Here is a 144,179-nt window from a genome sequence, read left to right as displayed (position 1 = left end):
GTGCATGCTACACTCCTATTTCTATGTTAGAACTATTTTCTCAACTGCTCAATCCTAAAACCTGGGACATATCGTTGATTTCCAATTATTCATGACTTTCTAACTTCACACTGTCATCAATTCAATAGTAAAAGATTGACTTTTAAAATACCCTTTTGTGCATCACAATCCATCAGTCCATTTATAATCTGCCATTTGACCTTGCTCGGTGTATTTCCTGCATATTTTGAAAACATCCACTGCTTTCTAGACTCATGTTAACACTTCATTCCTTCCTCCATTATGTCTTAACTAGAGTATATCTCTCTACACCTTATATTTCTCCCCTACAATGAGTAATCTATTCCATAATGACTGTCACCTTTAAAAATCACAAAGCAGAATGTGTCACACCTATGTAGAAAATGCTTTCATGACTTTTCATTGTTCTTGCCATACATCATCCTCATGAGCTGATGCATGTTCTCATCTCTAGCCTTCTTTCTCACCTATATCTATGTAACTCAATTCACTTCATCAAAACAACACCTCTTATCTTTTAGAATGTGCTCAATTTTCTCTAAAATATGAGCCTTCACATGATTTCCTTTGAAGGAAATTTTCTTTTACCCATCCTCCTATATCAAATTGACCAGGAAACTGCTGGTCATGCTTTTGATCTCAGCTTAACAGTTAGTTTTCAGATTAAATTTCAATACTTCCATGTTAGCTTTGCTCTTAAGTACTGAATTTTTCCAGCAAACTATAAAATCCATGAGGGCATAAACTGTGTCTGTTTCCTTTCCTGATGAATCTGTAGCATCTAGAGGAATGTCAGATAAAGAATGGGCACTCACATATCACATATTGCAATGATCAATAAATCATGATGTTTAATTAGTCATATAATATACCTGTATTGCACAAAAATGACTATTGTCTGCAAAAATGTAGAACTGATTAATCTTGCACAAGCATGACTTGTACAAAAGAGGTTCAGTTGTCATTCTTACACTGGGAACCTAATTTAGCAATTTGCTAATTTAAAATCAGCAGTCTATCATGTTGCAAAGTTTTAGAGCACTGATTACAAAAGATAAAAGATATATTTAATAGATGTTAAAAATGTCTTTCATTAGTTAAGAAATGTATAAAACAAAATTGAATTTTATTGACTTCTAAATCTCTTTCATTTTCACGATTTCCAAAATATAGTGAGCATAATATTTCACTACAATGTATATTACATGAACAATCTGATTTACAGAAATATTGCTTCCTTAGAGATTTACATCAACAGTCAGGCTAATTAGTCATTGAAGAGATAAAATTAAATCCCACTAAATAGAAAGAATCATCCATTGAAACGTTCAATTAGAAAGTGAGCAGTAAATAATATATCACTAAGCTAGAGACTTTTCTTGCTCCCTTAGAAGTTGGATATTATTCTGTGCAATAAATATCAATAAGAATAAATTGCATTAATTAATATAGACAACTTAGAGTCACATATAATGAATAATAAAACACAATGGAAATTTAATACTGTTCATTGTATGAGTGTTATAATTTGGTGATATGTAGTTTAAAATTCTGATTTAAAAAACCACCCTTCAGCATTCCCAATAACAAGAATTAAGTATTTTCTCAATATTGCCATCCACAACCGCCATTAGGATAGATTTTTTTCCATAAACAAATTATCTGATGAACTTTAAATAAAAATATTTTGGGTGTGTATACATGTGTGTGTGTATACACACACAATTTTCTCCACCTGTGAAATTAGTGACCTGGAATCAATGGCTCATAAAACATCTCTGAGTCAAAGTTCCCATGACTTGATATATATGCACCCCTTCTGTCACCAGGATCAATGCTTACTTCAAGGGGAGGAAGTTTTGCCCATGTGCTATGATATTCCAGAATATCTCTCTTAACCCCTTCCTCAACACTCCTATAGTGCTGAAAATTTATAACTACCAATAGAGACATTTTTTAAAGGGAGTCATTTGCTTTCTTTTTTTTTTTTTTTTTTTTTTTGAGACGGAGTCTCACTCAGTCGCCCAGGCTGGAGTGCAATGGCGCCATCTCGGCTCACTGCAAGCTCCGCCTCCCGGGTTCGGGCCGTTCTGCCTCAGCCTCCCGAGTAGCTGGGATTACAGGTGCCGCCACCACGCATGGCTAATTTTTTTTTGTATTTTTAATAGAGATGGGGTTTCACCGTGTTAGCCAGGATGGTCTCCATCTCCTGACTTTGTGACCCGCCCATCTCGGCCTCCCAAAGTGCTAGGATTACAGGCGTGAGCCACCGCGCCCGGCCGAGTCATCTGCTTTCAAAAGGTCTTTAAGTAGTGCACACATTCAACATAGTAGTCATAATTATCTAACTTGAAGTAAGAACACTGTGGAACAGAGACATAATAATTAGTTTTATAGGAAGGCATATAGGATTTGCCAATACCTGCAACACGAGATAAAGCTAAAGAGGGTAAATATTCCTGGGTTGACCGAGAGTTCAAATGCCTTGCTGAGGAGGTGTCAAATGAAAACAATTTCTGATAAAAAATACATTATAAATCAAATAACTTTTTAAAGTTTCAGTTTACCAGTTTGCGAAGTGAAACTAAAATTGTCCCTGTCTATTTTAAGAAACCACTTTCATCAATGCCTTCCAGCAAAAGATCACTAGAAGCACAGCTGTAGATGAACAATTTGGATAGATTACTAATTGCAGAGACAGAAACACACTTTAAGTCATGGTGGGTAGTCTCAGTAAGAGAGTATTAGAAAGAACCTGTTACTGGATTTGGACTTTTATTGCATCATTTTGGAAAGAGTGTATGGAAGTTGGGGTTCACTTTATATTGGGTGCTGTTGGGAAGCAGGAGAAGTTCTACGACTGAATATTTAAATAAATTGTATCATACAGTGAGCAGAACACAGGAAGCTGCAATCACTCATGAAACCTGAGAGAGGGAGATGTTTCATTCAGTTATAAGTTGTACAGTGACCTTGTTTTGGTGTCACTTTATCACGGTCTCACAGTGATCTTGTCTCCTCTTGGTGTCTGTGCAATTATTTTTGTCCACCACAAAACAATGTAACCTACTTATGAGTATTAGGCCAGTTTCTAACAACACTAAGACCTAGCTGTCAGTGTCAGGCCACTTTCTAGATGTAAAAGACTTTTTTTTTCCCCTAACCAAAAAAACATATAAAAAATAAAACAATGAGAAAATATATTAAAAAAAAATTAGATGTCCAATATACCACAAATAAGAGTTCTAGAGACAAACAGTAAGATATCATCAAATGAATACTGAGGAAAATACCCCCCAACTCTAAGCATATTAACATGTAATAACACCAAGTTTTAAAAAAATTTTATAAAAATTTCCAGAGTAAAAGCAAAAAAAAAAAATTAAAAAAAGATTCTTTTCAATAGAACAAGTTTCATGTTAACATCATACAAATCACAAGCAATGCCAGATTCTAGAACAGAGAAATGTCATTAAAGTTCTGCAGAAAAGTACTTAATCTTGAATTCTAAAAGCAGCCAAAATTTAACTGTGCACATATTCAGATATACCTTTACTGAACCCTTTCTGAGGCAATTACTTGAAAATACACTCCAGCAAGATAAGGATGAAACCAAGAAGAAAAGAAGGCTTGAAATATATAAAATGATGTGGTAAGCCACGATACACTGAAAAAAAAAAAAAGGAAAAACAAAAACCTGCAGGATGAGACCTTTGGAGAGCTCTAATTTGTCTATAGCAGCACAAAATCGGTGAGATCAAAGAAGAGTGTCTTAAACCAGTGCTTTTCATACTTCATTATATATGGGGTTCTCTTGGAAATTTGTAAATATTGACTTGATTCAGCAGGTCTGCAGTGGAGCCAAATATTCTGCATTTCTAACAAGCTTCTAGTTGGTGTTGATGCTGTTTCTCCACGGGCCATACTACAAGTAGCAAAGTTGGCCACTGAGCAATACATTCAATCATTTAAAATATAAATTTGGTTAAGTGGCTCATCCCACTAAAATCTGTCACATACTGCTCTTCATTGCCTTTAGAATTAAATCTGTGTTTCTTTCCTTGGCTCTCAAGGTTCTGCATTACAGTGATTTTATTCAAACCTCAGCCCATGTCACACTAAGCCTGACTGATTATGCTTAAATCATACTGGCACAGTTTCAAGTATCTACTAACCTCAGAGTGTTTACATTTGCTGTTTCCGCTGCTCTTTCTTGTTCTAACACTTGTGGAAAAATTTAAATCTCACATCGGAAAAGTTCTAATTGGCAAACCTATTCTTTTTTACAGCCCTATGTTCATTTCTACAACAATACCTAATGCAAAGTTATGCTAAACATTCTTATTATCTAATAATTATAAGTACATTTATGTATTACTTACAATTATTATTCACTAGCCTTTCTAAAATACTAGATACTTGTTAAGCACTAAATTAATACTTAATAAAGAAGGATTCTGGTGGCACTATGCTGAGTAATAATATAGAAATCATTTAAGTTATGCGAGATGCCACACTAAGAATAAATGTAATGTGGTATCATGCATTAGAAAAGAAAAAAGAATAAATTATCATCAAAGTTGTCTTTTCAACTGCCTTGAGACAGAGCATCACTTTCTCCCATGTTTTCATCTTTTATTTAGAATTCTATATTTCTAACTTATTTTTTATTTTTTTCCATTTATGCTGAGACATCTAGGAGGTCAAAGCAACTGTGGCTGTCAATCAAGTCTCAGAACAGGACCCTAAAAAATAAAATAATCCCCATTGGTTAGAAATGTCTTTAGCTCAGAGCATCAGTCCATCTTCTCCTCAAACTAAGGGTAGAGTAAGCAAGAATATGAGAAAAACAATATGCATGATATATACTGTACTGCTATGGACTATGAACTTCTTATATTTTCTGATAGCTCAAAAATTTTATTGGTATAAGATTAAGAAAAGAAGAAAGATTAGAGGCATGGAAACTAAAATAAAAATGAGAAAAATAAAAGGATGGTTAAGTGGATGAAAATTTTATAAACAGATAAACATGGCAAACGATCAAGCATGACTGAAGTATGTGAATAGCTGATGGCAAAGCAAAAAGTTCCATGATGCTATTTGAAGTCTAAGGGAAGAGAGGGGGAAAGTTATCGTCAAAACCAATTCTTTAATCCCAAATTTTATACTTTTTTCAATGCTTTATAGAAAAAGTGTTAGATACAAGAATATAATAAAAAATATAGTAAATTGATAGATGCAGAAATGTGTGTAAGACATTTAGAAGCAGCTAGCAATGAGTCAAAACTCAGAACGCTAGGAAACATGCTGAGTGAATTAACTCAGGAAAGGAAAACCAAAAGTCCTATGTTCTCACTCATATGGTAGCTAAACTATGAGGACACAAAGTTATCAGAATGATATAATGGACTTTGGGGACTCAAGGGGCAGGGTAGGAGGGGTGTGAGGGATAAAAGACCACACACGTGGCAAAGTGTACAATGCTCGGGTGTTGGGTGCACCAAAATCTCCAAAAACAACACTAAAGAACTTATTCATGTAACCAAACACCACCTGTTCCCCCAAAAAAACACTAAAATGAAAACATAGGACGGGTGCGGTGGTTCACGCCTGTAATCCCAGCACTTTGGGAGGCTGAGGCGGGCGGATCACGAGGTCAAGAGATTGAGACCATCCTGGCCAACATGGTGAAACCCCATCTCTACTAAAAATACAAAACATTAGCCGGGCGTGGTGAGGGGCGCCTGTAATCCCAGCTGCTCGGGAGGCTGAGGCAGGAGAACCACTTGAACCCGGGAGGCGGAGGGTGCAGTGAGCTGAGATCACACCACTGCACTCCAGCCTGGCAACAGAGCGAGACTCCATCTCAAAAAAATAAAACAATCTTTAATATTTGAGAAATTTTTAACTCACTGAGCAAGCATAGGGGAAAAAATTGGGAAGAAGTTACAGGACAACAATGAAATTTTAGTTCAGTTCTCAATTTGTCCTAGAAATTCTTACATCAGCCGCGAGATCACTGACTTTCTAAAGCTATTGGTGTAGATATTCAAAGGAATTGCTTATGCATTAAGATTAAATTATCTGTCATTACTATGCAAAAATAATCAGCTTTGAGCAAATCATGTAATTAGGAACAGCTTTCACATCAGTATCATATTTTCTCACCTATTTACTAAATGTGCAATTTACCTAAAGAGGGAAGAAAAAGGGAAAAATAAGAGAAGAATTGAGTGAATATGTGTAGTGTCAATTCTCTGACTTACGAATGTTAAAATGAAAAATTTAAAAATATCCATTATTAATGTACTATGTATAATATATATCAAACACGTAGCCATTTGTCTACAAGAAGGGATGGATGGCAAGTAAAGTGTCATTAATAGTTTTCTAATGAGATATCTTGATATTGAATCTTATCCCAAATATTAAAGTTTTTTTAAAGGTAAAATATAAGCTATTTTTAGATAGAACTTATAATTCATTGGGGAATTCAGTTGAATAAAATATTGACCTTGTCTTTATTACCTAATTGGTTACCAATTCTTCTATACTTTTTTTGTAATTTTCTGTTTTTCTGTTTTTATTTTATTTTTTTGAGACGGAGTCTCGCTCTGTTGCCAGGTTGGAGTGCAGTGGTGTGATCTCAGCTCACTGCACCCTCTGCCTCCCAGGTTCAAGCGATTCTCCTGCCTCAGCCTCCCGAGCAGCTGGGATTACAGGCGCCAGTCACCACACCCAGCTAATGTTTTATATTTTTAGTAGAGATGGGGTTTCACCATGTTGGCCAGGATGGTCTCAATCTCTTGACCTCGTGATCCGCCTGCCTCAGCCTCCCAAAGTGCTGGGATTACAGGTGTGAACCACCTCGCCCTTCCTATGTTTTTATATTTGTGTTTTTTAGGGGAACAAGTGGTGTTTGGTTACACGAATAAGTTCTTTAGTGTTGTTTTTGGAGATTTTGTTGCACCCAACACCGGAGCATTGTACACTTTGCCGCGTGTGTGGTCTTTTATCCCTCACACCCCTCCCACCCTGCCCCTTGAGTCCCCAAAGTCCATTATATCATTCTGATAACTTTGTGTCCTCATAGTTTAGCTCCCACATGAGTGAGAACATATGATGTTTGGTTTTCTTTTCTTTAGTTAATTCACTTAGCATGTTTCCTAGCATTCTGAGTTTTGACTCATTGCTAGCTGCTTCTAAATGTCTTACACACACTTCTGCATCCGTCAATTTGTTATATTTTTTATTGTATTCTTGTATCTAACACTTTTTCTATAAAGCATTGAAAAAAGTATAAAATTTGGGATTAAAGAATTGGTTTTGACGATAACTTTCCCCCTCTCTTCCCTTAGACTTCAAATAGCATCATGGAACTTTTTGCTTTACCATCAGCTATTCACATACTTCAATCTTGCTTGATCGTTTGCCATGTTTATCTGTTTATAAAATTTTCATCCACTTAACCATCCTTTTATTTTTCTCATTTTTATTTTATTTTCCATGCCTTTAATCTTTCTTCTCTCCTTACTGTTATACCAATAGAATTTTTGAGCTATCGGAAAACATAATAAGTAAATATTTTAGTAAAGTTAAGTGCACCAAGAGTTATTGAGATGCAGATCGAGTTGGCAATGATAAATTGGTAAGAGGGAAAAACAATCACAGGAGGCTACTTTGGATTTTACAGACATTCAATAAAACAGAATGTATTTCTCACTTACCTCCTGCTCTGGTCTTTAGCAGGAGCAACTTAGACAATGAAAAGATCTTAACCCCAAAGAAGATAATCCATTGGCAAGGATTATCTTTGGCAAGGAGCCAAAGACATTAACTTTCTTTGCAATTTGTGTTAAGAGAAAAACATGGAGAGTTACTTCGAGAGCAGAATAACAGAAATAAATATTCTCCTGCTAGGGATATGAGAGCATCCGAGGTCTTTCTGAGGACGGTTGACTTGATTTTACTTCTTAAATAGTACAGGAAATTTTATAAAATGCATTTTTATTGTTTATTTAGTCATGTTTCTGATGCTTATGATAACTTTCTCAGGGACAGATTTATCCCAAGATAAAAAATTGATCCAAAATCCAATATAGAAGAACTTATAATTTATACTTTCCTGTATATTTTTGTGTCCCTTAGATGAGCCCCTCATACATCTCTCATCCAGTGTGTCCCATCCAGTAGGATGGACTATAAATCTGGTCAAAGCAGACCACACTGAACTCAATGGGTACTTTAATATGGGAGTTTCTGACTATTGTGCTTGCTTTTGTTATACTCTGTTAGAATTCATATAATATAGTCAATGTGGTGGAAAGCTATAAAATGCATGTTATCTAAAGTTAAGTTGAAAACATTAGTAATTCATAGAAATTATACTGATCCTTTGATCTGTTCATTCTTTCCTTGATATTTTTTCTCCTAAATGACAATATGATAAGAGTGATTACTTTAACTGCACAGTGCCTACTTTCAACATTTCAAAAATTGCAAATAAGTTGATAGAATGTATTAATACAAGGATGAGATAATTAATGACATTTTGATTTAAACTCCTAATCTATATTTTATATTAGGTATATGCAATAAAGAGATATTTATTAGGGATATTTGTTAATATGGTTCAAAATAAAAAGCACTATTAAATTATTTTTAAAATAGTAAAACTGTATTTGATAAAGGAGGAAAAATTATTATAGATATACATGCAGAATATTAATAAATTTTATGCATCATTCACATTACTTATATATTTGATTACAACATAAAATAATAAACTTATTACAATTAATTGGTTTATTTCACTTTTTATCATTTTTAACAAATGGTGAAATGATTTTTATTGTTTCAAGAAAATAAATAACAATGAAAACCCAGTATAATTAAGGAGTAACAGAAAATTTATTATGTCTCCTAGATGACTATGATTCTAAATTCAATTTTTTAACTTGTCTAAAAATGAATGTTGGGGAAGATAAATTTTGACAATAAGGATGTAACAAAGTCCTTGAAAAGACAATTTTTAAAAAGAAGTTAAACAGTTCACCTTAAGATTAATAAATCCAAATTATCATGGAAAAATTATAATGCTTAGCATTTGGATCATCTACAGAATAATTAAGGTTATTTAGATAACTGCACCCAGTCCTGATGAAGGAGGCAACCCAGTTTGTATCTCTGTGATGGTTGGGGACTGAATTGTGCTGATGTTTTAATGAGACTTTAATACTTCATGATGTTCCTCACATGGCCTTGATTATTATCTAATATTTCTATACCCAGGATAATGAATTTTAATAATGAGACTCATAGATAGGGGAATGAAAATCAAAAATCAGGACACAACTATACCTCTCATACTAGTTATGCAGGTTTTTTAGGCGTTATTAGATTGTTGGGTCTGAGGTCTTTACAAAGAAACTAAGCTAATAGATTTAATAATATGGCAGTACATTTTAATTAAACACATGTAGAATTATTACATTTGTGTCCCTATTGTCTATTTATGCCCCCTATGCATAATTATTCGTATTTCTAAATACTTTAGGAACAATAGAAACAAATAAAGATAGCCTTTGTGTTCAAGAATATTATAGGCTATTTTGGTAGGTAAGACCTTCTTCTCTGAATAAACTACATAAAAATTTGAGTCCCTCTGTTCACAAATATGAAAAAAGTATGTTAGTCAGCAAATTTATTACTACTAAGGAAATCCAAGATAGGAAACACTGTTTTATACATTTACAAATGAGTACAAAAGTACAGTTAGAACGAATTTTTATTTCTTCACTGCTACTCATTATATCAGTGAGCTCCTTGGTGAAAAGAAGCAGGTATCTATTAGGCAGGCCAAAGATTAATTAGTGTAGTTTAAAACAGTTGTAAAAGATAATGTGTGTCATGCAACTCCTCTGTCAGGAATGAAGGAATTATTCTCCCCCACATGCTTGAAATGCTGCAGAGGCAGAGAGCACTTTGCTGTCAACCCTTTTGTAGAATTGTCTGAGATTAAGTCCCATTCTCAGAAGAGCACACTCTAGTTAGTCAACACAGACAGCAACATGGTCTACCCACTTTACCCCAATTTTACAACTATGATGAGGACTTAGCCAAAAATTATTTGCCAAGGCCAATGTCCAGAAAGGTATTTCCTAGGTTTCTTTCCAGGATTTTTATAGTTTGAGTTCTTGTATTTAAATATTTAATTCATCTTGAGTTAATTTTTGTAAATGGTGAGAGGTAAGGCTCTTGTTTCATTATTCTGCATATGGCTACCCAGTTTTCCCACACCATTTATTGAATGGGGAGTCCTTTCCTCATCGTTTGTCTTTGTTGGCCTTGTTAGGTAAGTGGCTTTAGTTCTGAGTTTTTTATTCTGTTCCATCAGTCTAAATGTCTGCTTTTATACCAGTGTCAGGCTGTTTTGGTTACTGTAACCTTGTAATATAGTTTGAATTCCAGTAGTTTGATGATTCTAGCTTAGTTCTTTTTGCTTAGGATTGCTTTGGCTATTTGGACTCTTTTTTGGTTCCATATGAATTTTAAAATAGTTTTTTTTTTCTAATTCTATGAAAAGTGACATCGGTAGCTTGATAAGAATAGGGTTGAATCTATAAAATGCTTTTTGCAATATGGCCATTTTAATGATACTGAGTCTTCCAATACATAAGCATAGAGTATTTTTCTTTTATTTTGTGTCATCTCTGATTTCTTTCAGCAGCATTTTGTAGTTCTTGTAGAGAACTTTGGTAGACCTCCTTGGTTAGCTGTATTTCGAAGTATTTCATGTTTTTTTTGTGTGTGGCTATTGTAAATAGGGCTGTGTTCCTGATTTTACACTTACCCTGGGCATTATTTTTGTATACAATTGCTGCTGACTTCTGTACATTAATTTTGTATCTTGGAACCTTACTAAAATAGTTTATCAGTTCTAGTAGATTTTCACCAGTCTTTGGGGTTTTCTAAATATATAATTATATCATCAACAAAAAGAGATAGTTTAATTTCTCCTTTTCTTATTTGGATGTCTTTTACTTTCTTCTCTTGCCTAATTATTCTGACAATCATATCTAGGTCTTTCATTGCTATGCTGAATGGTAGTGGCAAGAGTGAACATCCTTCCTTTTTCCCATTTCTCAAGGGGAATAATTCCAGGTTTTGCCCATTCAACCCATTCAGTATAATATTGGCTATGAGTTTGTCATAGTCAGCTGTCAGTATTCTGAGGTAAGTCTTTCAATGACTACTCTGTTGAGGGATTTTATTATGAAGGAATGCTGAATTTTATTGAAAGCATTTTCTGTGTCTATTGACATGATCATGTGGTTTTTCCTTTTAATTCTGTTTATGTGGAGAATCACACTGATTGATTTGAGTGTGTTGAACCAAACTTGCATTCCAGTAAAAAAAAAAAAAAATCTACTTGTTTGTGGTGAATTAGCTTTTAAATACACTGCTGAATTCAGTTGGTTAGTATTTTGTTGAGGATGTTTGAGTCTAAGTTCATCAGGGATATTGACCTTGAGTTTTCTTACTTTGTCATGCCTTTGCCAGATTTTAGTATTAGGCTGATGCTGGCTTCATAGAATGAGCAGAGCGTAGTCATCCTCCTCAATTTTTTGGAATAGTTTCAGTAGGATTGGTACCGGTTCTACTTTATACATCTGGTAGAATTCAGCTGTCAGTCCATCTGGTCTAAGGCTTTTGAGAGTTGGCAGGTTTTTTATTACTGATTCAATTTCAGAGCTCAATATTGGTCTATTCAAGATATCTATCTCTTCTTGATTTAATCTTGGAAGATTGTGTGTGTCCAGGAATTTATTGATTTCCTCTATATTTTCTAATTTTTGTGATAGAGGTGTTCATAGTATCCTCTGAGGATCTTTTTTGTTTCTGTGAGATCAACTGTGATGTCATCTTTGTCATTTCTGAATGCACTTATTTGGATTTTTTTTTGTTAATCTAGCTAGCAGTCTATCAATATTATTTATTATTTATTATTATTATTATTTGAGACAGAGTCTCACTCTGTTGCCCAGGATGGAGTGCAGTGGCTCTATCTTGGCTCAGTGCAACCTCCACCTCCTGGGTTCAGCAATTCTCCTGACTCAGCCTCCTGAGCAGCTGGGACTACAGGTACCCACCACCACACCAGGCTAATTTTCGTATTTTTAGTAGAGACAGCATTTATCCTTGTTGCCCAGGCTGGTCTTGAACTCTTGATCTCAGGTCATCCACATGCCTCGGCCTTCCACAGTGCTGGGATTATAAGTGTGAGCCACCGCACACTTATAGTTTTTTAGAAAAACTAACTCTTGGTTTCATTGATCTTTTGTGTGTACCTTTGCATCTGAATTTCATTAAGTTCTACTCCAATTTTAGGTATTTCTTTTTTTCTGCTAGCTTTGGGGTTGGTTTGCAGTTTTATTTATAAATCCTTTAGATTCAAAGTTGGAGTGTTAATTAGAAATCTTTCTAACTTCTTTCTTTTTTTTTTTTTTTTTTTTGAGATGGAGTCTCGCTCTGTCGCCCAGGTTGGAGTGCAGTGACGCGATCTCGGCTCACTGCAAGCTCTGCTTCCTGGGTTCGCACCATTCTCCTGCCTCAGCCTTCCGAGTAGGTGGGACTACAGGTGCCTGCCACCATGCCTGGCTAATTTTTTGTATTTTTAGTAGAGATGGGGTTTCACTGTGTTAGCCAGGGTGGTCTCGCTCTCCTGACCTCGTGATCTGCCTGCCTCAGCCTCCTGAAGTGTTGGGATTACAGGTGTGAGCCACCATGCCTAGCCGAATTCTTTCTAACTTCTTGATGAAGGTATTGAGGGCTGTAAACTTTCCTTTAAAAAATGCTTTTGCCACAAGCCAGAGATTTTGGTAAGTTGTGTCTCTATTTTCATTGATTTGAAGTTAATTTTTTATTTTCTGCCTTAATGTTGATGTTTACTCAGGAGTTATTCAGGAGCAAGTTGTTTAATTTCTGTGTATATGTGTAGTTTTGAGAGATCTTCTTGATATTGATTTAGATTTTTATTCCACTATGGTCTAAGAGTGTGCTTAATATGCTTTAGTTTTTTTAATTTATTGAGACTTGCTTTATGACCAAGCGTGTAGTTAATCTTAGACTATATTTTGTGTTCAGAAGAGACTAATGTATATTCTATGGTTGTTGGGTGGAATGTTCCATAGACGTCTATTGGGTCAAACTGGTCAAGCTGTCAACTTCAATTCCCAAGTATCTTTTTAAGTCTTCCACTTTGATGATCTGTCTAATGTTTTCAATGAAGTATTGAGATCTCCCACTATTATTGCATGATTGTTTAAGCCTTCCTGTAGGCCAAGAAGAGCCGGTTTTATGAATCTAGGTGCTCCAATGTTGGATGCATAGATACACAGGATAAATTAAGTCTTATTGTTAGATTGTACCCTTTACCATAATGTAATACCCTTCATAATCTTTCTTAATATTTGTAGGTTTACAGTTTGCTTCATCTAATATAAGAATAGTGACTTCAGATCTTTTTTGATTTATATTTCCATGTTAAGCCTTCCTCCATCCGTTTACTTTGAGTCTGTGGATGCTATTACATGTGAGATGGATCTCTTGAAAACAACAGACTGTTTGGTCTTGTCTTTTCATCCAGCTGTCCACTCTATGTCTTTTAAGTAGAGTATTTGAGCCCATTTAAATTCAAGGTTAGTATTGATACATGTGATTTTGATGCTGTCATCTTGTTGTTATCTGATTATTATGTAGACTTAATTGCTTCGTTGCTTTATAGTGTTTGTGGGCTAGGTGGTAAAGTGCGTTTTTGTGTAGGAGATGTCATTCTTTTACTCCATGTTTAGCACTCCCTTACAGACCTCTTGTAAGGTTGGTCTACTTGAAATAAATTCCCTCAGCACTTGGTTGTTTGAGAGGGATTTTGTAGCTCCTTTACTTATGAAGCTTAGTTTGATGAGATATTAAATTCTTGGTTAGAATTTTTCTTCTTTGAAAAGACTGGTGTCCTCTGAAAGTAGGTCCTCAATCTCTTCTGGCTAGGAAGGTTACTGCTGAAAGGTCTACTGCTGTCCTGATGAAGTCCCTCTGTAGGTGACACCATTCTTCTTTCTAGCTGCCTTTAATATTTTTCATTTTCCTTGACCTTGGTCAATCTGATGACTCTGTGCCTTGGGGATGGTTGTCTTGTATAGTAACTGTCTGGGGTTCTTAGTATTTCTTCGATTTCCAAGTCAATCTCACTAATGAGATTAGGGAAATTTTCATGGACTATATCCTCAAAAATATTTTACTAATTGCTTATTCTCTCTCCTCTCTCAAAATGCCAAAGAATCAAAAATTTGGTCTCTTTACATACTCATATTTTTGGAGGTTTTGTTCGTATTTTAAATTATATAATTTTTGTTTTTTAAATAATTATTTTATTAAAATATAATTTAAATATCAATAAAACATACTTTAAAGTATACCATTCACTGATTATATTCACAAAGTTGTGCAACCACCATTATCACACTAGAACAAAGTACACACTTTTCTTAATTTTTCAATCTGCTTTTGTTGTTGTTGTTATTGTTGTTTTGTTTGTTTTTGTTCTTGAGAAAGGGTCTCATTCTATCACCAAGATGGAGTGCAGGCATGCAGTTACAGCTCACTGCAGCCTCAACATCCCAGACTCAAGTGATCCTCTCAGCTCAGACTTGCAAGTAGCTGGGGTACCATCATGCCAGGATAAGTTTTGTATTATGTATCACTATACACCATGCTGCACACGCTAGTCTTAAACTGCTGGGTTCAAGTGATCTGCTTGACTTGGCCTCCCAAAGTGACAGGATTACAAGAATGAGCCACTGCGCCCAGCTTTTTTACAACCTGCTTGTTGTTTCTTTTCTTTTTTATTTTCACTTCTTTTAGGTTCAGGGGTACATGTGCAGGTTTCTTACATAAGTAAACTCATGTCAAATGGGGCTGGTCTACAGAATATTGTATCACCTGGGAATTAAACTTAGTACACAATAAATATTTTTTCTAAATTTCTCTCTCCTCTCATCCTCCATGTTCAAGTAAGCCCCAGTGTCTGCCCTTCCTCTTTTTATGTCCATGTATTATCATCATTTAGCTCTCACTTATAAGTGAGAACATGTGACATTTGGTTTACTTTTTCTGCAAAATTTTACTAAGGATAAAGGCCTCCAGCTCCATCCATGTCCCTGCAAAGGACACAATCTTGTTCTATTTTATGGCTGCATAGTATCCCATGGTGTATATGTACCACATTTTCTTTATTCAGTCTACCATTGGTGGGTGTTTAGGTTGATTCCATGTTTTTGCTGTAGTGAATAGTGCTGCAATGAACATATGCATGCAAATGTTTTTATGGTAGGAATAGTATCCTTGTCTTGTGCCAGTTTTCAACTTTTTCCCAATCAGTATGATGTTGGCTGTGGGTTTGTCATAGACGGCTCTTAATATTTTGAGGTATGTTCCTTCAATATCTTGTTTACTGAGAGTTTTTAACATGTTGAGTATTATCAAAAGCCTTTTCTGCATCTATTGAGATAATCCTGTTGTTTTTGAATTTAGTTCTGTTTGTGATGTATCACATTTATTGATTTGCATATGTTGAACTAACCTTGCAACCCAAGGATAAAGCCTACTTTATCATGGTGGATTAGCTTTTTGATGTGGTGCTGGATTCAGTTTGTTAGTGTTTTTGTTGAGGATTTCTGCATCAATGTTTATCGAGAGAATTGGCCTGAAGTTTTCTTTTTTTGTTGTGTCTCTGCCAAGTTTTGGTAATAGGATAATTCTGGCCTAGAGTCCCTCCTTAATTTTTTGGAATAGTTTCAGAGGAATGGTACTACGTCTCCTTTTTGCATCTGATAGAATTTGGCTGTGAATCCATCAGGTCCTGAAATGGATAGTAGAACATTTATTACTGGTTAGTGGTCATTTATTTTAGTTAGTAGGCCATTTATTACTAATTCAATTTCAAATCTCATTATGGTTCTGTTCAGGACTTCAATTTCTTCCTGTTTCAGTCTTGGGAGGAAGGTGTATGTGTCCATGAATTTATCAATTTCTCATAGCTTTTTCTAGCTTTTGTGCCTAGACATGTTCATTGTAGTCCCTGATGGTTATTTGTAATTTGTGGGGTCCATGGTTATGTCCCCCTTTTTCATTTCTAGTTTTGTTTTTTTGGATATTCTCTATTTTCTTCTTTGCTATTCAAGCTAGTGGTCTTTCTATCTTATTAAATTTTAAAAATCCACAAACTCCTGGATTTATCTTTTCAATAATTTTTTGTATCTCAATCTCCTTCAATTTAGCTATGATTTTTGGTTACTTGTTGTCTTATTTCTAGCTTTGGAGTTGGTTTGCTCTTCCTTCTCTAGTTCTTTCAGTTGTGATATTAGGTTGTTAATTTGAAATCTTTCTAACTTTTTGATGTGGACATTTAGTGCTATGAATTTCCCTATTAACACTGCCTTAGCTGTGTCTCAGAGATTCTGGTATGTTGAATCTTTGTTCTCATCAGTTTCAAATAACTTCTTGATTTTTGCCTTAATTTTGTTATTTATCCAAAAGTCATTCAGGAGTAGGTTGCTTAATTTCCATGTAATTGTATGGTTTGGGGCAATTTTCTTAATCTTCATTTCTATTTTTGTTGCATTGTGGTCCAAGAGTGTTGTTGGTATGATTTCAGGTTTTGTTCATTTGCTGAGGATTATTTTATGTCTGGTTGTGTAGTCCCTTTTTGAGGATGTGTCATGTGTAGATAAGAAGAATGTTTACTCTACTGTTTTTGGGTGAAGGGTTCTGTAGATGTCTGTTGGGTCCATTTGTTCCATTGTTCAGGTCCTGAATAGCTTCGTTAAATTTATGCCTTAATATTTTGTATAATACTACAGGTGGGGTGTTGCAGTCTTCCACTGTTACTGTGTAAGAGTTTAAGTGTCTTCATAGTTATCTAAGAACTTGCTTTATAAATCTGGGGGCTCATGTGTTTAGTGCATATATATTTACAATAGTTATGTCTTTCTGTTGAATTGAACCCTTTACCACTATGTAATGCTCTTCTTTGTCTTTTTTGATCTTTGTAGGCTTAAAGTCTGTTTCATCTAAAACTAGAATTTCAACCCTTGCTTTTTTTCTGATTTTCATTTACTTGGTAAATTTTCCTCCCTTCTTTTATTTTGAGCATATGGTTGTCATTGCATGTGAGATGGGTCTCTTAAAGACAGCATACCATTTGGTCTTGCTTTTGTATTCAGCTTGCCACTTTGTGCCTTTTAATTGGGGCATTTAGCCAATGTACATTCAAGGTTAGTATTGATATGTGTGGATTTGCTCCTATCCTTGTGTTTTTAGCTGGTTATTATGCAGACTTGTTTATGTGGTTGCTTTATAGTGTTATTGTTCTTTGTACTTAAGTGTGTTTATGTAGTGACTAGTAACAGTGTATCCTTTTTATATTTAGTGCTTCTTTCAGTAGAACATGCAAGGCAGACTGGTGGAAACTAATTCCCTCAGCATTTGATTGCCTGAAAATGATTTTATTTCTCCTTTACCTATAAGGATTAGTTTGGTTTTATGTGAAGTTCTTGATTGGAGATTTCTTTTCTTTAGGAATGTTGAATTTAGAATCTCAATCTCTTCTGACTTGTAAGGTTTCTGCTGAAAGGTTCTGTGTTAGCCTGAGAGCGTTCCCTTTGTAAGTGACTGGCCTTTTCTGTCTAGCTGCCTTTAACATTCTTTCTATACTTCAATTTTGGAAAATCTTATAGTTATGTTTATTGAGGATGATCTTCTTGTGTAGTATCTTGTTGGTGTTCTCTGTAATTCCTCTATTTGAATGTTGGCCTCTCTAGTGAGGTGGGGAGGTTTCCATGGACAATATCCTAGAATATGTTTTACAATTAATTTGCTTTCTCCCCATCTCTTTCACTGATACCAATTATTCATAATTTTCCCTCTTAACACAATCCCATATTTCTTAGGGGTTTTGTTCATTCCTTTTTATTTATTTTTTTGTCTGACTGTCTTATTTCAGAGAGCTAGTCTTCAAGCTCTTAGATTTTTTCCTTAGCTACATCTATTCTGCTTTTAATACTTGTAATTTCATTTGGGAAATTCTTATAGTGTGTTTTTGAGCTCTATCAGGTCAATTAGGTGCTTTTTAATACTGGCTATTTTGTCTGTTAACTCCTGTATCATTTTATTGTGATTCTTAGTTTTCTTGGATTGAGTTTTGCTGTTCTCCTGAACCTCAGTGATCTTCCCTCCTATCCATATTCTGAATTCTGTTTCTCTCATTTTAGCCATCTCAGTCTTGTTAAGAGCCCTTGTTGGAAAACTAGTGAAGTCATTTTATGAACATAAGTAACTCTGGCCAGTTGAGTTACCAGAATTCTTGCAAGTTTCCTTCTCATTGGTTTGTGTGGGTGTTTTTTTTTTTTTCTTAATCTGTGGTGTAAATTGAGTACACTCAGTAGACTTCTTTTCTGGTGTTTGCATAGGGTCAAGACTTTGTGCAGAGTCTTCATTATTCACTGATTCTTGTCTTTGGTTTCACAGGAAGGTATGTTACCAAAGTATTCTTGGTGTTGAAGTTTGAGGTGCGATCAAGTAGGTGGCACAAGTGGAAAAATATGGTTAGGCAGAATGGTCAGTTGGTAGGCTATTGTCCAGTCATGTGGCTTTCCTGTATTTTCTCACAGTTGCATCCATGATTCTCCTCAATGCTCTGAATTCAGGGGCTCCTCTCTCAGTTGAGTGGTGGCTATATTATGGCTTGGCACTCTCAGGCTGCCTACTGCATTTGTCACAATCTCAAGATTTATGCTTTTTCCACAACTTGGAGATGGTAGAGGAAGAGACCTTAGCAATGGTTGTGGCCAAAGGTCTTTCACTTGCCTCCTGGGGCTGCACTCCAGAGAGACATAGATATGATCTGGCTCTGCCCCCACCCAAATCTCATTTTGTATTGTAATTCCCATAATCCTCCTGTGTTGTGGGAGAAGCCCAATGGGAGGTAATTGAATCATGGGGGCAGTTACCTCCATGCTATTCTTGTGATAATGTATGAGTTCTCACAAGATCTGATGGTTTTGTGTGGGGCTTTCTCACTTTTTGCACGTTCTTCTTCTCCCTGCCACAATGTAAAGAAGGACATGCTGGCTTCCCTTTCTGTCATGATTGTAAGTTTCCTGAGGCCTCTCCAGCCATCCAGAACTGTGAGTCGATTAAGCCAATTTTCTTTACAAATTACCCAGTCTTGGGTATGTCTTTACATCAGTGTGAGCATGGACTAATACAGTAGATTAGTACCAGAGTGGGGAACTGCTGTAAACATAACCAAAAATGTGGAAGCGACTTTGGAACTGGGTAACAGGAAGAGGTTGCAACAGTTTGGAAGGCTCAGAAGAAGACAGAAAAGTGGGGGAAATTTTGGAACTTCCTAGAGACTTGGAGACAGGAAGTTGTGGGAAAGTTTGGGATATCCTAGATGCCTGTTGAATGGCTTTAATCAAAATGCTGATAGTGACGTGGACAATGAAGTTAGATTGAGGTGTTCTCAGATGCAGATGAGAACTTGGTGAAAACTGCAGTAAAGGTCACTCTTACTATGCAAAGAAACTGGCAGCATTTTGCCTTAGAGATCTGTGGAACTTTGAACTTGAGAGAGATGATTTAGGATATCAAGTGGAAGAAATTTCTAAGCAGCAAAATGTTCAAGAGGAAACAGAGCATAAAAGTTTGAAAAATTTGCAGTCTAATGATAAAGTAGAAAAGAAAACCCCATTTTCTGGGGAGAAATTCAAGCCAGCTGCAGAACTTTGCTTAAGTAATAAAGGAGCCAAATGCTAATCACCAAGACAATTGGGAAAATGTCTCCAGGGCATGTCAGAGACCTTTGTGGCAGCCCCTCCCATCAGAGGCCTGGAGGCCTAAGAGGGAACAATTGTTTTCTGAGCTGGGTCCAGGGCCCCACTACTGTGTGCAGCCTCAGACTTGGTGCCCTGCGTCCCAGCGACTCCAGCCATGGCTAAAACGGGCCAATGTACAGCTCAAGCTGTGGCTTCAGAGGGTGCAAGCTCCAAGCCTTGGCAGCTTCCACATGGTGTTGGGCCTGTGGGTGCACAGATGTTAAGATTTGAGAACCTCCCACTTGATTTCAGAGGATGTATGGAAATGCCTGCATGTCCAGACAGATGTGTGCTGCGGGGATGGAATCCTCATGGAGAACCTCTGTTAGGGCAGTATGGAAAGAAAATGTGGGGTGGGAACCAGTGGGGTACTGCCCAGTGGAGCTGTGAGAAGAAGGCCACCATCCTGTAGACCCCAGAATGGTTGATCCACTGAGAGCTTGCACCCTGTGCCTGGAAAAGTCACAGACACTCAGTGCCAGCCCATGAAAGCAGCTGGGATGGGGGCTGTACCCTGTAAAGCCACAGGGGCAGAGCTGCCCAAGATCATGGGAGCCCACCTCTTGCATCACCATAACCTGGATGTGAGACATGAAGTCAAAGAAGATCATTTCGGAGCTTTAAGATTTGATTGCCCCTCTGGATTTCAGACTTGCATGGGGCCTGTAGTCCCTTCATTGTGGCCAATTTCTCCCATTTGGAATGAGTATATTTACCCAAAGCCTGTACCCCATTGTATCTAGGAAGTAACTAATTTGCTTTAGATTTTACAAGCTCATAAATGGAAAGGACTTTCAGTCATCTCAGATGAGATTTTTGGACTTGCACTTTTGGGTTAGAACTGGAATGAATTAGGACTTCGGGGGACAGTTGAAAAGGTATGACTGTGTTTTGAAATGTGAGGATATGAGATTTGACAAGGTCAGGAGTGGAACAATATGGTTTGGCTGCATCCATACCCAAATCTCATTTTGAATTGTAGTTCCCATAATCCCTACATATTGAGGGAGGGATACAGTGGGAGGTAATTGAATCATCAGGACAGTTACCTTCATGCTGTTCTCATGGTAGTGAATAAATTCCATGAGATCTGATGTTTTGATGAGGGACTTTTCCCCCCTTTGCTCATTTTCTGCCTGTTGCCATGTGAAGAAGGACATGTTGACTTCCCCTTCTGCCATGATTGTAAATTTCTTGAGGCCTCCCTAGCCATGCGGAATTGTGAATCAATTAAAACTCTTTCCTTTATAAATTACCCAGTCTTGCATATGTCCTTGTAGCAGTGTAAGAACGGACTAATATAGATATGGAGCAGCAACTTCTCAGTGCAGTCAGCCCAGGATGGGGGTCTGTAATGTGGGCCCAAGCTGAGGGGCCCTGCCTGGTGACAAGCAGTGGTGGTGGGTGAGACCTGTGGGAGACTAACTGGCCTCCTCTCCTTGTGTCAACTGCAGTTTGCTGGAGGTATGGATATGGCACTTAGGGTCTTTGCTCCTTCACCAATCTGAGAGTAGCAGAGGTAGTAGTAGTAGTGCAGAGGCAGTGGCAGGGCAGCTTTCAGTGGCTGCTGGGGACTCCACTTTTGAGAAACACCGGCCCACTGCTATCGGGAGTGTTCAGGCAGGTGGGTGGGGCAGCAGCACTGCTGGTGAACTGGGTGCTCCACTTGGGAAGCAGGGGGTCGAAGGCTCATAGGGAGGAGAGGCTGGTATCCTCTCCATATGGTGACTGTGGCATTCTGTAAGTTTATGTGCAGCCCTCTGGCTCTTTGTTTGTTCCCCAGACCGAGGGTAGCAGGGGCAGGATCACTGCTGTGGTAGTGGCAGAGGGGCTGTTGGTTGTCTCTGGAAGCCTCTCCCCAGGAAATCTCAGAACTACTACCAGTGAGTACGCTCAGCTGTAGGTGGAAAGGCTGGTCTGTGTTCCTGAGCGAGGAGCCCTGGCTGGTGAAGAGTGGGAGGTCAGAGTTCCCAGAATAGAGAGATTGGACTCCTTTTCATATGGAGGTTGCTGTGTGCTGGAGGCCTTTTGTTCCTTCTCCAGCCCCAGTACTGTTAGGACTATACCACTGCAACTCCAATGATGGAGGGGCTGTGAGTTGATTTTGGAATTTCCACCTCAGGGAGGTACAGAGCCATCTCTAACTGAAGTGATCAGGTGAGGACAGGGTGCTGGAATTTCAGGTCAGGTGGCTCTGCCCAGTGAGGAGAAGTAAGGACTGGGACCTATGTGGAGGACAGCCTGGCAACTCTTCCATGAGGCAGCTGCTCTACGCCAGGGGTCCTAACCAGCTCCTGGTCCCCATAGACTATCCAGAGCCCTGGAGACAGCAAAGGCAAGAACGGTGCAGCAACAAAAATAGCAGTTCCCCCCTCCTCTCTGCCCCAACTTCCAAGATGCAGAATTGCTTCTGGCTTGATGGCCCCAGAAGGGGTGCCTGGAGACCCAGGCCAGAAGGTCCCATCCAGTGAGGAGAAACAGGATCAGAGATTCATGTAAATACATTGAAACCTATTAACATTTTTGTGAAATGACAAATTTTAAGTATTACTAACTCAATTTAAAAGTTCTATAAATGGGTATTCTTAAAAAAATCTAGAAAATTATGTGTTAACATACAAAATATTTCATCATTAGGGAAAAATTTTAGTTACATTGCTGAGAAGAATCTGTAAAATACTGCACATAAATTTTATTTTGATTTCTATAATTTTAAAACTGGTTAGCGTATATATCATTCCTATGTAGCCAAATCACACAAAAGCTAACAGATAGCACTGAGATTAAAAAGAAAGTAGGCAAAATTATAAAAATAACATTTTATTAACTGGTAACTATTGTTTTTCTGGAATTTTGGTGGACATTCTAGAGATTTATAGAGAAGAACCTCTGCCACAAGGACTAGGCATTGCTTACGTGTAGAAGGAGGTGCCTAGATGAGGACAAAATGTTATAGGAAATGGCTTTATAAGGGTTATTTTTGAAAGAGAGTAAGATTTGGATAAGACAGGAATGAGAAAGCAAGCTTTGAAGGAGAAAACAGACTAGATGAAAATTTAAATATACAATACTTTCATCACCATAACATACAAGGCACATTTATCTTATATGCTTCAGTTGGGCCCCATTCTATCAGGTGGGGCTGTTAAATCTATTTTAGATTTTGTTTTATGTTTGTCCAAGGATCATACTTAGGACAGTTGAAAAATTGTTAATTTGTTATCCAGTGAAAAAGCTATTAAGTGAGCAAGAGTATGGTCTTAAACAAACATACAGGTTGTTCAAAGCCAGCATCTATGCTGACTTCTGAGCCACGTTTTGCAACTATTTGGTACTCATGGTGTAACGTATTTGAATAGCATCACTGTCCTTAGGTATATGCTTTTCTTTGTATTTCAGAGAAATTATGAGACAGTTGTATTATTACTAAAAATATTGTTGTCATTATTTTTCACATAACAAAATTTGAATTTGAAGAATTCAAATTTTTAAGTAGAATTCACATTTTTATGGTAGAACATAGTGAACTATAAAATTATTCATTTTCAAAGAAATACCCACATAAATTATTTTACCTAAGAAAATCTTTAAATAATTTTCATTCTTTATTCTTAATATGACTGACTATGAACTTAAATCTGTGGAAGTACTTTTCAAGTTGGCAGTTTCATACCTGAGATTTTAAAATTGTATATCTTTATAAACTACAGAGATTGTTTTCTATGCTTATGGAAATGCACATATTTATGTGTGTGTGCATATCCATATACACATATACACACCTAAATAGGGATATCTGTATGATTACATATATTACTGATTAATAAATATTAAATAAGCAATAAATGTTTTATAACAATTTTTTAACTAATTGGGACAGACAGAAGTTAATAAAGTAAAAGCACTCTTGTAATCTAAGTATAAATAAGCATGACTTTCTAATAAATTTCAAACAATCTTTATTTTTATACATTTTCACATTTATTAACTTAGGTTTTAAAATAGTATCTACTTAAAACATTTACAATTTAAATTTATTAAACACAGAACCTATGTTCAGTTATGTTTGCTACACATTTCCATGATATCAAAAGCGTGTTGTCATATATTCATGAGAGATTCCAAATCATATTATTAGGATGTTAGGCAATTTGTAAGAAGCTAACCACATTTTTACAGTAAAACACACTGAACTATAAAATTACTCATAATTCTATATGAGCTGGTTTAAATTTTTTAATAGCAAAAAATTAGATGTTATGGTGTTTTGTACTACTTAATCTTACAGTATACCTTCTCAATAATTTAGAAAATTACTAAAATGAGTGAATTATTACAATAAGCATGAGCAAAATTTATCTTAGAAATAGTAAAGAAAATGAACCACAGCTCGTTATCTATCTAAATGTTTGAATTATTAATACATTATATGTTTTTAAATTCATGCATTAATTATATTTTAGGCAATTTTATACAGTTGGATAAATCACATTAATATTGTTGTGTGGTTTTCTTACTGCACTTTTTAATATGACAAAATTTTTTATACAATCTCATTTTATCTTTACAGTAATTATACTACTTAAGTGAAATGTTTTCTCAAGATGTATAGAAACTCTGGCACTTCAATTGTCCAAAGTCACCTTGGTACTCATTAATTAAATCGTGTATCAAACCTGTTATAAATGACTTCAAGTCCAGAGATTTTTCTGCTTTATTACAATCATTACCATTCTTGACATTTCTCAGAAAAACATACTAATTAAAATCTCAAAAATAATAGCCATTGTTATCTCAAGAAGCAGGATTATATAAATATATTTCACACACCTCTTTTTATTTAAACCTGCTTCATAACCTTAAAATTAGAAATGGCACACAGAATGTCATCTAGACTAAATTAAAACATTCCATTGTGAAAATATCACGACATTAACTATTTAATTAAATAATTTCCAGTTATATATATTTTAATCCAGAAAGTATTAGCAATTCATGAGATGTCAAAATCAAGATGAAGATACAGCCACTCTTCCCTTAATTCCTTGTTTAATCCATGAGGCTATTAATAATGAGGCACTTTGATTTACTTGATTCATATATTGCAGTTAGCTTATGAGTAAAAAGAGCACTACAAAAATTTATAAATATTTTGTCCAGAATTGTGTAATCAATGAATAATATAAGCTTTCTTGTATTAGCTTCATTAATATTTATTAATTTATCAATAAATTATATGTATAAATAACAAAAAATATTTTGAAAATTTGTAATTTATATATGTATATACATCTGTGCATGTATATGTGTGCACATATATGTAAGAGTTACTTTTAAATGATTAAGTATATTGATATATAATAAATATCTGAGTATTAGTTGCCAAGTTTGTGAAAGAGCGGTATTAGCAATGTGAAGTAATTGAGATTTCTCTTAGGAGTACAAGTCTGTACTTTTTATTATACATTAAGGAAGATAACTTAAATGGCATTGGTAATTTACTACTGATACAATACAGAGCTTTGTGTAATGTGGGGATTTGATAAATGGGAAAAAAAACTAAGAAAAAAATACTATTTTGTTTTCTAAATACATATTTGTTGTTTTAGAAATTCATCCTCTGGAATATACATAACCATTTTTTATTATGACATTTTTTCTTTCAAATTTCTCTTCACAGTTTTACATTATGTATATTTACATTTTTAAATATAAAGTTTACCTCTCCCATTTAATTACAAGTCCCATAAAGGCTCATAGTAAATGCTCAAGAAGCCAGTTGGTCTTTTAATGAATGTGTAAAATTAAATAACACAATATCTGTAATTCAATTGTTACAAATATGTATATAATTTAGATACTAAGTTATCTCAGAAATGTAGTCTATATATAATGAATCTGAAACATAGCATAAAAAAGTAAAGCTTCCAAGTAAAATTTCAAGTTAACCTGAAGTTAGTCCATGAGTTTTACGTGAAAACCGCTCTACTGTCTTCAAGACAATCCTTTCTTTCTCGGTCTCTGCCATCCTGTTACGGTTAGAAAGGACATTCTTCTGGTTCTCTTGTCTATAGCTGCCTTTGTGGTAAAACAGGAACTTTCCCACCGAGCCCTTGTGAAAAGTGAAGACACATCATTTTTTCCATGATTAATGATTTCCCACTTTTTATCAAAGGCTTATTTTTAAAAGGAATTCTTCAAGTTTGTCTTTTGATCCATGGCAATGTAAAACAACAAAATGTTTTGTATCATAATAGAATTTATAGTGATAGGCTTGCTGTTGGCAGGTGCAAAAAATTAAATGTAGAGGGGGAAAAAAAACACCTTTCTTATTTCCTGGAGTCTATTTCACTCTATCTGATTTTTTATCTGTATTTCAAAAATACTGATTTTCCATATTGAAAATTTAAGCACCCTTCAAGTGTTGTTGAGAAACAGCAGTAGATTTTTAAAGAAAATTGCCGATTTTCTTATACAAGAATTAGCCACATACTTCATAAAAATACGTATGTTCCATTGAACGTGTCTTTTGAGAATAGTCTGTTTTGGTTTTGCCCTATAGGCAATCAAAAATGGTTTTGCAAAATGGTAAATAAGATCTAGGGTGTGCCCCAGCATCTGGCACATAAACGACAGCATCGTAATTATTCTCATCAGCCATTGACACACAAGCCATCAACCACACAGAACACATAAACGTGACAGCAACTCAAATGAAAAAGTTTAGCGCCTATGAGGCAGGAGAATAGGGTCTGGAGGCAGGGAACCAAAGGCCGGTTCACCGTAACTTCCTAGACCTAAATCAAAAGGAAAACCCCAACTTTCCACACCTAAGTAACAAAAGGACCAGAGGCTACTCCCTTTGCAACCTCACCACCCCCACCTTCTTGCTCGGAAGATGGAAAATTGAAGGTACCTCTGACTGGTTGCTTTCTGCAAGCAATCAGATGTTTGCATAGAAGTATTACTTCGTAAGTTCACTTCAGCCTCTGACTGGTTGCTTTCCACAACCAATAAGACTGATTGGGGGCCACTACCTCATTTGCATGGGGTGTACATGGAGTGGCCAACTGGAAACCTCTAAGGAGTGTTTGGATCCCGGAAGATTCTGTAACCAGGGCCCTTGAGCCTCTGCTCGGGCTACTCCCACCCTGTGGAGCATACTTTAATTTACAATAAATCACTGATTTTGTTGTTTCATTCTTTCCTTGCTTTGCGGTTCGTTTTGCCCAATTCTTTGTTCAAAATGCCAAGAACCTGGACAACTTGCAGTCAAAACCCTCCACCAGTAACACCTATTTCAGACTTTAATCTTTTAAATTGGCATCTCATTGTTCCAGTGACTTAAATAATAATAAAACCTACATTTTAAATATATTATTGACTGTACAACACTTTTTCCTAATCTTGAAACTTTAAAGAGAATATTTGAAAAACATATCAAGAGCTAGGTTTCTAGGTAAGTGTACTTTTATTTTCATAACTAAGTGAATTAAAATAACACAATTTTTGTGTTTTGAGCAAATATGAATTTTGTTGCAGGTCTTTTGTGCCAAAGCGTAACACACTTTATCTTAGTTCTCCTGTTTCTCACTCTCTCTCCCCCTACTCCCGCAATTGATGTTTACTTTCTTTCTCGTTCTGTGGAATATGGAAATAGTATTGTATTAACATTTTTACATACTAAAACAGGAAACAACTTTCTATATCCCTTGTGCACTTCTCATTTTGTACATTGAATTGAATGTTTCCAAAGTACACATTATATGTTTTCCTAATTTATGACAGTTGCACTGTTACTTTAATTATCTAATCAAATATTATATAATCTGCTAAAATATTGATGTGAATATGGTATTTCCTGTAAAAACGATTTGGTTTTCAAATAAATTATTAATAGAATTAATTAAGTAACACTACTGTGGAATGCATGGGCAAAATATTGGTAAAATATGGGAATAAATACTATTAACATTTTTCTCTAAATACATCATAAACAGCTTTTTTATTTTATATATATCTAAATATGTAGTATATACAGATAAGTTGTAAATATGATATATTTCTCCTTTTCATGCAGCAGTATATTATTTGTGTCTTTGTTTTCACTTTGAAACATTGATACTTACTTATTACATGGATTTTAAGTGATGCAGAAAAATTCAAAATTATTACCTAGGGAGATAATATTTTCTAAGGCATCCTTATGTGGTTAAGAAAAATACAGATTATATAAAATATTAAGAGGTTGGTGTTCCTTTTTTTATATTTTTACATATAAATATAAAACATATAAATAAAACAGTGTATACAGATTCCTTAATAAACAAGATAAAATTAGCACTTTAATTCTTGCCAACACTTTGCCTCACTTTACATTTCAACCACTGTGAATTACATTGTTACAGATTATCACAAATTATGAAAAATGTATTCTGTATTTTAGATAATATTGTACCAACCATTTAATACCAGTTTCAACTTTCAAATAAAATACAAGTTAACACTCTTCTTATCCCTTTATTAATTTGAATTATGTTTTAAATAATTGAATTTTATCCATTTTTTTCTCACAACTGCTTTACATTTGAAAATTATATTGCATTTCTAACTGAATAACACTACATTTGGGTTAAATATTATTGGAACACAGAAACTCTTAGCATTTTATAGAACTTGATACCTCTTCTCTCCTCAAGAATGAAATTCTGTGAGTAAGCCTGAGGCCCATTTGCTTAATATCCTCCATAAATTGTAAGTAAATGGCTTCCTTTTCTTCTTATTAGATACTTGAATAATTTTTCTCAATCCATTTATTGCAAATATATGTGTTTGTGTATATAAATATATGTATATGTATGTAGCATTTATTATTCTGTAATCACACATACACACACATCCTATATTGTTTGTATTGAAAACACAGTGTTTATTTCAGAACATTATTTTTGTTTTTTGACATATTTTAAATGCCTTTCCCATTTCATTGGGATACTCCATCTTATTTTGGATTTTTTGTCAGTTCATCAAATATATTGTTTTCTTTAGTTCTGTTATTTGATATCTATAATATATTTACCATCACTATAAATATGTTAATTTGGTCCTTAACTTGTACCTTTGGGTGAAAATTCCTTTCTTCTAAATTATTTCAACTCTGAGTTATAAGAAATCTTATAATTTTGAGTCTCATTGTATTGAAGTTAGAGTAAAAATTAAGAAAATGTATGAAGCTAAAATAAATCATTTCAGTCATTTACTACTTTTCTTTTACCTACACTTTGAGTGTGATTTTTAACTTACCATGTTTATATTAAGCTATTCTATAGCATCACAGGCTCTGAAGAATTTTTTTTTTTTTTAGTTATTTGTTATTTTCATATCCGACTTTCTCTCTCTTCCTTCTTTCCTTTCTCATACTTTCTCTTTCTTTCTTAAGCACGTTTCCATAATTTGCCAGCCTTTTTCTTTTTCAGTTGGTGATATTTTTTGGTTCATGAGGAATCCAGCTCCTGGTTAAAAACTGTCCAGTATTTTTTGCTGAACTGTAAGCAATTACAAATGCTTTACCTGACAGGCTTCACAGTGAATGTTGCCATCCTCACACCAGTCTTGGTGTACAGAACATGAATTGCAATCTTTGAAGAAAGCCAGGTCAAGGACTCAGGCACTCTTGGCTGGTCATATTCTTACATATATTTGCAGTCCTAGTCCAGGAATCTTCACTTCTCTATGTCTTTATCTGATGCCTTGGACAGAGATCTTCTTTAGGTGCATCTGCTGAGGACTCCTTAAGAAGGATGTGAGTGGGAGGGAGGAATGGGAACCTTAAAGACACTTTTTCTACCCTGACTCAGTATTCAGTACTTTCCAGTCCTACCCTTTCCCCTTCTCCCTATCCTGGACTCCATGGTCCATAAAACTGCCTTAGCTTTTTGCGTGAGGATCCTGCAACACTGAGATGATCCCAAAGTCTGAACTGATGCACCTGGCCATTGATTGATGCATTGTTCCATGGGGAAAACGGAACAAGAGAAGGTGATGCTTTCTTCTTCTCCCAGCTCAGCTGAGCTCCTGAGAGTGCATCCCAGGCTCGGAATATCTCATTTTTATAAAAGTGTGTGACTTTTATTTGATCCTCTTTCCACCTCATCTGAGGTTTTATTTATTTGTTTATTTATTCATTTATTTTTCCACAATGGAACTAAGGTTTGAGTGCTGGTTCACACTCTATCAAAGTTTATGTAGTCTGAATTTAGGGAGATCTAAGAGGGAACAGATAGAAGGAGACAAAAGTAAAGATGAGAAAAGTAGAGTAAAATGAACTCAATCTACCCTCCATGTAGTCCTTAATAAGATATCTTAGCTCTGGCCAAGATTCTGAATGGTTAAGTAAACCATATTAACACTACTACTACTTACTTAGGGAGTGTATCCCAAAGACTGAATTATCTCAGATTTCAGATTATTCTCTAAGTCAACATGAACAAAGAAATTTCAGTTCTATTCAAGGAAGTAGTTAGGCGTGGTTGTTCATTTCCTTTATTTCATTTGTCTCCTGTCCTTTATTTCATTGTCCCTTTCCAAAGAGAGGAAATATAATCTTCACATTCTATTACATGCCTGTATAGAGGCTATATAAGAATTCTTAGGAGTTTCACAAATAGAGATTGTGGTGAGTAGCAATGAATTTAGGAGCCCTTGGAACCATTCCAGAACTTCCTGTTTCTATCATAAGCAAAGGGGAATATTCACGTTTTGCCAGTTCTAAATGTTATGCAGTGTGGGAATCTTCGGTAAGACATAGAATTCAAAACTGTGCATGCTTAATTAGAAAGCTTTGGTAGGCCCTCATAAAAGTGAGTTGCCACTTAGATTAAACTTCATTAGCTTCACAGTTGATTTGCATCTTTATAAACTAATACATTTTTCAAAAAGTCGTGAAACAAGTTATGTCCATTTCATTGTGCCATCATCATATAATTTTATTATATTTTGGAAAGTGATAGTTTGTGATTCAGCTTCATTCTAATTTCACCTTTGCATCGTCTTGCATTATAAAGTATTATATCTCAGGAAAGCAAACTAAGGCCTCTACTGTGTCAATAGCTTTTTCATCAAGTGGTCAAGCTGGAATTGGAATACAGATCTGTCTGAAACTCCCCCTCTTGATTGTGGTGAATAAATGCTATGACAAGCAATTTGAAACCTGATTCCTAAAATTATGTATTGTTTTATTTTGAAATAACCTAGTAAGTGTGTTTTCCAAATCATATCAAAAGATAGTATGGCAGAGTACAAATATGACAAAATTAAATATTAAGTTTATATCAGAGAAAACATACACTTTACTAAACAAAGTGATATAACGCTATTCGTAAGAATTTGTTGGCAAAAGACCTAGTTTTAAATACAGAAATTCTGATAATGGGCATTCACTAATATTACTGAGTCACTGGCTTTTGTGAAATAGAGTTAAAATAGATGTGTGTCAAGTCTAATATCTCATCACTCAATAAATATTAGACATACATGATCACCTATCAATGCTTCTTAAGATTAACTATGTAGAAAGTGTAATGGTAGACAATTTTATATTGTATTATCTATAGAAATATTTGAAATACTTTCAAATTTAAATACAGTAATTCGTTACCAATGATAATTATTATAAAGTTTTTCAAATTTGTATTTGTTACCAATAATAATGTTATTCTTCCTAGTTAAATCTGTATACTTCCTAGTTAACTAATCTAGTCTTACACATTTATTAAAATAGTATGTCTTTAAGATTAATTGTTTAACATTAAGGTATATTTACAGTGAATTACTAGTGCTTTTTAGCTTTGTAATTAATTTGAATTTTTACCCAAAGACAAATATAGTCCCATGTATCAACTCTGGAAATTCACACAACTTGTAAAACTGTATAGTTTGTTCTCTGTAAGATTTAATGACTCTGAATTGTTTAGTGAACTGTCATTATCCCTCTGCTTGAAGAATTAGTCTAGGCTTCCAACATTACAGAAAATCATCTGGGACACACAAAGGTAGATATAGAAGTAATGATCAAGGACTTTCTAATAATGTGAAGTGTTGCACCTAATCTGGAAGTATAACTATATAGGCAAAATAGAAAAGCATGTTTATATTAAGGTACATACAAAGGAAAGCTGAAAAACAGAAAGAATCAAAGCAGAAAAAGTTTGAAATATCTTCAGTTTGGAATCCTAATATTATATCATAGTATCTCTGAAATAGTTTTCATTGCTTTCAGATTAACAGTGTGTATATGTATGTCTGCAGATATATAAGCTCACTTCAGCTGGTGAGTACCAGCATCAACTGCAATAATGGAGTGCATAGCTTGACATGTTAACCCATTTTAAATCATTTTAGGAGGCTGCAACTGGCCATCAACTTATAGGATGGGACTTATTTGATGCCTCCATAGAAAGAGTCAGTACATCTTGTTGCTATATGAGATTAGGTAGAATGACTCAACTAAAATTTTATCCCAGATTTGATTGGCTCTGACTGCCTCCCTATCCACTCTTATTCCAGAATCAGACACATGGCTTACGTCTCGTTCTGAATGTCACATTGCTCTTTTTTAATCATTGATTTCAGGTCACCACCACTGTTACACACAGAACATTATCCACATAATGCAGAACTGATGGAGAAGGAGAGACCCTTATTCTTGCATGAAAGTCAGTTACACCTAATGGGGCAGATTTAACCAATAAAAGAATTTTTTTTTTTTTTTTTGATGGAGTTTCACTCTCTTTGCCCAGGCTGGAGTGCAGTGGCACGATCTGGGCTCACCGCAATCTCCGCCTCTCAGGCTCAAGAGATTCTCCTGCCTCAGCCTCCCGAGCGCTGGGATTCCAGGCAGGCACCACCACTCCTGCTAATTTTTTTTTTTTTTTTGTATTTTGAGTAGAGATGGGGTTTCTCCATGTTGGTCAATCTGGTCTCGAACTCCCGACCTCAGGTAAGCCGCCCTCCTTGGCCTCCCAAAGTGCTGGGATTACAGGCGTGAGCCACTGCGCCCAGCCAAGAAAAAATATTTCTAAAAATAACCCTCCTATTCTCCCTCCCAGGGGATTACTTTGAGGTTCTCTGATTTTATGAAGCCTCAATGGGGACGTGATGTGTGGTACTGCTACAAGGGGTGCTACTGCACAAACAAAAAGAATGACTTCTTTTTATTATTATTTTTTATTTTTTTAAGGTATAGAGTCTTTTTATCTATTCATGTTTATTTTTTACTCTTGTTAATTTCAATAGTTTGGGGGTACAGGTGGTTTTTGATTACATAGATAAGTTCTTTAGTGGTGATTTCTGAGGTTTTTGTACACCCATCACATAAGCAGTGTACGACTGTACCCAATAAGTATTCTTTTATACAACCTCCCTCCCAACCTTCTCCCTGGGTCCCTAAAGTCCCTTATGTCATTCTTATGCCTTTTTGTCCTTATAGCTTAGCTCCCACTTATAAGTGAGACCATATGATATTTGTTTTTTCATTACTGAGTTATATCACTTAGAATAATGGCCTGTAACTCCATCCAAGTTGCTGGAAAAGACATGAGTTTGTTCGTGTTTATGGCTTAGTATTCCATGGTGTATATAGACGTTTTCTTTATCCCCTCATGGATTGACGGGCACTTAGGTTGGTTCCATATCTTTACAATTTTGAATTGTGCTGCCATAAATGTGTGTGCATTTTTCTTTTCATAGTTATTTCCAATAAGCAAGACTTCTAATGAAGCATGTTGTATTTATTCTCCATAATTGCCCCTTCACTCTTCTGTTCCTTTCCTCTATATTTGCTGGGTTTGCACTTACATATAGAGAATTGTCAATTAATTTTTTGCTCGGTCACATTTGCTTGGGATCTCAAGGTAAAACAGTATTTATAGTGTCTCATTAGTAATTATAAAGCATTTTTGGTAGAATTATTTTCTATTCATATTATTTTCCACAAATACAGCAGTCCATATCAGGTTTAAATATAAGAAGAATTGGCCGGGTGCAGTGGCTCACACCTGTAATACCAACACTTTGGGAGGCCAAGGCGGGCAAATCACCTGAAGTCAGGAGTTCGAGACCAGCCTGCCCAAAATGGAGAAACCCTGTCTCTACTAAAAATACAAAAAAATCAGCCAGGCATGGTGGTGGGCGCCTGTAGTCCCAGCTGCTTGAGAGGCTAAGGCAGGAGAATCACTTGAACCCAGGAGTTGGAGGTTGCGGTGAGCCGAGATCATGCCACTGCACTCCAGCCTGAGTGACAGAGCGAGACTCCATCTCAAAAAAAAAAAAAAAAAAAAAAAAGAATCTCGGTAGAATTCTTTTCCACCAGTTTATGTATATAACACATAGAAGTCATAACCTAGCCCACAGACAGGATAATATTTGCTCATATATGAAAATAATTAAATATTTATCTCCAAAATAATGACCCAATAGATAAATCAGAATTAATGATCGTTACCATTTACTATGTTTAACTACAATTATTTATTAAAACTCAATACCCACAAATGCATCCCATATAAGATGGGTTTGTATTGGAATAGTATAGTTTTTGGTATGAGAATAGTATAGTTCTATCAAACTTAAAAAAATAAGGTTCAAATAAAACGTTTAGCATTCTTATGTGAAATTAATTGTATCTGTTTAAATTTCTATTGAAATCAATGTATATTATAAATATTTGTAATTTACCATCAATGTATCTCTTTTTATTGCTTTCCCATTTGTCGACAAATTTTTCTCATCTTAATCTTTTTGCTGGGACTTGATCAACAAATAGGTTTAGGGATCTTCAGTTAAAAGCGAAGCAAATAATAAAACAGACAAAACTTGTTCTCAAAATCAAAATTATTTAGGTTGACAAAGAAATTAATCTATTCATTTACTAATATTTGAGAAGTGAATTTTATATCTTCATATAAAGAAAGGATCATTTGTTCATATATTATTTCTTCACATAAAGGAAGGATCATTCCTGGATCACATATTGAGAAAGGATCATTCAGCTCCCAGATTTTTGTGAAAACATGGTTTCAAGGTGTCTAGCATACGTGCTATCAAATTTGGGAAGTTAATAGATACTAAATTCCAAATATATTCCAAAACTTGTTTTTGACGAGACACAGAGTATTAATATATTAATTAAAATTGAAAGAACATTCATATTATGGTTAGATGATATGAACCTGAAATCTCACCTTCCAATGGTACCATATCATAAAAAAAAAAAAAAAAAAACTGTCTCAGGGCATGAAAAGCTGTTTATTCAAAGTCAGCAAATGGTAGTTAATGGTTTTCATAATTTGGGAGCCAATTCAACTTAAGAAATGTAGAGCTTAGTGTGAAATTAACTTAATTTGTATATTGAGCGTTCACATATTCGTTGTATTCTATGTTGTGTATATATTTCAATTTGGGGGCAACTTAAGTAACAATGTAAGCTTGACTCATGTAAATATCTGTTCTATATCAAGTTGACTATATATAATTTATTAATCAGTCCAGGTCATTTTTGAAGGTGAAGCGGAAATATTAACATCTTCAATAAAACTGGTATTGTAAATTTCTGGCATTCATGAAATTTGGGAAAAATTTAGCCGTTATTTCTCCAAATTTTTTTCTATTCTAATATACACTCCCTCTCTATAACACCAACTAAGTACATGTTTAATCAATTTATATTATCTCAAAGATATTTGTGTAGTTTTTGGAATATTTTTTCTGTTCTGTGCACTGGAAAATTTATATTTATCTATCCTCAAATTCTCTTGCTTTTTCATTGGTATCATCATTCTGATTTAAGTACATATAGTAAATTGCTGACGGCCATTCTTAACACTTGGGTTATCTCAGTGGCTATATCACTTGATTTTTCTTTTTTGTTGAAGATGTGTTTTGTTTACTTTGCTCTTCCTATGTTAAGCAACTTTAAATTATATCCTACACATTATATCTTTTCAGAGAGTTTAGATTCTATTACACTATTTTTTTGTCTAAAGGAGCGTGTTTCTTTTGAATTTACAGTTATCTTTATGAACTTGAACTTGTGACTCTATTTCTTGGGGAGAAACTCTTGTCTAAGCTCATACTCTGTATTTAGTTTAGCTGTTCTGTGCAGGCAGAGTTCTGGAATCAGTCAAGATTACAGGTAGATGAAAGATGGAGATCCCTTTTTTTCTCTTTGCTTTCCTGAACTCCCCCCTCTCTTCAGTGGCTAGTTTCCCTGGTTTCAGTTTTCTGATTTCCTTGGAGAGAAAGTTACCAAGTCCTTTCCCTAAGAACAGCAGATTGGGAAAAGAAACTGTGCATTTTTAGAATAACATGACTTAGATATAGAGGAGCTGGATTAAAAGTTAAACTCTTTTTGCTGTGAGCCTCTACAAATCTATTTTCACATGGTTAAGGAAGATTGAATGGGAAATCTTTTCCTACCTAAAACTTCCACGACTATTGTATTCTATCTTCCGAATACTTCAGTCCTTAAGCAAATTGGATATTAGATAGGTTTGGGCTTCCATATTTACTTGTATTAGAGTATATTTTTTGGCTTATTTATAGCAGGGTCTCTGATATGCCACTAATAATAGATTCCAAGCCCTATAACTTATTCAAGACAAATTTATGAGATTAAAGGATTCTTAATTATCTTTTTCAGGTTAAAATTCTCTTTCATAATCCCAGCACTTTGGGAGGCTGAGGCGGGCAAATCACGAGGTCAGGAGATCGAGACCATCCTGGCTAACACAGTGAAACCCCATCTCTACGAAAAATACAAAAAATTAGCCTGGCGTGGTGGTGGGCACCTGTAGTCCCAGCTACTCGGGAGGCTGAGGCAGGCAGGAGAATGGTGTGAACCTGGGAGGCAGAGCTTGCAGTGAGCCGAGATCGTGCCACTGCGCTCCAGCCTGGGTGACAGAGTGAGACTCCATCTCAAAAATAAAAAAGAAAAAAAAATTCTCTTTCAAAAAAGTTGACAAAGTTAGAATACAAAAATTTAAACTGCAATTTTGACACAAATGCAAAAATCTTACTATACTACTTAGGAAACAAAACCATCAGTGATTTTAAAGAATATTACACCAGAAGTAATTCATTGCATGAGAGTTTTAAACACAACAGCATAGCTCCTCACAAAAGGTTAACGTATAAGCTAAATTGTTTTCTATAGTTTCATCCAGACATACCTTACTTACAGATTTTATAACTAATGTTGTTTTATCCAACAATAACCATTGTGCAATTGCTTACTTTTCATTCATATTTGAACAGTAGGGAAGAAATTACAGTTGACCCTTGAATAACACAGGTTTTAACTGTGCAGGTCCATTTATGCATGGATTTCCTTCTGTCTTTGTCAGCCCTGAGACAGCGGGATCATCTCCTCTACTTTCTCCTCCTCAGCCTACTCTAAATGAAGATGATGATAAGACTTTGACGATGATCCACTTCCATCTAATGCATAGTCAATATATATTGTCTTCCTTACAGTTTTCTTAATAACATTTTCCTCTGGCTTACATTACTGTAAGAATACAGTATATAATATACATAACATGTAAAGTTGTGTGTTAATTGACTATGTTATCGATATGATTTCTGTCAAGAGTAGGCTATTAGTAGTTAAGTTTTGAAGGAGTCAAATGTTACACACCCATTTTCTATTGCATGGGGAGTTGGTGCTGTTAATCCCTGCATTGTTCAGAGGTTAACTATATATTTTGTAATTCTTCATTTTTTAATATATCTGTTATATTTATGTGACTCTATCAATTGCTATGTTGGTTTTCACGTATACATTTTCACATATGAAAAATTACCTCTGGAAAAATGTGGTTAACTGATAACATGTTTGCCTTTAGGACACAGAATCCTAGGGATCGGGATGAGGGGGAAAAATATTTAACTGTTTTAATCCTTTACTATTGTTCATTTCTAATTCTACTACTTTCTTTAAAAAATGAGTGCTGAGAAGAGTTGAAAATGGCATACAGCTGAATCATGTTTACTCCAATATATAGTCTCTGTTTCTTAATGAATAAGACATTTACACTTGTTTTAATTTCTCATACTTGATTTTTGGTTTTCTCATTTATTTTCATAAGTTTTATTAATATGCTTTCTTTTTGCATTCTTTATACTTTTTATACATTATATTGGTTTGTTCAAGTTTTTCATATTACACTTTTCTATATATAGTTTTCTCCAAATTATCTGTAATCACTATCTTATTTCTATTTTTAGTGGATTAACTTAGAAGTTTAACATTTTATGTTTAAGCATCTTTCTCCTGCTATGTGAATTTAGTTTTTGTCCATATATTTGTACATTTTCATATTGATATCAAATAGACATTTATTACTTTTTTTTTTGCTTCTTATACTGCATCCAAGTGGTTTTTGTTATCACTTCAAATAACAGATCCACCCTAGTTATTTGTTCTGATATATTATGGTTGTGCTATTTTCACTCAGTGTGTACCTGGATGTTGTTCAAAGATTACTTTCATATGTTGAAACTTAGCAATTTGTTTTATATTTTCATGATCACCTAAGTGATCTAGCAACTCAAGAGGCTTATGGCCTATAGGACTCTAGGCTATAGGCAGTCCTAGAACATAAACTTCTCTTCCTTCTCTATATTTGCTAAGTTTTTGAAATGCTTAATGAAGGTTGAAATACTTTTTGGCCTGGTTTTTGCTCCAGATTCTCCATGTGGCTATGTCCAGCTATATTTTGCTCATACCACCCATCATATCATGGGAACAACACATGTCCTCAAGGGGAATCTATGTCAGTGGAAAGTTCATGTCAGCAGTAATCAGTTGACTGACATTTAAGGTTCACTAACAGGTGCAGAGAAAGAAACATTGCCATTTTCCCTTTTCTACTCAAACTTCGATTAGTGATGAAAAATAATAATTATGTCACATAGCTTAGTAATTTTTGCTGTTTTAAATCATCTACACAAAATTTTTCTTTGTGTGTGTGTGTGTGTGTTACTGCATATCATTCTGCATTTTTCTTCTAAATAAATTAAAACTATTACTTTCTAAATTCAGGATTTAAAACAAAAACAATGAGTTTAAACAAACAAGTGTTCAAATAAATAAATGAAGAGAAATTTTCATTTGCCCACATTTGTTTTATCAAAATATTTCTGTGTAAAATATATACCAATGTCCGTTAAAACTAAGTCTTGATATCTTTTTGAACATTTTATATGAGTCAGAATATAAAATTTCAGTAGTTGAACTCATTATGCATCAGCATTTAGTTTAATAAATACTAAACAAAAAACACTATGTAGAGGGGAACCAATGCAGATAAAGTTTTTTTCTAATTTAAAGTCATTTCCAACTTGATTAAACTTTAGAGTGACAGTCTTCTTCCTGACACTAGGTCCCTGGCCTCTCTTGGATAATTTACTTTAGAAAACTTGCAACTGCAAATTCTTTCTGTGCCCCTTTGAAATGTAAATCTTCTTCTGGCCTCTTGTTAATTTACAACCCAGAAATTTCTTTATGCAGAACCTGGAAGACAGTCTTTTGAAATAAAATCATTGAAGTAGATAGGGTCCCTATCTCCCAGTCTCTGAGGGAGGGCAGGAGCCTAACTTCTATAAGCAACAATTAACAAACATTGATGACCTAATCACTTTGTCCAAACTCCTCCCTAACGTCTTTCCACTAGCTCACCTCAGCAGCTAAAAATCCTTGTACCTTTTGTTTCAGAGGAGTTGAATTCAATCTCTCCCTGGATTATAGTAGTCTAATGTAATGTCTTCCTTGCTTGTCAACTCCTTCTGGTGCATTTTTTTCTTTGACATTGTTACTATAAACTTCAGTTATTTCTTTGAAACTTAGATTTAAAAAGTATGTATCTACCCGCTACAGCATATTTTAATATCCAGAGATCTCATTACAAGAATGAATGTGTGTATGTTTGTGTGTGTCTGTGTACGTGGCTTGGTATTAATCAGGTGTTTGAGACTTGGATGTGCATGCAAAACACATAATGTTGTATGAAAAAATGAGTTTTCAGGAGACAAGAAGAAATATTGAAGAGTATAAGAATCAGAATTCCAGGTAGGCTAGCAGGGTCAGATAATGCCTGCCTGTCAAAAAATATTAGTAAGTCCTGGAGTTTGTAATTTGATGGATAGACTCATAAGAACAGACCTCTAAAGGGATAAGAGATCAAAAGATCAGTTTATGAAGAGGGAAGTAAAGTGGCAGATTGCAAGAATTATTAGCCAGATGTTCATACTTCAAGGACTTGTCTAACGGAGGGCAACAGGTAATCTCTTACTTTTTCTGTAATTTAATGTACACAAATATCTTAGAAATAAATGAGAAAGCTTGTACCAAAATGAAAAACTCTGCATTGTTTATATGCAGCACGTTTTCTTTATCCAGAATAAATAAGATCTAGTTTTTGATAGCACAACAGGATGATTATATTCAATAGTAATTTAATTGTACATCTCAAAATTACTAAAAGACTATAATGGGACTGTTTTTAACACAAAAGATAAATGCTTGAGGTGATGGATATCTTGTTTACTTGATGTAATTATTCTACGTTGTATGTCTGTACAAAATTTCCCACGTAACCCATAGATACATACACCTATTGTGTACCCACAAAAATTAAAAATTAAACATTAGAAAAGCCCTGCATTTCCTAATATTAATTTATGGTTGACTGAAGCATGGCCCTGAATGGGCTTTTTAGTGTACAATTGGTAGTTTGGGGTATAATTAGTTTAAGTCATATAATTTATTTAAAATTTATGGACAATGATGAAAAACTTATGTACATGTTTAATTCTCCAATATATTATCTTTTTTTAATTCTACTGTTAATGTTAAAAATTTAAATATTCAAAAAACTTAACATTAAATTTTCTTGGTTCCTTGGTTTCTATAGTTGTTTATAATATACACATCTAAAATAAATTTGATGCTCAAAGTATTTATCATGAACTCTCCATTCAAGAATTAGTTTGAACTACCATTTATCCAATTGGTCACATAAGAAAACAGGCCTATGCAGTGACTCATGCCTGTAATCCCAGAACTTTGGGAGGCCAATGCAGGCAGATTAGGAGGTCAAGAGATCGAGAACATCCTGGCCAACATGGTGAAACCCTGTCTCTACTAAAAATACAAAAATTTACTGGGCGTGGTGGCACGTACCTATAGTACTAGTTATTTGGGAGGCTGAGGCAGGAGAATCGCTTGAACCAGCAAGGTGGAGGTTGCAGGGAGCTGAGTCGCGCCACTGCACTCCAGCCTGGTGATAGAGTGAGACTCCATCTCAAGAAAACAAACAAAATATATATATATTTTCTAAGAAAGTTTATGCCTTAGGGATTTTTTATGTTTTTTTTTCTATGTTTAAAATGCATTCCCCTTGTTTGTATATTGTATAAATCATACTATGCCCTTTACATTTGATTATTAACTTTGCTGTGAACACCTTTCGGCTTAAAATTTATTTTACTTAAGTTTTGAACACACTACTTCAAGAACAGAAGTTCTTAAGCAGTGAGTATTTCTGAGAAAGTCTGAGGCAAGCCAAATTGTACCTTGGTATCCATAGGATTATTCTCTTTCTTCAGAGTAAAATGACTTACTGAAATATAGTTTAATAATTACCATTCTGTATTTTTTATTTTTTTATTATACTTTAAGTTCTAAGGTACATGTGAACAATGTGCAGGTTTGTTACATATGTATACATGTGCTATGTTGGTGTGTTGAACCCGTTAAACTCGTCATTTACATTAGGTATATCTCCTAATGCTATCCGTCCCCCCTGCACCCCACAACAGGCCCTGCTTTGTGATGTTCTCTATCCTGTGTCCAACTGTTCTCATTGTTTAATTCCCACCTATGAGTGAGAACATGCAGTGTTTGGTTTTCTGTCCTTGCAACAGTTTGCTCAGAATGATGGTTTCCAGCTTCATCCATGTCCCTACAAAGGACATGAACTCATCCTTTTTTATGGCTACATAGTATTCCATGGTGTATATGTGCCACATTTTCTTAATCTACTCTGTCATTGATGGACATTTGGGTTGGTTCCAAGTCTTTGCTATTGTGAATAGGGCTGCAATAAACATACGTGTGCATGTGTCTTTATAGCAGCATGATTTATAGTCCTTTGGGTATATACCCAGTAATGGGATGGATGGGTCAAATGGTATTTCTAGTTCTAGATCCTTGAGGAATCGCCACACTGTCTTCCACAATGGTTGAACTAGTTTACAGTCCCACCAGCAGTATAAGAGTGTTCCTATTTCTCCACATCCTCTCCAGCACCTGTTGTTTCCTGATTTTGTAGTGATTGCCATTCTAACTGGTGTGAGATGGTATCTCATTGTGGTTTTGATTTGCATTTCTCTGATGGCCAGTGATGATGAGCATTTTTTCGTGTGTCTGTTGGCTGCATAAATGTCTTCTTTTGAGAAGTGTCTGTTCATATATTTTTAATCAACATTTTATTTTAGAAGTGAAAAAAAAAAAAGAAGTGAAGATAATCCAGAAGTTCTCTTAAGCTCTCAATGTTTCTCCATTGTTAACATCTTGCATTACTATACATTTACCACTACTAGGGAACCAATAATGATATATAGATATTAATTAAATTCTATACTTAGCTCAGATTTCATTAGTTTTTCTCAAATGTCTGTTTTCTGTTCCATAATTCCATTCAGAATACATTCAATCTTTACTTTTTTTTTTTTTTTTAGACGGAGTCTCTGTCACCCAGGCTGGAGTGCAATGGCAGGATCTCAGCTCACTGCAACTTCTGCCTCGCGGGTTCAAGTGATTCTCCTGCCTTGACCTCCTGAGTAGCTGGGATTACAGGCATGTGCCACCACGCCCAGCCAATTTTTGTATTTTTAGTAGAGACGGGGTTTCACTGTGTTGGCCAGGCTGGTCTCGAACTCCTGACTTTGTGATCCTCCCAAAATGCTGGGATTACAAGAGTGAGCCACCGCGCCCAGCCTAATCTTTATTTCTTCTTAGCTTCCTCTGCTCTGTGACAGTTTATCAAACTTTTCTTGTTCCTGCATTGCCAGTTTTGATGAGTGCTAGTCAGGTATTTTGTACAATGTCCACCAGTTTTGGTTTCGCTAAAGTTTTACTTGTGGATAGACTTGAGTTATGGGTTTGTGAAGGGTGACCACAGGGGTGAAGTGACATTTTCAACACATCATATCAAGAATACGTACTATTATCATGATTTATTACTGATGATGTTGGCACATACCATGTGACTTAGTTTTTGCCAGATATCTCTACTGTAGAGTAACTTTTTCCCATTCTTTTTATATGCTACTTGTGAAGGTTAACTTCGTGCGACAACTTGATGTAACCATAGGGTCCCTAGATATTTGGACAAGTAGTATTTAGACTGGAACTGCACCATCAGTTTTCCTCTGATTTCAGATTGCCAATTGAAAATCTTGGGATTGTCAGCCACCATAATCTTGCATGAGAGACTTCTTTATTATAAATGTTTATACACACACACAACACAGACACACATATACAGACACACAACCTATTGGTTCTGATACTCTGTAGACAGAAAAAAGACATACTTGTATGTGTACTAGTTCATGTATATGTACTAGCTCATATATATGTACATATCTATATTTTTGTATCTGTCTCTATTTTATTAAGCTAAACATGACTTTATACGGATGTCTCTGAATCTAAGTATCATACAACACAGTTCATTTTCTTGCATATCTGAAGCCTACCTCCTCAGTAATGAGAACCTTGGCTCTCATCCTTCACCATTGTTAATTATTTTAATAGTTAAAAACTATTTTGGGGTAAATCATGCTCTCTCTGCCACTAGTCAACTAATAATCTTGAATATGGTTATTCCAAATTGAACATTCTCATATGAAAACTGTGGGGTAGACTATGTTTTCTTTCACGTTCAGCATTTTGCAATTTTTAAATACATTTTGGAATTTCAAGGAATAATAGAAACAGTATTAGACAGACAGCAGTGTAATGCATGAAAATAACACTATTTCCAGTTAATATTCATCTTAACATTCAATTCATCAAGCGTCCTTCTATCTTTTCTCTATAAATATTTCCCTCCATTTGGTTATTCGCTTTTTCTAACCCATCATTTGTATTTTCTCTATTATTATGTTTTCCTTTCCTATTCCCTAATTCCTTTTTTTAAAATTTCTTCCCTCAGTATTGAAGGAGGGAAATTTAAACAATACTACATCCAACATGTACATGTACTTTGCTAACATATCACATTGTCTTCCCTACTTTCCCAACGTGGGCTATTCTCCACTGAGCAGCCATTAGGATCTTTATAATGTTAAACATGCTCTTTGGTTGTGTGTGTATGTTTTCTCCATAGCTTCCAATAAATTCTCCATACCTTCCAATAACTTCTGATAGCACTTGAGATAAAATCCAAAGCCTATGCATGACTTGTAGTGCTCCCAAATATCTGGACCTTGGCTGCTGCTTGGGTCTCAACACCAATCACTCCTTTCTTGCTTGATCCTGTCCAGTAGCACTGGTCCTCTTGCCCATCCTCAAGTGTGAAAAACATACTCCCGACTCAGTCTTTGCACTTTTATTTTGTTTTACTTGTGAGGTTTTTCTTCCATTTAGCAACATAGCTAAATGTCCCATTTTCTTTAAGAATCTAGCCACTGTACCTTTTCCATTTATTTAAGGTTTTTCCTTTTTATGGGTTTTTGCTAGGTGTATATAAATATGGGGTCCATGTCATATTTTGATACATGTGCTTTTTTAATAGAGACTTTTCCTGACATATATCACAACTAAAAATACATTGATTTTTCAATTTATTTAAGAGTTGTCTTCACCAACTTGAATGTAAGCTCCATGAAAAACAAGATTCATTGCTGCATTTTTAATGTCCAGAAAAGTTCAGGAACATAGTAGGTGTTCAATAGGTATTTGTTTAATAACGAAAGAAAACTAAAGAAAGGAACACCTACTTTTCAATATAATTTTACCTATATGCTACATGTGTATATGTTTGTGTATTCTAATTTGTCACTTAAAATAATTTAACAGAAAATTAAATTACTTGTGTCTTTTACATTTAGTTACAGTTAGCTTTGTTTATGTTTAGTTAGCTTCATTTATAACAATGGGTAACTAAATTGTTATGTGACATGATTTGAAGAATTTCATTCTTTTATTCAGTTAGTCAACAAGTATTGTGCTTACTGTCTATCAAGGTGATCTTCTCAGTACTGGCAATATAGCACTAGAGGAGAAAAAGTATCTAATCCTTTGAAGGTTACTTTTTACTAAGAAGACTTAATAAATAAGAAGCTATACAAACAAATATCCTTTTGTAAGTAAACTGCGGATAATTAAAATGAGGAAATGATCTACAAAAAGAATAGATGTGTAGATCGGTTAAAGGATAAGTAGCACATTGAAGGCAATAATTGAAAAATTGTCAAAATATTTGGTTATGGCCCCTTCTCTAATACAGTTACCCTGGTAAGTGGATGCTTGTCCTCTTGGAGAAAGCTGTGATGAAGTTTTGCAGTATAAATTTGTATAGTCTAGCAGTATTCTTCCTCAAAGAATTCAGATTCCCTTTCATAGAGGGGGCTTGGGATATTTAAAGTGGCTCAAGTCTGGGGATTAATTTAGGAGCTGTGTTTTTCTATTGTGGTGATTCAAATCCAACTTCCCATTCACAGGATCTAATAACAAGAAATTCAAATATTATATTATTTTATGTCTTTCAGAATAGATGTTGCATTTTATAAATTAATTCAGTAAAAATATGAATATTTAATGCATGTAGTAAAGGTAAAAATATAAGCTGTCTACTCTCATACATGCAGTATAAATAGGAAACAATTTTACCTATTAACAATGTATCAATGAATATTTAAATAATACGATTTTGGAAGATTGACTAGTATTTACTAGGCATAATTACTGAAGATGCATTTGAGAGGTGACAGCATGCTGGCAGTCCTCACAGCCCTCGCTCGCTCTCGGCACCTCCTCTGCCTGGGCTCCCACTTTGATGGCACTTGAGGAGCCCTTCAGCCCACCGCTGCACTGTGGGAGCCCCTTTCTGGGTTGGCCAAGGCGGGAGCTGGCTCCCTCAGCTTGCAGGGAGGTGTGGAGTGAGGCGAGCGGGAACCCCGGCTGCGTGCAGTGCTTGCGGACCAGCTGGAGTTCCGGGTGGGCGTGGGCTTGGCGGGCCCTGCACTCGGAGCAGCCGGCCCGCCCTGCCGATCCGGGGCAATGAGGGACTTAGCACCTGGGCTAGCAGCTGCAGAGGGTGTACTTGGTCCCCCAGCAGTGCCAGCCCACCAGCGCTGCGCTCGATTTCTCGCCAGGCCTTAGCTGCCTTCCCGCAGGGCAGGCCTCGGGACTGCAGCCCGCCATGCCTGAGCCTTCCCCCACCTCCGTGGGCTCCTGTGCAGCCCGAGCCTCCCCGACGAGCGCCACCCCCTGCTCCAACGGTGCCCAGTCCCATCGACCACCCAAGGGCTGAGGAGTACAGGCACAAGGCGCAGGACTGGCAGGCAGCTCCACCTGCAGCCCCGGTGCAGGATCCACTGGGTGAAGCTAGCTGGGCTCTTGAGTCTGGTGGAGATGTGGAGAACCTTTATGTCTAGCTCAGGGTTTGTAAATACACCAATCAGCACCCTGTGTCTAGCTCGGGGTTTGTGAGTGCACCAATCGACACTCTGTATCTAGCTACTCTGGTGGGGCCTTGGAGAACCTTTGTGTCGATACTCTGTATCTAACTGATCTTATGGGGATGTGGAAAACCTTTATGTCTAGCTCAGGGATTGTAAACACACCAATCAGCGCCCTGTCAAAACAGACCACTGGGCTCTACCAATCAGCAGGATGTGGGTGGGGCCAGATAAGAGAATAAAAGCAGGCTGCTCAAGCCAGCAGTGGCAACCCGCTCGGGTCCCATTCCACACCGTGGAAGCTTTGTTCTTTTGCTCTCTGCAATAAATCTTGCTACTGCTCACTCTTTGGGTCCACACTGCTTTTATGAGCTGTAACACTCACCGGGAAGATCTGCAGCTTCGCTCCTGAAGCCAGCGAGACCGCTTCACTCCTGAAGCCAGTGAGACCACGAGCCCACCAAGAGGAATGAACAACTCCAGATGTGCTGCCTTAAGAGCTGTAACACTCACCGTGAAGGTCTGCAGCTTAACTCCTGAAGCCAGAGAGACCAAGAGCCCACCAGAAGGAAGGAACTCCGAACACATCGGAACATCAAAAGGAACAAACAACTCCAGACGGGCCACCTTAAGAGCTGTAGCACTCACCGCGAGGGTCCGCTGCTTCATTCTTGAAGTCAGTGAGACCAAGAACCCACCAATTCCGGACACACAATGATTCTTTGACATTTCTTGGGGTGGAGAGAGGGGAGTATCATGATTTAGGTGTTATCCTCAAAGAACTGCTTAGTGTTAAGACTCAATATCTATGGCAGAATATTTATTTCCATCAACAACCAAACCCTTTGAAAAGTTTTGGAGGAGGAAATAACCTGGCGGGAGATATGAAAAATAATAATGGAAAGTCTATCATGTGACCTAAGGATAATTGCATATTGAATGCAAACTGTGTACTCTAGGAGTATTTGTGGAGTACAGTCCCAGGCTTGGAGGAATAAACGATGGTGGTGATGGTTGGTTCCATCTATTCTGGTCTTTTAACTGTCAGCTCGTGGTTGACAAGTTGAATAATTGGAGAATGTGTCTGTTGGCTTAAAATAGGATGTTTTCTTTTATATGATTTAGAGGCTGTTTTTTACCTGGACTTTTGAACAGTTTCTGAAAGAAAAATAACAGGCATCTATTTTTAGTATCTCTAAATTGTAAAAGTAAATTAATTTTTCTTGTGACAAATTCTGAAAATATAAACTGTCTGCCCTTCACATAGCACAGAGTTTGAAAAGTGCATCTGATCTGATGAAAACAATATAGTGGTGAATAGTATTTAAACATCTTTATAGTGACATATGTGCTTTTATTTTTTTATAAATGTGCTTGCATGTCACATGATAATTTTTTCATATAATTACTTATTATTGATGAGCAACATAATTATTCTTTGAGCCAATGCATGTATAATTTAGTGCTACTTATGTTCACACAGCTGCTGCTACTGCAGTAACATACATAGTTTTATGTTGCTCTTTTAATATTCTTTGTCTCACCCGTAGAGACAACTACGTTTTCTGCTTCTATCATCCTTTTATTTTCTCTAGTATACTGAACCACCATTCCATGTAATGAAAAGCTGCCCAGTTACCATATGTGTGAGGATAAATTACTCAAGTCTAGCTTTTTGTGAAAAACGATAGATTACAGATTTATTTTCTCTTTCAAAAACATTTTAGCTGAATGACAATTATAAACTTACTCTTTGTTTTAGAAAATCGTGTTAGACATTATCCATCCCCCAACATATACATTCCATTCTCTTACACATTAGGAAGAAAGAAAGTGAGAGAGGAAAGATGAATAAAATGGTAGGGGGAGAGAGGAAGAAAAAGATGAAGAAGAAAGATCAATGACACAAATAATCTTATATGAATTATATTTTGTGGTGGGAATCAGCAAGAGGTAGCATTCAATAGGTTATTTTAAAGCAATCAGTACAATCGTGGCTATTTTGTTCAATGCTTACTCGTATATTTAATATTTTTTTCTTTTTCTAGATGGACTAGTGTATGGCAGAGGATAAATCTTATTAAAATTTCGTAATATTTTAATAAAACAAGAAAAATTAAAACAATATCGTATCAAAGAATCTTTTAATATAATTGTTGGTTTAATCATATTTCACAGTGATAAGTATTAACTCTCTGGAATACTATATTTTTACTAATATATTAAAAGTACTAAGTTAACTGAATTATTTATTCACACAGCACACATTAGCTCTGATGGTCATTATATCAAATGAGGACATAGCGAGAAGACTGATATGTATAAACCAGGAAGTGGGCTCTCTCAGGCAATACCAAATCTGCTCGTACCTTGATTAAACTAGAGCAGTTATCAAATAAGTAAATACATCACTCTTACAATTAATGAAGTTCATCTCATACCCCTTTTACATTGGACTTGTACCTTGTTAAGCATTTCTTTATTTCCATAGCTATCTAGAGCACTAAAATGATTGTTAAATATATTACTGTCAGAAAAATTCTTCTCTCTTTATGTATTGTAAATCGTTAACAGCTTACATTTATCACCAGTGATGAGTAAAAAATATTTTGCCACTATATATATATATGAATATGATATGTTACATTTATGTGATACATTGCTGTGTGATCAAGGATAATTCAGATTATGGTTGCACTAAACAGGTGAAACACTGCTTCATTTAATACATTTCCTTGAATGGGGTTTCATTAAGATGCACACATTAACTTGAATTACCATAACTTGTTAATCTCGTATTATGCTGCTTTCTCCATGAATCTGGTTGGGAGTCTTTGACAAGTTATAGCACTAAAATGCAGCACACAGATTTTCTATTAAAAAGGGAAATTTGTACTTTCTACAATTTCCCATATTTTATTTTTATTGCCATAATAATTCGCACCCTTCTGTTTGGGTATGAGTGTATATAGCTGTAAGTATTGCCCATATTTGTCCTTTGCATTAATGAACTAGCCTTTTATTGCATTTGTAAATTACAAAGAAAATAGAAAGTAGGAGAACTTTTGTTTTTAATTTGTATCTAGCTACTGTGCTGAGAAACATTTAGGAAAATATAGTGTAACATTAAAAGTAGTAGACATCAGTTATAAATCCAATCATTAGTAGGCACAAAGCTGTTCTTGCAGTAATGGCTAACCAACTTATTTCAACAAATGCTCCCTCTAGAATTTATTTTAATATTGTTTTGTAAGCTAATCTTTGGTTACGTAAAGGTGGAGTTAATTAAGCAAAAGCTACTTTGTAAAGAGAGCATGTAAACGGCAATAAAATGTTTCCTACAGTGCTGATTAAGACTTAGAGTACTTAATATAACTTGTGTACAAAGTATGAAAGCATTTGTACAACAAACTATGCTTGTAATGCATCCAAGTGGTTTGCTCCATTTTTGGACAATCATGACATATAGATCTGTCAAGGGGTTTGCAACATTTTTGCTTGTTATTTTGATAAATAATATGTTTATACTCTCCATGAAAATTGTCTCTTATATCCCCAGTTGTGAAGTATGTGAGACACTGAAAAAACTTGTTCTCATATCTATTGGCCAGAAAAGCACAGTATGTAATTGGAAGGAATGAGTGGTCGAGACAGAAATGGAACCCAAAGAGAAAATATCTAATGTTTTTCTAATGTCTCACATTAGATGTCTAAAGTTATCTAATCGTTCACCAAATATTCAAGATTAGTATATAAATCTAAAATTAGTGATGTAGTTTATTTGGCTATCGAAAACCATAAAATTATCTCATAGTTAAATGACATTGATTGAACAGATTTTTTTGAGACTGAGTCTTATTCTGTCGCCCAGGCAGGAGTGCAGTGGGGTGATCTCAGCTCACTGCAACCTCCGCCTCCCAAGGTCACGTCATTCTCCTGCCTCAGCCTCCCAAGTAGCTGGGACTACAGGCACCAGCCACCACACCCAGCTAATTTTTTGTATTTTTAGTAAAGATGGGGTTTTACCATGTTAGCCAGGATGGTCTCAATCTCCTGACCTTGTGATCCACCCGCCTCGACCTCCCAAAGTGCTGGGATTACAGGCATTAGCCACTGCACCAGGCTTGAACAGATTCTTTAAAAGAAAAAGAAAAATAATGCATGAAGAATTAGCAAAGGAAGAAGGCACTGATTCCAAAAGTTTGAGGGGACTTGAGAAATTATCTAGTTAATTGTGAATTACAAGAATATTTAAGGTAGTTTAATATAGTATGGTTATGGCTGGGCACAGTGGCTCATGCCTGTAATCTCAGTACTTTGGGAGGCCAAGGCAGGTGGATCATTTGAGGTCAGGAGTTCGAGACCAGCCTGGCCAACATGGTGAAACCCCATCTCCACTAAAAATACAAAATTTAGCTGGGTGTGGTGGCACAAGCCTGTAATCCCAGCTACTTGGGAGGCTGAGGCAGGAGAATCACTTGAACCTGGGAGATGGGGGTGAAGGTTGCAGTTAGCAGATATGGCGCCACTGCACTCCAGCTTGGGTGACAGAGCGAGACTCCTCAAGAAAACAAACGAACAAAAATCTGGTTATGATTTAGTCACAACAGGTGATACTGACTTCATTCCTTAGCATATGAACATCCATATCTTTACCTCTGTTAGAGTTTACTTTTGTTCAGAATACTTAGGAACCGATTCCACATGGCCTGCCGGTATTAATGGGGGTGGCGTTTCCCACACTGTAGACAACAACCTTGCCTGTGTAACTTGTTTAGGCTAATGAAATATAAAAATGACATGTGCTAATTCCAAGCAGAATATTTTAAAAATAATGACCCAACCATCTCTCTTCTCTCTCTTAGGTAAATATATGCCATAAGGATGAGCTGTTCTTTATCCTTGAATCTGTAATGACAAAAATCAGGATTGAAGACACAGTTGATCCAAGATAAACTTTTAATATGAGCAAGAAGTAGACCTTTGCTGTTGCAAAGCTGTAAGAATTATTTTATGTTATATCCAAATGAGTATATCTTAGGTCATCCTCACAGATGTACAGTGCATTAGAATGACAGTGTAGATTGGAAGTGTCTTTAAATTTCACCTTCTATCTTCCAAAACATAACTTTTTTAAACCTACAGTTTCATCACTGATGTATAAAGACTCAGAAATCATCACTTCCATACTTACAGTAAGAAAAAGATGAGCAAACAGAAAATCAATAACTTTTCTTGGACATATCGGATGATCGAGGTCATAGGACAGACTTTCTCCCTAAAATCCAAAAGGACAAGAAATACAAAGAATCACAGTTGAAATACTTTTATTAGGAGAAGTAAACACAATAGAAACAGAGAATTAGTAATTTTGACAAAATGTTGGAGACTGATTTGCACTACTGTGAGAAACTCTTAAGGACCATAGAATTAGGCTACACTTTTATGGGTTTACCTCTAGGAACCCCTAATATTCTTATAGTGAAGAATAAGAACTAACAGTGAAGAGCCAATAAAAAGTCTCCTTCTGGGTCTGACAGAGGAAAGGAAAATTAACCACTTTAAAATACAGCCAAATTATTCTTCATAGCAAACACCTACTCTCCACAGGAAAAGATATAGAGGAAAGGACATTTTCTAATCTCCATCCTGCACTTTTCATTCTATTTGACCTGAGGGGTACTAAAAGGTCAGAAACATTTGTGAAGTTCACAGCACAGGGATGTATACCCAAAAGAAGATGAGATTGATTAATAAGATTATAAAACAGTTGTCCTTTTCAATACGTATCTAACATATCAAAATGTCTTCAGTATAATAGATTACAGCCTTAAGAGTTGTAAGACATAGACTTTACTTAAGGTTTAGTTATGTGGGAAACCTAAGACAACAGGAGAGAAATTACCACAACAGCACAAAATTTGAATCCTTTGGCATAAACAGCCATACTAAAAATTAAACAGTACAGCCAGGCATGGTGGCTCACATCTGTAATCCCAGGATTTTGGGAGGCCAAGGTGGGTGGATCAGTTGAGGTCGGGAGTTCCAGACCAGCCTGGCAAACATGACCAAACCCTGTCTTCACTAAAAATATGAAAATTAACCAGGCGTGGTGGTGCACACCTGTAATCCCAGCTACTCGGGAGGCTGAGGCATGAGAATTGCTTGAACCCGGGAGGTGGAGGTTGCAGTGAGCCAAAATAGTGCCACTGCACTCAAGCTTGGGCAACAGAGTTAGATCCTGTCTCAGAAAAAAAAAAAAAATTAAGCAGTGCAAATTTCAATCAAATTAACATGAAACCTCTCATTAGAGGTTTTATTTTTATTTTTTTTTTACCTCAGTTCTTATTACACAAAACTTCATTCCCAGTTCTCAATAAAAAAATTACAAACTGTGCTAACAGAAAAGTAAAAGTATAATGAGAAGATACATAGCAAATATCAGAACCAGATTCCAATATGACAGATTTTGGAAATATAAGACCAGGAATTCAAAGTAACTATGATGACACATTAAAGGCTATAAGAGGTAAAGTAGAAAAGATGCCAAAAAAATCGGTAATGTAATCAGAAGATAAAACCTCTAAGAAATAATGAAAGGAAATGCTAGAAATCAAAACACTATAAAGTACATGAAGATTGCTTTTGATGGGCTCATTGGTAGACTGGATATGGATAAGGAAAGAACTAACAAGCTTGAAGATATGCCAATAGAAATTTTCAGAACACAAATGTTAAAAAAAGAAAAAGGAATTAACAAAGAACAGAATATCTAAGAACTGTGCAATAATCAAATGAAGAATAGAGACAAGTAACTGAAATGCCAGAAAGAGAAGAAAAAGAGAAGGGGGCAGAATAAATATTTAAAGTAATAGTAGCCATGAAATTTCCAAAATTAAAGATAGACAACAGGACAGTTATAGGTCTCTCAATATAAATACCAGAAAATCTACAATTAGGCAGTTCATACTTAAACTTCAAATAACTAAAGTCAGTGAAAATATCAAAAGAATCCAGTGGGGACAAAGACTTCTTACATACAGAGGAACAACAATAAAAATTCCAGTAGACTTCTAGGCAGGAAATATGCAATCAAGAAGAGAACGGGATAAAATATTTAAGGTGTTGAGATTAAAAAAAAAAAAAAAAGTATCCTCCTGGAATTCTATCTCCAACATTATCCTTTAAAAGTGAAAGAAAAATACTTTCAAAGAGAAACAAAAACTGAATGAATAAAATAAAATCTTTCCAGAGAAAGAAAATGTAGGTCAGAAATTTGATCTTTATAAATAAGCAAAATAATGAATAAAAATATAAAATGAAATATTTTATTTTTTTATAAATTGATCTAAATAGCAATGGTAAGTTAAAATATTATTAGCAAATTTTCTGTGACTATACCATATGAATAAGTGAAACATTACAGAAATCGTATAAGAATGAGAGGTAAGAATGGCAGCAAGGGGCAGTCTGCAGCTGGGAGGCGCTGGCTGTAGAGGCAGGAGCCGGTGTGGGAGCAGCAATGGCGGCATGGGTTCCCTGTGCTCCGCCTTCCATTACAATCAAATGGGTTGCTTCCACTCTTGTCTGGCTGGGCAAGACCCACTCCCAGGCCCCGACCCTCCGCGGCTCTGGACCCTGGCTCCCGCTGCGGCTCTCACCTGCCGCTGCACCCGGGAGGGTTAGAGGAGGTGGCGGGGGGCGTGGCGGGGGGAACTGGTCTGCTCTTGGGGCGCCCAGGGCAGAAGTGGGAGCAGCGCCTACTTTCGAACCCGGCTCCTGGCTCAGTCACGGTGTACCTTGCCCAGGAAAACTCAAAGCCCACACCGACCACAGATTTCCAGCCAGAAAAGCGACACCCCAAAGATCCCATAAGAATTAGAAATACTACACACAATATACCATGCTACTATTTAAGGGTAGACATAGATTAGTTATAAATGTTAATTGAAAAAGCTAGGTTAATAACTAAATATTTTTAAAGTATAAAATTTGCTAAAAGGAGAGAGAAAATGCAGTCATACGAAAGGTTTCATTTAAAACCAGAGATACAAGAAAAGAGTCAAAAAGAACAAAACAAGGATTAGAAAACAGTTACAAACATGGAAAATATTAATCCAACTGTGTCAATGTGATTGATTTAAAATATAACCATTTAAAAGACAGAGACAGTGAATTTTAAAAGATAAAAATCAGAAGGGCTTCAAGATGGCTGACTGGAGGGATGTGGTACTTGCCCCTTCCACAAAGAACTATAATAGTAAGTTGATAATCACACTTTGAATAGATTATCTAAGAGAGAATACTGACATTCAACAGAGAAGTGATGGGAAATAACAGAGGCAAGAAAAGAGAGGAAAGTAAGGCATCCTACTTTGTTAGGCTTCACTGAGAGCCCAGAGAGGCTCCCCAATGTGGGGAAAGCATAAATGAGAGACCCCTAGAAGTCCACATTTCCACTGCAGATTCCTGAAATTCTAGTCACCAAGAGCTCCTTGAGCCTCACTATTCTTGATACTAAAGTAGAGAGCTTCCTGGAGGTGGCAAGATGGCATTGCTCCAGAGAGGGAGTTCACTCTGGGTCTCACACACACCCTCCATCCAAAGTAGCTAAAGCATGGTGCCATTTTGAGAACCAAGCTCCTATTAGAGTGCATCTTGTCCTGGGGACCAACAGCTCTTGCATCTCCACATTTATGGAGTTCCATGATATCCTTATTGAACAGTTTGCCACCACCGCTCACTGCTGCCAGGGCTGAGACACAAGCCATTTCCATCAACCATGCCACCTCAAGCAGAAGGACTACCACATATTTTCACATGCCCTGAGGACAGACTTCCTCACCCACAACTGCCACTGGCAGCAAATCTGTCCCTCCAACAGCACAGGGACTACACTCCCTGAGGAAAACTTTCTTCCTCCACAGTCATCACCTGAAGCCAAAGATCACAATCCCCAGCTGCCTTCCTATGGCTACTTCCATGGAAAACAACTATATCCTCCTTAGCCACAGGGCTGCAGTGTGGCTGCTGCTGCCCCCACGTGAGCATGAACGGGGATAATTAAAATCACCCCACCCCCTGCCCAACTCAGACCACACCCACACACCCTATCTGGGGACTGGGATAGACTTGGCCTGGCTCCACTCTGCACTGATGCCCAAGCACACAGTCCAAGGGCCTAAGGGTTACCTTCCCCTTTCCACCTCCATTGATTAAAACCTGAGCACTCGTTCTGTGGGCCTGAGGATGGGTACATCCAAACTGCCAATGTTACCACAGTTGGTACCCACATGCACTTTCCATTTGTGGGGCTGAGAACAAGCCTTCCCAGCCAATATGGTTTGGCTGCATCCACAGTGAAATTTCATCTTCTGTTGTAGTTTCTGTAATCCCCACATGTTGTGGGAGGGACCAGGTGGAGATAGCTGAATCATGGGGTGGTTTTCCTCATCCTGCTCTCCTGTAGTGAGTTAGTTCTCACAAGATCACATGATTTTATAAGGGACTTCCCCTTCACTGGGCTCTCTTTCTTTCTCTAGCTGCCATGTAAAGATGGACATATTTGCTTCCCCTTCTGCCATGGATGTAAATTTCCTGAGGCCTCTCCAGCCATGCAAAACTGTGAGTCAATTAAGCCTCTTTTATTTATAAATTACCCAGTCTTAAGTATGTTTTATTAGCAGTGTGAGAGCAGACTAATACAAGATATTGGTACTGCAGAGAGTGGAGTGCTGCTATAAGGATACCCAAAAATTTGAAGTGGCTTTGGGACTGATTAACAGGCAGAGGTGGGAAGAGGTTGGAGGGCTTAGAAGACGACAAGAAAATGTGCAAATTTAGAACTTCCTAGACACTTGGAGGGCTCAGAAGACAAGAAGACGTGGGAAAGTTTGGAAATTCCTAGAAACTTGTTGAATGGATTTGACCAAAATGCTGATAGTAATATGGACAGTAAAGTTGAGGCTGAGATGGTCTCAGATGGAGATGTGGAACTTGTTGGGAACTGGAGTAAGGGTCATCCTTGCTATGCAAAGAGACTGGTGGTATTTTGCTCATGCCCTAGAGATCTCTGGAACTTTGAACTTGAAAGAGATGACATGAGGTATCTCTCAGGAGAAATTTCTATGCAGGAGAGTGTTCAAAAGGAAGCAGAGCATAAAAGTTTGAAAAATTTGCAGCCTGATGATGCAGTAGAAAAAAAAATTCTGGGGAAAAATTCAATACAGCAGCAGAAATTTGCATAAGTAACAAGGACATTTTTTCCTTTCTCCTGCCACCATGTAAGGAAGGACATGTTTGCTTCCCCTTTCATCATGATTGTAAGTTTCCTGAGGCCTTCCCAGCCATGCAAAATTGTGAGTCAATTAAACCTCCCTTCTTTATAAATTACCCAGTCTCGGGTATGTCTTTATTAGCAGTGTGAGAATGGACTAATACACCAGCCCTGTCAGCCAATGCCAACATTAGCACAAATTGCTTGGGAGGCAGAAAGCTGTCACACTACTGCTACTGCCATCATCCCTTTTATTCCCTTTTCCTAGGGGCCCAAGAACCTGCTTACTCACTGGGGCCAGTGAAGCCACTGCCATATACTGAGCAAGCCACATAGAGGGCCAACGTTTGCCCACCCACCACAATAACACTGGTGCCAATGTATGGAAGCTGAGGGAGTAATGACAGATGGGTTTAACCTGCCACTTCCATCACTGGGACTTGAGGATGGTCCAACTGACATCCTTGTCCCCAGAAAAACCTTCACCACAGCTTCCACTAACAATAGTGCCCCAAACAACAAAGGAAATCACAAAAACTACTGATGCTCTTTACAACCAAAGAAAGTATTTGGAAAGTATACACTAGAGTATGTACCCAGAATCAAAGTCGAAGTGCTTGTTCTACCCAATCAACACCATAAATAATCTTAAAGAAAAAGCCCCAATGAAAGCAAATCCAAAAAATTGGAAGAAAAAACTGTTACTCAGATATCAATGTAAGGAAACAAGAAGCATGAAATTATAAGAAAATATAATACCTCCAAAGGAACACAATAATTCTCCAGCAACAAATTCTAATGAAAAAGAAATTTATGAAATGCTGGAAAAAGGATTCAAAATAATGTTATTAAAGAAGGTCAGTGAGATACAAGAAAATACAAAAAAATCAAATAAATCAAAGAAAAATTCAGGATGTAAATAAGAAGTTTACCAAAGAGTTAGATATTATGATAGAGCACAAAACAGAAATCTTGGAAATGAATAAGTAATTGAGTGCAACAAAAACATGCACAATGCACAATAATATAGTAAATCAAGTAGAAGAAAACAATTTACAACTTGAAGACAGGTTTTTGAAATAACTCAGTCAGGTAAAAGCAAAAAAAAAAAAAAAAGAAAAGAAAGAAATAAAAAGAATGAATAAACTCTATGTGACATATAGGATGTCTTAAAGTGACCAAATATTTGAATTACCAATGTCCCAGAAGGTGAAGAGAAAATAAAGAGATAGAAAATTGAGTTGACAAATAATAGCTGAAAACTTCTTATGTCTAGAAAGAAATTTGTACATTCAGATAGAGGAAATTCAAAGATTTTAAATAGATGTTCAATGTCTTCTCTATGGAACTTTATATTTCCCTGCAAAAAGTCAAAGATAAAGAGAATTACAAAAGCAAGAGAAAAGTATCTAATCACTTATGACAGAAATCCTGTCAGACTAACAGTGGATATTTCAGCAGAAATTTTACAGGCCAAGGAAATGAAATGATATTTTCAAAGTGCTGAAAGAGAAAAGAAAACAAAAGTTCGGTCAAAAATATTATACCCAGCAAAGTTATTCTTTATAAATGAAGTTAGAAAATGTCTTTTCCAGACAATCAAAGGCTAAGAAACTTAATCACCATTAGACTGACCCTACAAGAAATCCTTTAGGGAGGCCGGGCACAGTGGCTCACGCCTGTAATCCCAGCACTTTGGGAGGCCGAGGCGGGCGGATCACGAGGTCAGGAGATCGAGACCAGCCTGGGTAACATGGTGAAACCCTGTCTCTACTAAAAATACAAAAAATTAGCTGGACGTGGTGGCGGATGCCTGTAGTCCCAGCTACTCAGAAGGCTGAGGCAGGAGAATGGCGTGAACCTGGGAGGCAGAGCTTGCAGTGAGCCGAGATTGCGCCACTGCACTTCAGCCTGGGTGACAGAGCCAGACTCCATCTCAACAACAAAAAAAAAAAAAAAAAAAAAGAGAAATCCTTTAGGGAGACATAAACCCTAAAAGTGAAATCACAGAATCATGAAAACCCACAAAAATATAAAACCCACCGTTAAACACATAAATAAGGAAAAGAAAGAATTCACATGTTATCAATATATTAAATCACCAAATATCAATCATCATAAGATAGAAAAAAAGGAAAAAGGATATACAAAACAACTAGAAAGCAATACACAAAGTGATAGAAATAAGCCTTCACATATCAGTAATAATCTTGAATGTAAATGGATTAAACTTTCCACATAAAAGATAGGCTGGCTGAATGGATAAAAAAGAAAAAAAAAACAAACACACAGAAAAAAAGACCCAAATACATGCTGCCTAGAAGACACTCAACTCCCTTGTCAAGTTGTCAAGACATATATAGATTGAAAATAAAGGGATGAAAGAGATAGCCCATGCAAACAGAAACCGAAAGTGAGCAGGAGTAGCTACATTAAATTAGATAAAACAGAATTTAACTCGAAAACAGTAAAAAAGAGACAAAGAAAGTAATATAACAATAAATCCAATAGCACATCTATACATGATCAACGAATCATATATTGATTGATCAATAGATATGTATTGATCACTCCCTGATTATCAATAGACAATACATGATCAAGTGAGACTTATTGCTGAGATGCAAGGATGGTTTAATATATGCAAATCAATAAACATTATACATCACATCAAGAGAATGAAGAAAAAAAACCCTCTAGTCATCTTAGTGTACATAGAAAACTGTTTGATAAAATTTAACATCCTTACTGCTAAAAATTCTCAACAAACTAGGCACAGAAGGAACATACCTGAACATAATAAAGATCACATATAATAAACCCATAGCTAACATCATTCTAAATGAGGAAAAGCTGAAAGCCTTTTCTTTAAGACCTGGAACAAGACAAGAATGCCCACTCACACAATTCCTATTCAACCTAGTACTGAAAACTCTAGACATAGAAATTAGGAAAGAGAAAGAAAGAAATAAAATCAAATTGAAAAAGAAGAAGTCAAATTGTCCTTTGTAGATCACTGAATCTTATATCTAGAAAAACTTAAAGACTCCACCAAACTACTCTTAGATCTTATAAATAATTTCAGTAAATTTGCAGGATATAAAATCAATGTAGACAAATCAATCAGTGAAATTTCTATACATCAGTAATGAACCAGCTGGGAAAGAAATAAAAAATAAAATGTCATTTACAATGTCTACAAAAATAAAATAAAATACCTAGGAATAAAGTTACCCATAGAGGTGAAAAAACATTTGAAAGGAAAACCACAAAACTCTGATGGAAGAAATTGAAGAGGACACAAACAAATAGATGACTATCCCATGGTCATAGATTAGAAAAATTAATATTGTTAAAGTGACCATTATTCCCCATGCAATCCAGAGATTCAATGCAATTCTTATTAACATGCCAATGCCATTTTTCACAATATGGAATAAAACAATTCTAAAATTTATGTTGAACCTAAAAATAGCTAAAATAGCCAAAACAATCCTGAGATAAAAGGACAAAGCTGTAGGCACTACACTACCAGATTTCAAAATATAATGCCAGGCTATAGTAACCAAAGCAGCATGTTATTGGCATAAAACTAGACACACAGAAGAGTGGAACTGAATAGAGAACCCAGAAATAAATTCACATATTTTCTGAAAACTGAGTTTTGACAAAGATAACAAAAACATACATTGGGGAAAGGAAACACTTTTCAATAAATAATGCTGGGAAAATTGGATAATTGAATATCTAAGCATAGAAGAATGAAATAGAACCCCTCTCCCTAACCATATACAAAAAATCAACTCAAAATGGATTAAACACTTAAACATAAAACTCTATACTGTAACATTGCTAGAAGAAAACACAGGTAAAACACTTTAGAACATTGGTTTAGGCAAAGATTTTATGGCTAAAATTTCAAACGCACTGGCAAAATAAAATAGAGAAATAAGAACAATATTAAAGAGCTCCTGCATTTCAAACAAAATAATGAGCAGTGTGAAGGTATGATAGGTTGAATTGAAGAAAATATTGGCAAGCTATTCATTTGACAAGGACTAATATCCAGAATATTTAAGAAACTCTAACAATTCAATAGTAAAAATAATAACATTAATAATCAATATTAATAATATTAATAGTAATAAATTAATAATGATATTGATTAATAATAATATTAATATTTGCCCATATATTAAAATGTGGGCAAAGGATATGAATAGATATTTCCGACAAGAAGACAAAAAAATGGCCAAAAGATATATAAAAAATGTTCAGCATCATTAACCATCAAGGAAAAAGAAATAAAAACCTTGGTGAGATATCATTTTATCTCAGTTAGAATGGCTACTACTAAATGACAATCATTAAATAGGCATTTTAAATAGTAAGAATGGCTATTATTAAAAAGACAAAAAATAACAGATGCTGACAGGGATGCAGAGAGAAAGGAACTTTTATAAAATGTTAATTAAACTATACATTAATATAGCTGCTATGAAAAACAGTATGGAGATTTCTCGAAAACTAAAAACAGGACCACCATATGATCCAGCTATCCCACTATTGGGTATTTATACCAAGGAAATAAATCAGTATACCAAAGGGATACCTGCACCTTCATGTTTATTAAAGCACTACTTACAATAGCAAAGATATGGAATCAACCTAACTGTCCATCAATAGAGGAATTAATAAAGAAAATGTGGTACATACTAAAATGGAAGACTACTCAGTCATAGAAAAGAGGTAAATACTGTCATTTGAAGCAATATGAATGGAAATGCAGGTCATTATATTAAGTGGAATAAGCCAGGGCCAGGCACAGAATAACAAATGTTGCTCCCATTCATATGTGGCAGCTAAAATTGTTGATTTCATAGAGTTAGAGAGCAGAATAATAGAAACCAGAGGCTGGTAAAGGTGTGTGCATGAGAGGTGCATAAAGAGAGGTTGGTTAATGGGAGCACGGGAGCAAACATACCTTGAGATAGAAGGAATAAGTTCTAATCTTTGACATCAGGGTATAAGACTATCGTTAACAGCAATATATTTTACATTTCAAAAGGGCTGTAAGACAGAACTTCAAATGTTCTCAACACATAGAAATGACAAATGCTCAAGATGAAGGATACCCTTAAATCTTTGACTTGATTATTATACTCTGTATACATGTAATGAAATATCACATGTACCATGTACCCCATAAACATGTACAAATATTATATACTGCTAAGGTTAAAACTGCAAGAAATAATTATACGTGGTCTGTAAGAATTCTACCATAAACATAAGGATTCATATATGTTATAAAATTAAAAAAAGTATAAATAGATTTACCTTGATAACACTAAGCAAAAGAAATCTGAGGATGATATGTAAATTTCAGACATAGCATACTGATCAAGGATAAATCAATATTTTACATAGTGAAAAAGAGTCAATTATCCATGAAGAAATACAATTCTTAATATATATGCACATAAATAAATAGTACCAAAATAGATGAGGCAAAAATGAATGGAACTGCTAGTAAAAATGGACAAATCCATTAGATTTCATCAGAAATTAAGACAGAAATAATAAATATGCTCAATATGTATTAATAAATATTGAGCATATTTATTAATACATAATACATAAATATTATGCATTAATATTTATGTATTAATAAACATCTTGTGTTAATAATATGTGATATTTATGTATTAATAAATATGTATTAATTTATGTATTAACAAATATGTATTAATAAATATATATTAATAACTTTTTCAAAAACTATTCAATAACAGAAGACAGCTGGAAAATTTCCCAAGTACTTATGGATTAAATATAACATATATCTAAAGGGAATGATAGATCAAAAAGGGTATCTCAAGAAAAATTTAAAAGTATTTTGAACTAAATGCAAATAAAAATAATTTTATCAGCATTTCTGCTATTTGGCAAAAGCAGTGCATAGATGAAAATTTATAAAATTTATATGCATGTATTAGGAAAGAATTTTTTCTTACTATCAGTACTCCAGTCTTCTACTCTGAGAAACTAGAAAAGGAAGAACAATGTAAGCCCTGGTAAAACAGAAGGAAAGAAAATTAAATTATAATAAAAAACAGTGAAATTAAAAATAGAAAACTATTGGATAAAACCAATACATTTAAATATGGTTTTTAATTTAAAACAATAAATTTGATAAACCTCTAGCCAGAATAACCAAGAAAATATTAGGATATAAAATTACCCATATCATAAATAAATGAAGGAGCAACACTACAGATTTAAATTCAAAAAATGCAGATAACTCTTGTATGCTAAGATAGAAGACAACAATATCCAAAACACACAGTCATCAGATTCTTCAAGGTCAACATAAAAGAAAAAAAAATTAAAGGAAGCTAGAGAGAAGGGGAAGGTCACCTACAAAGGCAATCTCACCAGGCTAACAGTGTACCTTTCAGCAGAAACCCTACAAGGCAGAAGAGATTGGGGGCCTATATTCAGCATTTTTAAAGAAAGTAATTCCAACCAAGGATTTCATATCCAGCCAACTAATCTTCATAAGCAAAGGAGCAATGAAATCCTTTTCAGACAAACAAAGATAATTTATTACCACCAGACCTCTCTCACAGGAGATCCTTAAGGAAGTGCTAAGTGTGGAAACAAAAGAGCATTACTGCCACCAAAAAAACACACTTAAATATATAGGCCATTGGCAATGTAAAGCAACCACACAGTCTAGTTTGCATAACAACCAGCTAACAACATGATGAGAAATGAAATATGCACATATCAACATTAACCTTGAATGTAAATGGGCTGAATGCTCTATTTAAAAGGTACACAGTGGCAAGTTGGATAAAGAATAAAGTCTCAACCTTATGCTGTCTTCAGGAGACCCATTTCACATGCAATGACATCCAAGGGCTCAAAGTAAAGGGATGGAGAAAAATCTACCAAGCAAATCTACCAACCAGTGAGATGAAAGATTTCTATGTAATTCAATGAGAATTACAAGCAAATAGAAAACAAAAAAGAGAAGGTTTATTTCAGACAAAACAGACTGCAAACCAACAACAATGAAAAAAAGACAAAGAAGAGCATTACATAACAGTAAAGTGTTCAAATAGGGAAAAAAAAAATGTAAGTACTCTAAATATACATGCACCCAACACAGGAGCACCAATATTCATAAAACAAGTTCTTAGAGACCCATTAAGAGACTTAGATTTGCATACAATAATAGTGGGAGATTTCAAAACCCAAATGACAATATTAGACCAATCATTGAGGCATTAAACAAACAAGGATATTCAGAACCTGAATTTGACACCTGACCAAGTGGACTTAACAGACCTCTACAGAAGTTTCCATTCAAAAACAAATGAATATACATTCTTCTAATCTACACATGACACATCCTCTAAAATTGACCACTCAATTGTTCATAAAATAATTATCAGCAAATTCAAGAAAATCAAAATCAACCACTCTTGGATAACAGCACAATAATATAGAAATAAGATCATTCAAAATCATTCAAACACATGGAAATTAAACAACCTGCTCTTGAATGACTTTTTGGTAAACAACTACATTGAGGCAATAACGAAGCAATTATTTGAAACTAATGAAAACAAAGACACAACATATGAGAATTCCTGGGACACAGCTAAAGCCGTGTTAAGAGGAAAGTTTATAGCACTTAATGCCCACATCGAAAAGTTAGAAAGATTCCGAATTAGCAAATAAACATCACACCTAGAGGAAATAAAAAAACAAGAGCAAACCAACCCCTAAGCTAGCAGAAGACAATAAATACCCAAACTCAGAGGTGAACTGAATGAAATTGACACATAAAAAATCATATAAAAGATTAGACAAGTCGGTTTTTTGAAAAATTTAATTGATTGACCACTAGACTAATAAAGAAAGAGAGAAGAGCCACGTAAGCACAATCAGAAATGGCAAAGGAGACATTATCATCAATCCCACAGAAATACTTAAAAAACTCGAAAAACACCTCTATGGACACAAACTAGAAGTCCTACAAGAAACAGATACATTTCTGGAAACATACAACCTCCCAAAATTGAACCATGAAGAAATTGAATCCCTGAACAGAACAGTAGTGAGTTCTGAAATTGAACCAGTAATAAATAGCCTACCAACCCAAACAAAAATATCTGGACCAAACAGATTCACAATCAAATTCTACCAGATGTACTAAGAATATCTGGTACCATTCCTACTGAATCTGTTACAACAAATTGAGGAGAAATGATTCCACCCTAACTGATTCTATGAGGTTAGCAGCATTCTGATAGCAAATCTTGGTAGAGACACAACACCACCAAAAAAAGAGAACTTTATGCCAACATCTTAGATAAACATAGTTGCAAAAATCACCAACAAAATGCCAGCAAGCCAAATTCAGCAGCACATCAAAAAGCTAATCTACCATGATCAAGTAAGCTTTATGCCTGTGATGAAAGGATGGTTCAATAAACACAAAGCAATAAATGTGATTCAGCACACAAAGATAACTAAAAACAAAAAAAACACATGAATATCTTAATAGACACAGAAAAGCCTTTCAATGAAATTCTTACACCCTTTGTGTTAAAAGCCATAAACAAAGTAGGTATTTAAGGAATGTGCTTTAAAATATTAAGAACCATCTATGACAAATGCAGAGCCAATAATACAATGAATGGGCAAAACCTGGAATGATTCCTCTTAAGAACTGGAAAAAGACAAGTATACTCACTCTAACCGTGTTATTCAACATAGTACTGGAAGTCCTAGCCAGAAAAATCAGGCAAGAGAAAGAAAGAAAAGACATCTAAATAGGAAGTGAAGAGGTAAAACAATCTCTGTACATGATTTTATTTTATACCTAGCAAATGCCACAGTCTTTTCTAAAAGACAAACAAACAAACACAAAACCTCTAGATCTGACAAACCACTTCAGCAAAGTTTCACGATACAAAATCAATGTACAGAACAAATACCATTACTTTACACCAACAACATCAAAGCTGACAAATAAAAAAATGCAATATCATTTAAAATAGCCACAAAAAAATTAAAATACATAGTAACACAGCTAACCAGGGAGATGAAAGATTTCTATGTAATTCAATGAGAATTACAAATAATTGCTTAAAGAAACCAGAGAGGACACAAATAGAAAGAAATCATTGGTAGGGAGAATCTATATCATTTAAATGGCCATACTGCCCAATGATATTGGAGATTCAATACTATTCCTATCAAACAACCAATGATATTTTACACAAAAGTAGAAAAAAGTATTCTACAATTCCTGTGGAATAACAACAAAAAAACCCGAATGGCCAAATAAAATCCTAAGAAAAAATTAAGAAAGCTGGAGGCATCATGTTACCTGACTTCAAACTATATTATAAGGCTACATAAACCAAAGCAGCATGGTACTGGTACAAAAAGAGACATGTAGACCAATAGAACAGAATAGAGAGACCAGAAACAATACCACACACTTATAGCCATCTGATTTTTGATAAAGTCAGCAAGAACAAATAATGAGGAAAGGATTCTCCATTCAACAAATGGTGCTGGGATAAGTGGCTAGCCATATGTAGAAGTTTGAAACTTGACCACTTTTTTACACATATACAAAAGTCAAATCAAAATGGATTAAGGACTTGAATATTCCCAAACTATAAAATCCCCAGAATAAAACCCAGGAAATACCATTCTGGACATACGCTTTTGCAAAGATTTCATGACAAGGATGCCAAAGCAATTGTAACAAAAACATTGACTAATGGGATCAAAGTAAACTAAAGAGCTTCTGCACAGCAAAAGAAACCGTCAACAGAGAAAACAGACAACCAACTGAATGGGAGAAAAATTTTGCTAACTATGCATCCAACAAAGGTCTAATATCCAGTATCTAAAAGGAATTTAAACAAATTTACAAGCGAAAAAAAGAGCCTCATTAAGAAGTGGGCAAAGGATGTGAACAGACACTTTTCAAAAGAAGACATACATAGAGGCCAACAAGTATATGAAAAAATGCTCAACATCACTGATTATTAGAGAAATGCAAATCAAAACCACAATGAAATACCATGTCACACCAGTCAAAATGGCTATTACTAAAAAGCCAAAAAAAAAAACAAAAAAAAAACTAACAGATGCTCTCAAGGTTGTAGAGAAAAGGGAATGCTTATATACTACTCATGAGTATGTAAATTTGTTCAGCCATTGTGCAAAGCAGTGTGGCAATTTCTCAAAGAACTTAATAGAGAACTACTATTTGACCTAACAATCCCATTATTGGGTATATACTCAAAGGAATATAAATTATTCTACCACAAAGGCACATGCATGTGTATATTCATCACAGCACTATTTCTGATAACAATGACGTGGAATCAACTTAAATGCCTAGCAATGGTAGACTTGATAAACAAGATATTCTTTTTAATTTTTTTTTATATTAAGTTCCAGGATACATGTGCAGAATGTGAAGGTTTGTTACATAGGTATACATGTGCCATGGTGTTTTGCCGCACCTATCAACCTGTAACCTAGGTTTTAAGCTCCACACGCATTAACTATTTGTCCTGATGCTCTTTCTCCCCTGCCCCCAAACCACGACAGGCCCCAGTGTGTGTTGTTTCCTTCCCTGTGTCTATGTGTTCTCATTGCTCTACTCACATTCATGAGTGAGAACATGCGGTGTTTAGTTTTCTGTTCCTGTGTTAGTTTACTGAGAATGATGGTTTCCAGCTTCATCCATGTCCCTGAAAAGGACATGAACTCATTTATTTTTATGGCTGCATAGGAGACCATGGTGTATGTGTACCACATTTTCTTTATCCAGTCTATAATTGGTGAGCATTTGGGTTGGTTCCATTGTCTTTGCAATTGTGAATAATGCTGCAATAAAAATATGTGTGCATGTATCTTTATAAGAGAACAATTTATATTCCTTTAGGTATATACCCAGTAATGGGATTGTGAGGTCAAATGGTATTTCTTGTTCTAGATCTTTGAGGCATTACCACACTGTTTTCCACAGTGGTTGAACTAATTTACACTCCCACCAACAGTGTAAAAGCATTTCTATTTCTCCACAGCATCACTAGCATCTGTTGTTTCTTGATTTTTTACTAATTGCCATTCTGATTGGCATGAGATGATATCTTGTTATGGTTTTCATTTGCATTTCTCTAATGATCAGTGATGTTGAACATTTTTTCATATGTTTGTTGGCCACCTAAATGCCTTCTTTTGAGAAGTGTCTGTTCATTTCCTTTGCCCACTTTTTGATAGGATGTTTGTTTTTTTCTTGTAAATTTGTTTAACTTCCTTGTAGATTCTGGATATTAGACCTTTGTCAGATGTGTAGATTGCAGAAATTTTCTCCCATTGTTAAGTTGCCTATTGGCTCTGATGCTAATTTCTCTTGCTGTGCAGAAGCTCTTTAGTTTAATTTGATCCCATTTGTCCATTTTAGCTTTTGTTGCAATTGCTTTTGATGATTTAATCATAAAATCTTTGGCCATGCCTATATCCTGAATGGTATTGCCTAGGTTTTCTTCTAGGGTTATTAATATTTTGGGTTTTACATTTAAGTCTTTAATTCATCTTGAGTTAATTTTTGTATAAGGTGTTAGAAAGGGGTCTAGTTTTAGTTTTCTGTATATGGCTAGCCAGTTTTCCCAGCATCATTTATTAAATATAGAATCATTTTCCCATTGCTTGTTTTTGTCAGATTTGTCAAAGATCAGATGGTTGTAGATGTGTGATCTTATTTCTGACATTTCTATTCTGTTTAATTGATCTATATGTCTGTTTAGGTGCCAGTACCACACTGTTTTGGTTACCGTAGCTTTATCGTATAGTTTGAAGTCAGGTGGTGTTATCTCTCCAGCATTGTTATTTTTGCTTAGGATTGTCTTGGAGCTCAAAATAATAAGAGCTACTTATGACAAACCCACAGCCAATATCATACTGAACAGGCAAAAGCTGGAAGCATTCCCTTTGAAAAGCAGCACAAGACAGGATGCCCTCTCTTATCACTCCTATTCAACATGGTATTGGAAGTTCTGGCCACATCAATCAGGCAAAAGAAAGAAATAAAGAGTATTCAAATAAGAAGAGAGGAAGACAAATTATCTCCGTTTGCAAATGGCATGCTCCTATATTTAGAAAGCCCCATTTTCTAAGCCCCCAAACTCCTTAAGCTGATAAGCACTTTGGCAAAGTCTCAGCATACAAAATCAGTGTGCAAAAATCAAAAGCAATCCTATACACCAATAATAGGCAAGCAGAGAGCCAAATCATGAATGAACTCAGCTTCACAATTGCTACATAGAGAATAAAATACCTAGGAATGCAGCTAACAAGGGATGTGAACGACCTCTTCAAAGAGAACTACAAACCACTGTTCAAGGAAATAAGACAAGACACAAACAAATGAAAAAGCATTCCATCCTCATGGATAGGAAGAATCAATATCATGAAAATGACCCTACTGTCCAAAGTAATTTATAGATTCAATGCTATCAAGCTACCATTGACATTCTTCATAGAACTAGAAAAAAAAGCTACTTTAAAATTCACATGGAACCAAAATAGAGCCCATATAGCCAAGAAAACCCTAAGAAAATGTTTTACATATACAGCATGGAATACTACACAGCCACAAAATAAAATTAAAATTATGCCCTTTGCGGTGATATGGAAGCAGTTGGAGACCATTATCATAAGCATATTAATGTAGGAACAGAAAATAAAATACAACATGTTCTTACTTTTAAGTGGGAGCTAAACATTGAGTAGACATGAACACAAAGTGGAGGATAACACACACTGGAGCCTGCTTGAGGGCGGAGGGTGGGAGGAACATAACTGTCAAAAAACTACCTATCAGGTACTATGATGAAATAATTTTTGCACCAAACCCCTGTGACATGCAGTTTACCTGTATAACAAACCTGCATATGTATGCTGAATCTAAAATAAAAGTTAAAAAAAGAAAAATTTGTTCAAGAAGTTAAAAAATAAATAAAATTTTCTAAATGACATGATGGTACAGAAGCAGAAGTATCACCTGAAAAAAATCTAACACTCTTTTATTATAAAACCTCTAAGCAAAATTAAAATAGAGAAAATTTGTTTCAACTTGGTAAAGAATATCTCAAACAACACAGTATTGTACTTAATTTAAATAACTGGACAGATTCTCCTGCTAAGATCAGAACGAGGCAAATTTTCTACTCATCACTCCTATTCAATATTTTACTGAACGATCTAGGCAAAGCAATTGACAAGAAACAGAAACTAAAAGTATGTGTATGACAAAAAATGTAAAATCTTCTTTGCTCTCTAATGACTTGATTATGTATCTCAAAAATCCCGAAGATATCACAAAAACCTGGAACAAATAAGCAAATATTGTGAGATCTCAGAATATAAGATGAATATACAAAATCAATTGCCTTTCTTTATATATATCATCAATGAACATTTAAAATTTGAGTTATAAAAGCATACATTTGAAATAGCATCAAAAATAGGGAAGTCTTCAGCTAAAATTCTAACAAAATGCATATAGGACCTATATGCATGAAACTTCAAAATTCTGATGAAATCGCTATCTAAATAAATGTAGAGATATTCTGTGTTCTTGAATTGGCAGGCTCAAGAATGATAACGTCTTAATTATTCACAGATGGATCTATAGATTCAGTATAATTCTAATAAAAATCTCAGAAGTCATTTTATAGATATTGAAAAACCTTTTCTAAATAATATGAGAAAAAGCACAATATATAGAAAGAAGTGCAAACACAACACGGAAAAAAAACAAAGGGGTGGACCTCTATGCCTGACTTCAAGACTTACTGTGAAGCTACAGGAATCAAATAGTGTGGTGTTGGCAAAAGGTTTGGCAAATAGCTTAACAGAATTAAGAGTTCAGAAGTAGATGCACACAAATATAATAAACAGATCTTGGGCAATAGAGCAATAACAACTCAATAAAGAAAGGACAGTCTTTTCAATGAGGTGCTGGAATAATTGGACATCCATATACCACAAAAAAAAGAAAAAATAAAGACATCTAGATACAGACCTTAAATATTTGATTAAAAATAACTTAAAATGGACCATAAATTCAAATGTAAAACCTAAATAATATGCAAAACTTATTTTTTATTTTTAGCAGAAAATATAGAAGAAAATGTAGGTTACCTTAGATTTGACAATGCATTTTTAGATACAACAATAACAAAAAAAACTGATGATCAAATAAAGAAAAAAAAGATTGATACGGAATATTTGAAAGTTAAACACATCTGCTTTATAAAAAAATACAGCTAAAGGAATGAAAAGACAAGAAAACACCATAAGAAAATAATTTTCAAATACATATCTAATAAAGGACTTTGTACTGTTTTAAGTAGCGTTTCTCCAAAATTCAGGTCTCTCTGGTACCTTTAAGGGCAATTTCAAACCTTTTTTTGGAAATAAGGTCTTTTCTAATATAATTAAGTTCAAATGAAATCACATTGGATTAGGAACTTCTGAGGGCAGTCTCTAATCCCTTGACTCAAGTCTATACAGGAAGAGAAAACGGACATGGACACACAATGAACGCCATGTGAAGACAGAGTCAGAGATTGAAATTATGTTTCTTTAGGGGTCCCACCTAAAGCACATACAGATTAAATCACAGCAGTCAAGTCATCTCTCATCTGAAAAGCCTTCCCAAAGACAGGTACAAACAAGTCCAGACTGCAAAGACTACAATAAATACCTAACTCTTTAAGGTACAATCACAGGCAATCATGTACAAATATCAAGACGATCCAAGAAAACCTGGCGTCACCAAATGAATTAAGAAAGGAACCAGGGACCAATTCTGGAGAAACGGAGATATATCACCTAGCCATAAAAATGTCAAGGATTGCCATCAACCACTTGAAACCAGGAAGAGGCAAGAACAGAGTCTACTGTAGAGCATTCTGAGGAAGGATACATGTGCCAATACCTTGATTTTGAACTTTTAGCCTCCAGAAATAAGAGATAATAAATCTCTGTTGTTTGAAGCCACTAAATTCATGGTATTTTGTTACAGCATCTCTAAGAAATATATACAGAGTTACTGTGTATCCAAAATATATAAAGAACTTTTTAAACTCAGCAACGTTAAAATAACCTAAGTGAACCAGGCTAAAGATCCAAACATGTTACTAAAGAAGATACACAAATAGCAAGAAAGCATATAAAAAGATGACAGACATCATTTGTTGTTAGTAATTTTGAATTGATATGAAGAATTACCACTATTTCCTGTTAGATGAAGAAAAATAAATAAATGAATAAAACCCCCAAAACCTGACCATACCAAATACTGGTGAGGTGGTGAAGATGTGAAGGAAGAGAAGATTATATTTATTTAACAGTAATTCTTTACCAATGTAAGAAATGCAAAGCGGTATGGCCACTCTGGAAGACAGTTTTCCACTGTCTTTACAAATATTATCATAGTGTTATGATGCAGAACTTGTGGTCGTAGATTTTTACTCAAATATTTTGAAATTATTTTTCTGTACAAAATCTTGTATGCAGAAATTATGACCACTTTATTTGTAACTGCCCAAAACTGGAAGCAACCAAGATGTCCTTCAATAGATGAATAGATAAACAAGCTGTGGTACTTCCAAACAGTGCAATATTATCCAACAATGACCAGACTAAAAGGGCTACCAAGCCACAGGAAAGTGGGGACATATGTTAAATATGTATTGCTAAGTGAAAGAAAGCAGTTTGAAGAGACCATATCCTTTATGATTCCAATTATATGACATTTTTAAAAGACATTAAAGAAATACTAAACAGATTGGTGGTTTCCAGGGCAGAGAGGAGGTAGGGGTAGGAGATGATGTGAAATTTCCATAGGTAAAGCCTAGAGGGCTTTTTTAAGTGGTAAAACTATTCTCTATGATACGGTAATTGTTGATACGTGACGCTAATGTATTTGGCAACACAAAAGATAACCTCACACCATAAAGAGTAAATGTTGATGTATGTAAATTGAAGTAATCATTTAGGAGGTGAAGAGATACTAGGATTGGGTACCATTATGAGTAAGCAATCTACCTGTATAAGAAATGTATGAAACACTCTCTCTGAACAAGATGAGAGGTGCTTTCCCAAGTAACTTTGGGAATGAGTGAAGACAGCAAGATTAAGGCAAAATGAACTGCACATGAATACCATAACCTAGTTGATAAAGTCATTTTCTGCAGGAATAGAATTCAGATTGGCAATGTGAATACCTCTATGTATGCAAACTGTAATTGAACCATTAAATAACTGGATGTTAGATACTGAAAGCCAGATTTCTCACTGTTGGAATGGAAGATAAGCAAAAGAGTAAGAGGCTAGAATGATACACGTGGTAATAGATTAGTTATGGTGACATCTATATAGCCTCATGTTTAGCTTGATATACATACAGATCATTAAATAGATAAGTAATTATAGATATGTACACACACACAATTACTACACTCACATATATTTCCTTGTCTGTCGGCCAAGAGAGTTTGGAAGCCCAAAGCCTAAATGGTAACAGTCAGACCAGTGTCACCAGATTTTTTTCTCATACAGTTCTCCAATAAAGGTACCAGGGTGACATATTAAATAGATTATTCTATGAATTGGGCAAAAAATACAGAGGATACATCTTGGGGATCTTGTAATGTTATCAAATAAAGAAGTGCTAAAAAAAACAGATTGGTGGAACTATGACAAAGAAGGAAACAAAGGTACAACTAAATGAACTTTGAATGGCCTAAGATAGAACAGTTTGAAAAGAAAATCAAATAGTGTTAGATTTGAATGCAAGCATAAAATGAATATGAAATAATAATAAAATCGGGAATGAAGGAACAAAGAAAAGATGTGGGGAATAAAGAGAATCATAAGAATATACTTTACGGCCAGGCGTGGTGGCTTACACCTGTAATCCCAGAACTTTGGGAGGCTGAGGCAGGCAGATCACCTGAAGTCAGGAGTTCGAGATCAGCCTGGCCAACATGGTGAAACCCCGTCTCTACTAAAAATACAAAAATTAGCCAGACGCGGTGGTGCATGCCTGTAATCCAAGCTACTTGGGAGGCCGAGGCTGGAGAATAGCTTGAACCCAGGAGGCGGATGGTTGCAGCGAGCCGAGATCATGTTACTGCACTCCAGACCAGGCGACAGAAGAGCAAGATTCCGTCTCAAAAAAAAAAAAAAAAAAAAGAAAAGAAAAAGAATATACTTTCCTCCATACACACACACACACACACACATGAAATAAATAATTGTCTTATAAAACTACTTATAGTCAAAAAGGAAAATATTTTGCAACAGATACAAAGAAAGAGAAGATGATCATTCTCATTTGCTAGTAGAAAGGCCTAGAGAAAAGAATGAGAAACTGTGTGTATGGGAAAGTGGAAACTTTCTGATTAGAGCTCTTATTAATGCTCACAATTTTTTTTCGGTTGACCTAGATGAAGAGCTGCAATAGTATAAGCAGTGATACCAGATATTATGCAGCCTTTTACAATATCCAATGGCCTGAAGAAAGACATTGTTGATGTATTTATTCGATATTTTTCCCTTTGTTCTAGTATCTAGATGATTTTTTCTTAATTCTTAACCTTCAGTTTCCTCCATGGATATATTCTTCCTATACTACATTTTTTTTTTGACATTTTCCTGTTTTGATTCTTAGATCCTCCTACTGACATCTGAGTATCAGCTTTTTTTCCTGGATATTAGAAACTTACCTATTATATCTAGTTCTGAATCTGTCATCAATTTTTGTCGCTGTATTTCTTTTCTGAATCACTACTGGGGTGGCTATTCAGTCCTCCATCATGTCTTGCCTAATAGGATTGAATAGGTCAGTGTATGGGGTGAAATGATAAAGAGACAAATCTCAATGTGTTCTGAAGTTTAAAAGGTTTGAATGAAGTATAAAAATCTATAGATAGATTTGTCAGTGAGGCCCAGAAAAAGAGAATATTCTGCAAGTTTGGGATACACAAGAGTCAATAACAGGCAACAATTTGAGGAGCTTTGCAGACACAAAAGGATAATCAAAATTGAATCTATTGGGGGAGAAATTTGTCACAATACAACACTATTGAATAATGCCAGGCACTCTAAATGTAGACAAATGATCATAAGTAGAAAGGGGTTTGGAATCTCTCATTGCTTCCAAGAGTTTTCTTCAGTCTTTTGTAAGACATATAAACTGCTTCTTTCATCGTTTTCTTTCCCTCTTCTGATTTTTGCTCCAGGATTTATATGTTGGTGGGGAGAACAGAGCCAATAAGTTTATCAGAATACCAATGTCCTTATTATTCTAGCATGCATAATCTTAGCTAGTTTAGGGGAGAATAGTATTGATGTAGAACATTATATATCAATTGCAATGACATTTGGAAGAATGGAGGCTTAAATGCCCCTATTAGTCAGCTGCCACAGGGAAAGACACACCATGTTAAATTTGACCCCTGTTAGATACTAAATACAAAAATTCAAGAAAGTCCCATTAACATTGTCTCCTAAACCACTGTCCTGTAACAGAACAAAATATAGTGCAAATTCTAAAATTCCATCTTACCTAACACATTAATATAGCAAATATAGTTTATCCTTTACCTAAAATTACATTTACAACAATACCATAATAAATATCTACTTACAATTAAAAATGTAAACCTTATTACTGTCAGAAAAAGGAAAATCCAAAAGAAAATCTTAACAATGGCCCACGATGGCTGCAGTCAGGCATTTAGATGATAAAACCTAGGCTTATAAGCTAAAGCTTAGCTCTTGCCTGAGTAACTGGAGTTAAATATTTTACTGACAGATACTGGTTATAAACCTGTTTATTAGATACAGAACGAGACTGGATGCAATCAGTCACCCTCCACACGACCCTAAGATGCCTAAACTTTCTCCCTGCTCACTCAACTGCATATTTACCTTATCTTATGTATAGCATCACTGAGCACCAATCAGAATTATAAGGATGTAATTCTTGCTTAACTCCCCACTTCTCCTGTCTTCTGTGACCTATGTATCCTCCTATTAGGAAATGTATATATGTTGTGCTTCATCTAATCTACTTTGGAATACGCTCTTGGTCTGTACTGAGTTTGTGTTTTCTAGGCTTAAATCTTCATACTTGGCTCAGAATAAATCTGATTTCTGCAAGTTCCGGTGCCTGTTATTTCATTTTTTGGTCAACATTACTAAAGTCTAAAATAACCTCAGAGTAAAAATATATGCAAATTATGTCAATAGGTGAGAGGAAAATATTTACTTGCTTATATATACACTCATATATATACATTCCAATGCAGTTTCAGATTTTAGCTAATAACCATTATAGAAAATTATGTTCCAGGAAATAAGTAATAATTTTTACAATGTTATATTCTAAAAAGATAAACTTAATATAAGTTATTATATTTTCCTATGACTGTGTTTTTTTTCAGCATGTGTAGTTGTAGCAGTTTTCAGATTTAAACTTTGAGATACTATTCATATTGTTCAGTCATTTGAAAACAGATAGAGAAATTGCCTTTTAGAAACATTTAGCATGAGCAATTCATTTTGAATGAATAGTCAGAATTTCATATTTAGTACACAGCTCATTAGTGTCCCTTTAAAGTTCAGATTGTTTACTAAAAGTGATGAAATTCCATAAAGTTGTTAAATATGCACAGGAAATTAATGTTATTATAGGAAAATATATCCTAAAGAATGCATATATCTGAACAACACAAAGGGATAAAAAATCTATAGTCTTCCTCTCAACAATTATTTCTCTTATGTTCCATTTATTTTGTTGTAGCTGAATACATTACCAATGTTTAGTAATTATCGTATTCTCTTCATCACGTAAAAAATTCTCTTCATCACCAAAAATTCAATAAATGAAAATTAGAATAAAAATATACAGGTGAACTTTGACACAGGAAAAATATTTGATAGACAGTGAAAGTTCCAAGGGCCAGATATCCTGAAGATCAGTTTCTATTTTCAAGCTATTATAAGGCTTAGTGGTGTTGACAGGAATATTTGCCTGAAATTTGAATTAATTAGCTGGAGAATACTTAGGTACAATTAAAAACTGAAGATCATCCTGGATTTATCTTTGACTTTCTACAATTCAGTTTCCAAATTTGGTAATTTTAGAAAATCTTCCATATTTACCATCTACCTTACAACAAAAATTTTTTGAGTATTTCTTTGCCTGTCACTGGACTACTAGCTTTTACGTGGATGACATCACTCTAGTCTTTTAACAACTGTATGAAGTACTATTGTTTCTTTATTTTAAAGATGAGGAAAAGGAAGGTATATGTAATTTGTCCAAGTTTAGACATCTAAGTAAGTGGTAGCACTAGGCATTTTGATTATACAATGATGTTTTTGAGCACAGGATCAGATGTTCTTGTCACCCTTCGCTCTTTATGCCAAACTGGTTGAGAAAGTTATTCATACATTTGTTCGTTGCCTCATTCATGAGAGTTCAGTGGGCTTATTGGTAATCCTGAGATTTCAGTTTAACAGCCCATGGATTCTATTTGACACACAGATATGTTTAATTTGGCATACAAACTTGTTTATTTCATTTTAATTAAATTACCTGGAAGGATTTAAAATTTTGAGAATTTACAGAAAACCAAATTCTCTATCTCTTCTGGAAATCCATAAAACCTGAAAAAAACGTGTTTGCATCAATGCATATCATCCACTGGTTGAATCTCAGGCACTTAGTCCCATTGAAAGGAGACATGCAGAGTCCCAACATTTTCCTGGTGAATCTTTGGTATTTGTAGATATATTAGTGGAAGTTTAGGTTACATGCTAGCAAAGATTAGAATTTAAGGGATTTATTAGGAACGTGGAAGAATTCAGCAACTTTTTAGATTTCGGCAAATTCTCATCTAGAATATATAAAAGGAAAAAGAAACCTTGCAGTGTTTGGACAGTCTTTTAAATCAAATGCCAACATCTGAGATTGGTGACCATCAGATAACTTCACGCCTTGATAATAGTTCAGAAAATTAACTTTTCCAAGCTATAGTTAATGCTCAAATTCAGGAGGCAGGAAAAACAGGAAGAAATAACGGCACCTAGGAAGATTTATTGAAGTGGAAGAAACTTGAATTCCTAAACTCCACTGAAATAATTCCTGTTTCACTCCTTGCCTTACAAAGTTACTAATGTGCCTCAATATCTTTCAGCCCTATCTGTGCTAAAGTATCTTCCATTATGATGCATCTTGCGGCAGGGACTAGATTAGCTATGCATCTCTATCTCAGTTTCAGGCCATGTTGACAGTCAAGCAGGTAAGCTTTAGGCAAAGATTAGAGACTTGCATCTAAGAGAGACAAAAAACACAATGTTCAAAGTCCATCACTTAACATGAACAAAAACATGCCTAGTTTTGGTTGCTAGTTTATTTTTTGCCCTAAAATTTGAAAGAAAATTTGCCTAGTATTCTACAGAAATTTATTGCCAGAGAATTTCTAGCCCTGCTATAAAGCAGCTGTAAATGTACAACCATTAAGGCAGCCCCTAAAAGTACTGAAACCTCTGGTGTGAGTATTCTATTAGGCAGAACCAGATTTTTCCATGCTGACTGACCCAATAATTTACTGTGTTACCAGGGGAGCAAGTTGCTGTTCACTCTAATTTTGTGGTAAGCCTATAACAATGAGTGATATAAACTGGTGAACTGGTGACAACTCTATATTGTTTCCTTTATTTTTTCAAGCTAGGCCAGGCTACGTATGTGAAGAAACAGACATCCTAGGAATCTCAGTGGCTTCACTTAACAAAGTTTATTTATTACTTCCATAAAGTCCGCAGAAGATTTAGGCAACTTCTCTAATTGCTGGCTCAGACTTTCACATCATGTAGGTACACACTATCACTATCACCATGAACTGAGAATGTCACAGTAGCCAGAAAATGCTTTTGTCCTGAAGTCACATACCTGGTTCCAAATTATAATACATTGTTTAAAGAAGTACACATCACTATGCCTAGATTTAAGAGGACAGTGAAGTATAATTCTTTTTTTTTTTTTTTTTTTTAATGCAAGAAGCGAGTTCACGACGTCTTGGTGAACAGCTCTAATTGCTAACATTCTTCTTTTTCTCTCATTTTGAAATAGGTATTTTTGTTGCTATTATATCCGTTTCTCCCTAAGAATTAAATATCTTGCATTTACAAAGAGCACTGTTTGTTGACTATATTATTGGAACACAGATGGCAAAATCAGAAGTTGCAAAGAATCTGACTAATTTGATCTATATAGCACCCCAATATTCTAGATTTGGAACTTGAGTGTGGATCAATAATTTGTTCTGTTTGCCTTTGGGGAACAGTAGTATTGTTTTAGATTTCTAAATTCTTAGAACTACATGTATGCTAATAAAGCTGTGTGTGTGTTTGTGTGCTTACACATATATATGAAGACTGAGAAGATTAAGTATAAAATGTAGAGTATATAAATATTTATTTTCTTCACAGTATTTTAAAATTTTTAATCCATGTGATCTAAGGAAGGAAGTAGAAGAAGGCAATAGCAATAACCTACCTACGTGGGCTATGGCTACATATATATGATTTCTTTAACAGTAACAGAAGCCCATTCTGATAATATTTTTTCCAAGTTGCCCAGAATAAATCTAACATGGTTATTAAGTTTTCTTAATTTTTTATCAATTTATTACTTTTTGAAGAAAGAAGCTATTATGCTGAGGTTGGCAGTGCACCTCAATCCTGACCTGTGGAAGATACTCCAACTCAATAGGAGAAAACGTGCCCACCACACAAAGGGAAGCAGAAATAAGGGGGGATTGAAAAACTGAAAAACATCAGGAGATGAAAGGAGGGAGAAAGTGTAGATAATATCATTTAAAGTCCTAGATTCAGGTATACCTAAACCAAATATACTTCAGAAATTGTCAATCATTTAAACACTACATTTCCAAAGTGCATAGATTGGGAGGAAAAATACCCTTAATAATACCATACCACCCACACCTTAGAATTGGATTTTATGGTAGGTTTCACTGACAGAGTCCAGGTAACTGTCCTAGTATTGTTGATGAACTGAACTGCTGAATAATGGCATTTTTAATGTTGTCTTATATCAGCAAATATCGCAGGTTAAATAGGAAAGAGGAATTTTAACTGCATTCAGAAGAACAGCAAAATTATTGAGGGAAAAAGGCAATGCATTAATAGAGCTCTTCTTATTCACAGATGACTATGTATAGAATGACCACAATGATAAACATTAAGTCATTCTATAAATTACAAAAATTAAGGTCTTTTTCTTCTAGAGGCAAAGTAAGAGCATAGTTCTGAGATGGAGGGAAGATTTACATCAGGAAGAAAAAATATATTTTACATGGCATCTTCTCTATATTAAAAATATTTTTCAAATATATATTGACTTTATTAAGCAAAGTATAAATATAATGTAAGAAAAATAAGTAAGATTGAATATTTAGCTGAGAAAGAAGATAATACAAGAATACATAATAGAATAATATAATTTAAAATAGAATTAGATATAGCACAGGAAAAAACAGTATTGTAAATATTGAGCTGCTATTTTAACAAGTAATGTACAAGACAAGGTTGAAAAGTTTGACCTAATTTAGAGAAAAATGTATATGAGAATAATAATCAGAAAAATGACAAATATGAAGGCTGTAACAGAACAATTATAGTTGTGTTTGTAGCAAATTGAACAGAAGCAAAAGTCAAAGTTGCTTAAAGAAGTCTAAGTTATGTGGCTTTCTGTGAAAAAAAATAAATTTGAAAATGAATTAACATTCATTGCTCCAATTAAAAGACAAGACTGACAAATTGGATAAGGTGTCAAGACCCATCAGTGTGCTGTATTCAGGAAACCCATCTCATGTGCAGAGACACGCATAGACTCAAAATAAAGGGAGGGAGGAAGATCTCCCAAGAAAATGGAAAACAAAAAAACGCAGGGGTTGCAATCCTAGTCTCTGATAAAATAGACTTTAAACCAACAAAGATCAAAAGACACAAAGAAGGCCATTGCATAATGGTAAAGGGATCAATTCAACAAGAAGAGCTAACTATCCTAAATATATATGCACCGAATACAGGAGCACCCAGATTCATAAAGCAAGTCCTGAGTGACCTACAAAGAGACTTAGACTCCCACACAATAATAATGGGAGATTTTAACACCCCACTGTCAACATTAGACAGATCAATGAGACAGAAAGTTAACAGGGATACCCAGGAATTGAACTCAACTCTGCACCAAGCAGACCTAATAGACATCTACAGAACTCTCCACCCCAAATCAACAGAATATACATATTTTTAAGCACCACACCACACCTATTTCAAAATTGACCACATAGTTGGAAGTAAAGCTCTCCTCAGCAAACGTAAAAGAACAGAAATTATAACAAACTGTCTCTCAGACCACAGTGCAATCAAACTAGTACTCAGGATTAACAAACTCACTCAAAACCGCTCAACTACATGGAAACTGAACAACCTACTCCTGAATGACTACTGGGTACATAACGAAATGAAGGCAGAAATAAAGATGTTATTTGAAACCAAAGAGAACAAAGAAACAACATACCAGAATCTCTGGGACACATTCAAAGTGGTGTGTAGAGGGAAATTTATAGCACTAAATGCCCACAAGAGAAAGCAGGAAAGATCCAAAATTGACACCCTAACATCACAATTAAAAGAACTAGAAAAGCAAGAGCAAACACATTCAAAAGCTGGCAGAAGGCAAGAAATAACTAAAATCAGAGCAGAACTGAAGGAAATAGAGACACAAAAAACCCTTCAAAAAATTAACGAATCCAGGAGCTGGTTTTTTGGAAAGATCAACAAAATTGATAGACCGCTAGCAAAACTAATAAAGAAGAAAAGAGAGAAGAATCAAATAGACGCAATAAGAAATGATAAAGGGGATATCACCACTGATCCCACAGAAATACAATCTACCATCAGAGAATACTACAAACACCTCTACGCAAATAAACTAGAAAATCTAGAAGAAATGGATAAATTCCTGGACACATACACCCTCCCAAGACTAAACCAGGAAGAAGTTGAATCTCTGAATAGACCAATAACAGGCTCTGAAATTGTGGCAATAATCAATAGCTTACCAACCAAAAAGAGTCCAGGACCTGATGGATTCACAGCCGAATTCTACCAGAGGTACAAGGAGGAACTGGTACCATTCCTTCTGAAACTATTCCAATCAACAGAAAAAGAGGGAATCCTCCCTAACACATTTTATGAGGCCAGCATCATCCTGATACCAAAGCCTGGCAGAGACACAACCAAAAAAGAGAATTTTAGACCAATATCCTTGATGAACATTGATGCAAAAATCCTCAATAAAATACTGGTAAACCGAATCCAGCAGCACATCAAAAAGCTTATCCACCATGATCAAGTGGGCTTCATCCCTGGGATGCAAGGCTGGTTCAATATACACAAACCAATAAATGTAATCCAGCATATAAACAGAACCAAAGACAAAAACCACATGATTATCTCAATAGATGCAGAAAAGGCCTTTGACAAAATTCAACAACGCTTCATGCTAAAAACTCTCAATAAATTAGGTATTGATGGGACGTATCTCAAAATAATAAGAGCTATCTATGACAAACCCACAGCCAATATCACACTGAATGGACAAAAACTGGAAGCATTCCCTTTGAAAACTGGCACAAGACAGGGATGCCTTCTCTCACCGCTCCTATTCAACATAGTGTTGGAAGTTCTGGCCAGGGCAATCAGGCAGGAGAAGGAAATAAAGGGTATTCAATTAGGAAAAGAGAAAGTCAAATTGTCCCTGTTTGCAGATGACATGATTGTATATCTAGAAAACCCCATTGTCTCAGCCCAAAATCTCCTCAAGCTGATAAGCAACTTCAGCAAAGTCTCAGGATACAAAATCAATGTACAAAAATCACAAGCATTCTTGTACACCAATCACAGACAAACAGAGAGCCAAATCATGAGTGAACTCCCATTCACAATTGCTTCAAAGAAAATAAAATACCTAGGAATATAACTTACAAGGGAAGTGAAGGACCTCTTCAATGAGAACTACAAACCACTGCTCAATGAAATAAAAGAGGATACAAACAAATGGAAGAACATTCCATGCTCATGGGTTGGAAGAATCAATATCATGAAAATGGCCATACTGCCCAAGGTAATTTATAGATTCAATGCCATCCCCATCAAGCTACCAATGACTTTCTTCACAGAATTGGAAAAAACTACTTCAAAGTTCATATGTAACCAAAAAAGAGCCCGCATCGCCAAGTCAATCCTAAGCCAAAAGAACAAAGCTGGAGGCATCACGCTACCTGACTTCAAATTATACTACAAGGCTACAGTAACCAAAACAGCATGGTACTGGTACCAAAACAGAGACATAGATGAATGGAACAGAACAGAGCCCTCAGAAATAATGCCACATATCTACAACTATCTGATCTTTGACAAACCTGACAAAAACAAGAAATGGGGAAAGGATTCCCTATTTAATAAATGGTGCTGGGAAAACTGGCTAGCCATATGCAGAAAGCTGAAACTGGATCCCTTCCTTACACCTTATACAATAATTAATTCAAGATGGATTAAAGACTTACATGTTAGACCTAAAACCATAAAAACTCTAGAAGAAAACCTAGGCAATATCATTCAGGACATAGGCATGGTCAAGGACTTCACGTCTAAAACATCAAAAGCAATGGCAACAAAAGCCAAAATTGACAAATGGGATCTAATTAAACTAAAGAGCTTCTGCACAGCAAAAGAAACTACCATCAGAGTGAACAGGCAACCTACAAAATGGGAGAAAATTTTCACAACCTACTCATCTGAAAAAGGGCTAATATCCAGAATCTACAATGAACTCAAACAAATTTACAAGAAAAATCAAACAACTCCATCAAAAAGTGGGCAAAGGGCATGAACAGACACTTCTCAAAAGAAGACATTTATGCAGCCAAAAAACACATGAAAAAATGCTCATCATCACTGGCCATCAGAGAAATGCAAGTCAAAACCACAATGAGATACCATCTCACACCAGTTAGAATGAGGATCATTAAAAAGTCAGGAAACAACAGGTGCTGGAGAGGATGTGGAGAAATAGGAACACTTTTACACTGTTGGTGGGACTGTAAGCTAGTTCAACCATTGTGGAAGTCAGTGTGGCAATTCCTCAGGAATCTAGAACTAGAAATACCATTTGACCCAGCCATCCCATTACTGGGTATAGACCCAAAGGACTATAAATCATGCTGCTATAAAAACACATGCACACCTATGTTTATTGCTGCACTATTCACAATAGCAAAGACTTGGAACCAACCCAAATGTCCAACAAGGATAGACTGGATTAAGAAAATGTGGCACATATACACCATGGAATACTATGCAGCCATAAAAAATGATGAGTTCTTGTCCTTTGTAGGGACATGGATGAAACTGGAAACCATCATTCTCAGTAAACTTTCGCAAGGACAAAAAACCAAACACCACATGTTCTCACTCATAGGTGGGAATTGAACAATGAGAAGACATGGACACAGGAAGGGGAACATCACACTCCAGGGACTGTTGTGGGGTGGGGGGAGGGGGGAGGGACAGCGTTAGGAGATATACCTAATGCTAAATGACGAGTTAATGGGTGCAGCACACCAACATGGCACATGTATACATATGTAACAAACCTGCACATTGTGCACATGTGCCCTGAAACTTAAAGTATAATAATAATAATAATAAAAGAAAAAGAAGATATAAGACAGAGCACATCACTCTTGTTCGAAATCCTCCAGTTGCTTCCTATATCATTCAGACTAAACCCCAGAGCCCACAGTGCCCTGTGTAATCTGCTTCCCTCACTCACCTTCAGATACCATGTGGTCTTTTGCTGTTCCTGAAATATGAGAAGCTGAGCCCACCACAGGGCCTTTGCATTTGTGGCTCCCTCTGCATTCAGTATTTTCTTCAGCCATTTTCTTGGATCACTTTCCATTTTATTTGTGTCTCCACTGAAATTATATATAATAAATAGATATTTTATGATAATGCTATCTAAAATGGCATTCTCATTATTCTTATTTTTCTTAACATTTACCTCCACTGGCATATATCTGTTTTTTTGGTTGCTTATTGTCTGATTCCCAGTAAAAGAATGTAATGTCTATGAATGCAGGAACTACGTTTACTTCAAGGATACATTTTCAACACGTGAAAAGTTGCCCAGAAAGTAATAAGCATCTAGTAAATACTTGATAAATGAATGAATATAAATATGACTACCAAGGAGGGTTACATATGTATTAAATCAAAAATAAGGATGTTTATAAATAGTGTGGATTGTGTTGATCTAATTCCAGTTTACCTTTAGTAACATGTGAGTTTTTCAATTATTTTTTCACCCCTGACATTTCAAAAGTGTCTGGTCAGGTTATCTGAACTCTTGATGTTAAAGCTTAGATGAAGAGGACTTTACCACAGAAAGATATTAAATGTGAACTGCTACAGAAAGGTATGGATGTGATGAATTATACTTTAAAGCTAAAAATGAGTTAGGACTTTTTCTTTGTCTTAATGCCTCCTATACCTGTTTTTCCCCTCCATTAGTGTGAATAATTGAGAATTGGATGTATATTTAATCATTTTTGCTCATGCTTTGCTAAATTGTACCAAACAGAAAAAAGTGTAATTTCTACTTACTAAATGAAGTGTATTCTGGATCTCACCAATAAGAATATTTAAAAAAATATGAAGTTGGCATTTATTATTAAACAATGTTTAAATAATAGCTACACAGTAAGATTTTTCTTATATGGAAAAACATATCCTTTCAGGTAGAAAATAAAGAATAAATTATAATAATGCCTAACATCTAAGTTTAAGAAACAAAACAATGATTATATGGGTATTGATAGTATCATAATTGTAACTGTGTTGTTTGAAACTAGACGTTTAAACTGAAAAGTACTTTAAAATAGTATTTTTTTGTTAAACGGGAGAGCTAATTTAATTACGTTACTTTTAGTAAATTAATTTACACAGTTTTAAATATTTTGTAGAAAATTCAAATTTTATTTCTTCTAACTTGACTGTGGATATACAGATTCCATTATTAGATATGTTTGGTGCAGAATATACTAAATAATCAATTTAAAAATATTTTCTAAAATGCACTCACTCTACACATTGGTTTTTCCTCCAAGTATTTTGTTCTTATTGTTTTAAAATTGGTTTTTTAATGAAATATCACATAGGTATAGTGAAATGAAAATATATATTTTTCAAAGCCAATAAATAAGATTTAGCATTGGCAGAAACTTGCAGAGATATATGATTTATATTTATCACTTGTAGATAATTGGTCTAAGGGATATTTCTAGAAAAGAGAGTAAAATGAAAATATAGTTTAATTAATAACGTAGCTTTTACTGCTTGATGTTTTATTCACAGATCTATAGACAGAAAAGTTGCTATGACAAATTGAATTTCCTTCTTTAATTGAGATATATATCATGTCTGTATCACAAACCAAAGATGAGTTTCTGAAAGACAAGAGACGATAGTTTATTTCTGTATGTATTATTATTTATTTATTGAACTATTTAATCTAATATAATTTTTAACACTTTGTGGAAAGATGTGGTCATAATATTTAAATACTGTGCATTTATAGTAAACAAAAATTGTTAAATGTAAAATATATATAAAATCATTTCAGAGTGTTGTTGCCAAAGTTATTTTTAACTGTTTTGGGGAAATTTTATGAGTTCATAATTATTGTTCTTTGCTTACAGAAATCTACATTAATCTTTCTAAGTGAATACACAGAGAGTTGAATCTGTCTGAAGTATTGTCTGTGGCTAGTTAACAACCTGTACTATGGGCATATTGAATCACTTAAATTTATCCTAGAGATTCTCTTAACTTTGAACACTGATTTTCTTGCTATGTTTGTTTCCATCGATGTTTTATCATTTGCCCATCTGATGTTCACTCCTTGAAAAATGGCTGTTTTAAGGGAATATTAAATTGTAAAGTAGTACTGGATTCATGACAAACTGCACCATAGAGGAGGCAATAATCACAACCAATTGTTAATGTGATATTATAATGAAAGCAGCTAGTTAATACTTTAAACATTTTAATTTTTATACATTTATAATTTAGCTGCTTTATACATTACTTCCTGGAATAACCTTATGTTTTTTTTCACTTGCGAGTCCACAATAAAATGGTAGAATACATGTCTCTTACAGCTTCTGTTAGTCTTAATTCTTGAGAGAAAAAGAAGCAATAAGATATATATGCGTTAAGATTAGTGTAAGGTATTGGTTCACACAATTATGGAGGCTGAGGGTCCCAAGAATCACATTCAGCAAGTTGGAGACCTGTTGGAGCTGATGGTATAATTCCAGTTTTAGTCCAAAGGCCTGAGAACCAAAGAGCCAATGATATAAGTTCTGAACCCTGAAGGCAGGAGAACACCAAAAACCCAACTCAAGGATTGTCAGGCAGGGGAAGAGAACTTTTTTTTAACCCAGGCTTTCATTTTATTCAGGCCTTCAATGTACTGGATGAGGCTCACTCACACTGGGAGGACTATCTGCCTTATTCAATCCATGATTCAAATGTTATCTCATCTAGGAACACCCTCACAAACACACAAAGAATAATATTTAACCAAATATCTAGGCTGCTGTTGGCCAAATGAACACATAAAACTAACCCCTCACACAGCTTCACATCTAACTTGCAAACTAAGAAGTTAACATACTTATAGTATTCCAAAGGCCAATATTTTTTTGGTATGGAAGGAGAGGTTATGCTTTTTCTATGGAAAATTAAGCATCACATTTTTTCTAGTGATTCCCCTTATAATTAAATCTGGATATTTTGTAAAGATAAAGCAAATAAATTGAAAGCTACTTTGCTTAACAATGTGTTATTTTAGACAAAAATTGTATATTATTTTTTATTTGAATAATAAAAATGTTTTGCAAAATAAATGTGAGGAGCATATTATTCACAATATGTAGCATGACTAAATTAATATATTTATCATATTATGTAATAAATTTCAAATTAAACTTATATTGTATAAATTTATTATTTAATACAATTAAAATTTATATTGTACGTGTGGTCATTCTACTGAAATTTTTGAAGGTCAAGGTAAGAATTAGCAAATTCTCTTTGGGGTTTTGCAACTGGAATATTGTCTTGATCAAAACTGGAGGTCTCTCAGTAGAATGATGTGTGCAGAGAAGACATGAAAGCTTAAAAGAAAATTAGCTCTGAGCAGTCATTGTGTATCATGTAAGTAAAGAAAACAAAACATCAAATAACAGTGGAAACATTGGAAATCGAGTCTGACACCTAAAAACCTCAGAATATGAGACCCTCCCAGTGGAAATCTGCGAAAACCAAAGTGGGAAAAGGGGACCAGTTGTCTCATACCACATATGCATAGTTTCTCTAACAACATTGGAAAAATATAAAGATCAGTGGGAAAAATAAAAACAAATCTGAAAGACTGGATTAATTTGGAAGTAACTGAAGAACTGATTAATTTGGAAGAACTGATTATTTTGAAGTTCCAAACTGCTTTTTCATTCTACCCATATTGCCAATGTCAAGCCAAGTCCTTGGGAGACTGAGGAAATTGCTTTATCATTCATACAGGGAAAAGTAGAAAGCTTAGAAGAACTTCTGTATCGGGACTAAATTTTAAACTCTTCTATACCTTACAGAGAACGTTTGTGTCCTCTGTCATTTTTATCCTACCTTCACATTAATCAACAACAAATAATGATTTACTTAATGTAAAGATGATATAGGTTAAAATATTAATATATGATTTAACAATACAATTTAATTTTTCAGACAAATAATATTAATTCAGAAAAAATGGGTCTTTAAAGAATAACTAGAATAATTCTGCATGTATCATTTTACCTGAAATTGATAATGACTAAGCAATGAAAAATATGTAAAGCTAATGAAAATGCAATTATTTAAGGTTTTAAAAAGTAATATTACAAACTTTTCAATTACAGAATGTATTCATAACATGCCCAGTAGTAAACTAGAGAATTCAGTTGAATTTGGCTCAGAACGCTTATTACGATTTTTCTATGAACCTGTTAACAGGGTTATTAGTATAAGACAGTGCAAAAATTAGAAATAACCTACTGGGGACAAAACAAGGATTAGTGCAGCTTAATCTTATTTACCATCCTAATTATTGTTAAAAGAGAGTAAATGCAAAGTCAGAGAACTCACAGATGGTGCTAAAAGGGAAGGTAGAGAAAATACTAATAAGGACAATGAAATTAAAAGAAAACTTGAGAAAAACATCTTATGAGATAATATGAAATAGAAAACAATATTTTTGCCCTCAACATTAGAGTAAGAATATACGATTAGATAAAATATATTCAAGAGAGAGCCTCAGGAAAGTTAAGAGAAGACTTAAAACACTTTATGAAGTATAATTATAAAAGATTTGGCAGGGTGATGAAGAGAGGCATAAGGTTAAAACATTGGTAGACCAGATTCCTGAAAAGGAATTCAATTTATTATACATATCATTTGTATATAAAGAAGATCTCTCTAAGTGTTGGCTGGGGTGAGGGTAGGGGAAAGGGAGAGGTGTCCCGAAACAGCAACGGTTATTTTGAAATATAGTGTTTTCTCTCTAATGTATAGTGTGTATAGCACCTATTTGTGACAATTTAAGGCCTGGATATGTGATTGAACTCTATGACCATAAAATCTTACCTTTATCATTCAAAAAAAGAATTACTTTGAGATAATTTGTGAATGTTCAGCGCGAAAAAGCATGAGCTCAGGAGACAGATAGATAAAGGTTAGGATTCCCAACTTCATCATTTATTAGCTGTGTGAATTAAGTTATTTAAACTCTGAATTGCAATTTTCTCATATATAAATGGAGCCAGTCCTCCCAACAGACGTATCTGTAACAGTTAGAAGAATTTGCATATGTAGCATATGTAGCAAAAATACAGTATAGGGTTATTATAAAGATTAAATGACACCGATATATGTAAAGTACTAAAGCTGTAAATGTCAAAATGTGTGGAATTTATTTAATTGTAAATAGTGTGTCAGAGTTATATGCCCCTTAGAGTCTAATGATTCTTCTGTGGGCCAGTGATGTCCCATTCACTGATACTGAAATAACTTGCTGGCGATGTTTTGTCTCATTTGTAAAGCTTGAAAAAAATTTTTAACGACCAGTAAGATTGCAAAACACCTGTATTTTCTTTGGTTTTTCTTTATATTTACATATTTATAAGTAGTAGCTTTCTTTTTTTACTCAAGTAATGTAAGTATAGTTTTATAATTAGAGAAAAATATTATTTTTTAAAGGAGATTTAGCACTAGGACCAAAATCTGAGTTGAAAACGGGTTGTTTTGGATGGCTAGATCTAACCCAAACACAAATCAAATGATAAAATCTGGTATGTGTTTGCATTTCTTAATGGAAAGAGTTTGCTTGATTAGAACCATCTGACTGTTAATTCTTAAAGAAACGAAGTTAATAATAATGCATTAAGTGAAAACAAAATCCTCTAATTTCAGAACTGGGACAGTGTATTATGAATAAATCTAAAATTAAAGATTAAAATAGCTTAAAGTAAATTATCTTTTCTATGGGTATATAATTAACAGAAAATTTTATATCCATAAATAATGTTATGTATGCTTCTTTTCCTAAAATTTGTTAGAACTTACTGTAAAATTATCTTAACTAAAACCATTATTTAATTCACATCATGAAGTTTAAATATCATAAATGTATTTAGCAGTTTAAGCTACTCTTCCCTCAGTGTGAAAGAATTATTTAAAACATATAAATAATTTGTCCTCTTGACAATAGCATGAATATGCATTTAGTAAAATGGCAAAGCATTGGTCTTATTATGCTCCTTAAAAGATTAGAAAAGCTGGTTATCAACTTCCTTTTTATATAATTCCTTGTATACAATTACTTTCATGTTTCAGATATAGATGTCATTTAGATATAAACGTCAATAATTATATTAATGTTTACTATTTAAAAACAAGAAACCAAAACCATTTACCTACCAATAAAGAAAAGCTTTGGATTTCAGTCTAAATTTACATACTGCACTGCATCTGAATCTAACAGAATACCACAAAAAAATTATGAGCTAGTTAAACAAATACCAAATATTTTACATACATGTCATATTTATACTTGACTTTACTTTTTTAAATATTTTTATAATAATACCTCATTCTATAGTGCCAGTTAAAGAGAGATTTTCTAAGGAATTTGACATTGATATATAATTCAGCATTAAGTAGCTCCGTATTTTGACATTATTTCTTTTTTAAATAGAGAAGTATATACATACATGCAAATATATGTCATATAAATATACATATACTTATGTTAAATATATACATATGCAATATATTACATAAAATGTAAGCAAGTATTTTCTTCCTTTTTAAGTGACAATGCAAAAAACAAACCAAATTCAATATGATTTCCACAATGTTCAAAAATTTTGAACTGTTTTATGGCTTTTTTATAAAGCTTTATTTTGAACTGTTTTATGGCTTTTTTATAAAGCTTTATTTATGGCTGTATTTTATTTTCTGATTTCAACTGTCTTTTCTAGTGTCAGTGATTCTGCTACTATGTTCCTCATTTCTTTTGCTGCTCCTCATGTCATGACCTAGAATTAAAGATAAATCAGTATAATAAGAATTTGACTTAATGGATATAAACAGACCATGAAGGTATTAGATTTTCAAAAAGTAATAAATGTGAGAATTAATTGTAAGTTTTAAAAAGTGTAGCCTTGTGATAGTTAATATAGGCCAAAAACTATTTTAAAAAAATCAAATTTGAGCTTGTGTTCCAGACAGTAACATTTGCTGGAAGTGTGACTCTAAGATAAATGTGTATAAATATAGTTGGTTTAATCTTTAAACGTGGTTATCTTATACTGCTTTTGAAGAGATGTTTTTACTCTCACACAACGAAAAAAATGTGCAAATGCCATAGATTTATATTATACCACATTTTACCCCTAGAGGCTGATTTTGATCTAGGTTACTTTCAGTCAGAGTTTGGCTTTGTAGGGAATAAGGGCTAGATCCACATTCTCAGAATATAAAAGAATGTCTTCTGGCACCAATGGAAATAGAGAGCCATTATGCAAACACAAGCAGTACACTGTTAGACTACACTTAACTTCAGTCCTCTGAGGCATGCATCATGGGTATTGAGTTCCCTCTAATCTCCTGATCACCTTGTCTTTGATATGGAAAACTAACAGAAACCTTTCTGTTAAAACCATTTATCCTTTTTTTCTTTTTCCTGTTGCTAAAGGTAATTCTGATCGTGAACCATGTGGATATTCGTACACAATCTCAATTTGTAGAATGGAAAGAAGTTATGGACAGAGGTGTGCATGCCTGTTTCTCTAGGTAGATGGATGTCACTGCTATTTGAACTACATACCTCAGAGATACAGTGGTATGGGAAAAACTTTTATTTCCTTTATGTCACAGATGCCAAGTTGAATAACAAACATTAACTTTTAAAGCTATATTTATTCAATCACTCAAATTCTTTTTCCTGGCTAATAATTTCCCATCCAGCATTATCTCCGTAGGTTTTCTCTTTATTGTCATGAGATCCTGTGGTACAATTTAATTAGTATCTCGCATTTCAGATCTACTCACCCGTATTTCAATGAGGTAAAATTCAATATATTGTGAAACAATGGTTCTCTGAAAAGGAATTTGGAGGAAAGAGACTTTATTCCAGTGAACAGTTTGCAAACTGGGAGACATAGCCTTCGGTGTAAAATGAAGGTGCATTCCAGAGCAGAAAGAAAGGGTTCAGGTTTTATATAAAAAGTTTCTTCCCAGGTTCTCAATCTGATCCGTTTTGAGAAATAAAAGATTAAAGCTAGCTTAGTTCAGAGTAGTAGATGTAGCTGAATTCTGATGGGTTAATAAAGCTGAAACCTGACTGGCCGGGGCAGGTGAAGTCTGATTGGTTGGTTTTCAAGCCCAAAACCAGAAGTCTCTGTCAGATATTTCTTGCAGATGGTCTGTGGTGTGGTGGGTTTCCTGTGCCGTCTATTTTGGCACTGACAACAGGATCTGATTTGCTGTAGAAAGGATCTGATTTGGCGTAGAAAGGGAGGCCCCGTGATACTTTCACAACATGTGGGGACATACTTTAACAATATAATTAACATTTTTATGTTGCTTATTTTTATAAAGTGTCATTGTAGAATGCGTTAGTAAAATTGACATGATTCTTTACAAGAGTCATCTGTATTCTTCATTTGAATTTTTTTGCCATGATTCAATTTAACAAATATTTACTAAGAAACCACTATCTACAAAGTAAAACTATGGATTATAAAACATATTTTATAAAGGTGGACATACAGAGACTTTAGTGAGTCGTTATCATTACAAATCATCTTTCATGTATATTAATTTACTAACTCAATCATAATTTGTTAAGTCAAATATTACATTTCCCGTTCTCTTCTTCACTTTGGGGGAAAAACATGAATATATCATATTACCTCTTTTAAAGGAAAGTGTAATCATTTTCCGGGATAAATATATAAACAACTATTTGTTATTTGAAATCCTAAGAATTATGACATAACACAGAATATACTGAAGAAGTATAGTCAAAAGTTATACTAAGTAATTGCTAGATATTAGAACAGGACAGTAGACTAAATACTTTGAAATTCTATCATGCTAAAAGCCTAAAATAATGAAATAAGTGAAAATTATGTCACAATATAAAATATATAAAACAGAATCCATTGTCTACGCATAGTGTATAACTTAATTCTTTAGATATTAGAACAAACTTTTAGATGCCAAAAATCATAATGAAGCTAAAATTCATAAAGTAAGCAGATACAGGTGATAGCGTCTGACAATAATTTTTGCTTGACTAAATTTTAGTCAGGCCCTTGAATCTTCTCCTAGGCCCATCTTTGCACTTCCTTGTAAAATCCAGGTTTTGTAAAAACTCTGCTAATTTAGCTTTGCGAGAACACTCCCACTCTCTCTGTCTGATCACCTTGGATAACTGACCAGGTTCCTCAACCTGCAGCATAACCCGAATGATGCCTGATCACCTGGACCTGCCTTCAACAAGAATCCTATAGGTCAGTTTAGCCAGAGTCCTTCTTACCCCTAATGTTTCCTTTTAATAATTTTTTTTATCTATTGACTCCCCCACCCAATCTTGCTAGGTGGCTATCGATCAATTCCCACTTGCTCTTGCTATATTTGAATTTGAGCCCAATATATTCTCCCACTGCAAAATCCCATTGCAGAGGTCCCTGTAACCATTGTAGTGCTCCTGAAAAAAGTCTGCCTTCCTGTGCTTTAACAAAAGTCACTGGATTTTTTAAATATAGTTCCCCCAAGAGCACATGCTAATCTGTAGTATGCCAGAGCTAAAGTATTAACCAATAGGTAATAGAGGAAAAAACAAAAACAAAACAGAAAAAGAAATAGGACCAAGTAATATGAAGAATTAGTTAAGAGATCCTGCATACATTTTGGGCATGTCTACAATGTGTAAACTTGAAAGAGGCTACTCTTAAAAAGAGAAGTATGGAAATTTGTAATCTCAGCACTTACTCTTGATAAAAAGGCAAAAATCTTCCCTGGATGTATAATTTAAATTTTAAATTATGTTCATTATTTTAGAACAACCAATTGCCTTGCAGAAAAAAATGGAATATCTTTCTCCCTGTTACTACACAACTTTGACCCAAGACTCTATTAGTTTCTCCAGATAAAATTTCTAAGGAATATAAACTCACAATTTATTGAAAAATACCAGAAAGAAAAGACCACCTATAAACACAAAGATGAGACTGAAAGCTAATATCCCACCATCAAGAACAGAAAACAGGTAAGAGGGGTGTGAAAAAGTGCAGAGTAAAAATAAATGCTGACCTATAACTATACATTAACTGAAAATTTATGTTATTTGTAAAAGAAAAATTAAATATATTTTGAGGAAAAAGTAGTCTTTACTACCAATAAGTCCTTACTATAGGAACTTCCAAATCATATGAAAAAATGAAAAAAAATTCTAGGGAATGTTCTGACAAAAAGAAAGCATGATGGGAAAAGAAACAAACGAATATATAATACTGTAAAAAATGAAAAAATAATAACATCTAACTTGATATTTTGGGGATAGAACAGTTAAACTAAAAAGCAATGGCACTGAATTGGGAGAAAGTATTTAAAAGAAGTTAAAATCTTCTAAGCTCCTTAAAAATGGTGTTTAATAACAGAGTTTGTTATTTTAAATATGCTTGTAAACTATCTAGAGTAACACTTAAAGTGTAAAAATAGTGGATACAACTTTTAAATTAGTTGTGGGCAAATGCCAAAGGAAGGTAATAAAGGAAGGGAAACAGAAGGTTGAAAGTCAGACCACGATGATTTTATGATTTGAAACCAACAAGGGTGCAGAAAAGCTGGCTCCTCTCTTGTTCCTTACTCATTTTCTTAGCGGGATTTCTGACTCTGAAAGTTACTTTCCAGAATCAAATGCAAAATAGATATCCACAAATACATCTATAACTGACTATTATAATTTTATTGTGGTTTTTTTGTTCTAATATCGTCTTAGAGATCTAAGCCAAAATAGCTACTCCCTAAGAGAGCTCTGAGTGGGACCAAAGTGCATTTGTCAAGCGAGACACAATGAGGAGGTGAAACCCAAAATGCATGAGATGGAAGATATCTTTTACTTACATATCCCAGAGAGACTTTGGGTGCCAATGAGGGCTGACAGGAAGTGTAGAGGTGGCAGGGAGATATACCAGTGGGTGGGGAGATAGAAGGAGAGAGATGAGGACCTGTAGGACTATCCCTTTATTAAGGTTCATGGTTGTTATCCCTTACACTTTTCCGTGGGAGTTGTAGATTCACTAGTTTAAAATACACACTCACACACAAAAGGAAAAACTTATTTACATGATTCTGGTATTAACCATTAGGTTTTCCTTAGCAGCTGTGTGTGTGTTGAGTTTTGGGTCACTGAGATGAGGAACAAGCAAGTTATATCATACACAACTTACACAGGTAGGGGTGTTTTTTTAATTAACTTTTATTTTAAGTTCAGGGATACAGGTTTGTTGCATAGGTAAACTTGTGTCGTGTTTTTATTTGTTTGTTTGTTTGTTTTTGTACAGGTTATTTTGTCACTCAGTTATTAAGCCTAGTAGCCACTAGTTATTTTTCCTGATCATCTCTCTCCTCCCACCCTCCCCCGTGATAGGCCCCAGTGTCTGTTGTTACCCTATATGTGTCCATGTGTTCTCATCATTCAGCTCCCCCTTATAAGTGAGAACATGTGGTATTTGGTTTTCTGTTCCTGTGTTAGTTTGCTAAGGAAAATGGCCCCCAGCTCCATCCATGCTCCTGCAAAGGACATGATCTCATTCGTTTTATGATTGCACAGCATTTCAAAGGTGGGCTTGGCTTCCAAATAACTTTTGTGAGGCCTAAAATGGTTGCAGAGGCAGCAAACATATTGAATAAATATATGACACTGCCTCACCTTGTGATGGTACCTATAATTGTTTAACTTTCAGTAAATCAGACCAGAGATTTAGAAAGGTTTCTGAAGCAGAAAATGCATTCTAACATATATTGGTGTAGATAGGTGTAGACATTTTTAGACATACCAGCAGTCACAAAAATATAGCAGTTCCTTCTTATCCATAGTTTCACTTTCCACAGTTGCAGTCAACCACAGTCCAAAGATACTAAATGAAAAATTCCATAAATAAACAATGAATTTTGAACCATATGCCATTTTAAGTAGTGTGATAAAATCCCTTTCTGTCCTGCTCTGTCCCACCCGGAACATGGATCATCCCTTTGTCCAGTGTGTCCATGCTATTTATGGTGCCTATCAGTTAGTCACTAAGGAGTGGTCTTGGTTGTCAGATTGGTATTCCTGGTATTGCAATGATTTTCTTCAAGTAGCCCTTATTTTACTTAATAGTGGCCCCAAAGTGCAAGAGTAGTGATGCTGGCGTATTGTTATATTCTTCTATTTTATTAGATAGTGTTGTCAATCTCTTACTTGCTTAGTTAAACTTTCTCATAGATATGTATGTATAGTATAAACAGCATATATAGGGCTTAGTACTGTTGTGGTTTCAGGCATCCACTGGAGGTCTTGGAATGTATTTCATGAGGATAAGGGGAGACTGGTGTATTTATTATTATAACAAACACTTATGGAATCTGGAGCAGCCCCGAATGCCCTGCATACATAACTTCACTGAATCTCACAACTTATATCAAAGTATCATTTTACTTATATTTGAAAATGGGGATTGGGAATTTAAGATCACCATCATAAAGTGGAGAAGACCAAATTTAAATCCAGGCAATTTATCTGCTGTATTAGTATTTCCCAGTGTGGGCTGCACATTTTACCTACATTTAAATGATAATGCAAGTACAGAAGGGATGATGCTAGATGGTAGGGCTACACCCAAAGTAGGGAGAAAGGGAGAAAAGATGGAATAAACAGAGAAAGAAAAACTTGAAAAGTGAAGTCGACACCTCCTTTTTTTTTTTTTGAGACAGGGTCTCACTCTGTAACCTAGGCTGAAGAGCAATGGCATGATTATAGCTCACTGCAGACTTGAACTCTTAGGCTCAAGAACTCCTCCTGCCTCAGCCTCCTCAGTAGCTGGGACTACAGGCACACGCTACCAAACTCAGCTAATTTTTAAACATTTTTGTAGAGACAAAGTCTCACCATCTTGCCCAGGCTGGTGTTAAACTCCTGGCTCAAGTGACCCTCCCACCTCAGCCTCCCAGAGTGCTGGGATGACAGGTGTGAGTCACTATACATGGCTGACACGTCCATGCTTAATTAGCTGTGCAGGCCATTGTGATAGCCCTCCCACACTCACACACAAACATGTTCTATTAGTTTCCATTAACCATTGTCTTCATCAGACTTTTGGGACAGGAGTGAACTAGTCATGGTGGTATTCCTTAAAATTGGGTCACTACAGCTCTGGGCTCAGGTGCTTCTTGAGGAGGACCCTGGCCCAGCCCAGTGGAGGAAGTCAGGCATCAAGTTCTCATGACAATGTCAGGTGACAAGGTGCCACTAAATTCTAATTTAGTTTCTGCAGAGAAAACAACATTTGAAAGTATAGAACAAATGTCTGAAGTACATCAATCCTGGATTCTAACCTTGGCTCTGCTACATATGGGATGTGAGTTAGACAAGGCAATAATCTTTCTGAATTTCAGGGAACATTTAGACTGTACCTAATTATGTGTTACTTCAGACTAAACTAAATCAGATGACAAAATACTAGAGTGTCTCGACAGGAGAAGACATAAAGAGTGAGTGTCAATCTGGAGAGAAAATCTTCCAAATTTTAATACATAGTAGAAAGTATAAAAAAGGATGTTTGTGCAGCAATTCAGAGATTTATAAAAGATGTTGGTAGATACAAAAATTACCAGAAAAAATCTATTCATACATTTACTTACTCAAATATGAAACATGAATTTATAAGTTAAGATATATCTGACATAGTATATTAGGCATTGAGAATTCACAGTATTGGCCCCAATGCCTTGAATCTTACAATTCTGAGTGGTATAGACTTATGTAAATAATTAATTATTTTAAAAAGGCACATTTTATAACACAAAGTAAAACTAAATTTACACAAAGGTGGGGATACAGACAGATAAAGGGTTTCATTTTGGCATATCACTTTATAAATATGTTTTACACTACAAACCATACAGAAAACATACACTCAGAAGCAACTTCTTCATTATTAAAATTACCAACATTAAACAAACTTTATTCTAATTATCAGCAAATGATAACACAGAAAGAAATAGATACAAATATGTCTGCCTTATTAGGAATATTGATGTGTCTATGATTGCTAGCATGATTGTGTGACCACCGGTGATTTTTCTAAAACATTTGTTTCTGAGTTAATTTAAAAAATGCTTCATTTAAAGTGATATTTCAAAATAATATTAAAACTACTCACGAAGCAGAAGATAACTATATTGTAAGACATCATCGCTAGCTTCAAAAGCACATACATATTTTATTTCACCTCTGCTTGGAGCTTCTAATTCTATGTTACTGTATGCAAAATATTTGAGTTTAAAACATCAATATACTTTCATAAAAATGGCCCCAAAACATCTCCTTATTCATAATTCAGTAAATACAATAACTCAAAAATCTTAAGTATGTGACTTCTACATCTACTTAAAAAACTAGCTTTTTTAAGGAAACAGCTTTGAACATTTCACTTAATGGTCAAAATCATAGATAGAGGATTGACTATGTTGTGAACTGCATAAAATATAAGTAAGAGGACTAAAACAAATGCTATTTGAAAGTACATGGAAAAGTTTGAAGTGCTCAGGATATAAATCTAGACACACACATATATATTTATATGATATGCTGTAGTCAGGCTTCAAATTGTATAACATTAATATTTTTCTGTTCTTGTGAAATAATATCATCTGTTACTACTATGTTTCTATTAAGTTTCTGGTACATCTTTTTATATAGCATCTTATAGGTGCAGTTTCAGGAGAATGATTTAAGACAAAGTTTATCCTCCGTTTCAACTGTACTAAAAAAAGGTTAATAAGGTTTATTATTAGGGAAACAAATTATTATACATTTTGACAACAACATATAGCAACACATTTAAAATATAAGCTGGGTTAGTCTCTAGTTGTTTTTTCAGATTAAAGCTAACATACTTTATTATTGCTTTCTTAAAGGAAATCCAAGAATATAATAAGATATGGTTGACATTACTTATAATATAGAAAGATTATGGCATTGTATCTTTAATTTTAAATGCATTAATATACAGTTTATGTAATTATCCCTCAAAAATGTTCTCATCTTTAGATATTATGGAATATTTACTCTATCATACTAAATTCTATAAAAAGCTAATATATAAATATCTAAGACAAGAACGTATTTTCCTCTATAATGCTATTGTTTCTCTTGGAATTTTTTTCAGTTACTCACTTGAATTTAAAATACACTTTATTGCTCTTTTAAATGCAGTGTTTTGAAGTACATTTTAATGTATTTATACTTCACTAATAAGAATTTTAATTTTTCCATTATATTCAGTACCTAATTCTTTGATATTAAAATCCATGTGTGATCATTTTTATGATTTGAGAAGTAACATGGTGTAGTTTAATTTTAGGATGGCACTTTAAAGATTCACTGCATGTATGCATGTTGTTACCCTTCCTATTACAGGGAGAACATTTACTGCCTATTTTTACTGCACACACTATTTTTCAGTTTTATATGAAGCAATTTTAAAACACTTTTTCAGGGAAGTATAAACTCTGGAAATGCATGTTATCAAACTTCAGCCACTCACAGATTTAACTATTAGAATCAGAATCAAAATAAAAGTTATCTTAGCTCACATGTGAGATACATATGTTCTGTTTTTTTAACCGAAAAAATAATTTATTTTTGTTAACCAATGATTTATTTTCTCTACTTCAAACAACATATATTTAGTATGTTTTAACAGTAAAATCTTATTTATGTTTTAAAGATGATTAAATAAACAATAGTATGACTTCAATTTTAGATTATTGCCAATATAAGAAGCAATGTACTTTTAAAAATAATTATTACATTTAAGCTTAAACACTTGAGTTAGTAAAAAAATTAAACTAAGAAATATCGTTTCTGATTCATACTTGCCTCTCAATATCAATTACGTTGGTGGATAAAAGTGCAATGGGCTGAATGTTTGTGTTCCCCAAATTTATTTGTCAAAATTCTAAAAAGTTTAATCCCCAATGTAGTGGTATTAGGAGGTGGAGTCTTTGGGGGGTAATTAGGTCATGGGGGTGAAATCCTCATGAATGGGATTAGTGTCATAAAAGGGATCACAGAAAGCTCTCTGTCATTCTTTCCCCCATGTAAGGTTATAATAGGTAGATAGCAGTCTGCAACCCTTAAGAGTGCCCTTACCAGAACTCAACCATGCTGGCACGCTGATCTTACATTTCCAGACTCCAGAAGTGTGAGAAATAAATTTATGCTGTTCAGAAACCACCCAGTTTATCATATTTTGTTATGGCAGCCCCAACTAAGACAAAAAATAAAAGGAGAAAGTTAAACTAATCTCTAATAATCATTACAAATATATACTACCAAACACTGAATTAGCAGCTTCCTATGACATCCACAAAATACAATATTGTTATACATAGCAATGTCTTTATTTGATAACATTGAATTGTTAATATGAGTTATATTTTTATAGCTTCGATTAAAATAATATACTAAAAGTGGTTTGACACACATAATTCAATAATGTGGGAAGCAATTTTCAACAAATATAGACAATACATTAATCAAAATAAAGAAATTACAGATAGCAAACTGATGGTAGCATAAAATCTGGAATAAAACTGAGGTCAAGTGATGATGGAGATAATGTCCTGAGAACGATTACAAATGTCAATAGCCAAAACCAAATTTTTAGAGACTGTAATTCACAGACTAGAACATAGCAGAAATGGGGTAAATAAAAGTTACTAATTGTGGTCTGAGAAACATTATAGTTACCACAGATAAAGTAGTGGAATAGAATGGGAAAGAATTCTTTGAGTGAACACCCAATTTTAGAACATTGTTCTCTCTATACTCAAATAATTAATAGTTTACAAATATCAAATTTGACATATGGTCACACAAACCAAAAGGGCAAGATGATTAGATTGAAATGCAGAGAGAAAATCAGATAAATAATGAGGGGATTTAATTATGAACCATTCCAAAAGAGATCATTCCAAATGAGAGGAAGCAAAAGACCTGAAATAGATCCATGATTAAAAGTATGTCTTGTATATCTTAAGATATTTCATGATCTCATAAGAATAGTTTCACTTTATCCATTTTAATAAGTTTGCTGGAAACATGGCAAATATTTTCCTGAGTGTATGTGTGTATATATATGTGTGTATACACACACACTCAGGACATTATCAGATATACACAAATGTTTGCCATGTTTCCAGCAAACTTATTAAAATGGATAAAGTGAAATGATTCTTAAAAAGACATTTTTTGCATATTTGTTTTGGTGTTGTTATTTACTCCCTTTTAAATTACAAGAACAAAATTAGAAACATTGCAAATATCCAAGATTGAAAATAACCCAGATTTTATAAACATTAAACATAACTGGAAGAATAATGACAATGAATGCATTTTCAAGAATATTGAGTGAGTATTTACAAAATTTATGTAAATGAAAAGCATTATCTTGTTTGTTCAATTAATTTCTTATACATATTGCATATTTAGTAGACTATTCTCACATAGCACAGGAACAAGCAGAATAAAAGAAATTTAGTTATTAATACAACATGTCTTTGAAATTTTTGCCTAATTATCAGTCACCTAATAGGACAAGAAGAGAATAGGGTTGTCATACTAAAAAGTACATAGAGTTATATACCTTACACATATTGTTATTCTTTTTACTATACAAAAACACTCCCCAAATGGCTAATATCCAGAATCTACAAAGAACTCAAACAAATTTACAAGAAAATAACAAACAACCCCATCAAAAAGTGGGTAAAGGATATGAACAGACATTTCTCAAAAGAAGACATCTATGCAACCAACAGACATATGAAAAAATGCTCATCATCACTGGTCATCAGAGAAATGCAAATCAAAACGACAATGATATACCATCTCATGCCAATTAGAATGACAATCATTAAAAAGTCAGGAAACAACAGATGCTGGAAAGGATGTGGAGAAACAGGAATGCTTTTACACTGTTGGTGGGAGTGTAAATTAGTTCAACCATTGTGGAAGACAGTGTGGTGATTCCTCAAGGATCTGGAACTAGAATTACCATTTGATCCAGCAATCCCTCTACTGGGTATATCCCCAAAGGATTATAAATCATGCTACTATAAAAACACATGCACACGTATGTTTATTGTGGCACTATTCACAATAACAAAGACTTGGAAACAACCCAAATGTCTATCAATGATAGACTGGATTAAGAAAATGTGGCACATACACCCCATGGAATACTATGCAGCCATAAAAAGGATGAGTTCATGTCCTTTGCAGTGACATGGATGAAGCTGGAAACCATCATTCTCAGCAAATTATCACAAGGACAGAAAACCAAACACTGCATGTTCTCACTCATAGGTGGGAATTGAACAATGAGATCACTTGGACACAGGGTGGGGAACATCACACACCGGGGCCTGTCGGGGGGTGGGGTGCTGGGGGAGGGATAGCATTACGATAAATACCTAATGTAAATGATTAGTTGATCGGTGCAACTCACTAACATGACACATGTGTACCTATGTATCAAATCTGCACGTTGTGCACATGTACCCTAGAACTTAAAGTATAATAATAAAAAAAACTCCCACAGTTTTTTGCAGTAAAAATTGTTATTTTTATCTTATCATGGCTTCACCAACTTTGTTTTTCATTCCACCCATGTTATTCAAAGAGGACAAAATAATTATGGTAATTTGTAATACACAGCAGAAATAAAAATCAAAAATAACCCAAATACACTAAAAAATTCTTATAAACTTCTATTGTCAGACTAGTGGTATTTCTATATGACGGTGCAAAATGTAGTTCATAAATGCTAAATTTATGGTTAACATTTGTTCCATTGTGTTGGAAATTCATCTTCTTTGTTGTAATGTGGTACATAGATTCTTTGATTTACTTTCTGGAATAAATTTGCTTATATCTATTTTTTTTAATTTTTAAAGATGGGGATCTCACTGTGTTGTCCAGGCTGGATTCAATCTCCTGGTCTCAAGTGATTCTGAGTGAGTGGTACTACAGGCATGTACCACTATATCCAGCTATATTTTCTCATATCTATTCATTGGCCTAGATACATTTAATTATTTTGCATCTTCTTCTTTTTGTGGATTGTATATAGAGTTTTGTTTCCTGACAATACATATCCAATAACATACTGAATTTATTTATTATGTAGGATATAGGCATCAGAAGAATTGTTTTAATTCAATGTATTGACACATTACTTATGTACAATAAGATAAATGCATGTTTAATTTTTTAAAACACTGGCAAACAGAAAAAAAAGATATATTACATACAAGTGAGAAAAAAATTATAATCATCCCTGATTCTGTCTGTTATCATTTTTCTTAAGTTCAAAATTTTTTAATTAGCAATTCTTTTGGTGCAGGTGTACTAGCACGAAATTTTCTCAAGGTTTTTGTACTGCTTTGTCTTGGTGTAAAATGTTTTTATTTCATTTTAATTATGAAAGAGAGTTTTGCTGCATATAAAATTCTGAATCAGCAGTTTTTATTTTCGTTTTATGGTTTTATTTTAGTTCCAGCATGTCTATAATATGTTATTGTCTTATTTTCTTCTGTTCCCATTTTCTTTTTTCTTTTTTTTTTTTTTTGAGATGGATTCTCTCTCTGTCGCCCAGGCTGGAGTGCAGTGGTGCCATCTCGGCTCACTGCAAGCTCCACCTCCTGGGTTCACGCCATTCTCCTGCCTCAGCCTCTCAAGTAGCTGGGACTACAGGCGCCCACCTCCATGCCCGGCTAATTGTTTTGTATTTTTTTTAGTAGAGACGGGGTTTCACTGTGTTAGCCAGGATGGTCTCGATCTCCTGACCTCACGATCCACCTGCCTCGGCCTCCCAAAGTGCTGAGATTACAGGCATGAGCCACCACGCTTTGCCTTCATCTTAAAGATGAATCAAAGGAGAGTCTAATTTTTTTCCCTGTATGTCAATATATATATTTTTTCTCTTTGTCATTTTTCATTTTATTATTAGTTTTCCAAAATTTTATTATGATGTACTTTAGAGTAGTTTAACTTTTCTTTTGATTATCCGTTCTGCTTAGAAATGGGCTCTTTAATTTCAAATATTTGAAAAATTTGAAAGTATTATTTTGTATTAATTTATAATTATTTATTTTACATCATCTATTTTTTCACTTATAGAATTGAAATTTTATGCAAACAATGTACCTTTCTGTCCCAGAAATTTTATTACTTTAGATTTGTTTCTATTTCTCAGCTAACATTTCTCATCTGTTCATTCATTAGGGCGATTGTTTACTTTAAGCCTTTAAATACTAATAGAGCTGATTCCAAATACTTAGCTGCAAATTTCATCCTTGGTCATCTTAGGGTATGTTTCTATTATCTATTTTTTTTCTAGTAAATAGATTATATTTTCCTGATTGTTCTTATGTCTAATGAAGTTTTCTTTACATGGAATATATTTGAGAGAACTTTGAAGAGATTTGTATTTGGTTATCTTCCTCTGAACAGTTTTGATTTTTATTCAATCAGGTTGTTATGCTATGGACTGGTAACTTTACATTTGTTAAAACTTATTCTATACTTTTAGAGAGTATGACATTTCAAAAATCTGAGACATTTATGAACTCCTTTTAATTTGGTGGGACTTCTCTCCTGATTGTGCTAATCAAGAACATAACAAATTTTATGCAGATAGTGAGCCTCATCAGCTTTGACCATCCATTCCTGAATTTACCTGCACAATCACCAGTCCCTGTGTACTCTGCCACCCCTAGTCAGTGAGTATGCAGATTTCTCCATGACTTTTTTCTTCATTATAAATAAAGGGTAGATAAGGACACAAAAGAAACTCATAAATGTGTACATCAATCAGTGTGCTTCTGGTCTTTCTAGAACTGAATTTGTACATTCTTTCTTTCTATGATCATTTCCCAGTGTCTTCCTTTTTATGCATATATTTTAAAATTTTCTAATTCTTACTTGCTGAAATGATTGTCTAATACAAGGTCATTTGTCCCTAATTAAATTGTATTTTTTATGCTGCATTCATCCTAAAATGAAGTATTTGGCACAGAGACCCTATGACTCAAAAAACCTAAAATATTTACTATCTGGCTATTCACAAAAAAAAAATTTTGCAGATCTATGATGATGACAATAAAATTACTTAAGAGGATATTCTTCCCAAATGCAATAATAATACAATGTAAATTTCTTAAGAATAATTGTTTTACTCATTTGCTTTTAATTTACATTTTTAAAACCAAATATTTATCATCTCTTTTCATTTTAAGAAACAAAAGTGGCTAGCGAGGTAGTTGAATAGGAAGAGCTTCGGTCTGCAGATCCCACCGAGATCAATGCAGAAGGTGGGTGATTTCTGCATTTCCAACTGAGGTACCTGGCTCACCTCATTGAGACTGGTTAGATAGTGGGTGGAGCCAATGGAGGGTGAGCCAAAGCAAGGTGGGGCATCATCTCACCGGGGAAGTGCAAGGGTTGGGGAACTTCCCCCTCACCAGCCAAGGGAAGCTGTGAGAGACTGTGCTGTGAGGAACTGTGCTATCTGGCTCAGATACTATGCTTTTCCCACAGTCTTTGCAACCCGTAGACCAGGAGATTTCCTCAGGTACCTACACCACCAGGGCCCTAGGTTTCAAGCACAAAATTGGGTGGCTGTTTGGGCAGACACTGAACTAGCTGTAGGTTTTTTTTTTTTTTCCATGCCACAGTGGCACCTGGAATGCCAGCGTGACAGGACTGCTCACTCCACTGAAAAGGGGGCTGAAGACAAGGAACCAAGTGGTCTAGCTCAGCGGATCCCACCACCACAGAGCCAAGCAAGCTAAGATCCACTGGCTTGAAAGTCTTGCTGCCAGCACAGCAGTCTGAAGTCGACCTGGGAAGCTCAAGCTTGGTGAGAAGAGGGGTGTCTGCCATTACTGAGGCTTGATTAGGTGCTTTTTCCCTTACATTGTAAACAAAGCCTCTGGGAAGTTCAAACTGGGCAGTGCCCACCACAGCTCGACAAATCCACTGTAGCCAGACTGCCTCTCTAGATTCCTACTCTCTGGGTAGGGCATATCTGAAAGAAAGGCAGCAGCCCCAGTCAGGGGCTTATAGATACAATTTCTATCTCCCTGGGACAGAACACCTGGGGGAAGGGGCGGCTGTGGGCACAGCTTCAGCCTACTTAAACATTCCTGCCTGCCGGTTCTGAAGAGGGCAGCAGATCTCCCAGCAAAGCACTTGAACTCTGCTAAGGGACACACTGCTTACTAAAGAGGGTCCTTGACACCTGTAACTCCTGACTGGAAGACACCTCCCAGCAGGGATTGACAGACACCTCCGAGCAGGTCGACAGACACCTCATGAAGGAGAGCTATGGCTGACATATGGCGGGTGACCCTCTGTGATGAAGCCTCCAGAGGCCCTGAATTTTAGAAGGAAAACCAACATACAGAAAGGAATAGCATCAACATCAACAACAAAAAAAATCCACTCAAAAACTCCATCCGAAGATAACCAACCTCAAAGACCAAAGGTAGCTAAATCCATGAAGATGAGGAAAAACCAGTGCAAAAAGGCTGAAAATTCCAAAAACCAGAAAGCCTCTTCTCCTACAAAGGATCACAACTCCTCATCAGCAAGGGAAGAAAACTGGATGAAAAATGAGTTTGACAAATGGACAGAACTAGGCTTCAGAAGGTGGGAAATAACAAACTCCTCTGAGTTAAAGGAGCATGTTCTAACCCAATGCAAGAAAGCTAAGAACCTTGAAAAAAGGTTAGACAAATTGTTAACTAGAATTATCAGTTTAGAGAAGAACATAAATGACATGATGGAGCTGAAAAACACAACATAAGAAATTCATGAAGTATACACAACTATCAATAACCGAATCTATCAAGCAGAAGAAAGGATATCAGAGATCGAAGTTCAACTCAATCAAATAAAGCGTTAAGACAAGACTAGAGAAAAAAAAATGAAAAGAAATGAACAAAGCCTCCAAGAAATATGGGACTATGTGAAAAGACCATACCTATGTTTGATTGGTGTACCTGGAAGTGACGGGGAGAATGGAACCAAGTTTGAAAACACTCCTCAGGATATTATCCGGGAGAACTTCCCCAATCTAGCAAGAAAGGCCAACATTCAAATTCAGGAAATACAGATAAAATCACAAAGATATTCTTCAAGAAGAGCAACCCCCAGATAGATAATCGTCAGATTTACCAAGGTTGAAATGAAGAAAAAAAATGTTAACGGCAGCCAGAGAGAAAGGTCTGGTTACCCACAAAGGGAAGCCCATCAGACTAACAGTGGATCTCTCTGCAGAAACCCTACAAGCCAGAAGAGAATGGGGGCCAATATTCAACATTCTTAAAGAAAAAAATTTTTAACCCAGAATTTCATATCCAACCAAACTAATCTTCATAAGCGAAGGGGAAATAAAATCCTTTACAGACAAGCAAATACTGAGAGATTTTGTCACCACCAGGCCTGTCTTACAAGAGCTCCTGAAGGAAGCATTAAATATGGAAATGAAAAACCGGTACCAGCCACTTCAGAAACACACCAAATTGTAAAGACCATCAACACTATGAAGAAACTGCATTAACTATTGGGCAAAATAACCAGCTAGCATCATAATGACAGGATCAAATTCACTCATAACAATATTAACCTTCAATGTAAATGGGCAAAATGCCCCAATTAAAAGACACAAACTGGCAAATTGGATAGAGTCAAGACCCACCAGTGTGCTATATTCAGGATACCCATCTCACGTGCAAAGACGCACATAGGCTCGAAATAAAGGGATAGAGGAATATATACCAAGCAAATGGAAAGAAAAAAAAAGCAGGGGTTGCAGTCCTAGCCTCTAATAAAACAGACTTAAAACCTACAAAGATCAAAAAAGACAAAGAAAAGCATTACATAATGGTAAAGGGATCAATGCAACAAGAAGAGCTAACTATCCTAAATATTTATGCATCCAATATAGGAGCACCCAAATTTATAAAGCAAGTTCTTAAAGACTTAGGAAGAGACTTAGACTCCCGCACAATAACAATGGAACAATTTAACACCCCACTGTCAATACACAGATCAACAAGACAGAAAATTAACAAGGATATTGAGGACTTGAACTCAGCTCTGGACCAAGCGGACCTAATAGACATCTACAGAACTCTCCACCCCAAATCAACAGAATATACTTTCTTCTCAGCACCACATCACACTTATTCTAAAATTAACCACAAATTTGGAAGTAAAATACTCCTCAGCAAATGCAAAAAACAGAAAACATAACAAACAGTCTCTCAGACCACAGTGCAATCAAATTAGAACTCAGGACTAAGAAACTCACTCAAAACTACATGACTACGTGGAAACTGAACAACAACTGCATGACTACATGGAAACAATACAACTTACAAGGGATGTGACGGACCTCTTCCAGGAGAACTACAAACCACAGCTCAAGGAAATAAGAGAGGGCACAAAAAAATGGAAAATTGTCTCTGCTCCTGAATGACTACTGAGTAAATAACAAAATTAAGCCAGAAATAAATAAGTTATTTGAAACCAATGAAAACAAAGACACAACATACCAGAATCTCTGGGACACAGCTAAAGCAGTGTTTAGAGGGAAATTTATAGCACTAAATGCCCACAGGAGAAAGTGGGAAAGATCTAAAATCGACACTATAACATCACAATTTAAAAAACTAGAGAAGTTAAAGCAAACAAATTCAAAGGCTAGCAGAAGACAAGAAATAACTAAGATCAGAGCAGAACTGTAGTAGTTAGAGACACAAAAAATCCTTCCTAAAATAAATGCATCCAGGAGCTTCTTTCTTGAAAAGATTAACAAAATAGATAGATGCTAGCCAGACTAATAAAGAAGAAAAGAAAGAAGAATCAAATAGACAAAATAGAAAATGATAAAGAGGATATCACCACTGATCCCACAGAAATGGAAACTACTATCAGAGAATACTATAAACACCTCTATGCAAATAAACTAGAAAATTTAGAAGAAATTGATAAATTCCTGGACACATACACCCTCCCAAGACTAGACCAGGAAGAAGTCGAATCCCTGAATGGACCAATAACAAGTTCTGAACTTGAGGCGTAACTGATAGCCTGCCAACCAAAAAAAAAAAAAAAGCCAGGACCAGACAGATTCACAGCCAAATTCTGCCAGAGGTACAAAGAGGAGCTGGTCCCATTCCTTCGGAAACTATTCCAAACACAGAAAAAGAGGGACTCCCCCCTAACTCATTTTATGAGGCCAGCATCATTCTTATACCAAAACCTGGCAGAGACACAACAAAAAAGAAAATTTCAGGCCAATATCCCTGATGAACATGGATGCAAAAAACCTCAATAAAATACTGGCAAACCAAATCCAGCAGCACATCAAAAAGCTTATCCACCATGATCAAGTCAGCTTCATCCCTGGGGTGCAAGGCTGGTTCAGTATATGCAAGTCAATAATTGTAATCCATCACATAAACAGAACCAATGAAAAAAAAACATGATTATCTCAATAGATACAGAAAAAGGCCTTTGATAAAATTCAACACCCCTTCATGCTAAAAAATCTCAATAAACTAGGTATTGATGGAATGTATCTCAAAATAATAAGAGCTGGTTATGACAAACCCACAGCCAATCTCATACTGAATGGGCAAAAGCTGGAAGCATTCCCTTTGAAAACTGGCACAAGAAAAAGATGCCCTCTCTCACCACTCCTATTCAACATAGTATTGGAAGTTCTGGCCAGGGTAATCAGGCAAGAGAAAGAAATAAAGGGTATTCAAATAGAAAGAGAGGAAATCAAATTCTCTATTTGCCAATGACATGATCGTATATTTAGAAAACCCCATCGTCTCAGGCCAAATTCTCCTTAAGCTGATAAGTAACTTCAGCAAAGTCTTAGGATACAAAATCAATGTGCAAAAATCACAAGCATGCCTATACACCAGTAATAGACAAACAGAGAGCCAAATCATGAGTGAACACCCATTCGCAGTTGCTGCAAAGAGAATCAAATGCCTAGGAATAAAACTTAAAAGGAATTTGAAGGACCTCTTCAAGGAGATCTACAAACCACTGCTCAAGGAAATAGAGGGGACCCCAAAAAATGGAAAAGCATTCCATTTTTAGGAATATTGATTCTTTTAGGAAGAATCAATATTGTGAAAATGACCATACTTCCCAAAGTATAGATTCAATGCTATCCCCATCAAACTACCAATGGAACAGAACAGAGGCCTCAGAAATTACACCACACATCTACAACCATCTGATCTTTGACAAACCTGACAAAAACAAGCAATGGGGAAAGGACTCCCTATTTTATAAATGGTGTTGGGAAAAGTGGCTAGCCATATGCAGAAAACTGAATTTGGACCCCTTCCTTACACCTTATACAAAAATTAACTCAAGATGGATTAAAGACTTAAACTTAAGACCTAACACCATAAAAACCCTAGAAGAAAACCTAGGCAATACCAGTCAGGACATGGGCATGGGCAAAGACTTCATGACTAAAACATCAAAAGCAATGGCAACAAAAGCCAAAATGGACAAATGGGATCTAATTAAACTAAAGAGCTTCTGCTGCACAGCAAAATAAACTATCACCAGAGTGAACAGACACCCAACAGAATGGGAGAAAAATTTTGCAATCTATACATGTGATAAAGGGCTAATATCAAGAATCTACAAGGAACCTAAACAAATTTACAAACAAACAAACAAAAAACCATCAAAAAGTGGGCAAAGGATATGAACAGACACTTCTCAAAAGAAGACATTTATGCAGCTAACACATGAAAACAAGCTCATCATCACTGGTCATTAGAGAAATGCAAATCAAAACCACACTGATATACCATCTCACGCCAGTTAGAATGATGATCATTAAAAAGTGAGGAAACAACAGATGCTGGAGAGGATGTGGAGAAGTAAGAACGCTTTTACACTCTTTGTGGGAGTGTAAATTGGTTGAACCATTGTGGAAGACAGTGTGGCGATTCCTCAAGGATCTAGAACTAGAAATACTATTTGACCCAGCAATCCCGTTACTGGGTATATGACCAAATCATTCTATTGTAAAGACACATGGACATGTATGTTTATTGCAGTACTATTCACAATAGCAAAGACTTGGAACCAACCCAAATGCCCATAATGATAGACTGGATAAAGAAAATGTGGCGCATATACACCATACTATGCAGCCATAAAAAAGGATGAATTCATGTCCTTTGCAGGGGCATGGATGAAGCTGGAAACCATCATTCTCAGCAAACTAACACAGGAACAGAAAATCAAACACTGCATGTCCTCACTCATAAGTAGGAGTTGAACAATGAGTACACATGGATACAGGGAGGGGAACATAACACACTGGGGCCTGTCGGGGAGTGAAGGGCTAGGGGAGGGCTAGCATTAGGAGAAATACCTAATGTAGATGACCAGTTGATGGATGCAGCAAACCACCATAGCACATGTATACCTATGTAACAAACCTGCACATTCTGCATATGTATCCCAGAACTTAAAGCACAATAATTTAAAAAAAGATATCCTTTGAAAAAAAAAGAAAAGAAACAAAAGTGCTGGGAAATACTGAATAGAAATATTTCTAAAATAAACAATTTATGCATTTGTATATAGAGAGACTGTTGTCTCAATACTAAATGATTTTCAACTCTCCAAACTGATATTACAAAATGACTCTTTGGAAATAGTTATAAATTTAATAAATGCATGATATATTTACTTTTAAATTTAAATTTTTAAGTTTAAATATTTAAATTTAAATTTCAGGATGAATACCTCTATGTACAATATTTACCAACATATTTTCTCTTTGTACGTCTTTATTTCACATATACTTTTTGGAGAAATAAATACAATTTTCTACTTCATTCCAAGAATCTTTCACCCACATATATGCTGTTTTTATTTTTGTGCTTTGATTTAACTATGCATAGATTTTACTAAGTAAGTATAAAGCACTACCTCTTTGAGATGAAAAAGATTGCACATTTCTGATGATTCAAATATATGATTATCTAAAATATGACTTTATTATTCACTTAAATCACTATTTCTCCTTCTTTACCCACAATCTTTTAGCTCCTTTTTTAGATAATATGAGACAATTTGTTCATGACTTGCCAGATTTATCTATTTGAATTTGAGTCATTACTCTGTTTACCTTTTGTTCTGCATTGGCAGTCAATCTAATACACTTATAAACTGATATTTTATACCTAATATACTATTTGCTGGTGCCTACTGTTGTAATTCAAGCAAAACATGTGAATTTTGCTGTATATTTTTAAATGGCAAAAATTAAATTAATAAATCTTTAAAATAAGAAAATCAATTAAATAAAATCATGTATGCTATTATTTCCAGAAAAACTGCAAACCTTAAAATTACAAAGAAAAATGCTCAGACTAATATTTTGAAATCAATTACAGAATTACATTTTTTTGAAAGTCAGGACATCAGTCAGGGACAACTAAGGTGGCTGACTAGATGCAGATGAGAAACATTTCTCTTACTGAGAGAAACCAAAATATGATATAAACTGTCACATTTTAAACAGATCTTTTGAGAAAAAAAATCACTGAAAGTTGATAGAGAGGTGAAAGCTGGGAAGTTTGCAGAGTTACTGAGCATCAGGACTGGCTCCCGTTCCTGAACACATCCTAAGAAAGGGGTAAGTGAAGGAACTCTAGGGCACCACAGTCCTGCCAAAGATCTCTGAGATCATAGCTGCAAGAGATCTCATGATCTCACATAAAGATTTGAATTGCCAGGGGGACCTGCCAGGAGTATAGGCAGAGAGAGAGCTCAAACTTGCATGGAACCCAGAAGGTTTCATGGCGTACAGTGCTACTGTGGCCGAATATGACTATAGGTGTCCATCCCCCAAGCTCTCCATCTCACTCTGATTAATAATAGCCCTGCTGATTGCCAGGTAGGGAGAGAGCAGGGATGCCTTTTCCATGGGATGGGGGCACATCTGATAGACATGCCCTCTTGTCTGCCAGACCCTTTCAAGACCATCTGCCTGGCTGTTTCTGCAGGAGGGTGCCTTAGGTAGTCTCTACTGACCTATCTAAGTCTTTTGCTGGCAGTCTGAGAGAAGTTCAGGCCACTTAGCCCAGCTGGTGGCTGACCCTGAGAGACCAGAGAACAAAATCGTTGGCCCAAATACTAACCCCCCAGGATCTGGGCACACTGCCCGGGCGTATCAAGCTGAGATCTGTGGCCTGAGCTGTACCAGGGGAGGAGCTACAGCATAGAAAAGTGTGGCCTTGGGTTGTGTCCTGACAGGGGAATTTGATGTCCCCACTATGCAACACCAGCCTGGGAAGGGTGTAGCCTATTAGCCAGCTGCAGCTTTTTCCTGCAGCTCAACTATCTGGGCACAGAAGGGATGGGACAAGTTTAGCTGGTTGGGCCTGCTTCTAGGGCAAATTGCAGAGGGAGGACCTGTTGGGGAGTGAGAGCTGGGTGTGCTTCACAGCTGTCTGCTGGGCTAAAAACCCTGAGACACAGATGCCATACCAGCTGCACACCTGTGCTATCTCCACCTTGCCAGGGAATCCTTTGCCTTTGACACAGTACATCACCAGAACACCCACAAACATACCTCACAACCTGCTCTGACTCTGACAAGCTCAGAGGAACAGTGGGTCCCTGGAGAGTTCTGGGTCGCCTGGTGAACTAACCTTCAGCTTGAGCTGCTTTTAAGGGAAGTAGGAGCACAGGCTGTCAAATCCACAATGCTTGTCCTAGCCAAAGCTAAGGAAATGCAGGCATAGCATCCATAGTTGCAATAGTCTCCACCAAGGCTTTGGAACGGACTTTATGACAGAGTCATCTCTTGCACCCTTTCTCCCTTTCCCAGAGCATTGCTGCAAAATACTGAAATACAAAAGAGGTGCAGAACTGAACGGGAGCTTATCTGCCGGCCATTACTCTTAAGTTCCATCTACTGCATCACAGCCTCAGTGACACCACCAAATAAGAATTTCTTTAGCACACAATTCCTGTGAAACCAAATGCAGGAAACAATCCACAACTAAGGAACACATATGGAGCCTTGACCCCTCTGAAAGTCTCCAGAAATGAAGCCAATTGACTATATAAAACATACACCACAGTCAAATACTAAATAGAAAAAATATATATATATAATATATATATACAGCTCCATCCAAATGAAGAAATTTCAAAAAGAAAAGAAACTTAATCCACCTCAGATGAGATAAAATCAGCAAGAACTCCAAAAATTCAAAAAGTTGGTGATTTTCTGACCTTTAGAATATTGCACTAGCTCCCTGGCAAAGGGTCCTAACCAGATTGAAATATCTGAAATGACAGACATAGAATTCGTAATCTGGATGGCAAGGAAACACAACGAGGTTCAAGAGAAAGTTGAAATCCAATCCCAGGAAGCCAGAAAAATGATTCAAGATTCATATGAAAGATGACACAGTTATTTTAAGAAAGAAACAAACTGAACTTTTGCAAGTGAAAATTTCACTGTAGCAATTTCAAAATACAGCTGGAAGCCTTAACAATAGACTATACTAAGCAGAGGAAGGAATTCCAGAGGTCAGAGACTGGTTCTACAAATCAACTTAATGAAAAAAAAAGATAAAAGAATTTAAAAAAGTGAACAAAGCAGCTGATGTGGTTTGGAAGTTTTTCCAGTCCAAATCTCATGTTAAAATGTTATTTCCATTGTTGGAGTTGGAGCCTGGTGGGAGGTGATTGGAACACGGTGGTGGATCCCTCATGAATGACTTAACATCACCCCCTTGGTGAAAGTGAGTTATTGCTCAGTTTGTATGAGATCTGGTTCTTTAAAAGAGTCTGGGACCTCCCCCTTCTCTCTAGCTCCACTCTTGTCATGTGATACGCCTGAAGTCTCTTTGCCTTCACCATGATCGAAAGCTTCTTGAGGCTTCACCAGAAGCAGATGCTGGTACCATGCTTCTGTACATCCTGAAAAACCAGAAGCCAAAAAACCTCCTCTTTTCCTTATAAATTACTCAGGCTCAGCTATTTCTTTATGTCAACACAAAAATGGACTAATAAAGCCTCCAAAAAATATGGGAATAAATAAAGAGAACAAATTCATGACTCACTGGCATTACTGAGAAAGAAGAATAGAGAGTACACAATTTGGAAAACATATTTTAGGGTATAATCAATGAAAATTTTTTAGTCTTCATAAAAAGTTCATTGTGAAAATTTGAGAAATTCAGAGAACCCCTCTGAGATAGTATACGAGACGAAGATCCTCAAAACACACAGTTGTCATACTTCCTAAGATTAATGTGAAAGAAAAAATCTTAAAGGTACCTAGAGAAAAGGTTCATATGACTTAAAAAGGGAATCCCATCAGGCTAACGGCAGATGTCTCAGTGGAAACCTTAAAGCCAGAAGAGAATGGGACCTAGTTTTAGCACTTTTAAAGAAAAGAAGTTCTAACAAAGAACTTTGTATCCTACCAAACTAAGCTTTAAAAGTGAGGGGGATATAAAATCTTTTCCATACAAGCCATTGTTAAAGGAATATGTTACCACTAGACAAGCCTTACAGAAGATCCTTAAAAGAGTTCTAAATATGGAAATGAAATGATACAAGCTGCCACAAAAACACACATAAATACATAGAACCTATAAACAAACTACTTAATCGAGACTAAATAGCAACCAGCTAACAACATCATGACAGGATCAAAACTTCACATATCAATGTTAACCTTGAATGTAAATGCCAATTAAAAAAAAAAAGAAGAAGAAAACGAAAAAACAAGACCCAAAATTCTGTTCTCTTCCAGAGACCTATCTCACATGTAAAGGCTCCATAGGCTAAAAGTAAAGGCATAGAGAAAGATTAATCACTCAAACAGAAAAGAGCAGAGGTTGCTACTCTTGCATCATATAACAGAGTCTTTCAACCAATAGCAGTTAAAAAGGACAATTAAGGTTATTACATAATAATGAAGGGTTCAATTCAACAAGAAGCCTTAATTTTTCTAAATATAAAAACATCCAACACTGGAGTACTCAGATTTATAAAACAAGTATGTCTGGACTTATGAAAAGACATAGTCACACAATAATAGTAGGGGATTTCAACACCTCACTAAAAGTATTAGAGCATAGTGGCAGAAAAATAACAAAGAATTTCTGGACATAAATTTTACAATTAACCAATTTGACCTAATAGACATCAACTGAATACCTCACCTATCAATCACACAATATATATTCTCTTCATCTCTTAATGGAACGTACTGTAAGATCAACAACATTTACAGCATAATGCAATTCTCAATAAATTCAAAAAAGTCAAAATCATACCGAGTATAATTTCAAATGAAAGTGCAATAAAAATAGAAATTAATAAAAAGAGTATCTCTCAAAATCACATAATTACATAGAAAGTAAACAATTTGTTCCTGAATGACTTTTGGGTAAAAAACAAAATTAAGGCAGAAATAAAAATAATTCTTTGAAATAAATGACAGAAAGAGACACAACATACCAAAATCTCTGAGATATGGCAAAAACAGTGTTAAGAGGAAAGTTTATAGCACTAGATACCTATAACACGAAGTTAGAAAGATCACAAATTAACAATCTGACATCACACTTAGAGAAATTCATTACTGGGTATATACCCAAAGGACTATAAATCATGCTGCTATAAAGACACATGCACACGTATGTTTATTGTGGCACTATTCACAACAGCAAAGACTTGGAACCAATCCAAATGTTCAACAACGATAGACTGGATTAACAAAATGTGGCACATATACACCATGGAATACTATGCAGCTGTAAAAAATGAGTTCATGTCCTTTGTAGGGACATGGATGAAACTGGAAACCATCGTTCTCAGTAAACTATCGCAAGGACAAAAAACCAAACACCGCATCTTCTCACTCATAAGTGGGAATTGAACAATGAGAACACATGGACACAGGAAGGGGAACATCACACTCTGGGGACTGTTGTGGGGTGGGAGGAGGCGGGAGGGACAGCATTAGGAGATATACCTAATGCTAAATGACGAGTTAATGGGTGCAGCAAACCAACATGGCACATGGATACATATGTAACAAACCTGCACATTGTGCACATGTACCCTAAAACCTAAAGTATAATAATAATAATAATAAAATAATAATAATAATAATAATAAAAGAGCAAATCCATGCCTTCAAAAAGAAAATAATTATCCCTCTAAATATACCTTGCATGGTTATCTAAGACTGGAAAATTTTCTGTAGAAATTTAAGCAGAGCAAAGGTTGTCAAATAATTCTGCTCTTGTACCAACTAAAAAGAATAAAACAAAAACAAAACAAAACAAAATAATAAGATCCTAAAAACTCGAGCACAGGTAGAAGCTATAATCCCATTACTCCCATTACTATCCTTTTTTTTTTTTTTTTTTTTTTTGTGACGGAGTCTTGCTCTGTCGCCCAGGCTGGGGTGCAGTGGCATGATCTCGGCTCACTGTAACCTTCTTCACCTCCTGGGTTCAAGCAATTCTCTTGCCTCAGCCTCCTGAGTAGCTGGGATTACGGGCGCATGCCACCAGGCCTGGCTAATTTTTGTATTTTTAGTAGAGACGGGGTTTCACCATGTCAGTCAGGCTGGTGTTGAACTCCTGACCTCATGATCTGCCTGCCTCGGCCTCCCAAAGTGCTGGGATTACAGGCGTGAGGCACTGCACCAGCCTCATTGCCATGCATTCTTAGCTATAGGACATCACTGCTGCAATTCTACATTATCTTTATCCTTTGCTAACATCAAAACCTTTACAAATAATTTTCAGTAACCTTGGGACTTCAAATTTTTATTTTATTTTAGTTTAGTTTAGTTTTTATTTTATTTTATTTTATTTATTTATTTATTTTTTATTTTATTTTTTCTGACATGGAGTCTTGCTCTGTCGCCCAGGCTGGACTGCAGCGACGCCATCTGGGCTTACTGCAACCTCTGTCTCCCAGGTTCCAGTGATTCTTGTGCCTCAGCCTCGCGAGTAGCTGGAATTACAGGCGTGTGCCACCATGCCCAGCTAATTTTTTTTATTTTTAGCAGAGAGGGGGTTTCACCATGTTGGACAGGCTGATCTTGAACTCCTGACCTCAAGTGATCCACCCGCCTTGGCCTCTCAAAGTGCTGGAGTTATAGGCGTAAGCCACCACGCCTGGCCTTTTTAATGTTTCTAAGGCAGCACAGATAATTAAATAATTGTAGATTGTCATTAAAATATGACAATTCTCCATTGCTGTTTCCGTACAAATATTTGAATCCCAAGTGTCAAGTCACAATCTCCAATTTTATATAACGTAATTATATGTATACTATTAAAAATCAAATAAAACATATAATTTTCAAACATGTTTAATTCCATAAAAATAACCAAATTCAGAAACAAAAATGTTTCTAAATTAGAATCATCAACTAAGTCAAGCTCTAAGCTAAGGAATGTGATCAATATAGAATATTAGTAGTATACAATTTTTATTTTCATACTGATCACAAAATGTATATCTACTCCTAGATATTTACTCAAGAGAAATAAATATATATGTCCACACACACAAAAAAAGAAATTTTAAAGACAAAAACAAACTAACCACAAAGGTAGCAGGAAAAAACAACTAAAATTAAAGCAGAACCAAATGAAATTGAGATCCCAAAATCCATAGTAAGGATCAATTAAGCAAAAGGTTGGTTTTTTGAAAGGATAAACAAGATCGTTGGACCACTAGCTAGATTAACAAAGGAAAAAAGAGAGAAGATCCAAATAAGCACAATCAGAAATGATGAAGGTGACATTACAACTGATCCCACTGTAATACAAAAGATCTTCACAGACTATTTTGATCACCTCTATTTAGACAAACTTGAAAACCTAGGATAAATTCCTGTAAAGACAGTCTCCCAAGATTACATCAGAAGAAAACTGAAACCCTGAACAGACCAATAATGAGTTCTGAAATAGAATCAGTAATAGAAAGCCTAACAACCAGGAAAAAAACTTAGGGCCAGGTGGATTCACAGCTAAATTCTACCAGATATCAAAGAAGAGCTGGGAGCAATTATACCAAAACGATTTCAAAAAATTGAGGCAGAGGTACTCCTTCCTAAGTGATTCTAGAAAAATAACATCACCTTGATACCAACATCTGTCAAAGAGACAAAAAAAAAAAAAAAAAAAAAGGCTACAGGCCAATATCCCTGATAAACATAGAAGCAAAAATTCTCAACAAACTACTAGTAAACCAAATCCAGCGGCACATGAAAAAGCTAATTCACCATGACCAAGTAGACTTTATCCCTGGGATGCAAGGTTGATTCAACATAAGCTAATCTATAAATGTGGCTCAACAAGTAAACAGAATTGAAAACAAAAACCAAATGATCATCTCAATAGACAGAAAAAAACTTTTGAAAACATCCAATAAATCTTCATGGTAAAAACCCTTAACAAACTAGACATTGAAGGAATATACCTCAAAATAATAAAAGCCATTTATGACAAACCACAGCCAATATCATACTATACAGGCAAAGCTGGAAATATTCCCCTTGAGAACTAGAACAAGACAAGGATGACCACCCTCATCACTCCTATTCGACATAGTACTGGAAGTCCTAGCCAGAGAAATGAGGCAAAAGAAAGAAATAAAAGCATCCAAACAGAAAAAGAAGTAGTTAGACTAATACTCTTCACTGGTGATATGACTCTATACTTAGAAATCCCTAAATACTTTGACAGAAGACTCCTGGAACTGATAAATTACTTCGGTAAAATTTCAAGATATAAAACCAACATACAAAAATCACTAGCATTTATATACACCAATAATGTTCAAGGTAAGAACCAAATCAAGAACACAATCCCATTGATAATAGTCACAAGAAATAAAGTACTTAGGCATATAGCAAATCAAGGAGGTGAGAGATATCTACCAGGAGAACTACAAAACACTGCTGAAATAAATCAGAGATGACACGAACAAATGGAAAAACATTCCATGCTCATAGATTGGAAGAATTGATATTCTTAAAATGACCATACAGCCCAAAGCAATATACAGATTCATCCCTGTTCTTATCAAACTATCAATGTCATTTTTTCACAGAATTAGAAAAAAAAAACTATTCTAAAATTCATATGGAACCAAAAAAAGAGCTTGAATAGCCAAAGCAATCCTAAGCAAAAAGAATAAAGCTGGAGTCATCACAGTTCAAACTATACTACAAGGCTACAGTAACCAATACAGAATGTACTGGCACAAAAACAAACATATAGACCAATGTAACAGATTAGAAAACCCAGAAATGAAGCCATATCCCAAACTAACTGATCTTTGACAAAGTGAACAAAAATAATCAATGAGGGAAAAGACTCCCCATTCAATAAATGGTGCTGGGATAATTGGATATCCATAAGCAGAAGAATAAAACTGGGCCCCTACATCTTACAATATACAAAAATTAACTCAAGACTGATAAAGGACTTAAGTGTAAGAGTTAAAACTATAAAAATCATAGAAGAAACTCTAGGAAATATTTTCCTGGCCAAAGCCTGGGCAAATAATTTATGACTACATCCACAGAAACAATTGAAACAAAAACAAAAATTCACAAATGGGACCCAATTAAACTAAAGAACTTCTGCACAGCAAAAGAAACTACCAAGTGAGTAAACAGACAAACTACAGATTGGGAAAATATATTTGCAAACTATGAATCCAACAAAGGCCTAGTGTCCATAATCTATAAGGAACTTAAACAAATCAAAGAGCAAAAACAAACCACCTCATTAAAAATTGGGCAAAGGACATGAACAGACACTTCCCAAAACTAGACATACATGCAGCCAACAAGCATATGAAAAATTCTCCACATCACTAATCATCAGAGAAATGAAAATAAAAGCTACAATGAGATACCAGAATGACTATTATTAAAAAGTCAAAAAAACAACAGATGCTGGTGAGGCTGTATAGAAAAGGGAACACTTATACACCGTTGGTGAGAATGTAAATTAATTAATCTCCTGAGGAAAGCAGTTTGGAGATTTCTCAAAGAACAAAAAAGAGAACTACCATTCATCCCAGCAATCCCATTACTGGGTACATATCAAAAGGAATATAAACTATTTTACCCAAAAGATACATGCACTACATATTCATTTCAGCACTATTTGCAACAGCAAAAATGTGAAATCAACCTAGGTGCCCATCAATGGTGGACTGGATAAAGAAAACATGGTATAAATACTCCATGCAATACTATGCAGCAATAAGAAAGAATGAAATCATGTCTTTTGCAGCAACATGGATGTAGCTAAGTGAATGAACACAGGAACAGAAAATCAAATATTGCATGTTCTTACTTATGAGTGGTACCTAAACATTGGGTACTCATGGACATGAAGACGAGAACGATCGATACTGCGGACTACAGCAAAAGTGGGGACATGGCAGGGATTTAAAAATTACCACTGAATACCATGGTCACTACTTGGGTGATGGGATCAGTTTTTCCTCAAACTTCAACATCATGCAATATGCCCTTGTAACAAATGTGCACATGTACTCCTTGAATCTAAAATAAAAGTTAAAATATCAACAAACTTATGTGCTCCCATATTTTGATGTAAGCATATGTATTAAAAAACATAGTAAATAACTGGTTTTAAAATGAAATTAATGATCATATTTTAAGACCAAGAGTAATCTGTTTTGAGGCATAGGCAAAAAACATTGTCAATAAAATACTTTTGTACATATATACATGAAGCAGTATTTTGTAATGCATAAAAATGCAGGACATGAGCAAGATTGGTGAGATTTAAAATTTGACTTTCCCATTTACTCATAGTTGTTTCCTTGGGCAATATAGTAAACGGAGTACCTATTTTACTCTATTAACGTGGGAATAAGAATAGTTCTTTAATCCTAGGATTGCTAGAAGGATTACATGTATAAATATAATTAATTTTTTTGGCACAATGCTCAGCACTTTTTAAGCACCATGGAATTATTAGATTTTATTTATGTTTGTATTTCCCTTATTAAATGGCCTTACTTTGTGTTTGTTCTATGATATTGATTAAACTTCAGATTTGATTATAAATAGTTCTGAATGTAAAACAAGACATATTATGCAACAAATTCTAATGGTAAAAAATACACTTTAATACAGCAAATCTTTAACGTCATTGATAGGATCGAGGAAACTGCAACTTCCATAGAAATGATGTATAACAAAACCAACTTTACCATTATCTAATTGACATAAACAAGAGTTTGGTTTCTGCTGCTTATTTCTGGTCACAAAAGCACCACCAAATTTCTAAACAAAGACCCAAAATACTTCTTATATTAAACACTGAAGTCGATATGCACTATCCATGTATTTAAGAAAGATTAATCAAAACAAAAAGGTAATTATTTATCAAATTTTTGGTGACTCAATGAATGACAGCATTAGTTTCGGTGGTGGGTTAAATCAAATAAATGTGTACAAAATGAAAATTGTAATGTGCATCTTGTACCACCACACAGATCAAAAATGAACAATAGCAATTATGGCGGGTTCAATGTTTTTTATTTTAACCACACTTTATTATTTTGCAGTTGTATGCTTATCTTAAGCAGGTTGGAAATTTTCCCTAAATTTTTATTTGACAAATAAAATGTATTCTTTCATTCATTCATTCATTCATTCATTCATTTTCCAACGTGGTTAGTCCAGCTCAGGGTGGCAGGTGACCAGAGCCTATCCTGGAACCTCATGGCCCAAGGCAGGAACTATACCTGGACAGATCCCCATCTTATTGCAAAGCACGCTCACACATACATCCATGCTAACTCAGATGGGGACCATGTAAACATGCCAATTCACCAAACATGCACGTATTTGGGATGTGGGAGAAAACCAGGGTAGCCAGGGGAAACCCATACAAACATGGGAGAATGAACACACTCCACTCAGAAAGTGGACCTGGCTTGATATTGATTTTCTTTTCATCAGTATTAAAACAAAATGAGGTGGAATGGAGTGATGTTATTTGGGGACCTGCTGTACTTCTAGAAAGAGCTCTCACAAACTGACAAGGTAAAAAATGAATATTAATTAGAAACTAAAAAAGCAATGTGAATTTAAAAAAATAAAAAAGCAAATTAAAATTATAGCCAAGTATATTAAAAGAGATTCAAATAGGTTGCTAGCCAAACAAGTACAAATTAAAGTCATAAAATCATATCACTTTATGTTTTATATATGGCTATAAATGTTTTAGAAGTTATATAACATCTTTTGTTCTTAGGAATTTAGGAAGAATACTCCCAAATATCATTGGTGAACATGTAGGATTAGAAATTTTCTGGAAAGATATGGTAATAGATATAAAATTTATGTGTATGTACATACACACCTAGCAGAGCCTTAGTGCTTCTAATAATTGGTCACTTTTATTAGATGAACCCTCTTACCAATGACAATTAACAACTTTTTAAAGATTCTCTAGGGTGACCAAATATAACTGAAACTGGAGGATATAACCTAGAGAAAAGGGAAACCCTCTGGATGAGATCTCCATTTAACTGACTTTTCTAGAAGGCCACTCCGTTGTCTGCCTAACACACAAGCACTAGAGTTCAACAGAAGTCAGTGGCCTTACTAGGTAGAGATATCAGAGTTTTGGATTACAGAATAACTGGAAATTGAAGAAAAGGGGAAATCATAGAAGGAGAGCCCCAAAATCTGAGTATAAATTATTTTCCAGCCTTTCACTGGATCATAATGTAGGCATATTTTGGGCCAGACAACAGGATCCTAAAGAAAGCAATAGCTGATAGGCAGAAATACCTGAGCTGAGATTTCAGCAACTGTTTGCTACTATGAAGACAGAGTCAAGTACTATCAATTCAGAATTTGGTAAACAATTGGATATTTTCAGAAAATTTGAGAGAGGTCACACTTTAGCAGAAAAGTATCATATAGTGAGAACAAGGTGTGGGTCCTTGGACACAAGGCAAATTGTAATAAACTTCTAATATCAGCCCACACAAGATCAGATCATCTGCTGATAACTTGACCCTCTGCTTGAATAAAACATCATTTTGTAAAGGAAGATAACATAATCCCGAATGTACACAACAATGAAAATGGCCAGTGTAAATATAAATTATGAGCCATTTAGTGAAGCTGGAAAAATGTAACCCATAATCTAGAGTGGAAAAAACACACACAAATTTTTCTGATGTAGAAATTAGCAGGAAGTTATTTAAAGAGAATTATAACCAGGCACATTAGTTTTAAGTTGTTGAACTGAACTATATGACAAAAATAGCAAAAAGATAAAGAACAGGAGGGGGAAAATGAAATTCTATAACCAAAAAATTCTTATATTATGCATAAAATGAAAATTAATTATGAAATAAAACTTCCCTCACAGAAAAAGGAAAAAAGGCCAGGTGCGGTGGCTCACGCCTATAATCCTAGCGCTTTAGGAGGCTGAGGCGGGCGGATCACGAGGTCAGGAATTCAAGGCCATCCTGGCCAACATGGTGAAACTCTGTGTCTACTAAAGACACAGAAAATTAGCCGGGCATGGTGGCGCGTGCCTCTAATCCCAGCTACTCAGAAGGCTGAGGCAGGAGAATCGCTTGAACTCAGGAGGCGGAGGTTGCAGTGAGCCGAGATCCTGCCATTGCACTCCAGCCTGGGCAACAGGGCGAGACTCTCTCTCAAAAAAGTAAAATAAAATAGGAGAAGAAAAAGGAAAAAAGATATTACAATTAGCCAGGGGAATAAATACACACTACCTCTGGGAAAAAAAATTAAATTAAATTAAAATTAAAATTAAAAAAACAGTAAGAATGCTTACCTCTCTAATAAGACAATGGCTGAAACCTGAATTGTGCGTGTGAAAGGTTGAATTCAAGGACATTCATGTGGAAAACAGTAACTGGAAGCCTGAAGGAACTGAACAGAGGTTTCGCTCTCTTCCTACCGCAGGAGAAACGCGGTTGTTTTCATACCAACAAGTTAAAGAAGCTTCATAGGCCGGGCGCGGTGGCTCACGCCTGTAATCCCAGCACTTTGGGAGGCCGAGGCGGGCGGATCACGAGGTCAGGAGATCGAGACAATCCTGGCTAACACGGTGAAACCCCATCTCTACTAAAAATACAAAAAATTAGCCGGGCGAGGTGGCGGGCGCCTGTAGTCCCAGCCACTGGGGACGCTGAGGCAGGAGAATGGCGTGAACCCCAGGGGGCGGAGCCTGCAGTGAGCCGAGATCGCGCCATTGCACTCCAGCCTGGGCGACAGCGAGACTCTGTCTCAAAAAAAAAAAAAAAGCTTCATAAATGCCGCGGGGCTTCAATACATTCCAACAAAGTATTAATACATTCCATACATTCATTAATGTATTAATGTATTGAATTATTATTGAAATTCAAAATTATTAATTCAAAATATATTAATTCAAAAATAAATAATTCAAAAATTATTAATTTCAATTAATACATTCAATACATTCCAACAAAGCTTCATAAATGCCGTGGGGCTTCAATACATTCTAACAAAGCAGTAAATAAACCTGTACAAATTCAAGGTCACCAGCCAGTCATTGGACTGTGTGATAGAATAAAATATGGTTCAAATATGCTTAGAGGGAAACATAACTTTAAACAATTACACTAGAAAAGAAGCAAAGCTTTAATAGGTGATTTATTTAAATATTTGAATAAAACATTTCCTAAACTTCAATAATAGTTAAATATTACATATATATTTTACAAAAGATGGACATGTCCCTACTCATAAAACACTCTTCAGAAATTTAAAGAAGATTTGAATAAATAAGATGATTTTTCACCTAAAGAATTGGAAGACCTTTGTCTTTTTGTTTTGTTTTGAGACGGAGTTTTTTGCTCTTGTCCAGGCTGGAGCAATGGCGCACGATCTCCGCTCACTGCAACCTCCGCCTCCCGGGTTTAATCAATTCTCCGGCCTCAGCCTCCCGAGTAGCTGGCATGCACCAACACGCCTGGCTAATTTTTGTATTTTTAGTAGAGACGGCGGTTTCACCACGTTGGTCAGACTAGTCTGGAATTCCTGACCTCAGGCGATCTGTCCACCTCGGCCTTCCAGAATGCTAGGATTACAGGTGTGAGCCACCGCGCCCGGCAGGGAGATTCATTTTAATGTATCAATTCTATCTAAAATAATCTATAGATTTAAAACAATGTGAACATTTTTTAAAGGTATTTTAAATAAAATTACAAAATAAAGCTATTTTTTTGTAAACACAAAAGAGGTAGTCTAAGACGACAACAACAACAAAAAGACAAAGAGAAGAACAAAAACTTTTTTGATTACTACAATGACACATTGATGTATTACTTCATACATGTATTCACTTTTAAATTGATTTTACATATAATTGTATGTATTGCATGATGTTTTGAAGTATATATATATATATGGCTCTCAGAAGTGGAGAGTAGAATGGAGGTTACTAGAGTCTGAGATGTTTGGAGGTGGGAGTTTGGAACTGGGGGTTGAGGAGATGTTGGTCAAAGGATACAAAATTATAGTTAGGTGAGAGGAAATAAGTTCAAGATAACTATTGTGCAGCATGGTGACTATAGTTAAAAACAAAACAAAAACCCTGGAAATTTGGAAGTTTTTGGAGGATTTACCCTACTTTGTATCATTATACAGCAATCAAAATTATATGGGTTGGTGCAAGCATAGAAAAACAAATCAATTAAATACAATAGATATTCCAAATGTAAATCGACTTAACTGTGCACGATGTGCAGGTTTGTTACATAGGTAAACATGTATCATGGTGGTTTGCTGCACAAATCAGCCCATCACCCAGGTATTAAGCCCAGCATCCATTAACTATTTTTCCTGATGCTCTTCTTCCCCGCAATCCCCCAACAAGCCCCAATGTGTGTTGTTCCCCCAACCTGTCCATGTGTTCTCATCATTCAGCTCCCACTTATAAGTGAGGACATGGGGTGTTTGGTTTTCTGTTCTTGTGTTAGTTTGCTGAGAATAAAGGCTTCCAGCTCCATGTCTTAGGCTAGATCTTTTGTGTTTACAAAAAAATCACTTTATATTTGTAATTTTATTTAAAATAAGTTTAAAAAATTTCACATTGTTTTAAATGTATAGATTATTTTAGATAGGGCATGATCTTGTTCTCTTTTATGGCTGCGTAGTAGTCTATGGTGTATATGTACCACATTTTCTTTATCCAGTCTATTGTTGTTAAACATTTGCCTTGATTCCATGTCTTTGCTATTGTGAATTGTGCTGCAATAAATGGCACTATTTATGGGTGCATGTATCTTTATAATAGAATGATTTATATTCCTTTGGGTATATATCCAGTAACAGGATTGCTGGGTCAAATGGTATTTCTGCTTCTAGATCTTTGAGGAATGGCCACACTGTCTTCCACAACAGTTGAACTAATTTACACTCCAACCAACAGTGTGAAAGCATTTCTTTTTCTCTGTAACCTCGCTAGCATCTGTTTTTCCTTGATTTTTTAATAATCACCATTTTGATTGATGTGTGGTGGTCTGTTCAGAGTTTGTATTTCTCCCTGAAATAATCTAGAAGGGTTGTATATTTCCAGGAATTTATTCATCTCCTTTAGATTTTCTAGTTCTTATTCTTAAAGGTGTTCGTGGTAGCCTTTAATGATCTTTTGTGTTTCTGTGGTTTGTTGTAATATCTTCCATTTTGTTTCTAGCTTAGCTTATTGGATCTTCTCTCTTCTTTCCTTGGTTGAACTTGCTAATGGCGTATCAATTTTGTTTATCTTTTCAAGAAAACTAGCTTTTTGTTTCATTTATGTTTTGTATTGTTTTTGTTGTTTCAGTTTTATTTAGTTCTGCTCTGATCTTTGTTATTTATTTTCTTCTGCTGGGTTTGATTTGTTCTTGTTTCTCTAGTTCTTTGAGATGTGACCTTAGATTGTCTATTTGTGCTTTTTCCCACCTTTTTTTTTTGAGATGGAGTCTCACTCTGTCACCCAGGCTGGAGTGCGGTGGCACTATCTCAGCTCCCTGCAACCTCTGCCTCCCAGGTCTAAAAGAGTCTCATGACTCAGCATCTCAATTAGCTGAGACCACAGGTTCATGCCCCCACACTTGTCTAATTTTTAGTAGAGATGGAGTTTCACTATGTTGGCCAGGCTGGTATCAATCTCCTGACCTCAAGTGATCCACTCACTTTGGCCTCCAAAAGTGCTGGGATTGCAAGTGTGAGCCACTGTGCCCAGCTCTTTCAGACTTTTTGATGTAGGCATTCAATACTATGAACGTTCCTCTGAGCATTGTTTTTGCTGTATCCCAGAGGTTTTGATAGATTGTGTTACTATTGTCATTAAGTTAAAAGAATTTTTACATTTCTAGCTTGATTTCATAGTCAACTCAACGATCATTCAGGAGTAGGTTTTTAATTTCCATGTATTTGCATGGTTTTGAGGGTTTCTTCTGCAGTTGATTTCTAACTTTATTCCAATGTGGTCTGAGAGAGTGGTTGATATAATTTCAATTCTCTTAAATTTGTTGACACATTTTGTGGCCTATCATATGGTCTATTCTGGAGAATGTCCCATATGCTAATGAATAGAATGTATATTCTGCAGTTGTTGGGTAGAATGTTCTGTAAATATCTGTTAAGTCCATTTGATCTAATGTGCAGTTTAAATCCCTTGTGTCTTTGTTGACTTTCTGTCTTGATTACCTCTCTAGTGCTGTCAGTGGAGTATTGAAGTCCCCCACTATTATTGCATTGCCTCTATCTAATTTCTCAGGTCTAGTAGTAATTGTTCTATAAATTTGGGAGCTCCAGGGTTAGGTGCATATGTATTTAGGATTGTGATATTTTCCTTTTAGACTAGTCATTTTATCATTATATAATGTCCCTCTTTGTCTTTTTCAATTGTTGTTACTTTAAAGTCTGTTTTGTCTTACGTAAGAATAGCTATCCTTGCTCATTTTTGCTGTCCATTTGCATGGAATATCTTTTTCCACCACTTTACCTTAAGTTTCTGTGAGTCCTTATGTGTTAGGTGAGACTCATGAAGACAGAAGATCCTTGGTTAGTAAATTCTTATCCATTCTGCCATTCTGCATCTTTTAAGTGGAGCATCTAGGCCACTTACATTCAGCATTAGTATTGAGATGTGAGGTACTCTTCTATTCATAATGCTCATTGTTGCCTGAACACCTTGTCTTTTTTTCATTGTGTTATTATTTTATAGGTCCTGTGAGATTTATGCCTAAGAAGGTTCTATTTTGGTGTATTTTGAGGTTTTGTTTCAAGATTTAGAGCTCCTTTTAGCAGTTCTTGTAGTGCTGGCTTTGTAGTAGCAAATTCTCTAAGCATTTGTTCGTCTGAAAAAAGACTATCTTTTTTTTTTCATTTATGAAGCTTAGTTTCAGTGGATATGAAATTCTTGGCTGATAATTGTTTTGTTTAGGAGGCTAAAGATAGGATCTCAATCCCTTCTAGCTTGTAGTGTTTCTGCTGAGAAATCTCCTGTTACTCTGATAGGTTTTCCCTTATAGGTTACCTGATACTTTTGCCTCACAGCTCTAAAGATTCTTTCCTTCATCTTGACTTTAGATAACCTGATGGCTATGGGCCTATGCAATCATATTTTTATGATAAATTTCCTGGGTGTTCTTTAAGCTTCTTGTTTTCGGATGTCTAGATCTCTAGCAAGGCCCAAGAAGTTCTTATCAATTATTCCTTCAAATATGTTTTTCAAACATTTAGATTTCTTTTCTTCCTCAGGAACACCAATTATTTTTTGGTTTGGTCATTTAACATAATACCAAACTTCTTGGAGGCTTTGTTCATTTTTTTTTAATTATTTTTTCTTTGTCTTTGTTGGATTGGGTTAATTCAAAAGCCTTGTCTTCGAGCTCTGAAATTCTTACTTCTTGTTCAATTCTGTTGTTGAAACTTTCCAGTGTATTTTGCATTTCTCTAAGTGTGTCCTTCATCTTCAGAAGTTGTAATTGTTTTCTATTTATGCTATCTTTTTCTCTGGAGATATTTCCATCCATATCCTGTAACATTGTTTTAATTTCTTTAAGTCGGTATTCACCTTTCTCTGGTGCCTCCTTGATTAGCTTAATAATAGACCTTCTGAATTATTTTTATGGCAATTCAGAGATTTTGTCTTGGTTTGTAGCCATTGCTGGTGAGCTAGTGCAATCTTTTGGAGGTGTTAAAAAAGTCTTGTTTTTTCATCTTACCAGAATTGTTTTTCTGGTTCCTTCTCATTTGGGTAGACTATGTCAGAGGAGAGATCTGGGGCTCAAGGGTTATTCTTCAGATTCTTTTGTCCCACAGGGTGCTTACTCCCTTGATGTGGTGTTCTCCCCCTTCTCCTAGGAATGGGACTACCTGAGAGCCTGACTACAGTGATTGTTATTTCTCTTCTGGGTCTAGCCACCCAGTGGAGCTACCAGGCTCCAGGCTGGTACTGGAAAGTATCTGCAAAGAGTTTTGCAATATGATCTGACTTCAGGTCTCTTAGCCATGGATACCAGCACCTGCCCTGGTGGAGACAGCAGGGGAGTGAAGGGGACTCTGTGAGGGGCCTTGGTTGTAGTTTTATTTAATGCACTGTTTTTTTCTAATGCTGGTTGTGCTGGCAGTAAACTTATCACATGGACAGACTCAGGACCTCTGGTTAGCCAGGATGTTACAGGCAGCGGAGTTAGCTATTGCTTTCTTGGGGCAGGATTGTTCTGCTGTAATGGCTTGAGTTTCTTGGCCTCCATCCAGGAGGTGGCGCTTGCAAGAGCGCATGAGCTGTGGTGGTGTAGAGAGGAAACAAGCTTGCTCTAGCGTAGCCTAGGTAAGTGTTGGGGTTTTTCAGGTGATGTGCGGGGCCATATAGCTTCCGAGAGATTATGTCTTTTGCCTTTGGCTACCAGGGCAGGTAGAGAAAGACCATTAGGTGGGGGTAGTGTTAGGTGTGTCTGAGCTCAGACAATTGTTGGGCGGGGTTTGCTGTGGTTGCTGTGGGGGATGGAAGTTAGGTTATCAGGCAGATGGAATCCCCAGGGGGGTTATGGCTGCCTCCACTGCTTCATATAGTTCTCCAGGGAAGTAGAGAAAAGCTGGCAGCAACCAACCCCATCCAGCTCCCATGCAGTGAGAAAGGCTAGTTTACTCCTGTCATGCTTCCCCAACAGCCCCAAGTTTCTAGACTGGCAGCTGGTAACCAGGGCTGGGAACTTGTCCCTGGCTACAAGCCTCCACACACTGAGAAAACAAGCAGGGCATTCAGGCCCTGCCTCTCCCCAGTGTGACTTCTGTGCTCATATCTGTACTTCCTATTCACCCCCATACCCAGATTCTGCCCTGGAAAATTTGCACTGGGTCAAAATCACTACAAAGTTCAACTAGAAGTTTCCTTCTCCCTATGTTCTTTCCCCAGGTCCATTAGCAGCCTGACCCAAGGACCTATGTGAGATGAATTCAGAAATGGCTTCCTTGGGCTTTTCTAGGGCCCAGGAGTGCTTAAAGGGCTTTTCCCACTGCTGCTTCTTTTATATTTCACACAGCTCTCTAAATTTGCCCCAGCTCTAGGCAAAGTTAAATTATTCTCCCATAATCTGGATTTTCAGGCTCCCTGGTCAAGATGTATGTTTCAAGGTGGACCTTTCCCCTCTCACGCTTTGGGTATTCACTGATTTTCAGCTAAAAAAGTGATTATTCATATCAATACTATTTGGATTAGACAAGTGAAAAGGACTGGAGAGTAATAAATGGAAATAGAAATATGAATTTTTTCAAAATGTGGCTTGAAAGAGAAGTTAAGAGAAACTAAGAATAAGTCCATAAGTTTCAAAATCCATCTAAGAAATAATAGAAAAAAAAAAGACCTAAAGCTCCTAAGAAGGGGGAAAAAAAAGAGAATACTTGAAGAAAATATAATTCAATACTTTCTATAAATAAGATTTAAAAAGCATTATTCAGAATAAAAGAATAACAATAGCCAACTGAGATTGAAAAAAAAAATACCTACACATAAACACACTGTAATGAAACCTTGAACATTTTATTTAAAGGGCTATTCCAAAAGACCACCAAAAAAAAAAAATCACATTTCTTTTAGTGAAAGATACCAGATGTGTCCTAGAACTGACAATTTCAGGAAGAGGAAATGAGAAATGACTTTAAGGACAATATTTGACTGAGACTTGTATGGAGATTTAAGTTCAGAAATTTTCTGACATACAAGGACCCAGAAATTTATCATACATATAGGCTTTTTGACAGAATAACAAGAGAATGTAATACTTCAGAAAAGAAATCTCAAATGATACAACTAAAAACATAGGAAACAAGTATAAGTGGATGTATTGTTTGTGTGTTAAAATAAAAAAAAAATAAACTGAAGGCAAATAAAAGGTTGGAAAACAACTGACCACAATTTTCAAAAAGTACTGTCAAGGAGAAACAAGAACTATGCCGCATTTACTGTAAATAAGTGCAGAAAGTACAATAAGATTTTATTAGATACGGCAAACTAAATACTTCTAACAACGTTCCCATGATGCAAAATTCCATTGTATTTGCTTGGATATATTTTATCTGAGAATATTATGCTGTACTGTTACAGTATTTTCAAATTTAGAATTAAGGTTTTTCCCACGGTCCCACCGCCGCCACCACAGCAGTCACTCGCCACCGCCGCTGCCACCACTGCCACCACGATCGCTTATCATAGGTTTCTGCAGTTGAACTCCAAAGTGCAGAAGGGTTTGGAAAGTAGCTGTATTCCTCAGCGTGGCACTGGGCACTGGTGCTGTTCCCATAGATGATCCTGAAGATGGACGCAAGCATTGGGTGGTGATCCTGGCGGGTTCAAATGGCTGGTATAATTACAGGCACCAGGCAGCTGCCTGCCATGCCTACCAGATCATTTACAGGAATGAGATTCCAGACGAGCAGATCATTGTTATGATGTATAATGACATTGCTCACTCTGAAGACAATCCCACTCCAGGAATTGTGATCAACAGGCCCAATGGCATGGATGTCTATCAGGGATTCCTGAAGGACTGATTACACTGGAGAGGATGTTACCCCACAAAATTTCGTTGCTGTGTTGAGAGGCGATGCAGAAGCAGTGAAGGGCATAGGATCTGCGAAAGTCCTGAAGAGCGGCCCCCAGGATCGTGTATGTGCTCGCTGACTTCACTGACCATGGATCTACTGGAATACTGGTTTTCCCCAATGAAGATCTTCATGTAAAGTACCTGAATGTGACCATCCATTACCTATACATACATAAAATGTACCAAAAGATGGTGTTCTATATTGAAGCCTGTGAGTCTGGGTCCATGATGAACCACCTGCCTGGTGACACTAATGTTTATGCAACTACTGCATAAACTGCAACCCCAGAGAGTCGTCCTACACCTGTTACTATGATAAGAAGAGATCGACGTACCTGGGGGACTGGTACAGCGTCAACTGGATGGAAGACTCGGACGTGGAAGATCTGACTAACGAGACCCTGCACAAGAAGTACCACCTGGTAAAATCACACACCAATACCAGCCACATCATGCAGTACCGAAACGAAACGATCTCCACCATGAAAGTGATGCAGTTTCAGAGTATGAAACACAAAGCCAGTTCTCCTATCTCCCTGCCTCCAGTCACACACCTTGACCTCAATCCCCAGCCCTGATGTGCCCCTCATGACCGTGAAAAGGAAACTGATGAACACCAACGATCTGGAGGACTCCACGCAGCTCACAGAGGAGATCCAGCGGCATCTGGATGCCAGGCACCTCATTGAGAAGGCAGTGCGCCAAATCGCCTCCTTGCTGGCAGCGTCTGAGGCTGAGGTGGAGCACCTCCTGCCTGAGAGAGCCCCCGTTCATGGGGCATAGCTGCTACCTGGAGGCCCTGCTGCACTTCCAGACCCACTGCTTCAACTGGCACTCCCCCACGTGCGAGTATGCATTGAGACATTTGTACGTGCTGGCCAACCTGTGTGAGAAACCGTATCCGCTTCACAGGATAAAATTGTCCATGGACCACGTGTGCCTTGGTCGCTACTGAAGAGCTGCCTCCTGGAAGCTTTTCCAAGTGGGAGCACTCCCCCGAATGTGTGCTAATCAGAGACTGGAGAGGTGGAGTGAGAAGTCCCCGCTGCTCCGGGCCCTCCTGGGGAGCCCCCACTCTAGGGCTCGCTCCAGGACTTTCCTCACAGGATGACTTGCTTGCTGTTGCCTACTTCCCCAATCTTCTCTGAAAACCTACAAATTGGGATGGGGAAAGCTCTGTATTGAGAAGGGTCATATTTGCTTTCTAGGAGGTTTTTTGTTTTGTTTTTGTTTTGCCCGTTAGTTTTAAGGAGCAGGTTTCTGTAGCCCCTCCCAAAAGGAGTCTTTATTCTGAGAAATTTGAAGCTGAAACCCCTTTAAATCTTCAGAATGATTTTATTGAAGAGGGCCGCAAGCCCCAAATGGAAAACTATCTTTGGAAAATATTATGATTTTTGATTGAACACTGCCAGTGTTCAAGTCCTAAAAAATAAAGATTTATAACAGAATCCCCCCCAAAATAAAATAAAATACAATAAAAAGTTTTTCTTCATTTTATGGAAAAAAAAAAAAACACTTACTTTATAGTAAACCCAAATTGCTTTTTTTGAGAGTCAAGCATTTCATTCTTGACAAAGTTTTGGATTAATAGGATGTGTTTTGTCATTACCTGATCTTACAACTTATTCTCAGATTCAGTGACTCCATTTTAGTATGTTGGATATTTTAAGCTATTATTTGACTGGCTACCCTGTGTCTGCTCTGCATAGTTGTCTTAATTTTAGTTTCTAAACATATTTTCCAGGTAGTGACAAAATATGTGAAGGAATAGGCGAATTAGGTTCTGCTCAGGTAGACTGGCTTTAAATGATCATTTTAGCAATGATGGAAGACAAGTTTTGGGGTCGTGTTTTGCTTTAAGTCTTACCTAAATATTATCTCCTATTGAAGGGAAGAAATTACACCTGATGTTTACAGGTATGTAAATAAAAAGTCTTAAAACATGTTCCTAACTAATGGGAATAAAGCTTATTTTCTATTTTCATCCCTCTCAAGTATTTTATGGTACCAGAAATCAATGTCATCAGTGATAGAGTGACAGAAATAACGTAAGTGTGTTAGAAAACTAGGGGTCACTTCTGCGATTCTACTGATCCATGAGTACTATTAAGAAGGTTCCTAAGTGTCCTATATTGTGCAAGATACAATATTTGACTAATTTTTTTTTTCTTGAGACAGAGTCTCGCTCTGTCGCCCAGGCTGGAGTGCAGTGGTGTGACCTCAGCTCACTGTAAACTTCCTCTCCCGGGTTCAAATGCTTCTCCTGCCTCAGCCTCCTGAGTAGCTGGGATTACAGGCCTACGCCACCACACCCAGCTAATTTTGGTATTTTTAATAGAAACGGGGTTTCACCATGTTGGTCTCAAACTCCTGACCTCAAATGACCCGCCCACCTCGGCCTCCCCAAATGCTGGGATTACAGGCATGAGCCAACAGGCCTGGCCACTGAACTAAAATTTTTATTGGGCTTAGATCACCATAATTTAAGAAAGGAGACTATCTGTTAAATGTTGTATATAATAAAAGAATATAATTTATTACTTATTAATAATATAAATTCTAACTAAACTGTGAACAGTTATTTAGCACATTAAGGCAACTTTTGAAGGTTATTCTGTAATTTTGCAAAACTACTCAATTTTAGTTAAAACTAACTTTATTTCAGTTTAGTTAGCATTTTACATATATTTTATAACATACTTTTTTCTCAATTACTTTTATAGTTTATGTTTATAATAATGATAACATAAAAGTTTTATCATTGTAATCCCAGCACTTTGGGAGGCTCAGGCGGGCAGATCACGAGGTCAGGAGATCGAGACCATCCTGGCTAACATGGTGAAACCCCATCTGTACTAAAAATACAAAAAATTAGCTAGGTGTGGTGGCGGGCACCTGTAGTCCCAGCTACTCAGGAGGCTGAGGAAAGAGAATAGTGTGAACCCGGGAGGTGGAGCTTGTAGTGAGCCGAGATGGAGCCACTGCACTCCAGCCTGGGTGACAGAGCAAGACTCCATCTCAAAAAAAAAAAAAAAAAGTTTTGTCATGTGTATATCTATATCTAATAGCTATATCTATATTTAACTTATCTATACCCATATAAATGATGCTTATACTGAAAATTTTATTGTTCTTAATTTTGATATTAGAAATAATAGTTTCTAAGAACATATGAAGTACATTACAAAATGATTGTTACAACACAGATTGTTTACCTGTTGAATAATATTTTTAACTGAATATTAAAAATTCTACTCTAAATGAAGTATATTAAACCATAAGACAACTACTTTAATATCATCAAGTTATTAGAAAAATGAAAAGAATTTCTCAAAGTTTTTTAATAATCTCAAAAAATAAAGATTAAATCTGATCAAAATACTACTTTGTCTTCACCTATTTATGTATAAAACAGTTCTTTAGGCACATTTGAGAACTTAAAACTGTAGTAGCTTATGTTTATTTAATGTGTCCTATGTATTGGATCATATTTAAGCGTGTCATTAAAATTATATAATTTCATTCACAAAGTAACTGTAGAAGTTAATAAAATTATTTTTGTTGTGCTAAAAATGTATGCAAAAGAGTGGCTAGAATATGAAGCTTAAAATTTAATCTAATCAAAGGAGGAAGGTAAGCAATAAAATGGTTGATGGCTTGGAGATCCTGATACGATTTTAAGAACTGTTGAAGGTAAAATGTTAGAGTGAGCTTTAAAAGTAAGAGATGAGCCGGGCGTGGTGGCTCACGCCTGTAATCCCAGCACTTTGGGAGGCCGAGGCGGGCAGATCATGAGGTCAGGAGATCGAGACCATCCTGGCTAACACGGTGAAACCCCATCTCCACTAAACAATACAAAAAAATTAGCCAGGCGTGGTGGCAGGCGCCTGTAGTCCCAGCTACTCGGGAGGCTGAGGCACGAGAATGGCATGAACCTGAGAGCGGAACTTGCAGTGAGCCAAGATCGCGCCACTGCACTCCAGCCTAGGAGACAGAGCGAGACTCCATCTCAAAAATAAAAAAAAAAAAAGTAAGAGAGGGTCATTATTCGTATGCTTAAAGTCAGATTTCAAATGACAAACATTTTGACTTTGACAATGAGATTTCTCGTGTAGACTGGTGTGTGATGCATAAAGTACATAGATGGTCTGATGGAACTTGGGATAATCTGAATCCCTTTACATGAGTGGACCACACAAATACTATTGATTTCTATGTGTATCATAATATAAAAAACTTTGGGAAGCAAGGGGCTAAATGGCACATATATCAGTTTTATCTTCTCTATGAGATGAAAATGCAGAACAGTGAGATTTACCTACATAATAATACAAAGAAAAATTATTTCTGCTCAGTATTCAAACACTTTTTTAAATTTTCCTATACATTTCCAGTCCCCTAGTTTTCTATTATCTATCCACCAACAATTAGCTAGGAGTTCCTGGTCCTATCTCAAAGAATGTTACTATATGAGAATTATCCATGTTACTCTTCAGTTTCATATAACAGAAACCATTCTATTTAGTTTAAGCAGAACAAAATGTAATACAAAACATTTTCACACTTTCACAACTATTGAAAGCAGGACATAAGCAGATGCTAGCATGGGTGGGTGGACAGTCCAGGAAATTCTCTGACAACTACCAGAGTAGATCCATGAAGGAATTGGCCATTCTGTGTTACCTTCTCATTCCACAATTAAATGCCCATAGCTACAATGTAGGGACTGAGTAGACACCACTATGGTTTGGAATCTAAGGGGTATGGTAGTTGCTACAACCTAAACTATTAAAACAGACACTTGTTATATACCACCTCTTTTGACACTTACTAACCAACCAAATGTAAACCAGCCTGAATTAACCCAAACATACACATTGTTTAAGTGAAGGAAATTGACTTTTACTGTTCCAGCCTCTTCCTTTGAGGAAGGCACACTAGAAACAGTTTAGAATACATGCCAGTGAGCCAATCTATTGTACCTGCTACAATGACCTTTTGAAATTCAAATTATCTTCTCCTGGTCCTAAATTTTCTCAACTATAAAATTAGGTGGCTATATTAGAAAATACATAAGATGAATTCCATTTGAAGCATTCTATGAATAGCTAGGAATAGAACAAGTCAAAAAAAGTACATACCATAGAAAATATTGAAGACTATGAATTAAAATATGTGTAAGGTTGACTAAAATCATAGCAATATCCTTAAGGTATGAGCAAATTCATTTTTAAAAACTAACCATTAAGACTTTTGATAGAAATGTGAAATTTATGCTTGTTCTGGAATCATAATTGCTAATCTAAACAACTTCTTCCAAGATTTTCTTTTGAGTCATAAATATAAATACACACATGCACACACACACCCTTCACACACAAGGCATGTGTTTACATTGCTTTTACTAAGGAATAAGATGAAAGGATTAAAATAAGATGGTGCTGTCCAAAACTAAATGATTAAAAATTCTTTTTCTGTAACTTATGAACAGCTTCATCCAATACTTATAAATACAATTTATGCCTTTTGGCTGTAAGTCTAAGTAACAACAACACAAATATAAGGAAAATTTGTATTGCTTTATCTAAAATAAGTGATCATGGTTACAATTTGTTTACAAAGGGAAATTCCATTTTCCTGCCCTGCAATTAGTAGACTAACACAGATAACATTTGAGAAGTATTGCTAATTAATTGTTAACAACCTGCTGGGAACATAACCAAGACAGACACGAAATTGGAAAAGTAGTTATCAAGTGAGCTGGAGCAGAAATGATTTAAGAATTTTAATCAGATTTTTTGGTACAAAGTACTTATTTAGCTTGGCTACCTAAATGAATGAGGCATTAAGTAAAGAAAATGGGGATGGCCAAGCTTAACTTACTAAGCATAGAGTTCTTTGTACTCTCTTAGTTATTTTAAACAATGTTTTACGGCTTGGTTTATTTATGATATGATTTAACAATTTTTATAAGTTATGATTGTAAAATTAGTTGCTATTTCACTTTCTGCTTTCGCAAATTTAAAAGGTTTTCAACAACCAGGACTGACAAATTTTTAATTTATATTAAAATCTGAGTATATAAAAATATATGGAATTTAAGAGTCAATGAATAGTATTATAACTAGTTCTGTAAAGTCAATTTAAACTAGCCTTTATTAAAAATAAATAAGGCATAAAACACAACAAAAACCTCAGCAGTTTTTCGATACAGTCCCAATCTTCTCTCCTTGTATTTTTAAGTTATTATGCATCATAATTGGCAAAGGTCTTAATTTTCTCCTTCTCCTGTTCATCCCACCTAACCCAAATCATTCACTACTTGTTTCTCCATTTTTATTTTTACATTAAGCTCTCACTCCTTAATATTTTCTCATTTATTGATTTTATCAAGTTAAAATTTAGGAGAGAATTAGTCCATATTACGTTTTGCCAATGAAGCAACTGGCGGTTTATTTATCCACTGATTTATTAAACTTGTCATTATTACACATCTTTATATTGGAGGTGCTGATCCAAAAACTGGTGCTAAATCATTGATTTTACAAATTATGTCATGTCCTTCTGAAGCTTTTAATTGAATAAAAAATATACTTGGTGTAATGCCTGTCAATGATGCATGTTTTTAGAGAAAAGTATAATGCATTAATGGAATAGAGCTTGGGGAAGGGGGTAGTACAAATTGCCTTTGTAAATAGGCTAAGCAAGAAGAACAAAGAGTAGAGATATTGGAAAGTTTTCTAAGAGCCACAACGTACAAAATCCTGTAGACCATTATAACCACTTAACACTTATGTGTTGTAGGCAGCCATTGGCGGGATTTTGAGCAGGAGATGAAATCATTTTATTTTATTTTTCAAAGGATTACTCTGTTTGAAGTTTACAAAATTGACTCTGGAGGCAAAATGGAAAGTATAGTCCTCTTTGGAGCATATTTCAGGGGTGCAGGTGAAAAACCAGAATGTTAGAATAGATATATTGAGAAATGGTTAGCTAAAACATAATTTGTAATGAGATTGGGAACATAAACTTCAAGCACAAAGTTAATGAAAACCCTAAAAGTAGTCTTCTTAGCTTCTCAGTGGAAAAGCGTTGTAAAACAAGGGGTTTATTAAACGGAGCTAGACTCATCATACCTCTCATGGACATATATAGAGAGAATTATCACAGACGGCTTCTAGATTGTTTTTCTATTTTTCCTTGATAATTCTCAAACTACAGAAACTACAGAAAATATAGAAAAAAAGCCAGATTTTTTGAAAAAATCTAAAAATCTAGAAATAATCCAGATTTTTAAAAAAATTCTAAAACACATTACCTATACAAGAGAAAGAATAAGAATTATGTGAGACTTTTCTTCAGAAATCTTCTAAGCAAAAAGAAAGTGTAATTAAATATTTAAAATGTTGAAAGTAAAAAGCACAAACCTAGAATTTTGAATTTAGTGAGAGTATTCTTTAATATATACGGATAATAGAACAGACAAATGATCAATAAGGAAACAGATAACTTAGACAACACTATAAACCAATTGGAACTAACAGCACACAGAATATATTCCACTAACAAAGGCAGAATGTACATTTTTATCAAGTGCACATGAGGTAGTATTTGGGGACACAGTGCTCTCTGAACCTATAACTGCTTTTTTAAAGTGTATTAATTTTAACAAGAAAAAGGTTGTTATTCCTCCCAGATAAGAAAAGCATAGACAGGCAGTCAAGTGTTGGTGAGGTGTCTCCATATTGTCTTCAGGGACGTAGGCTTCTGTAATTTTCCACTATCATCCTACTATAATATCATCTATATTTATGTTCACAAGATGGCTACTGGTTGTGTTCCAGCCTAAAGACCACATCTCAGACCAGAACGGGAGGTAGGGGAGGAAGAAGTGTAAAAATTACGGTGTTTTCCAAAAAATTTTCTGGAAGATCTACCAGAGCTTCACATTTTGTAACTTGTTGAAAACTGAATTATATTAGCACCACTAACTGCAAGGTAGGCTGAGAATTCTAACATTTTATATGAATATTTTATATTAAATGAAATAGAAGTCAGCAAGTAAAGAAAAAAACAGAAAATGGAAATTGAATTGGCTAAAACTTGTCCCTATCAGAAAGATATAACTGTAAGTTAGAGAACATAACATAAAGAAAGTACTTCAACATATTATTCATTGTTGATCGGGGAAAATAAGTGGAACCATGATATTTGACATCAGAACTTTTAAAGAAATTTGATGATATAGCAAGAAAATGTGACTATACTATGAACAGAAGAAAGATACTATTAAATGCAATTATTTGTCCATGTCAAAAGCTATATAACATTAAGCAGAAGAACACAGAAAACTGTCAGGGTTGGTTTTCACTAATTTCTTTTTTTGTCTTCAGATAACGATTCATATGTATGCTCATTAGCAGTCTTGGGTATGCAAGAAAAAATGGACCAAAACATCCTCAGATTTAAAAATGGACAAAATTAAAATTTCAGGTGTTAACTGAAAACTCCTTCAGTCTACTGGATTTCACCAAACTGCAACCAAGCAGCTTGTTATTTGGCTGTCAAATCTCACTTAGGAAACTGTTCAGTTGGTAAGTTAATGCTTTCTTCCTGTTTAATCTGTTTCTTTTTTGTTAAAATACTATTTTATTCATTAAGTATAGTAAAATGTTACTTTGTTAATTGATTTACACTGCAAACATGGTTGTCTTGGTGTAGAAGAAAAATTATTTTGCCACGTGGTACTTTATTGCTTTACTTACTTCATTTTGCCATATGGTACTTTATTTCTTTATTTAATAAACTTACTGTGCAATTGTTAAATATTGAAATTATAAATGCTTTATATTATTCAGGTTTGTTAAGTAACTTGTTGAAAGGGTTTTAACTGTATGTAGGGGGAATTGGATGGGGATTTTTTCACTAAATTATTTTTTCCCACTTAAAATAAGGGAATATGTACTATTGTTTTCTAAAAATTAGCTATCCGGCAAATTTGCAGGAAGAAATTAAATTAATGAGAAATGCCTGTATTGGAGAAAAAAGTTTATTTGCTGATGCAGGTTTATTGTTTGTTTGTTCAAATCCAGTGGGAAATGTCAATCTTTATTTGGCTGTATGCTTATAATTATTTGGCACATTAATTGATAGCTCCCTCTTTTTGAACCGCAATCTTTGTATGCTTTTGCTGACATCTTTCCACTGGCACCCAGCCCACACAAACACTGTTTATACACGCGCTTTTATCATCCTTATCACCTACTTAAACTTTAAAATGAGGACCATTTTAGGTTCTATTCTTTATTCTCTTCTCTATATAGACTTACTTCTTGGTGATCTCATCCAGGCCCACATCTTTAAATGCAATTCATGGGCCCATGATTCAAGAATTTATATGATCACCCTCGAACTTCAACTCACATTGTGATATCTACATCCATCTGAATTATCAGCATTTTTACATGTATATCTAATAGACAGGATGAACAAAAGCCCCAGTTTTCTATGAGCAGCTGCAGTTTTCTTTCATACCGTGACAACTAACAATACTCAACTTTTAAAACATATAACCTGGTTTGTAAAATAAAGTGTATGGTCACTCTACTAAGCTGATAGGATCTTGAGCTTTATGTGTCTACAACCAAAGTCACAAAAAATTAATTTTGTATTTGTATAAAATATCATGAAATAAGTGTTTCATAGACAGATAATACAGATAAAATATATTCATTAGAAATAATAATTTTAT

General features: G+C 35.3%; 1 pseudogene; it reads left to right on the top strand.

The window, feature by feature from the left end:
- The first annotated feature begins 30,646 nt into the window (after window positions 1-30,646).
- LOC116467495 (legumain-like) lies at window positions 30,647-135,383 on the top strand (annotated as a pseudogene).
- The last annotated feature ends 8,796 nt before the right edge of the window (window positions 135,384-144,179 follow it).

Source organism: Hylobates moloch, unplaced genomic scaffold (assembly GCF_009828535.3).
Source record: "Hylobates moloch isolate HMO894 unplaced genomic scaffold, HMol_V3 SCAFFOLD_4, whole genome shotgun sequence".
NCBI classification, from domain to species: Eukaryota; Metazoa; Chordata; class Mammalia; order Primates; family Hylobatidae; genus Hylobates; species Hylobates moloch.
The sequence above is the reverse complement of the archived record's forward strand: the minus strand, read 5'-3'. Positions and strand labels throughout refer to the sequence as shown.